The 124,463-nt window shown below is 41.8% G+C and overlaps 5 protein-coding genes across 7 annotated transcripts; 2 read left to right on the top strand and 3 right to left on the bottom strand.

The window, feature by feature from the left end:
* Positions 1–6,975: 6,975 nt before the first annotated feature.
* Positions 6,976–31,031, bottom strand: dub (duboraya). Its single transcript, XM_038281543.1, has 7 exons — positions 30,878–31,031; positions 14,289–14,381; positions 14,121–14,183; positions 8,808–8,873; positions 8,507–8,725; positions 8,004–8,414; positions 6,976–7,377 (listed from the first exon to the last, which is right to left on the bottom strand). Exons 1-7 carry the CDS (start codon positions 30,881–30,883, stop codon positions 7,363–7,365), a joined length of 873 nt encoding a protein of 290 aa, XP_038137471.1. The 5' UTR covers positions 30,884–31,031; the 3' UTR covers positions 6,976–7,362.
* A 10,083-nt stretch (positions 31,032–41,114) lies between these two features.
* LOC119781173 (stromal interaction molecule 1-like) lies at positions 41,115–86,242 on the bottom strand. Of its 2 annotated transcripts, none has more exons than XM_038281563.1 (15): positions 86,224–86,242; positions 71,833–71,936; positions 69,959–70,096; positions 62,104–62,234; positions 61,918–62,032; positions 58,291–58,402; positions 57,547–57,662; positions 55,205–55,379; positions 46,190–46,367; positions 43,322–43,489; positions 43,009–43,109; positions 42,642–42,877; positions 42,460–42,546; positions 42,283–42,340; positions 41,115–41,756 (listed from the first exon to the last, which is right to left on the bottom strand). In XM_038281563.1, exons 3-15 carry the CDS (start codon positions 70,092–70,094, stop codon positions 41,309–41,311), a joined length of 2,061 nt encoding a protein of 686 aa, XP_038137491.1. In that variant the 5' UTR covers positions 70,095–70,096; positions 71,833–71,936; positions 86,224–86,242; the 3' UTR covers positions 41,115–41,308. The 2 variants fall into 2 exon arrangements, with proteins under 2 accessions (XP_038137491.1, XP_038137490.1); XM_038281562.1 differs by lacking the exon at positions 86,224–86,242 and adding an exon at positions 73,294–73,436.
* rhogb (ras homolog family member Gb) lies at positions 73,468–93,464 on the top strand. Its single transcript, XM_038281564.1, has 5 exons — positions 73,468–73,577; positions 87,729–87,842; positions 88,877–89,023; positions 90,311–90,481; positions 92,031–93,464. Exons 3-5 carry the CDS (start codon positions 88,895–88,897, stop codon positions 92,304–92,306), a joined length of 576 nt encoding a protein of 191 aa, XP_038137492.1. The 5' UTR covers positions 73,468–73,577; positions 87,729–87,842; positions 88,877–88,894; the 3' UTR covers positions 92,307–93,464.
* A 3,107-nt stretch (positions 93,465–96,571) lies between these two features.
* Positions 96,572–104,860, bottom strand: pgap2 (post-GPI attachment to proteins 2). Its single transcript, XM_038281531.1, has 6 exons — positions 104,472–104,860; positions 99,898–100,066; positions 98,219–98,468; positions 98,035–98,141; positions 97,242–97,350; positions 96,572–97,150 (listed from the first exon to the last, which is right to left on the bottom strand). Exons 2-6 carry the CDS (start codon positions 100,063–100,065, stop codon positions 97,020–97,022), a joined length of 765 nt encoding a protein of 254 aa, XP_038137459.1. The 5' UTR covers position 100,066; positions 104,472–104,860; the 3' UTR covers positions 96,572–97,019.
* A 482-nt stretch (positions 104,861–105,342) lies between these two features.
* Positions 105,343–118,132, top strand: LOC119781160. 2 transcript variants are annotated; one of them, XR_005280503.1, is made up of 8 exons: positions 105,343–105,431; positions 106,624–107,172; positions 110,726–110,931; positions 111,106–111,214; positions 111,427–111,613; positions 114,963–115,082; positions 116,632–117,171; positions 117,885–118,132. XR_005280503.1 is itself a non-coding variant. In XM_038281542.1 (7 exons), exons 2-7 carry the CDS (start codon positions 106,708–106,710, stop codon positions 117,090–117,092), a joined length of 1,548 nt encoding a protein of 515 aa, XP_038137470.1. In that variant the 5' UTR covers positions 105,343–105,431; positions 106,624–106,707; the 3' UTR covers positions 117,093–117,878. The 2 variants fall into 2 exon arrangements, 1 of the variants encoding a protein (XP_038137470.1); XM_038281542.1 differs by lacking the exon at positions 117,885–118,132 and having other exon boundaries at positions 116,632–117,878.
* The last annotated feature ends 6,331 nt before the right edge of the window (positions 118,133–124,463 follow it).

Here is a 124,463-nt window from a genome sequence, read left to right as displayed (position 1 = left end):
TCAGTTTGAACACTTTCATAGTTAAGCACAGGGGTGAAGGGATGAAAATCTGGGCCTGATGTAGACCCACCTGGAGTCAAACAGGTGGGTCTACATCAGGCCCAGATCAGTTGGCCTCGGCAGATGGCCGCTCATACTGAGTCAGGTTCTGCTGGAGGTTTCTTCCTGTTAATAAGGAGTTTTGCCTCTCCACTGTCACCCCAAGCATGCTTGGTGTAAGGGATTGCCTTTGAGTCAATGAGTTGATGCAATCAACTGGTTTTCCTTATATAGAAAACTTTGAATCAATTTGACTGTATGATCTGGTTGAATGGTAAAGTGCCTTGAGATGACGTGTGTTGTGAATTGGCGCTATGTAAATAAACTGGATTGAAATGAACCATGAAGTCCTCTGAAAACCACAGGGTTCTGCAACAGTTGATCGATGGAGACTCGATGGAGACGTATGGCAGCACATGCTTAAGCGTTGGCCATAAGTTACAGGTAAGGTATTTGTTCGTTGACATATTTTAAGTGTAAGTTACTCATAAGTCGTGGTGTCCAGCTTATCCAAAACCTATGAGTAACTTGTGTGTAACTTATCAAGAACTTATGTCCAACACATAACAACGTATTTGACATGTTCCGGTCGACCACTGAATGTGTTTTTAACATACAGCTACTGTTTAATGGCGTATTGGCAGTGTTTTGGTATAAAAGGGGGTTCACATGAGGAACCTGTCAGTTCTCCTAAAGACTTCATCCCCATCATATGGTGAGCGAGAAGGTGAGTGTGATGGATCCTCTCTGCATTTACGCCCACGGCCATGACCAACAAATGTCTTAGCAGACGTGATGCTGAATCTGCTGCGACTGCAAAACTCCTTTCTTTTTTGGCGGGCTGTAAATACTAACTCGGTTAATACCGTGATCAAAGAATCTTTTTATGTAGGCTCCAGACGCATCACTGTCCCACTCAGGACACTGGCTTATGCATCATTTGATTGGCATTAGGCTGCCATGCGTTATGCATTAGTTAGGCTGTCGTTGGACACATGCTCAGGGCTCTTTATTAATACACTATATACACCTAAAATTGAAAAAAATACATAATAACTTCAGTATGGAAGGGTTTAAGGAAATTCTGGGATGTCAGGCATATGCTGGCTAAATTGACAGGGAGTGACAGGGCCCTAAAGTTAAGGAAGAAATTCAGAAATTTCAGAATGTAAAGTTCCGAATGGAGGTTCATTAACATGTTTCTGCTTGAGGATTTTCTAACAGTCAGACTTTTGATTCATTTCCCTCCATGGCAGCTCTTTGGCTTTGTTATTACACTAAATGTGGATGTTTGAGTCTGAATCAATAGATTTCAATAGATCAATTGATCACCGTTAACATTTTGATGTTTATTTCTGAGAGATGAAGAGTGGATGATGGCATGGTCAAATACAGTCGCAGTGTGTGAGAACCTGTCTAGCCCTCAGAGTGAGGACAATTTTTCCAATTTTACCATCAAATTGAGGACCAGTTGTTGCAAAGTGAGGAAATTTTGCCGGTCCTCACATGCTATTTTGCTAATGGTTAGATTTAGGGCTAAGGTGTAAATTGGTCAGGGTTAGGGTGAGGTATGCATTGGTAATGGTTAGGTTTAGGGTTAGTATTAGGGTTAGGGCATAGAAATGGTTGAAAATGACTGAAAATCAATGGAAGTCAATGGGAGTCAATGAATGGTCCTCACTATGAAGGCAGAACGAGTATATGTGTGTGTGTGTGTGTGTGTGTGAGTGAATTAAAAGGAGATTTTGAAGAATTTTGTCATGTTGGTTATTGGTAAGCTCATATTAATATTTACATAATATGATGTATCTTTTTGTAATTTTTAATAACTGACTTTTTTCAGATCAAGTTATTTTTCTTTTTATATTCTTTTTATTTGTTTTTATTTTACTGTTACTTCTGTAACAGTGCAACCAACTCATTTCCAGCTCCAGTTATTTACCTCCCACTGCCTGGCTTTAATGGTCCTTTCACTTTTTCTGCTCAGCTCTGCAAACTGGCCTCTGATTGGCCGGTTCTTGCAGCGGCGTGTAGTGTGGCGTCCAGGTGTGTCCTGTTAGCTCTGACCTTTTCGCATCTCATCAGCAAAGGTCCATCCAGGGAGGTGTTGCAAGTCTATCTGAGATTTTCTGGCAGAGAAGCTTGACTTTCCACTCCTCCTGCTGATGCGTTTTATTTCGGGCTGCAGTGATGTGCCTCAATCTGAGGATCAAACAGCTTACAGGAATCAGATTTAAGCTCTGGGAGCGGCAGCCAGAACTTCTCCATCCAAATCCTCCTTTTCCAAGAAGGAGTCCCCAGCAGATTACCGCCACCGCAGCCTAGTGGAGAAGTGCCAGCTATGGGAAATCCTCTGGTTGTCGCTGAGCATGCTCAGTGCAGGAGCGAAGGGATGATTTATTTTTAGCTCAGAGGTTAAAAAGACTGATTTCTGGTTCAGGTTGTTTTGTGGTTATTTTTTTCCTTAGACTTTGGTTTGCATTGAGTCTTTCTACAATGCAACACTCCTGATTTAAATAACCACACCATTTAAACCAACAAATAAACAAATAACCCATTGAAAGTGTCATATATTCAGGCTCTCTGTCTCCAGCTGCCCATCTTTAAACCATAACTGGTTCCCGTTAAAAAAGATACCAACGATAAAAAAATTTTAAAAAGGATTTTAGCGCTCTGAGAATCAAAGACTGGAATCAGAGGAAGCATTTTCACTTGAATTTTACACACTTTAAAAGATTACTTTTCAGTGTTGTTTTATTTACAAATTTAATAAAAATTAGAATCAGAGCAGATTGGAAGAAGGCAGCGTAGAAAATGACAGCAGCACCTGTGGAAGGTTGGATTTAACGGGTCGACAGAGGAGGTCCTGTGCTGGTTCTTTCTTCAGAACCATGTCCATTAATACTCAGGACCTGGAACTTCCGTTGACCCCTGAGAAGGAAGTGTTGACAGAAATGTCCCCGAAACTATTCAGTTAGAAAGTGGAGAAAACAAACATTCATGCATTTAGTCTTAATCGTCTCTGCTATTTTTTTTCCTCCTTCTGCTTTTACTGAATTATTATCAGTCTAACTAGTTTTGTCATACTGAAGATATCCGGTTAACATTCTAGTTACATTTAGTAGTTGGTTCTTTTTAAAGCCAGTAACTGGGTTCCTCCTGGTATAACATTAACCTAACATCCACCTCATTTTGGGAAATTCTTGCCTATCTTGCATACCCAAATGGAAAAGCAAATAACTGAAGTGTGACACGTTATTTGAAAGCTAACGCCTTCTAGTTTCTGAATATATAGCCTACATGAAAATTTGTTGAGCAAAGCACAGTCCAAGCTGCATCACTTCAAACATGACTCAAACTTGTTTTCTTTTATTTTTGAAAAAATAGGTATTTTTTTAACAGCAGTAATAAAAACATGCTCACTTGTTGTGGCTGCTTTGTTTGTTTACATTTTGACATGCTGCTATATCTGTGTGTTAATTGCATCCATAAAATGAACTTGGTGGTTGAATTGTGGAGAATCTAAGCTTTCCAACAATGATTAACATGTCTATATTGGTAAGCATTTTACCAGTGTAATTTTCATGCATTCTGAGTTATTTGTTGTTTTGAGAGGTTAATATAGATATTCATGTTGAAGTATTTAACTCATTTAATCAGCTGATGGAATGAACTAAGACATGTGCATTTATCCAGGTGATTTCCTCTCCATCCTCATTTCTCAGTTTGTGGCTTCTTCTGTTCTTCATAGCTTCTCTGTTACTGACTCCTTTGTTTTCTTTGCGATCATCTTTCTTTTATCCAAAACAAGCAAACAAAAGGGCCTTAAGCTGAAAGTCTATGGTACCAAATCGATATTTTATGGTTACCTGCAATTTCTAGCTCTTTTTAGGTCATTAACTCACTGATTTAACCGAACGTCTGATCTGGATGAACCCTTTTTGCCGCTAAAGGAAAGTTTCTTCCTATAAGTTAAACAGAGCATCATTAAGGAGAGTCTGTTCTTGTTTTGCAAATCAAAATTTGGTTGTCCTAATTTACATCAAGTGAGTCCAGTCTGAATTTGATGACTTCATGACATGAATTAAGTCTGGTGTGCCATTGCTGGTTGGAAAGCAAACCTGGAGCCACACGGCCCTTTCTGGAACCAATTTGAGACCCATGAACAAGAAGATCAGCTAAAATTATCTTCTTACATTTTAGTGAGATGTTCTGAAGCAGCCTGACTCTCCGTTCACTGCTCCCCTCCTCACCGTCGCTCTCATCATATCCATCCTCTGTCCATGGTAATCTTTCTGCAGCTTTTCCACATCCGGGGGCTTTTTCACCCCATTTCTTTGTGTCTCTTCCAAATCGCTGAACGAGGAACATGCTCAGTTTTCAGTCTTTCATGGCTCCTGCTGTAAAAGTTTATTTGCCAAATTTTTGTCTCCTCATCAATGATGATTCCCATCTAGGGGTCTTTCTGCTTGGAGTTTTCATGTTCTCCCTGAGCATGTGTGGGTTTTCTCCGGGTACTCCGGCTTCCTCCCACAATCCAGAAACATGACTGTTAGGTTAATTGGCTTCTCTAAATTCTACTTACAGGTGTGAGTGTGAACGGTTGTTTGTCTCTGTGTTGCCCTGCGATGGACAGGCGACCTGTCATGGGTGAACCCCGCCTCTCATCCATAGACAGCTGGATATAGGCACTAACGACCCCGCTTGGGATACTGTAGGTGTGATGGGAAATGGATGGATAGTCTGTTTGAGGTTAGCTTAGCTTAGCCTACTTTGGCTTAATTTATTTTCATTTTGGGCTCAGTGGACAAGCCTATTTTAGTTTGCACTGATCTCACTCCACCAAATGGAAAAATCCACAAGAAAAACATCCTTTCCAAATAAATAAGTGGAGACAGACTAGAGTTTTATGAACCTTTGTTAATAAATCTAGGTACATCTTTATACATCTATGTAAAAAAAAAAGTCTAAATTTGTTATAGTTCTTCGTAATTTACACCTTGAATGGTTTTAGCAGCTTTTCTTTATCTCTGATTGCAGGGGAGACTGCAGACTCATACTTTTCCTTCCTCTCCGCAAAAAACAAAAACTTCTTTAGTCTTATTCAATGTATTGATATGAATAATGTATTCAAGACAGTAATTTTGTTGTTTGTTTGTGTTAGTTTGGACCTTCCACCTGTATCCCTACGTTACCTACCGTAAATTAAGTTGAAAAAAAAAGAGTGAACAAGTCAAGAAAAAAAGGTAAAAAGCTAATTGAAAAGTTAAAAAGTAAAGTAAAAAAGTTAATAAGCCTAGGTAACAATCATATTTAGGTTCATAAACTAAAAAATGTCAGTGCCAGTATCAGTATTAATGTATTTAAGGTTATGTTGTACCAAAAAAAAAGTGCTTCTTGATTTTAGAGCAGGCATCCCCAAAGTCGGTCCTCGAGGGTCGCTGTTCTGCAGCTTTAAGAGGTTTCCCTGCTCCAGCACAGCTGATTTACATTTCATTTTTTCATTTTCATTTTATTTATTTTGAAACAGAATATGATTTAACAATGTTTACATTGAATGCTTCAAAAACATGCATCATGTTTCATAAAGGAGTAGGATGAAGCGTAAGCTTATTAGGCGTTACCCCTTAGTTACATGTGTCATGGTGGTAAAGGACAATTGTTTACAGTAAGACAAACAGTATACCAACTTTTTATATATTACTCTTTTTTGTATTAATCAAAAATACTTTTCTTATATTATTTTTTGAACTGCTGGATGATTTACATTGTTTAATGTTTTCAGGCAAGCCGTTGCAGAGCTTCACTCCGCTAATTGATAAACTAAAGCTTCTTTTTGTTGTTCGAACATACTTTCCTCTTAAAATACATTTTCCATCTCTATCAGAAAACAATTGTTGTATGTGCGCAGGTTATTTCTTGCTTTGTAAAGAATTTGAGCAGTTCTGAAATTGATCAAATCTACAAATTTGAGAATTCTTGAATCAAGGAATAAACAGTGAGTGTGATCTCCATAATGCTTGTTATTCGTTACTCGTATTGCTTTGTTTTGCATGATATTCAATGGTTGAATGTTTTGTTAGTGTGACCCCACACTTCAACACAATAGGTTAAATAAGGCTGAAACAATGAGCAGTATAATGTGTGTAATAGATGATTAACAGGCTTTTGCTGAACTGCGATCATCAGAATCAGCTGTGCTAAAGCAGAAAAACCTCTCAAACCTGCAGGACAGCGGCCCTCTAGGACCGACTTTGGGAATGCCTGCTTTAGAGGGTTTATCATGAATTTCTTTTAGAAGCACTTTTGTTATTTTTATTAATATATTCGGGCAAGTTGGCATTTGTTGTTATTACATCGACATTCATTTTTGCCATCAAAATATCCATGTTTTTTGAATGTCACTAAGTCCATAAATTATTTTTTTGGATTCAATAACACTATTGGCTTGACATTTTGAGTGTGCTATAAAGCAGCCATCCCCAAACTCGGTCCTCAAGGCCCCCTGTCCTGCAGGTTTTAGAGGTTTCTCTGCTTCAGCACAGCTGGTTATAATGATTGCAGTAGACATAAAGCCTGTTAATCAGCTTTCAATTAAAATCAGCTGTGCTGGAGCAAGGAGACCTCTAAAACCTGCAGGACAGGGGGCCTTGAGGACCGAGTTTGGGGATGCCTGCAATAAAGGGTTAATGTTGCTTTTTCACATTGAATCATTTTTCTCTGGATCTGTGCATCCAGCAGCAGAATCAGTAGGAACTAGAAAAGTATGATGAAGTCCTTGTGAATGAGGGGTTAGTTTACCCCACAGCTGGCTCTGAGGAAATGGTCCACTATGTTAGCCTATTTAGCAGAGGTTAGTTCAGCTTGTTAGACATTATTACTATGGTAACCCACCACAGTATTTTGGGCATTTAGATCAACAAAAGCTCCAGGTTGTATTTGTAAAAAGTAATTTTATTCAATATTTCAGAAAAAAAATGCCTAGAATATGCTTTCACAGCTCTGAACACCGATAAAGTCTCTGATTGTTATAAATCATAGGCACCAACCAGCAGGAAGACATTACAAAAAGACAGATTTCACACGCTCTTCTTACAAAAGGATCAAATGCAGCGCCGCGGTGTGGAAAAGCTTAGGTTAGGAAAAACACATCAGCTGCTTCTGAGGCTTCGTTCAAAGCTGAACTTCAGGAAATGTTTCCTGTCTGAGTCTCTGCTCTCCGGCGTCGGCAGCCATCTTCCTTCAGCAGGCTTCTCCCTCTCTGCACCCCAAGGGCTCAAAGTCACGGTGACCTCGCTCTGACTTGGCCAAAAGTCTGATTCCTCATCGGGACGAACTCTGTTGGAGAAACAGTGGATGAACTAATATCATTCAGATTATTGGACTAATACCACCATCTTAGATTCTCTGACTAAAGGAGATTCCAGTAAATCATCTCAGGCGGTGATCAACGTCGCTGCAGACATGAACTAACCATCCACTGTGGACCAGCCAGGGTCTGAGGCCTAGTGGGGGGGTCGTTTATTCTGCTAAATGCTGCATATATGAGGTTTACTTTTCTGAAGTGATGCAGTTCAGTCTGAAATGAAGGTTCTGAACCAGTAAAACTTTTATTTGAACAGAACCATTTTATATCATCACAGTTTCAGTTTATTTTTCTCTTTTCAATTATTGCTGTGATGTAGATATGAGCGTTTTTAGGCCAGGAGAAGGTCAGAAGAAACAGCTTTTGTTTGAAGTCAGGGATAAGAGATTTAAAGTTTCTAAACAGTCAGCCATGTAGTTAGAGCAGTGCGCTTTGCACTGAGAAGGCTGCAAGTACCCGGTTCGATTGAATGGATTTCTAAAGTCATCGGAAGGAGCCAAATGTTTTTAGCCGCTCTCAGGTCTGAACTGTGAGCCGTTCTTCTCCAGTCTTGCTTCATGTTCAGTTTAAGTTAGAATCACAGAAGAAGAAGACAGACCTCGTTCTCCTCCTCTTCCTCTTTTCTCCTTTTTTCATTGCTGGGGCTTTCCTGTTGTTTCTCTTCCTCCTTCTTCTCCTCCTCTTCCTCCCCCTGCTGTGATGAAGATGGACCTCTCTCCTCCTCCTTCTTCTCCTCCTCTCCCTCCTTCACATCTGTGTTGCTCTTCATCTCTTGAGCTTCTTTTGGCTCCGGTGGTGCCGAAGGTTCTGTTGGACCTTCCTTCTTAAACACCTCTCCACCCTCGTCCTCCTCGCCCCCCTCTTCGGCAGCGGTCTTCTCCTCCCCCCCGTCTCTGGAGCTCAGGTGTGTTTCTGCTGCATCCTGTCCAACACCCATATCGTCACCACTGCTGGACTTGCGGTGACGACGGGATGGAGGACGGCGCCGGATGGAGAGTCGGGCTCTGCCCTGGAGACGGACCAATCAGGGGACAGACACACAGGTGAGGTCACAGATTAGGTCACAGGGATGTCAGAGGAAGCTCCTCAGATTTTTCTCACCTTGTTGATGCTTGGCAAGATGTTTCCTTCTCCGGCAGAGGGAGGGGCTTCAAAGGAGGTGGGAATTTCTGTTGACGGAGAGATGGGGGCGGGGCTTGTGGGCGTCACTATAGAAAGAGGAGGGGCAGAGCCAGGCGAGGGCAGGGTGAAGCCGGGAGGTAGCTTTCTACATGGGCTCTTCAGAGGCACCGCAGTGGGGGAGCCCAGAGTCAGGTTGGCCTGAGCACAAAAAGAGAGTGATGTCACAGTGATGTCAGACTGCAATGCCACCGTTACAGCAACAGGGGGCAGCAGGACTGACCTGGAGCTTCTCGATCAGAGCAGAGTTCCTCTTGACTTTGGAAGGAGACGTGACGCCTGAAGGAGGCTGAAACAAAACAAGATCCAGAAATAAAACCATCTGAGGACTGAGGAGCGTCTCTATGCCGACCATCGACACCAGCGCCATGTTCACAGAAAAGCTGTGATCCTCTCATGGCAGCCATGACGCTTTAAACACAGTTGTTTAAAGCTTTGCTTTTGGTAAATTATCTGGCTTTTTATTAAAATATAATTCTTTCAGAAATTCATTTTCAGGTAAAACTCTAAAAACGAACGTTCATTTAAAATGAGCTGTTTAAACATGGTGGGGATGAATCGAAAGGATGACGCCATCTTTGATTATCGTTTCCAGAAGGCATCAGCCTGATGTTTTACCTGTTTATGAAGTATTGTTGATGGAAGATTTTTAAACAAACAATGGTGACCGATCAATCTACTTTTTTTTTTTTTGTAATAAAATAGGGATGGGGAAGTAGTAACCAGGAGAAAACAAGAGTCTACATCAGCGTAGCTTTTACTAGACAGAGGCCATCGATGAGGGGGCGGGGCTTCAAAGGTTTCAGGCTATCTGTTGGGCCGGTGAGTTGATTTATTATAGCAGTGAGTTTTATTTTGGCAGATTTGTCCTTTTTAGCAAAGAAGGCTAGTTAGCTTTTAGGCCTACACTGGACGAGCTAAGCTGTTAACAGTTATTTTGTCAAGTCTCTGTCACACCTTGACGATTTAGACCAGTGTATATCTGGCAAAAACACTGGCATACGTTGAATAAGTTATGAGCCCGCTGAAGTATGCTGGAACACGTCGACATCCAGGCTCCTGAGGGGAGCAGCTTTAACTGATGCTTCTTAATGCCCATCAAATGGTGCTTGTGCATCATTTGATGGGCATCACACTGCTGTGCGTTATGCATAAGTTAGGCTGTTGAACTGGATAAAAGCAGGGATTGCATTCAAGTCAATGAATCGATGTAATCAACTGGTTTTGCTTAGATAGAAAACTTTGAATCAGTTTGACTGGATGATCTGGTGAACTGTAAAGTGCCTTGAGATGACATGTGATGTGAATTGACGCTATATACATAATTTGAATTGAATTGAAAAATTGAATTGTTGTTGGACATAAGTTCTGTACTCATTATGAATACGCTATGCATACACCCAAAATTGAAAAAAAATAAAAGCAAGTTCAGCGTATGCCAGTGTTTCAGGAGATTCTGGGCATACGCTGGCTAAGTCGGCAAGGTGTGACAGGGCCCTCTCAGATGTCAGCCCAGCTGGAGAATGTGCGCTTCTTTCAAATTTTTTTTGGGTTTCGCTATTTTCTGATTTCAGATAATAAAGTAAAAAATCTGGGTGTTGTTTTTGATCAGGACCTGTCATTTAAATCCCATATCAAAGAAGTTTCTAGAATTTCCTTCTTTCATCTCTGAAATATATCAAAAATTAGAAATATCCTGTCCAGGGGTGATGCTGAGAAACTAGTCCATGCATTTGTTACTTCAAGGCTGGACTATTGTAATTCTTTACTATCAGGAAGTCCACAAACTGTAGTTAAAAGCCTTCAGCTGATCCAAAATGCTGCAGCCAGAGTTCTAATGAAAATTAAAAAGAGAGATCATATCTCTCCTATCCTGGCTTCTCTTCATTGGCTTCCTGTTAAATCAAGAATAGAATTTAAAATCCTCCTTCTCACATATAAAGCCTTAAATGGCCAAGCTCCATCTTATATCAGAGATCTGATTGTTCCTTATGTTCCTAACAGAGCACTTCGCTCTCAATCTGCAGGTTTACTAGTGGTTTCTAGAATTTCTATGGAGAGTGCGCGCAGGAACCAATCCGAGCGCGCAGTGAGACAACACGCGCGCGCGCAAAACCGGTCTAGCGCGCGCTCAACTCTGAAAAACCCTCTCAACACACTGTTCTCGCGCTCAGTTTCATCTCTGCGCGTGCTCGAATCCATCTCTGCTCGCGCTCGCTCGACCTGCTCTCTCTCCGCGCTCAACACCAGGTGTGCGCTCGGCTGTTTCTCCGCTCGCTCGACTCTCTGCGCTCGCAACTTCAGCAATGTATGTAAATGAACCATACCATCAGCCAATCACACCCAGCTTCTTTTCATCCAATGAAAGCATTCCTTCCTTCTTCTTCTTCTTCTTTTCTATCATGGCGGATCGCAAGCAACTTTAAGGTGTATTCCGCCACCTACTGTTCATGAGTGTGTAGCAACATTGTTTTACATCTATTAAATTCTATTTTTTAATTTTGTATTCTGCAGATAACTAAATAATGCTTTCCTTAATCTATAAACATCCTTTATATTTCCTTTATTTCCCAAAAATCCTTTAAGTTTCCATTCTTGGCCTTTCATTTCAACTACTCTTCTCAATTTTTCCCTTTCAGGTTCATATGTTTTACAGTTCATTAATATGTAAGCATTCGTTCCAAATACTACATCCGGTTAAATGAAAAAAATAAAATAAAATAAATAAAAACACAATCAGGAAAATCAAACAACTCTTACAGTTTCCTAACCATTTGATGGACAGAAGATATTACTATAAAATATCTTGAATTATCTCAAATAAACTTCAGTAAAACAGTTATTAGATCATTGCCTCATCCATCTCTTTTACCTGCTATTGACATGGATTTAAATTTGATGTTTTAAAAGAAAAATAAGGAGGATATTTCAGGTTCCAGTATGGTTCAACAATATATAGATAAAAAATATTATGGATATGTTAAATTTTTTATGGATGCTTCAAAAATATTCCAATATTAGGAATGGTGTTTTGTTTTAGTTTCAGAATTTATTTTTAAACCGGGTAAAAGAATCAGTGATGGAATTCAGCCTACAAAGAAGAAATGTTTTGGATCATATTGGCCTTACAATGGATTGAAGAAATCGTTCCATTAAGAAGTTTAGTTTGCTCTGATTTTAGATCAGCGACCGTTATATTAATTTAAACGCAATTATTCAGACAGCAGACCTGATCTGAAATTTAACAATTATTATTTAGAAGACCTTTTACAGATGGACTCTAAATAAGAGGGTTATTCTTTATTATATATATTAAAAAGAATAATTTGATAGACAGGATTTTTCAGTTGGTGGCGGTAATTGTTGTTTGCCAACCTCCATAAAAAAACAACAAAAAGAAGAAACACCCGCCACAAAAGCTAAGAGTAAGGCCAATATGATCCAAAACATTATCTATATACTGTTGAACCATACTTGAACCTGAAATATCCTCCTTATTTTTCTTTTAAAACAGCAAATTTAAATCCATGTCAATAGCAGGTAAAAGAGATGGATGAGGCAATGATCTAATAACTGTTTTACTGAAGTTTATTTGAGATAATTCAAGATATTTTATAGTACTATCTTAGGAATGTTGAAAAAATAACTGTAAGAGTTTTTGATTTTCCTGATTGTGTTTTTATTTATTTATTTATTTATTTATTTTTTTCATTTAACCGGATGTAGTATTTGGAACGAATGCTTACATATTAATGAACTGTAAAACATATGAACCTGAAAGGGAAAAATTGAGAAGAGTAGTTGAAATGACAGGCCAAGAATGGAGTCTTAAAGGATTATTGGGAAATAAAGGAAATATAAAGGATATTTATAGATTAAGGAAAGCATTATTTAGTTATCTTCAGAATGCAAAATAAAAAAATAGAATTTAATAGATGTAAAACAATGTTGCTACACACTCATGAACAGTAGGTGGCGGTATGCACCTTAAAGTTGCTTGCGATCCGCCATGATAGAAAAGAAGAAGAAGAAGGAAGGAATGCTTTCATTGGATGAAAAGAAGCTGGGTGTGATTGGCTGATGGTATGGTTCATTTACATATATTGCTGAAGTTGCGAGCGCAGAGAGTCGAGCGTGCGGAGAAACAGCCGAGCGCACAGCTGGTGTTGGGCGCGGAGAGAGAGCAGGTCGAGCGAGCGCGAGCAGAGACGGATTCGAGCACGCGCAGAGATGAAACTGAGCGCGAGAACAGTGTGTTGAGAGGGTTTTTCAGAGTTGAGCGCGCGCTAGACCGGTTTTGCGCGCGCGCGTGTTGTCTCACTGCGCGCTCGGATTGGTTCCTGCGCGCTAAACCGATGGCACAAATATCTCTCCATAAATTTCTAAAAGTAGAATGGGAGGCAGATCTTTTAGTTATCAGGCTCCTCTCCTGTGGAACCAACTACCAGTTTTAGTCCGTGAGGCAGACACCCTGTCTACTTTTAAGGCTAGACTTAAAACTTTCCTTTTTGATAAAGCTTATAGTTAGAGTGGCTCAGGTTTTCCTGAGCTATCTCTATAGTTATGCTGCTATAGGCTTAGACTGCTGGAGGACATAGGGACCCCCATTTCATCATTCTGCTTCATTTTATCTCTATACTCCCACTCTGCAGAATCTACTTGTTTAATCTCTAACATTCTGCTCTCTCTGCTTTTTCTCATAGTAGCTTCACCTCGTCTCTTCCTGTTTGGCTGTGACTCCATCATGGAGAAAAATATCAGCTGTGCTGCTGCCATCAACGCCCTTGTGAATAGATGTTGGAGGTTGGCCTGCATTTCAGTGTAGTCCTGTTTCTCTGATTGTGACTAGCTGTATGTGCTCTCTTCATCCTCTGACATGGGAGCTGGCTTGGTGCTCGTCTGCCTGGCTGTGTGTTTCCTGGACGGGGCCGCCTTTTACAGCTGCTTCTTGTGTCTCTGCTTTGTCTCCTTGAACCCCAGTCGGCCTCAGCAGATGGCCGCTCACACTGAGCCTGGTTCTGCTGGAGGTTTCTTCCTCTTAAAGGGAGTTTTTCCTCTCCACTGTTGCTACAAGCATGCTTAGTGTGAGGGATTGCCTTCGAGTCAATCAGTCGATGCAATCAACTGGTTTTCCTTAGATAGAAAACTTTGTATCAATTTGACTGTATGATCTGGTGAACTGTAAAGTGCCTTGAGATGACTTAATTAAATTGAAAATGATCTTAGCTGCTCTGTTGGGCTCTAAGATCCGCAAACAAATGCAGTGCAGTTCAAAGACAATTAATAGCTTATAAATAAAGATTAATGTATGCATTGGAAATAATTTTCTGAATCTTTTCTTATGAATATATAAATATTATGAGCTTGTTTGAAACATTACGTGCATGTGTGGATCACATAGTGAGTTTGTGAATATTGAGACTAATTTAGCTCCATATAAAACTGCTTAAATATTTCCCATCTCTATTTTTGTTTGAATAATTTAATATATTTTAGCTTCTGATTGGCTGAAATATCTGCTTTGCTGGTGTCTCACCTGCGCCTCGTCTGTGTTTGGGAGCGGCAGGGTTCGAGGCGGTCGTCTCCTCACTGGCTTATCCTGATGAAAACCAATCAAACATAATTAGCTCCACCTCATGCAGCCTCTCTGTGGAACATTTTAAACATTTTCCATTCTCTCTTGTTGTTTGTTTGTGAAACTCACCTCTTGGTTCCCAGCAGGGCTGTTTGGCTGAGGAGCCGGGCCTTTGAATTTTCCTGCGAGTTCGGCCACAGAGCGGCGCGGCGGAGCCTCTTTCTGCAGGATGGAAGGTGAAACACAGGTAAACACCTGGTGAGAGTCGGTCCTGTTTAACTTATTGTTCCTTTGTATGAGTAGTTCTCAAACTGAGAGGGGGCATTATTGCAGGGGGGCGTAGTAGAAGTGAACTAAATACTTTTTTAAATAATAAATACTGATGATAATGCTGAATTCTTGCAGACCTTAAAATAAACAGTAAACCACCTTAAAATATGTAATGGCAGTAAGGTTTAATGTTGTTTGAACCGTCGAAAGGATTCGTTGGAGATTGGTTGGTTTGGGGCATAAAATCTTTATTCACAGAAAGGGGGCCCACCAAGGAAAGTTTGAGAACCCCCTCCCTAGACCAAGAACAAAAAAAACCTACAAAAAACTACCAACAAAAGCTAATAAAAGATTGGTAAATTATAACAAACTCACAGCTTAAATATCACTTAAGAGATGATCAAAAAATTTTTATCTTCAAGATACAAAACAACCAGATAATGAATAGAAAGAGTCAGAAAACATCACAAAATTAGCAAAAAGAGAAAGATTTCAGCCATCTGATCTCTGTTTGGAGCTAAAATCCTGATTTTGGAACTTTTTCAGATTCAAGCAGGGTGGAACATTTTCTGATCTGCAACTGTGACCGTTCTGAAGCTTTTTACATTAGTACAATAATGGCATATTTAAGCATTGACACTCTGGAGTGTCTGAAGATTTGATTGGTTGGATGCTCCCTAATGGCCTTTGATGCAGACCACAGAAATTATATTAGTGGCTGAGATGCTGGAGCTTTCAATACTGCAGGAAAGGAAAAGAAAGAGAAGAGTCGTAGAAATTAAGGTTAACTCTGATGAAGCCTGAAGGATCCATGGGGCAGAGCTTTCACATAAAAACATTCCTCCTAAAAGGTTCTGATGTCTGAAAAAGACTCTCAGAAATCCCAAGAAAGAGATCAAGGAGAGGATCCGCCTGCACCTCTTCCTCTGGTTTCTCCTCTGAGAGAACAAATCCTTGTTCAGGTTCTGTTACCTTCTGGACTTGAAGCTCTAAGCCGGAGGTCTTCCATAGGGGGTCCGTTACCCCAAGGGGGTCCACGGAGGTACTGCATGGGGGTCGCAAATGTTTTGGTTCATAACTTTTTTTTTTATATTCCCCACTGCAATTTTTTCCACTTATTTAAATGTCTTTAAATCCACATTAACATGATAAACAATTGAGGCATTAGATGTCTTTTAGTCATCAATGCACACATTCAGCGACACACAGGAGCTTTTTCAAGCTGGGCACCGTTTCATTCACAACACCTGTCCCATCAACCAGGAATCAGAATCAGAAATACTTTAATAATCCCAGGAAGAAATTACTTTTGTTACATTACTCCATCTGTAATAGAGTGACTATAGGACCAGTTTGATATAACACCATTTCATACAATATATATAATTAGGGGTCCACGCTCCATCAGTTTGGGGGTCTTTGGCCTGGAAAGCGTTGAAGACCCCTGACCTAAGCTTCTGTTTCTGCATCAAACAGTGAGATTGTCTGTGGGGTCCTCACAAAGATACCCAGAACTCCCCACACCCAGCTGTTGACGTGGGGATGATCCACGTCCATCTCAGCTGAAGGCTTTACATAGCTGACATTCATCAGATAACCCCCCCCCCCACACACACACACACACAGGCAGCCTGAAAGCAGAGGGTGGAGAGTGAAGAAAGAAAACTGCCGTTAACCCACTTCCTCCTCCATCTGCTGGAGGTTTGCTGACTGTTTGTTTGAGCAGCAATGGTTGTCAGGGTCTGTGTTTGAGAGGAACAGACCTCCTTTGAGCCTTTATTTGACCCGACAGAGAACCGGGTTCTAAAGCACCAGTAGGAACTAATCCTTTTCTACAGACGGTCATAAACAAATTGGATCATTTTATTGTCTTTGGACAATTTTTGAGATTCAACATTTTGGTATGAGATTCAGAATTCATAAAAATCCCCCATAAAACAGCATTGAAAAAATTATTAAATAAATATCAAACCAGCAATAGCAACCATGGAACTTCGGAAAAATCACTAAACACCCAAAATCAGCAACATCATACAAACCAGTAACCATCAGTGGAATAATAATGAGCATAAAAAAAATTTTGTAAAAACTATAAAACAAACCTTACAGTTTATAAAAAAACAACTTATGACTAATTGATTAATTTAAAGTATAAATAAATAAACTAAAACACATTATGACCATAAAACTAAGAACTGCATCACTATAATCAATATATGATAATAAATCCAATAAATAACCATTAGAAACCAATAAATAAAACAACAAATAATAGCCAGTAAAAAAGTTAAGTAGTTATTATTTTGAAATTGCCAAATAACCGATATATAAAAACCATAAAATAAATAACAAAATCAACATTTTAACAAAGAAATAAATCCATACCACTAATAATAATACTATATAGATAATAAAAACACAAAGCTCGACAATCACCATGATAAAACTAATTCAGACGACCATAAAGTCAATAATTACAGCCACAATTCTAGGAATAAATAGCAGAAGTAATAAACATTATTTAGTCAGTAATTAATGACCAAAAACATACATAATATATATATAAACCTAATACCTAAACAAGAATACATTGGAAAAGTGCAAACAGATAAATTAGACTGAAAAGGACAAACACTGTAAAAGAGAAATGCTGCAAAGATACTAAACACAGAACAGCAAGGTTCAAATAGCCTGCAAACACATAAATGATGCCTACACACAAAAAAAATACAAAAGGAAAATGCTGCCAGTAGCAAAAACAAATGCAAATCATGAAAAGCTGCTAACGAGCTCTGCATATGAGTGAGCTCCAGACCACTATGGGGAGACAATCATTATCTCATATGGGACTTTGTTTCACAACTTTTACATAGATTTTGACAACGACAGAAGAGAAGACTGGGGTTCAGACAGAAATTAAAAAAATACTCAAGTTCACGTTACCACTGAACCCACTGCATTATATACTGGGTTTGACGATATTGGGAAAAAGGAAGTCCAGTTACTACAGATTCTGCTACTAGTAGCGAGAAAAATGATAACTTTGTCTTGGCTCAACCCTTTGCCTCCCACCCTTCAACAGTGGCAAGAAAGATTGAAGAATGTGTATATAATGGAAAAGATAACAGCAAAACTTCATGTAAAAATGGGCATTTTTCTGAGTGTTTGGACCCCAGCTATTTCCCACTTTGGATGGCCACTCTGATAAAGATGCTAAGTGTTATAAAAAGCTGCTAGGCCCCTTGACATAAAAGACACTGGATATAAACATTTCTCTTTCATGTGAGCCGATGAAAACATCTAAATGTCAATTGCCAAAATGGACTTAAATGTTTGCTGTGACCCCCCCCCCCCCCCCCTTGTTTGTTTTTTTTTCCTTTATGTAGGTGCATTCAAAAATATACATATGTATGTGTGTTGGATTCCTAATAATCTTAAATAAAGAATGTTAAAAAAAAGAAGAGAAGACTGTCTGATAACAAAATTAAACAGGTGGACATTTGATAACCCAGTATAAAAACTTAAAGACCAAAAAAAAACCCCACAAAGAACTGATGCTGCTTTTAGCAAGTCTGCGTGATTAATTTAAGGTCCTGCTGTTAAATGTTCAGCGGTGTAGGGGGATTTTACAGCCAAGATGGCGGCATAGATAGAGATAGCAGCTTTTGCCCACCGGGTTAGCAGAGGGGACACACCAAAGAGGATTCAGCCTGAAACGACACTGGACTGGCTGGACCCCGGAAATGTAACGGTATTCCTGGAGGAAATATGCCAGACAGAGGGGAGGCACGGTCAAAGACCCAGAACTTTAGCAAATGAGCCGACATCAGAGCTAAACCAACAGTGAAACCAGCATCAGCATCTCATCGTCTACTCCCTGATCAACAGGATGGACAAGATTATATAAAATGAACAACTGGACAGAGCTGCCTCATGGGAATAATGGAGACCCGGCTGTGTATGGAATCAGCAGGTCAAACGATTATCTGGGCTGAGAGCAAATAAGACTCTGGTAGGACCAGAGGACAGTTGGTACACAGAGTCTGCCATTACTATGAGGCACCGCCCCACAGACCTGGAGACGTCACCATAAAAATACAGACTCCACTCAGGGAAACAAAGTACTGAATGTTGGAAAACTGTAAATCATATACCAGTCTCATGTTTACATTTGATCACAGCTGCATTATAGAAATAGAAATATCTTGAGAGCTGTACTGAAAGAAAATTTGTTTTGTATACTCTGTGTACAAAATGACAATAAAGTCTGTCGAAGTATAAGTCTAAGTCTAACTAGGGATGCATGATATTCATCGAGCCGATTAAATATCGGTCGATCTGCCTGAATTTTTTACCTGAAAACTTTGTGTGTGTATGTAGGCCTATTTCATTATAGGAATGGAAACTAAATTAGTTTATAAATGTCCAAACCTGACATATATCCTGAAATACAGGCATCACCTTGAATTATTTTTATTTATTCTAAACTGACAGAAAGCCCAGGTTTCAACCACAACCCCTGGATCTAAAGAGGTTTGCATAAATTTTAGCACGACCCAGCAGTGCACATTGTACCTATACCAAGTACTGTTTCTTTTTTGGTGGTTCCTGCTCCCCTTCTTTGCTCCTCCTCTTCATGCCCATTTCCTCCTCTATATCCTCTCCCACCTCGTTCGTCTCCTCTTCCTCACTCGTGTTACTGCCATTATCATTTCCCTCTGCATCAACTCCAAGGCCTAAAATAACATTGGCCTTCTTAGCTACTACTAACAATAACAGTAACATTTTGAATGCTTTTGCAAAAGAAAAAAGAGTAAAATCTTTAAACTCAGAAATCCAATAAATGAAACAGCAAAAATACAGCCCTGCACACACAAACATGGCAAGTGAAGAACTTAACCTCTTTCTTGAGACGGTAAAAAGTGTGATTAATGTAGAAAATGAACAGGAAATGCGATCTATAACAGAATTTGATTTAAATTTAATTTCTTTTAGATTTGAACACAGACTCGTTCCTAAACTATTTGTGCTTTTCTGGAATAAATAAATGTTTTCCTCTTTCTGATCAGTCAGTAATCCTATACACTGGAAAAACGAAAATGAAATAAGTAAAACATTTCTTAAATTAAGTGTCTTTAACCTTAATTTGAGTAGGTAAACAAGATACTTTGCCAATAGAATGAGTATTTTTACTCTTAAAATAAAATAATTAGATAACATGCACTTGAAATAAGACAATATAATTGTGTAAACTGTCTTGTTCCATTGGCAAAATGACTCTTTTACGTCCTCAATCCAAGAACAAATGCACTTATTTTAGGAAAAAATTATTGATTTGTCAGTCTAGATTTAGATTTTTTCCAGTGTATAGTTTGACACAGATTTTATTTGACAAAGCAGATTAATTATTTATGCCCATAAGGTGTTTTTTGGCCCTTTGGCCCCAATAAAATAAAATACTGTATAACAAGTCTGGTATAAGATACGGCCTTGTAGGCAGTTCTTGTTGTAGCCATGCTGCTCAGCACTAGGGTTGTTCCCTGCCAGGCTGACTCCAGTCACCCAGACCTTTTTTTCCTGCACCACAGGAAAAGTTGCTGAATATTACTGACATTAATACATCAGGCTGTTGCACTCATCTGTTTCTTCTTTCCTTTTAGCCTCTTTTGCCTCCATTGGGAGAGGACACTCCACTCACCTAATACATAATGCCAGATTAACCCTGCCTGACAGTGGATCTTACATTAGCCTTAGACTATTTTTCTCATTTTGTATACACAGTGTGTGTACAAAACAAAATTTCGTTTTGTATAGCTTTCAGAACATTTCCATTCCTTAAAGTGCAGCACTGATCAAATGTAAACAATGTGGGAGAAAAAAAAGGGTGTAAAAAATGCATTGGTATGGTGCAAATATGCAGAATTTTGGTTTGGTGTTATCAGTGTGATGCGGAGTCAGTGCTGTCTGATGGCGGTGGGGAAAAAGCTGTTTCTGAATCTGCTGGTCCTGCATCAAATGCTGTGAAGCCTCTTCCAAGAGGGCAGCGGGGAGGACATGTAATTATGGGGGTGTGAGGGGTCATTGATGAGCGCTGGGATGAAATGCCTTTTATGGAGGGAAGAGGCTTCAGCCTGAACACCACACAGTGAGAGGGCTGCTCAGAACTCTCTATGGTGCTTCTGTAGAAGGTTATTGAGGATAGGTGGGGACAGGAGGGCGCCTGGTTACATGCGACACCAATGGAAGCTGTGTGGCCATGCAGTAATACAGCTACGTTTTATTAGCTGATAGAAGACCACCGCCTGGTTTGATTGAAAGAACAAATGTCTCATCATCGGGATTTGCTCCGTGATCAGAGGAAATGTTACGTGGCGCAGAACAGTGGTGAAAATTGGAAGTTCAGTTTACTATAATACAAGTCTGTGAATAGTTCCGTCTGAGATGAATGAAAATAGTTGTTTTAATGGTTATAGTGTCATGATCTCGGCGCTGATGGTTTGGTTTTTTCCTTTGCTCCTTGCTTTTCTGTCTAATTGGTTCTGCGGCTGATTATTGCCGATCATTTCCACCTGGTTCCTCTACTATTTAAGTTGTGTGTTTGCCTACCATCAGCGCCGGGTTATTCTTGTGTTTTTGAGATACGTTCCTTAGCAATCTGTAGTCTGCCTGTTTCCCTGATCTTGACCAGTTTCTGCCCTGAGGATTTCGAGTTTTTTGCCTTGCCCCTGTCTGCTCTGTTTGTCCTGTCTGATCCTGGATTCTACCGGCTTCTGAACCTGGAACTGTCGTCTGACTTCGGCCTTGGATTTCCCCTCTGGACTCTGTTGCTGCTCGGCGTCTGCTGCGCGCTCTCTAGGAACTCTGGGGGCGTCTCCCGCCGCAACTGCGGTCAAAGCTCCGCAGACGGACTGAACTTTGAATCAGGTCAGTGACTTTGCTCCAAGTCGTGTTAAGCTCCATGTCCAGTCACTGATCTGTTTTCTCCCGTTTCTGCAGAGATCCGCCCCGCAGCAGACCTGTTTTTGTTAAATAAACGCTTTGAACTTTCCCACTGCCAGTCTCGCCTCGAATTCTGGGTCCTACATTCTGAGATCATTACATATAGAGTCAGATATGTGGCGGTAATGTTTGATTTATCTAAAGGTTTTTATCTGTTACTGTGTAAATGGGTTTGGCTGGAATTTAAGGACAGATTCTAATATATCTGCAGGGTGGGGACTATAAATCTGATAGGAGTTTAATTTTTTTATTGTTGTTTTGCACAATATGCTTAACTAAGTATTTTTTGTTGTTGAATATTAGAGATTTTGCAGATATATTTTTTATAAATACATTGTTTAGATTTACTTATATCTTTCTAACCCTTTTATAGAATAGAAAATCCATTTATTGTCCCACAATGGGCAAATTTACAGCAGCAGAAAGATTATTGAAAATGGTCACACAAATGAGGACCTTAGAAAAATGTATAAGAATAACATAATAGGGAAGAGTTAAAATATAAACAATAAAATCCTGTAAAGTGTTTTAACAATATAAAACTGGAGAATAAATAACCAATATGCAGCTATGGACATTTTTACAGTAATGGATATTTGAAAATAGCAGCAACATCAGAGATGTGCAAAATGACAGCAGCAGGTTATTTAACTGACTAAGGTTTCTATCATTACATTTGATTTGATTTGCTCCTGCTCCCGCTGGTTGGAACCTTTATTCCACTCTGGATTCTTGTGAGTGTAGTCTTTGTTCACTTTAACTTTTTTTTAAATAAATAAATAAACAAACAGTTTTGAAAACCTCGGTATTCATTCTTTTCCTGCTTTGTGTGTCAACTTTCACGGTTGCTAAGCAACAGAGCATAAGTCGGTAAAACCCGCCGAAGGGTGGACCTGTTCGAATTTACAGCCAAAACTCTTCCGGCCTCCTTATTTTCAAGGACTTCGAAGGATCCACTCTAGGTAGACCGCGTCCTTGGAGGATGCAGCCCAGGTTTTTGAACAAAGCCTCTGATTAAGAACAGGGCTGCCCGCACTGACGCGGCTCAGGGATTACGTCACACGGAGCGTCGTGCGCAGTGAAATCAGGACATTTCCTCACTTTCTAAAAAAAACCCGGGACGCCCGGGACAGGACGTAAAATACGGATATGTCCCGGGAAATACGGACGTTTGGTCACCCTATATCTATTACATTAATTCTCATTTTCATACAGTTAATATGTTAATTCACTAATCACACATTTCTATCATCTGTACTCTAGCATTAACCAGGAAAGTTGACGATGCATACTGATAGTCAGTGTTGGGAAAGTTCTCTTTCTACGTGAACTAGTTCAAAGTTCAGTTCACACATTTTAAAATGAACTAGTTCAGTTCATAGTTCACAATTCTAAAAAATGAACTAGTTCATAGTTCTTTTTTTATTTTTTTCATATATTGCTCAATTACACCATAGCCTTCTGTAGAACCACAGACAGCAATTATTTTATCAGTTATAACCCTGAAACTGTGCGTCAGATTTCATCTTCATATCCAGTTTTGAATCCTTATCCAACCAGGGTTTACATTAGCATTGAGGGGACAGCATTTCCCCATTGTTGCTTTAATGCTTTGTTGCTGTCCATTCACTTCACACTAGTAGCAGCTGCAGCTTTCACCCCTACAGTATAGTATTCTCAAAAAACATCAGGAAAAATGTGCTGCTTGAATGGTCTTTTTTATGAGTAATTATTAAAAGAAAAGTAGGAAAGTAGTCTTTAAGGTGCAAATGTTTTTTTTTTATTTTAATAATTTTTTCCATTTGAAATTCCATTTCAATACATACTAAAAAGGAATACTGGAATCCTGGAAAATTATACCAGGCAGGTTTAACAAACAAGTTACATGGATAGTAAAACCCTCAAGAACAGGGGTCTTCTATGTTTTCCAGACCAAGGACCCCCAAACTGATGGCGAGATGGAGCGGGGACCCCCTAACTATATATATTGTATGAAATTGTGTCCTATAGTCACTCTATTACAGATGGAGTAATGTAAAGAAATTAATTTCTCCCTGGGATTATTAAAGTTTTTCTGATTCTGATTCCTGCTTGATGGGACAGGTGTTGTGAAGGAAACGGTGCCCAGCTTGAAAGAGCTCCTGTGTGTCGCTGAATGTGTGCATTGATGACTGAAAGACATCTTCTGCCTCCATTTATCTTTTTACTACAGTGTGTTGATTTCATGTTAATGAGTATTTAGACATTTCAATTAGTGGGGAAAAAAATGCAGGGGGGGAATATAAAAATATCAACTAACCATGCAGACCCTCATGCAGTATCTCCGTGGACCCCCTAGGGGTCGCGGATCCCCTGTTGAAGACCTCGCTCAAGAACATTTTACTAACACAAACTGAGGGACCAGGCTGAGGTAGGAATTTAAGGTTACTGAAGTGCGGATTTTTTTACTGAAAGCCGGCGGGCAAACTTGTTGCCATCATCCTCACCGACCACCTGGTCATAAACCTGTTTTAAGTCGCCTCCATGCTGCTGTTGCTTCCACGCTGCATTTTGTTTTGATGACGCACGCGGCTGTAGGCTACGACACTGGTAGCTGCTGTTGCCAGATTGGGTGTTTTTCCCGCTACATATTAAGGCCTGTTTACGGTGTGATTTAGCCGGGGTTTCGCCTGGAGGGCTCTATAGAAATCTGGCAACCTATTGAACGGAGCTGAACTGAGAGAGCATGCCGTTCACAGACACCAGAATGAACGAGTTCACAATAATGTTCATCAGGCAATAATGCAGTACGTTCAGTTCACGTTCGCCCAAAATATGAACGAGTTCATGAACTTTCGTTCAATGAACGCGTTCAGGCACAACACTGCTGATAGTGTTTGTTGTTGTGAAACAATGTAAAACCAACCTGGCAGCTCTGTTCTGAGCAGTTTGTAATTTCCGTAGTAGACCTTTAGATGCGGAAGACCTTACTGGTGCTAAATAATCCAGGTGACATAAAGTCATCTCCCCTCCATCTGGTTCTCCCCAAAAACGGTTGGCGAGAACCAGATGGAGAACAACAACAAAATAGCAGATAATATCCCCCAACCAAAAACCCTGACTCAACACTAACACCAGAGCATTTCTACAGGCCAGAGATTGAGTAGGGAGGGACGGGGAGACCTTTGGGAGGACTAGCACAGACCTAAAGAGAGGTATTAAGTTGAACCTTCCTGACTACAGACAGTGCCATCCTCCACCCCAACAATACCTCTCCATCAGACCAGCTCAACACCTTTTTTCCCCTGACCAGCAGAAGGGCAAAGGATACAGGGGACACCAACAGAACATGACCAGTCCTCCCACTATCCAATGATATCAGGCGCCGCTAGTCCAGCATGGCAGCAAGCCACCAGAACCAGATGGAGAACCAGGATTGGTAATGTGCTCGTCAGCTTGCAGCAGTACTCAGGATCAAGTCCAACCGTTTGCTTCAGCAAGCTACAGCATCCACCTGTGTAAAAACTAATGACCAAGTCCTCTGCCATTACAGGGTGGAATGAGTAGTGGCCTGTCGTTCTGTCCCTGTTGATCATGAAATGTATGGAACGACTGATGTTACAGCATGTTAACTACACCCCATCTAACATTGACCAACACCAGTATGCTTAAAGACCCAACAGGTTTGCCGATGTCAGGACGGGCTGCTCCATCATCATCATCATCATCATCATCATCATCATCATCATCATCATCATCATCATCATCATCATCATCATCATCATCATCATCATCATCATCATCATCATCATCCTCAATACTGGCATCACACAAGGCTGTGTTCTGAGCCCAGTCTTTTATTAAAGGGCTGGTTATCCTCCCGCAGCAGTGTGTCGCAGTGAACTTGTTGCAGATACTAATCACAAACTAGCTGTGGGTCTAGATGCGGCCGAGGCAGTGAGGAAGTGGGGGCAAGTTTGTGCGTCAATGGAGGGACATGAGGGTGAAAAAGAGTGGGGATTAGAGACTGACACGGGAGTGGATTTTCACTCCTGTCCCGTCCCACTCCCACAGAAAAAAATGGTGTCCCTTCCCGATCCCGGGCCAGAGTAGAAATCTAAATCCTGTCCCGTCCCACTCCTGGTGAAATTACTCCCACTCCCATCCCGCTCCCATTCAGAATGACTCCCGCTCCTGCACCACTCCCATTCTTGTTGTTTTTGAGCGCGGGTGAAAAACTCAGAGCGGAAGTTACTATTGGTTTGCTCCCGCTCCCGTCTGCTCCCGTTAATGTTTAATCCTGTACCGTCCCAATCCCGTGATCGTTACTAATACTGACTCCCATCCCACGGGAATCTCACGGGAATCCCGTGACCCGTGGGATTCCCGAAAAAATGTCAGTCTCTAGTGGGTATCCAGGTAGAAAAAGGGTCCTAGTGTTCTCTTGCACTTCGCTCTTCTAGCTGGTTCATCTTCACGAATCGTTTTCCACAATGGGCGGTCATACAAACAAAACAAGCCGGTAAGGTACCAAACAGGAAATACGCATAGTGTAGAGCGGATGAAGATTTGACCAATCAGAGGTCTACTGTCTGCAGTCACCTACAATTTTGTAGAGGTGCACTAGAGGGTCTGCAGAATGGGCGGGGGGGGGACAATTTGCATTCTCACAATTTCTAAAGTATAAATAAGCCTTAACTGAAAACATACAGGTTTAAATACCTCAGTGTTCACCGGGATAACAAACTCAAGTGGAAAAGCAACTGTGAAGCCGTCTATAAGAAGGGACAAAGTTTAGGTCCCTGCCTACAACTATGAACATATAGACACATATACAACAAGGCACTGAAAAATATGTTTAATTTCACTTTGGGATCGATAAACTATTGTTGAATTGATTTTCATTGAAAACCTATAACTGTGCAGCGCCACCCATGACTCCAAAGCTATTTTCAGACCATGCAACCAGTGTTGGGCTGATAAACAGTGATGACACCTCACGACATTGGGAAACAAGGTTCTTGAGCAGCTCAGGACATGTCAGATGTCCTGACCTGGACTATGAACACCGCCCACATCACCCACAGGGCTAATTACAAGTGAAACTAGGATACTTATTATATTATAATAATATGATGTAGATGCATGCAGTTTTATCTCTTTATGCTGCTGACTAACCAATGTCTGTTGGTAGGAGATCTTTAACCATCTGCAGACAGTATTGGCATCTTTAAAGCTCAGCAAATAACTCCTAACCTACTTTCTGTCATCTCTATTAATTACCTTTAGTGGGCCCCTTAATGTTTGACTTTGAATGTTCTGAGGACAACTTTTTGCATATCTGCATATTTCAGCAATGTACCACAGTCTTGATTAGTCTGAAAAAAAGTTTTTTAATATAAATCTTTACATTAATTAAATATTTAGGAGTAGAACAGAAAATACATATTGCTTTGTTCAAATTACTGTGATTTATGTACCGTAGCTGCTTATATACTTATGGATTTTTTTTGTTCATTAAGTAGGTCTCTCTTGTAAAAGATATTTTTAATCCTAATGCAACTCCATAGTTAAGGTCTAATAAATGATTTGATTAGTGTAACAGTCTGAAAAACATAATCAAAAGCAACAGTTAGTTTTCCTCTAGTTTATCAATTTAATTGAGAATACTGAAAAATAAGGTAAGTGAACTAATAAAAAAAAAAAAGCTAATATAGGTCTATACTAATGGCTAAAAAAGCCTAAGGTATGGTAAGCCTTTGCAAGCCATTGTAAATAGAGATAGTTACTAAAATAGATCAGCTCAAAGTTATAAACCAGGCTAAGGTTTCTATATGCTAAGTTTAAGCAGCCAGTAAACATTGAGTCATTCTAAGATAACCCTAGTGGGATAGGTCATACTCGGCCTAAATAAAGCTAAACCAAACACAGTGGAGTTATGTTTAAGTCGCTAAGTTAAGGTTAGCTCAAGGTTACCTTAGCTTCAATAATAACTTAGTTTACTTTAGATCACTTTAGACTAATGTTTTGTAGCTATCCCTTGTTTTATATAGGTCCTGCTTTGTCAGTGATTAGTTAGTTTAGCTCAGTTTACCTTACCTCACCTCAGTCAAACTTGACTCATGTAGGCCTTGCCTATCTTAACTTACCTTGCCTTACCTTGCTTAGCTTCACAAACTCTATTCTTAGTTACTTTATGTTATCTTGGTTTAGCTCAGCTTACCTTAGGTTAAGTTATCATAGCCTCATAAACTTACCTTAATTTATGTTACCTTATCCTTTTTAGCTTGTTTTTGCTCAGTATGGTGTACTGTATGTTTATTTAGCATAGTTTGCTTTAGTTTTCCTAATGTCTGTAAACCAAAACGGCAGACAATTTGACAGAAGCATGATGTTTCTGTCAGATCCAGTGAGGGCAGTAGTTAGGGGTTCAACTGTGGGGAGAAATCTAATGAAATAACACGATGTTAATGCAGTTTATTGATATTATGCATTAAATGTAATATCAGGGCTGCTGAGTGGCACAGTGGGTAGCACTACGGCCTTGCAGCAAGAAGGCCCAGCCACTCTTTCTGCATGAAGTTTGCATGTTCTCCCTGAGCATGCATGGGTTCTCTCCGGGTACTCCGGCTTCCTCCCACAGTCCATAAACATGACTCTTAGGTCAATTGGTTTCTCTAAATTCTCCTTAGGTCTCAGTGTGTGCATGTTTAGTTGCTTGTTTATTTGTCTCTGTGTTGCCCTGCAATGGACTGGCCACCTGTCCAGAGTGGACCCCGCCTCTCGCCTGTAGACAGCTGGAGATAGGCACCAGCATCAGTTTTTTCTGCTCTGTGCCCTTTGAATGTGTCCTAATTAGAAGTAAACTGTGAAGCAGCACATTGGATGGTTAGTTCTCACTGGTTTCTGTTTTCGTCTAATAATAAACTGACTGTATTAAAAGTATATTCTGAAAGAAATCACTGTTAGCATAATTTTAAAAGTAATGAACTCAGCTTGAAGATCTACCAGTAAAAACCTTCTGTCTCAACCAGTCAGAGGACAATCTTCACTGAGGAATAAAACCAAATCATTGGATATAACTCAGGGAATATACAACTGAGCATAAATAATTTTATCCCTACCAAGCTTTATTCAAACTTATAGTCTAATACTAAAAAAGAGTGATCCACTATAGCTTAGTTGTCCTCCATATTTGATCATCACCAGGTTCTCGCTGGGTGCTTGTATCTTATAATTTCCACCTCAGATGAGAAACAGCTGACATATTTCATCAAGTCATTATTATTAATTATGAAGATGATTGAGGCCAAAAATCCAGCATCTGTAGGTAAAAAGCTAAGTCCTTCCCATGATCCATGAGCTGGTAGAACCTCGTTTTCTGTCTGGCCCCTTAAATCTGGACTTTGACTAGGCCATTCCAACACCTAATTTCATTCCTTTTCCTCAGACCTACTGCTAGACCTCTGTTCTGACGATAATCCAGTTTGGACCAAGCTTTAGTTGTTGGACACATGAGCTTATCGTGACTCAAAAATGCTTTAATAGCCAGAGGACTTCATGGTCCAGTCAATTACTTCATAGGGCCCAGATCCTGTTGCTTTAGAAGACGCAAAATCAATCCTCCAACACCATGTTTGACAGCTGCTATGAGGCATTTGTGCTCCTTTGCTTTGTGTGGTTTTCTCTGAGGATGATGCAGTGAACATGGTTCCAGACATATTCTTAGTGTAGCAAACCTAAAACCAGCTGCCATATTGCTTTTCCTTCAACCCAAACAGCCATACCTGTTCAGTGGTTTACTGGGAATACATTTATTATGTTCCTCTACTTATACCCAGTTACCTTCCCTGGCTAATAAAGGGGCTCTAACCCTTATCAGATTGATTTCTTAAGGTCATTCTTGATTAATTGCTTGTGGAAGAGCAAACTGTCTGGTTTAGAATGTGAGCTTCTCTCCCTGATGGTGATTAAACATAAAGGTTTTTCACTAGCAGCTCCTGAATTCGACATTTTCCTCTTAAAAAACAAAAACACGTGGGTGTTGTTTCTCACATTGTTCTTCTTTGGCTTTGTGTCTAAGAAATATTGACACAGTGTAGAGTATAGGGTAAACAACATTTTATTTGTGAAGCAATGCATGTTTTTTTCAATAAAAAGGGGGAAGAATTCGCACCATAATAGTATCCATGAATAATTTGAGTGAAACAGCAGCTGAATCTTTTATATATTGCGCAGAGTTGCATTGCGTAATTGGCTTCTGACTCTATTTTCTAAAGTTTCCTGCTAAGTTTCCTGATAAAGTCCGCACTGAGCATGTGCGTTAGCTAACAGGTAGTGTTGTTTTCACATTTTGAACAGATCAGAGTGAAGGCAATGAAAAGTTTTTCTCTGTAAGACAGAAAAACTGCCTGGTGTTCCTCCGAGTCAATGAAGTGGAAAAGTTAGATGTTAAACACACAGATAAAACTGACTAAATGTGTTAATTCTAATTATCTAAATGACACAGACATTAATCACTATAGATGTTAATGAGTTTTTGGATCATGTTTTTCCTTCTCTGGATCTCTAGATATGTTTTTTCTATAACACTGCTAATTACGCAGGTATAACTATGTTCTGTAAACATTTCTCTTTTTTTTGTACCTGAATGCAATTTTTTTTTTTTTATCTGAAAAGCATTTGTTCCCTTTCACATGTGTATTTCTTTTCTTTCCTGTTGTACAGCTTAATGTTTAAAGTCTTGTTTCTTCTGTGTTTTTTTTTTTACAACAGTCCCCAATTTTTCCCACTGTGGGCCAATGAAGGTATTTTTGAAAATTTTTCCTAAATCTTCAGCTCTGTGTTATTGACACGTGGCAGGTTGGTGTTAGCCACAAAGACTTACCTCACTCTAATCTGTTCTTTTCCTTAATATGATTGATTAATCCAGAATAATATGAGACTGAGGGCAAAGCGTAGGGACTCCAGCATGGCTGAATGGACTTCTAGTAATATTTTGAATTTTGGACAGTGTAAAGATCTGAGCTGCAGAGGAAAACTAACAGACAAACCGAACCAACGTTTAAAATGGGAAGAAACTTTACAATGTAATGAACCAAGTTTTCCTGCAGTGAAATCTCCAGGCTCCTCGGACTGACTGAAGGTGATGAGAGTCTTGAATATCTGCAGAAGCTTTGGATTCACAGTTGTAATGTCGACGAAACCTGATGCCCAAGTTGGTTTCCTGTTAGCGCTCGTTTGCAGTCAATCGCCCAATCTACCCTACAGGATCCTTACCATCGATTGAAAGAAGAACTGACTCAAAACATCCTTTAAATCAGAGGAATAGTATAAAACAAATGCTTGAATCTCCTGCAGTGACAATTTAGCTCAACTTTGTGTAATTTCTGATAAATTCAAGTGTGACGCAGCAGGACACACCAAAACCGGTAACAGTGTGCAGCAGACAAAAAGTTTGAAAGTTTTACCTCCATCCTGCTAGTCGTCTCTCAGCCGCCTCAATATGTCGAGTATGTGTGAAAGTGGGTGGGAGGGGACCTGTGGGTTAAATATAGACCTGGAGTCACGTCTGAGAGAGAGGGACCTTCAGCTCCACCAGGCAGAGGGAGATAGAGGAGGCAGCTCATGTTCTGTCACATGGGCATCATGTTTGTGTTTAGATACTCATTGATATCTGCTTCTTTGATACAACTGATGTCAGGTCAAATCTTCAGCAGAAAAGGAAAAGTTAAAAACTTTAAAACCTGACCAGGTTTCGGGTTGGAAAAAAATCTAGTCTTTAATAGAGACAATTTATGTCCCAGAAATGCTGTATAACTAAAAATATTAAATAAAATAAAATAAACAAAAATATTCAGATATGAGGAAACAAATGCAAATAAAATAAAGGAGAAAAAATCTGGTCTAAATTTCTCCACCATAGAAAAATAAAGGACCTTTCTTTCTTCGAGGAGGAAAGTTTTGGACTCAAACCTCTGTGATATTAGGCAGTAACATTGTTAAACTAAAAAAGATAGATCAGACCTATAATGATTGCTGGTGGTGTCCTACAAGGATCAGTGTTAGGACCAATACAGTTGGATTTACCCATTACACACATAGCATCTGAACATACTGAAACCTGTCTTTTTTGAAGAAAACACAAATAATTTTGTTCTAGACCAAATTTTTGGTAGCTTTTGGAAATGCTGTCATTAACTTTTGATCAAATCAAAACTTATAAACACTTTGGGAAAAGCTATATTAAAACAGTATTTTCTCATATACAAACTGGATGAAAATATGAAAACACGTTTCTTTTCTGTAATATTCAACCTCAAAATATACCAGAAAGGAAAATTATAGATCAGTTAATATGATGATTAAATTTAGGAATTCATAAAAATAACAGATATTTAGGGAACAACAATCTGAGAATGGATTGTAGAGTTTTTTGAAATTGGAAATCTGGGATGGCATTGTTTATTTTATTGGGATGCAGATGATTATAAGTTATGCAATAAAAATAGTGAAATGTTTCAGTTCTGTTAAGCTTCAATTTGAAAAAGACCAATAATTTACTGTAAAAATTCACCATATGTCTGCTTTTCCAACCAGGGATCAGTCCTGTGAGTCCTTATAAGAAAAAACATGTTTCTGTTCAAAGGTCCAGAAAGTCTGAGCGAATGTCAGAAACTTAAGGGCTGGACAACATTTGACCCACCTAATGGCTACATGTGAGATCTGTCCAATCACACTCAGCATTACCTGAGGCCTGGAAACAGTCTTCTGAACATGAGTTCATGGTGGTCATGAATGGATGGAGATGATCAGGAACAGCACTCAGGGAGGCAGGTTCTGATAAAGTCAGAGCTGTCTGTCTTTTACCAACAGACCAGCTGGTCTGAGGCTCAGGTTCAACTTCAGTAGGTCGTCTTCATCACATCTGGATGAATAAATGGTTTTCATAATAAAGTGACCACTGAAAATATCATCCCTCCAGAGACTTTTGGGACTAACCCAAGGTGTTTTCACAGTGGGTTGTGACTAGATGACCTTTACAGGTAAGCCTCCTGCTCAGATACACCTTCTCAGCTAAAAGAGCCAATGAAAAGAAGGACTTTTAGAGGATGCAGGTCTTCTCTTCATCTCCAGCCCTGCAATATTTATGGTAGAGAAAGCTCCACCTTCACCTCCAGAGACTGGAGCAACATTGTCATTGATGACCAGACGTTGTCATCTGATCCAGATGATGCTCCCTGGAAACAGATGGATTAGAAAGGGAGCGACAAATACTCTCTCAGACTTCTTTATAAAACATCTTTGCTGTGAGTTAAACCATATTTTATGGTTTCACAAAGAACCTCTCTGCTTGTCATCTCGTGGGCTTTTCTGCATCTTTATCTTCTCCTGCAGCCATCTTATCTGTTTTGATGATGTACATAAAGAGGAAGCCAGAGCCACTCTACAGGAGGAAGTTACTTCACTCAAGCAGAAAAAAAGTTAGCTTTCATTTCTCTTTTTTGACTTTCATCATTTCCCTCTAAGCAGACACATTTCTCCTGCAAAATCCCAATATGGCGACTCTTTTGGGTTCCAGAGGGTAACTTAAAATATGGTCATTTTTTAACTTAGTTTAAACTGAAATTTAGGTGTAGATTCTCGACTAATGCTCGGCCAATCAAAGCTAAGGGTTTGCCCGCGGAACAGGAACAGGTGACGTGGTTGGAGGGGAGTGGTGGAGCTGACAGGAAGAGACGACGAAGAAGCTGGAAACCTTATAAGGTGAAAAACAAATGCTCTGAGAAAACTGCATGAAGATGTTACTCAACAGCAGCTTCTGACTGACAAAATATAGGCAGTGCCTGCAGATCATGTCCATTACCTGTACAACATGTTCAGAGTCTCTAAAACACCTCTAATGTCTGTAGTCCTTTTTGGCATCAAGAGAACACTTGCAATGTCTCTAAAAATCTGTCTCTCTTAAGAACAGGGAAGTCAAAATCAGTGTTCTTAAGAGTGGGTATTCTGCAAATTTCACATATCTCCCCAGTCCAATAACCTGAATCAAATAACTTAATTACCTACTCAGAGGAGGTTAAGTTCTGCAAAGGTGTTTTAAAGCAGATACATATCTAAAAGGTGAAGAACAGCAAAGTCATTGAGGACTGTGTTCTCTAAAACCCACCCAGTGTCTGTAGAACACATCCAGTGTCAGTAGAATATGTACAGTGTCATTAGAACACATACAGTGTCAGCTGAACATGTTAAGTGTCAATAGAACATGTCCAAAATCCATAGAACATGTCCAGTGTCAGTAGAACAGGTTCAGTGTCAGTGGAAAATGTTCAATCTCAATAGAAGACATCGTGTGTCAGTAGAAGACGTCTGGTGTCAGTAGAACATGTCCAGTGTCAGTGGAACATTTTCAGTGTTAGTAGAAAAATTTTAGTGTCAGTATAACACCTCCAGTGTCACTAGAAGACCTTCAGGGTAATTAGAACCTGTTCAGTATCAGTAGAATACATCCAGTGTCAGTAGAACATATCTAGTGTCAGTAGAACATGTTCAGTGTCAGCAGAAGACTTCCAGTCACAGTAGAACATCTTCAAGGCAATAGAACATGTCCAGTACCAGTAGAACACGTCCAATGTCAATAGAAGATGTCCAGTGTCAGTAAAACATGTTCAGTGTCAGTAGAACACGTCCAGTGTCAATAAAAGATGTCCAGTTTCAGTAGAACATCTTTAGTGTCAGTTGAACATTTTCAGTGTCAGTAGAACATGCTCTGTGTCAGTAGAATATGTTTGGTGTCATGTTTAACTTTTTCAACTCTTTTGAAGTGTCACTAGAACACGTTGAATGTCAGTGTCCAGTGTTAATTTAACTTTTCCAGTATTACTAGAACATTTTCAATCCATAGAACACGTCCAGGTTCAGTAGAATATGTTTACTGTCAGTAGAACATGTCCAGTGTCAGTAGAACATGTTCAGTGTCAGTAGAATATCTTCAGTGTGAACAGAAGTTGTCCAGTGTCAGAAGAAGTGGTCCAGTGTCAGTATAAGACATCCAGTTTCAGTAGAAGACGTCCAGTGTCAGTAGAATATCTTTAGTGTTAGTACAACATTTTTAGTGAAAGTAGAACTTGTTCAGTGTCAGTAGAACATGTTCAGTGTCAGTACAACACGTTCAGTATCAGTAGAAGGCTCCAGTGTCAGTAGATCATGTCCAATGTCAGTAGAAGATGCCCAGTGTCAGTAGAACATGTTCAGTGTCAGAAGAAGATGTCCGGTGACAGTAGAACATCTTTAGGGCAATAGAACATGTCCAGTACCAGTAGAACACATCCAGTGTCAATAAAAGATGCCCAGTGTCAGTAGAACACGTCCAGTGTCAGTAGAACATGTCCAGTGTCAATAGAAGATGTCCAGTTTCAGTAGAACATCTTTAGTGTCAGTTGAACATTTTCAGTGTCAGTAGAACATGTTCAGTGTCAGTAGAACACGTCCAGTGTCAGTAGAACACGTCCAGTGTCAATAGAAGATGTCCAGTTTCAGTAGAACATCTTTAGTGTCAGTTGAACATTTTCAGTGTCAGTAGAACATGTCCAGTACCATTAGAACACGTCCAGTGTCAATAGAAGATGTCCAGTTTCAGTAGAACATCTTTAGTGTCAGTTGAACATTTTCAGTGTCAGTAGAACATGTCCAGTACCAGTAGAATACATCCAGTGTCAATAGAAGATGTCCAGTGTCAGTAGAACATGTTCAGTGTCAGTAGAACACGTCCAGTGTCAATAGAAGATGTCCAGTTTCAGTAGAACATTTTTAGTGTCAGTTGAACATTTTCAGTCAGTAGAACATGTCCAGTAGCGGTAGAACACATCCAGTGTCAATAGAAGATGTCCAGTGTCAGTAAAACATGTTCAGCGTCAGTAGAACATGTTCAGTGTCAGTAGAAGATTCCAGAGTCAGTAGAATATGTTCGGTGTCAATGTTTAGTTTTTTGAACTCTTTTGAAATGTCTTTAGAAGATGTTGAATGTCAGTGTCCAGTGTTCTATCCAGAACACGTCCAGGTTCAGTAGAATATGTTTACTGTCAGTAGAACATGTTCAGTGTCAGTAGAATATCTGCAGTGTGAACAGAAGTTGTCCATTGTCAGTAGAATATCTTTAGTGTTAGTAGAACATATTTAGTGAAAGTAGAACTTGTTCAGTGTAAGTAGAAATTGTTCAGTGTCAGTATAAGATGTCAAGTGTCAGAAGACGTCCAGTGTCAGTAGAACATGTCCAGTGTCAGTATAAGATACCTAGTGTCAGTAGAACATGTTCAATGTCAGTAGATAACGTCCAGTGTCAGTAGAACACATTCAGTGTCAGTATAAGACTCCAGTGTCAGTAGAACATTTTCAGTGTCTTTAGAAGATTCCAGTGTCAGTAGAATATGTTCAGTGTCAGTAGAAGTTGTCCAGTGTCAGTAGAACATGTTTAGTGTAAGAAGAACATTTTCAGTGTCAGTAGAACATCTCCAGTGTCAATAGAACATGTCCATGTTCAGTAAAACATGTCCACTGTGAGAACACTTCCTGAGTCGGTTGAAGATAGGCAGTTTCAGCAGAACACATCCAATGTCATTAGAAGATGTCCAGTGTCAATAGAACATGTCCAGTGTCAGCAAAACACGTTCAGTGTCAGTAGAACATGTTCAGTGTCTAGTAGTTGTCCAGTGTCAGTAGAAATCTTCACTGTAGGTAGTATATGTCCAGTATCAGTAGAATATGTTCATTGTCAGTAGAAGTTGTCCAGTGTCAGTAGATCATGTCCAGTGTCAGCAGAAGATGTCCATTTTCAGGAGAACATGTCCAGTGTCAGTAGAAGATGTCCAGTATTAGAACAAGTTCAGTGTCAGTAGAAGTTGTCTAGTGTCAGTAGAACGCATAGAACATTTTCAGTGTAAGTAGAAGACGTAGAGTGTCAGTAGAACATATTCAGTGTCAGCAGAAGATTTCAATTTCTTGTAGATCAGATATGGTGTCAGTGGTGTATAATACAGAGGATTCAATTTGGAATGCTGGTACATTCGCCTGGAATCGGTAGGCCTGGTAAACTGATGTAGCGGAACTGGCAGGTGCTGAGACCCACAGTGTATAGATGTTCTGTAGTTCCTGCAGTCAGTTACTGTGGTCTGTCAAATTTCATGTTGCCTCAGATTAGTTATAGAACATTGTTTAATGCGCTCCATGAGCAATGGCATAATGGCACAACAATAGGCCAGAAGCTACATTATCTGGGTAGGCCCCATATGAAGTACAACGCATGATAAAGGTTCAGGATAGGGTGACAGTTCCATAAATCGGCCAAGAAGAAACAATTATGCAATTCTCAGTAGTATATGATCACACATTTAAAAATAGTGACTGCACACCTTAAATGGAAACATTGGTGACAGCGCACCACCACTTGTTACAGACATCCCAAGTGCTTATCGACCAAACCCACCCCCCCGGCATAGACAAATGACCCGAAACGTGCCGCAGTGCCCCATAACTACGCACTTTATTCTTCACCTTCATTAGACATGGATATATTTTAGTATATTCTGCTGTAAAATGAGTCTTATCGGGCTAACTTCAGGTTCACAGCCCCCCTCCTCACCCACGCTCTCTCCATTAGTCTCCTGGTTGCAATCTTTACTCACTGTAGCAGCAACGTCCACCTCTCCCTCTTCCGTTCTTTGAAAGAATGTGTTTATTTTGGGAAGTTTATTCCGTTCTTCCAGCAGCTCTTCTTTGCTTTTTCTTTTCTGGAATCTGCTTAAGTACCTCTTTTTGATATCCATCATCACAAACACATTGTACGTAATGGTTATGGTCTTAATCTATGGTCTGGGTTACCCATAATTCCTAATCGTAGTGTAAAAAATAAAATACTCTAATACATCGTTCTTTTAAGATCTTTATTGCAGTTTAAAACATACAGTATTACATGAGTTTATTTTTTTAACCAACCGTCTAATGAACTATACACAGTTATTAATATTGTAACTAAAAGTACCACTACCTGCTTTGCTATTGGTGTTGTGTTTAAACGGCTCACCATCATGTTGAAATCTGGCATGTGTTGCGGTATAAATACGGTCTGGTGCGCTCAGTCACTTTAGTATTAGGTGGGTTTTTCACATCATTACATCTGCAAAGAGACGTCAGTCAACAATTGCTAGTCAACAATTGCGTTGGGGCCCTACCAGGTGTCAGTGATAGGGCCCCTACGAGGTTGTGGGCCCGTAAGCAACTGCTGTCTCTGCTTAACAATATTTACGCCATATTTCGTGAGGTTACATTGCAGAGCAGCTTGATCTAACCGACACATCTTAAAGTTTGTAAAGCATCAGATGTGATTGGGGCAGATCACGTCACTGAAGTCTGGAGCAGCTGACGGTTCCTTCATCTCCAAACAACACCGAGCTCCAGATGAGAATCACGATTCATAATGACTTGAATAAAAAGGTTTAGAATGAATTAAAGTGGAGATTGAGTGTCAAACGTTTATGGCGTGCTGTTTGTAAAGTTAAGTAATCAAAAACGAAGAGCAATATTTTTAGTTATTTATCACGATACCACAAAAAAAAATTTGGTATGTTTTTCCAAGTCAGATTTTTACCAGGTAATTCACACATTTATAGTTCCAATATCAATATTTGTATTGCCGGCTAAATAGTTTTAAATCCAGCTTAATATTTATTTGTCAAAATTAAATTTCTATTTTATTAGCTAAACATGTAGGATCACTAAATATTTAGTTTGCAAACTAAATATTTAGCAAATATTTTGCAATCACTGTTTTCTGCTGCTTCAATGTGGATTTGAAATTTATATAATAAGGAATCCGAGACTCTTTTTATGGTCTATTGTTGTTTGCATTGTTTTTATTTATTAATTTTTTTCTTTATTAGTATCCTGTCTGGCCTTGTGGCAATAAGAATTGCCATCTTAATGCTAGAAAAAGCCCACAAAATTTTATTCTCACAAGTGGAGCATCATCGCTTTTGCTATAGTGCTCCGCTTGATTTATATATCTAAATTGTTTTATTATGATTTATGTAGGGAATAATTCAGGTTATGTGCACACTATATTAAGAAAAAGTAGGAGAGAGAAATGAGAAGAAGAAAAAAACAGGAGAAAAGGTGAAAGAAAGATGAGACAGAAGAAAGACATTAACGGACCTTCATTAGTCTGCTTCATTACCTGCAAAACAGCACAACCAACTGATATAGAATTACAGATACAATACAGCTTGATACCATCACTGAACTATATACAGTATTAATGAATACCAAATATATACAGTGGTAGCCAGTAGTCTAGTTGTAAGAAAAAAAAGGGGGATGGTGGATTTTTATTTTTGGAAGCATACATATCCTAATTAGTATATTTTATTAACCTAAAGCATTATGCATGGTATAGTTGTTACATGTCAGGTCATTGACCTTGACCAAGGCACCTTACAGTAGAGCTGCAGTCAGTCCCTGGACTGGCATGGCTATCACTGCCCCTACATAGTTAGGGACTCATTTCCCGCTGGGATCAGCTTCATAGTCATGGTAGGACACTTCTCTGATTTTTTATTTTTTTATTTTGCTCATGCTACTCATAAACCCACAGCCCGCCAAATGTTGAAGGGGAAATATTATTGCCACTACTGTTAATATGAAGTGGAAAATTACACATTTAGTGATAAAATGTCACAGGGGATGGTATGGGGGGGATGGTCATTTGAGAAGGGGGATGATTTTTAAGATTTTTTTTAGAAGGGGAATGCCATCCCCCCTCACCCCCCCTCAACTCGAGTACTGATGGAAGCTGAAGATAAAACTTGTGCGCTTGTGGGTGTGAGGTTTATCCATGGGAAAAATCTTCAATAGTGATTGTGAAGAGCCAATTTTTAAAATTTGTATTAGCATTCATTAGCGATTTAAGGATAGAAATACATTTAGTACCATAATTAAGTTATTTATGGTGATGTGGATGAATATCTGCTTGCGTATGCACAAATGAGCTGATGGTACGGCTAGTACAGATCATGAAGCTCTTGTCTCATTCAGTTTTACTTATACTCCCTCTTATTCTTTAATTTAACGAACTTTTAATATATCCAAACTGAGTGGTAGAAAAGTAGACTTAATCCTGAAGTCTATGCTTATAAATCACAACCATAAAATAGCAAGACAACATATAACTCTACATACAATAATGAACTATCTGAAGATATTAACTAATGTAGGGAAGCCCAGACCGGTCGTACTCGACTTTTTTTTCCCTCCATTTGCCTTCTCAAGGAATGACATATCTATCTCATTATCATGGTACCAGTGTGCACAAATGATAATTTTTTTTAGTTTCCTTTCTCTTTTGACTCATTTTCAGGTCATGGTGGAGAACTGGATTGCATGGAATACAGTAGAAATTAAAATCTTTAATCTGGACTCATTTTGGGGGTTAATGCATCAAACCTGTTACAGGCGTAACACCCGACACTAAGGTGCTGGAGGCATAGGTCTAATTGCTTATAAATCAGAAGTGGAAGCAAAAACCGAGAAAGCGTTTTTTTAATGAGAAAATTATCATGTCGTTATCATGAGAAAACAGTTTTTCGTTATCTTTAGTTAATGAGGGAAATTATCGTGTTTTCTTGAGAAAACCACCATGAAAAAATATCGGAGGGACACAACTGCTCTCGGCTTCCCTACATAAGTTCACCGATCAGTTTTACGAATATCTTTAGGCGAACAACCTGGAGAACCAATGAACCAGATTAGAGCCTTACGGAGTTTTCAGATATTCTGTTTAATTTTATTTAAGTCTATTTATTCATTCCAGCTGCAGCTAAGGGTCTGTCTTACTTTTTGTTGATTAGCTTGGTTTATGTCACATTTTAGGTCCTCCTCTTTAGTAAAACAAAACACGTCAAAGCTAAATTAATCTGGGAACGAACCAAACATTTATCTCAATGATCAGCCTAATCCAAATCAAATGAACCAATTAACACCTTCACCATAACACATTGCAGCTCCCCATCAGCTTGTGAAGACGAAGTTTCACTTCTTCCTTTTTTAAAATTGGTGCACTCTGCTCCTCATTAATACGTTAATAGCTGCCAACCAGCTAGCTAACAGCTGTTTCTGCCTGCAGCATGCTCAATCGCCCTTTCTATCATAATAATCTACACAACATTTTCCCTCATTCATAAAACTGTAAAATGTGGGACATTTCCAGGGACAGGTGGTCCAAAACGGAGACTGTCCCCGGAAATTGGGGACGTCTGGTCACCGTAGTCTGAGGGTCCAATCAGATTTATTGTCAAATTAAAGCAACTGGTCTTACAATTATATGAATCCTGTGCTCAAATCTGGAGGTGAGGGTCTGTGGCTCAGTGCAGCTACCTGCTGTCAGAGCTGGAGGAGGATGTTGCCATCAGCAGAAATGATGCATTTATGTTACCTTAAACTCCAAGTGTAATAACTCTGTAATCACCTGCATAGAAACACGTTACCTGCAGCTACAGGGGGACACTTACACTAAAACATCCTGATGTTCAGGTTTTCCATCTGATAAAGAAAAAAAAAAGGTGGAAAATACCAGACAAACTGTATGGAATAAATATTTTTATTCTTTAAAATATTCTTTGCTGCAAACAAAAGAATTGATGAGGAAAAAAAGGGAGAATATTTGTTTTTTTGTGCTTTATTGTCTTAATTATTTGACAGACAGAAAAGCTTTTTCTTTTTTCACCTCTTTAGTTCTTGTTTTGGAGCTTTTCACTGATGTGTTTAAAGTTCAGTTTTAACTCCCTCTCTCCGTACCTCTCAGCATGCCTGCAGGAGGAGCCTACATGATGCTTCATCTTGACCCATCAGGAGGATCATGTCTGGCTCAAAGCTTCAGGACTGTCTTTCTTTCTCCTGAAAATGGTATAAAAAGCTTTCTTCCTCCGGCTGACCGACGGTTCCTGAGAGTCTCCTCTGTCTCTCTTCATGGCGGACAGCTGGATGCTGGCTCCTTGTCCACTGCCAGACGAGCTGGACGAGGCGGATGAAGAGAAGATGATGGAACCGGCCGGAGCTTCTGAGGTGATGAAGAGGGAGTGTGTAGAGCAGGACGAGGCGAGGACTGTGGAGGAGTTTCCTCTCAGCTCTCCCAGGCTGGAGCTCTTCTCTAGACCTCCTCCTCCCAGTCTGTGGGCGGAGCTTCCACCCTTCAAGGGGTGGGGTCTGGAGTCCAGAAGATACGGCCTGGAGTTGTTCAGAGCTTGTGATTCGTTAAGAGACAGTGGGAGGGTGGAGTCAGAGTCGGATCGGCTCATGACGTCCCTGAAAGGAAGAGGAGACGAAGATCAGAACCTGAATCCAGAGTCTTCATTACATCCTAAGTTATCAGAACCCTGAGGGTCAATGAGAGACCGGACCACTACACTGGAAAAACGATCAAGAAATTAGTAAAACTTAATTAATCTTTACCATTAATTTGAGTAGGTAAATGAGATATTTTGCCAATGAACTGAGTGTTATTACTCTTAAAACAAGATAATTAGATAATATGTATTTTAAATAAAACAATACAATTATGTTTTCTTATTTTAAGTGTAACTGTCTTAATCCATTGGCAAAATGTATCTTTTACCTCCTCAATTCGAGAACAAATGCACTTATCTTAAGAAAAAATGACTTATCTTAATATTGATATTTTCCAGTGTAGGAACAGACCAGAACCTTCAGACTGAGACAGTTGCCCAGAATTTTACAACAGCTGCATGAACAAGTTATTGGAACCAACATCCATCCATTATCCGTCCACCGTTCATCAATCATCCATCCATCCCTCCCTCCATCCACTAACCTTTGGGAGCCAAACGTTAACCCGGGGTCTCCTGCCCTCTGTCTCAGGGGCGCGTGAGCTGCAGTAAACAGGATGAAAGCCACACTGAATTGTTGCTTTTATTTTAAAGGAATTTATCAAAAGTTCAAAGTCAAATATCAAAAAGTTGACCAAAATCATAGGATGGGAACAGGATACCTGATGGTTTCCATGGTAACTGGGTATCCGCGATGCCGCTTAGAGGCCAAAGGTCGCTTACACGCCGATCCATTTGCCAGGCTGCGTCTGAAGCGGCCAATCAAGAGAGAAGAGCAAAAATGAAGAATAACAGATGCTCTAGATCAGATTGTTCCTGAGGAAGGGACCGGATCCAAACTTACACTGCAGCGTCCCGGGAGACAAGATGTCTTCGTCCATGTCGTCCAGGTCATCTGAAAGGAGCAGGTTCTGAGGAGTCGGGGGTCTCAGGCCCAGGAAGGAGGGGTCAAGGTTGAGGGCAGCAGCCAGAGCTCCCAGACCCGGATTATTGACCACGCAGAAACCCGTCAGAGACTCGATTTGCTGCCAGCGGTGGAGTTTCTCCCGCAGGGCTGCTGTTACTTCAGCCAGGGCCTGTCTGGGGTGGGGGCAGACAGCATTAGAGAACACAGACTCTGTAGGTTGCAGTCCGGTTCTAAAGGCCTAAAACCAAACAGCAGGACCAGACGAACTCCTAGCTATGGGTTCCTTAGCGAGATGATGACTTACTTGGCTGAGAGGATTTTATGGTCGACGTCATCCAGTGAAGAACTGTGAGCCACGTGGAACGTTCCAAACAGAGAACTTCTCTTCTTCTTGATCTTCTCTGCCTGGAACAGCATCAGTGTGAGCAAAGAGTCATCTGCAAACATTTTCGTCATCACTGATTTCCCTAAAGAGACTCATCCTTTAAGGTGGTCTGGCTCAACCCTTCTTCAGCTCTCCTTTCTTTCATTCAGAACACTTTAAAACTCTGATGGTTCTGTTCATTGTGAGGGAAAGCCTGAGAAATGAGACCTCAAAGTTTATTTAGGATCCTCACCCCATCTCTGGCCTGCAGCAGCTGCTTCTCTGCGCTCTGTTTCTTGCTGTTGTAGTACTGAACTTCTACTTCATGCGTCAGCTGCAGCCACTTCTGCAGAGCGTCTGGTGGCGTCCAGCGAGCCTGTGACTCAAGCTCCCTCTCAGCATTCTTCAGCGCCATACGGACCTGCAGAAGACAGAGCAGTAAGGATCAGCAAAGCACCATTTGAAACCTGCCCACTCATTGGTTAGAACCTGCTCATATGTTAGAACTAGACATGCACTGGTGTCTGTTTTGGGAGTGGATTGTCAATGACTGTTCATAGCATCAAACCTATATATTCTTCAACTGCTCTCTCCTAGGTAGGTATTGGGTATCAAATTATAAGAGATGATAAAGTATCATGAATTAACCACCATTTTAGTGGAGGAGGCAGAGCAGACAAGATTTTAATTTTTAAAAATGGAAGAAAATTATGCTGACAAAGGATGAAGTGGGGAATGCTCTGAAGAGGTTTGTAAGGTTCTTTTAAAAAAAGCCGTTTTAACTGTTTCATCATCCTACCTCCACCGCAAACATCGATAAGTAGTCACCTTTTCTCAATGCCTCACCTCCAAGTCTGACTAGCAACGTTCTCTGATCCCCCACTGTCATTCTTTCGCCTTCAGCAGTTAGCCTCGGCCAGACTCCCTCTGCTGATTCTCCCTGGCAGGCCACTCAACAGTCCTACTGCAAGCCAACAGCAGCAGCCTTTCGCCCACCCTCAGCATTCTGTATGCCCGGCAGGTTTATCCGATCTTCAACTGTGCACCAAGGATTTTCCATAATTAGCCTAGTTGGCCTCGGTCAGTCATAGCCTCTCTCTGCCCTGGTGCTGTTTCCCTTGCTCTACTCCGATCTACCACTGTGCTCCTCTTGAGTTGCCTTATCTCCCCTTTCTCTGCCACAATGTCTGCCCTTCGGGCTCCTACGATCTACTGCTGTTTTTCCTTATGCTGCCTTTATGTGCTCAGGTAAAGATGACCCTTTCCAATTGTAAAGTGAAAATTAAAAGTACATTGTGTTTAATTGCCTTTGTTATGTAGGATTGATATGTAGGAGAACATTAACCCGAGGTTTTAACCATGAAGCAGGATTACTGGCACCGAGATAACTTCAGGTTAACCCGGACTTTCCAGTGCCACAAAGGTGGATTCATTCGGAGCAAGGCTAGTCACCGTGGTAACATACTTTATTTTTCATACACAAACCCTTTACTTTTCTGTATTTGTTTTCAAATGGTTTACTGCATAATTGTTATATGAAGCTAAATAAAAAAATTATGGCACTCTGACTAAAACAAACATGTGCAGGGGAAATATGCCTGTCCGCTCACAAAACAATTACCCCTCCTTGAAATGGGCTGTCTTCATAATAAATGGCCGGTTAACAGTTATGGCCGATGATATGAAAATCGTCTTACCGAGAACTAATGATTGACCAGTGTAAGTCTACCTAAAGCCTGCCAATGATTACTTATAACCTCCCTATGACTGGTCAGAACCTGCCAGCGACTGGTCAAAACGGGCGCGCAACTGATCAGACTGGTTAGAACATGGCCTCGACTGGTTAGAACAGGCCCGCGCATGCTTAGAACCTGCCCGCGATTGTTAAGAACTGGCCCGGGACTGGTTAAAACGGGCCCGGGACTGGTTAGAACCTGCCCGCGACTGGTTAGAACCTGCCCGCGACTGGTTAGAACCTGCCCGCGACTGGTTAGAACCTGCCCGCGACTGGTAAGAACCTGCCCGCGACTGGTTAGAACATGGCCTCGACTGGTTAGAACCGGACGGCGACTGGTTAGAACCGGACGGCGACTGGTTAGAACCGGACGGCGACTGGTTAGAACCGGCCCGCGACTGGTTAGAACCGGACGGCGACTGGTTAGAACCGGACGGCGACTGGTTAGAACCGGCCCGCGACTGGTTAGAACCTGCCCGCAACTTTTTAGAACCTGCCCGCGATTGTGTAGAACATGGCCGCGACTGGTTAAAACGGGCCCGCGACTGGTTAGAACCTGCCCGCGACTGGCTAGAACCTGCCCGCGATTGTTTAAAACATGGCCGCGATTGTTTAGAACATGGCCGCGATTGTTTAGAACATGGCCGCGACTGGTTAAAACGGGCCCGCGACGGGTTAGAACCTGCCCGCGACTGGCTAAAACGGGCCCGGGACTGGTTAGAACCTGCCCGCGACTGGTTAGAACCTGCCCGCGACTGGTTAGAACCTGCCCGCGACTGGTTAGAACCTGCCCGCGACAGGTTAGAACCTGCCCGCTACTGGTTAGAACCTGCCCGCGACTGGTTAGAACGGGCCCGCGACTGGTTAGAACCTGCCCGCGACTGGTTAGAACCTGCCCGCGACTGGTTAGAACCTGCCCGCGACTGGTTAGAACCTGCCCGCAATTGTTTAGAACCTGCCCGCGACTGGTTAAAACGGGCCCGCGACTGGTTAAAACGGGCCCGCGACTGGTTAAAACGGGCCCGCGACTGGTTAAAACGGGCCCGCGACTGGTTAAAACGGGCCCGCGACTGGTTAAAACGGGCCCGCGACTGGTTAAAACGGGCCCGCGACTGGTTAAAACGGGCCCGCGACTGGTTAAAACGGGCCCGCGACTGGTTAAAACGGGCCCGCGACTGGTTAGAACCTGCCCGCGACTGGTTAGAACCTGCCCGCGACTGGTTAGAACCTGCCCGCGACTGGTTAGAACCTGCCCGCGACTGGTTAGAACCTGCCCGCGACTGGCTAGAACCTGCCCGCGACTGGCTAGAACCTGCCCGCGACTGGCTAGAACCTGCCCGCTACTGGTTAGAACATGGCTAACCCTAACCTGCAGAGGGGTGTTACCTGTTCCAGCTCCTGCTCAGGATATTTCTGCCTGCTCCGCTTATTCTCTGCACCCTTTCGCAGCTCACGGAGCCGCTGAGCTTCCTGCTTGGCTGAGTCGATCTCGCTCCGGAGCTGCTCCTCTACCTTTACCTTCTCCACCTTGACGTAGTGCTGCTCCTCCTGCGCCTGCTGCAATCTAAAAAGAATAACAGATGAGAGAATCTGGGCAAAAGTATCTGCACTACCTCTGCAGCAGTAACCAGATATGGCAAAAGTACTCACTTTCCATACTTGAGTAAAAGTACAGATACTTGTGTTAAAAAATACTCTGGTAAAAGTGGAAGTACTGATTAAACTTCTTTACTCAAGTAAAAGTAACAAAGTACAGGCTTGTAAATTTACTTAAAGTATAAAAGTAAAAGTAGAAACCACTTTTTTCATGCCGTTGCCTACATTTTAAATGGATGTCTGCCAATAGGACTAGATCTACATTGTGTTCATTGTCAATCATCTCGTCGTCCATACTACTATGCTAACGCCACCGCCACCAAGCTGCAATGATTTCCTGCGAATGAATACCGCCGAATCTGTCGATTCATCTTGTAGTGGTGCGTCAAATGCAACGTAGATTCCCATCTAATTAGATTGAATTTGGTATTGATGACGTGAAAAATAATAACGGTAACTCCATTGAAATGATTCAAAACTAAAGTAACGAGCCAATTTTTTAAAATGTAAGGAGTAGAAATTACAAATATTTGTGTAAAAGCGTAAGGAGTAGAAGTAAAAAGTCGCCATAAAAATAAGTAGTAAAGTAAAGTAAAAATATCAGAAAAATCTACTTGAGTACAGTAACGAAGTATTTGTACTTCCTTACTTCCCATCTCTGGCAGTAACACTGCGATGTAAAAAAGATTAGGCCCTAAAAACAACCAATGAGTGTATTACAGCTGGGAGATAAACAGATACAGAACAGGAAGTCATTAGTCAGATAACAGACAGGCAGCAGTGAATGGCTTGGACCGACTTAGATTTTTAAACAACTAATGAACAAAACATTAGAAAGAAATAAAAAAAACATGACTTTATTTAATAATTGTATTTCTTTTCAGTTTTCAGCTTTCTATAATATTGTAATTTATAGTTTTAATCAATAACTGTGATAGCATATTAAATGTTCATTAAATGGTATATTTTCCTTCTTATCATTTTCTTTATAGCTGCTTCAAATTACAGGTGTTCTTCACGGTGTACCTCAGGGTTCTACTTTCAGCCTGTATTATTTCTCTATTTAAGCTCCTTCTTCAATGCATTCTGAAAACTCTGAGAGTGGTCTGGTTTACCTACTATGCAGGTGACTTTTAGATATAAATATATTCTAAGTCGCCGGGGATATTTAAACTGGTTGTTGTGTTCAGACAGCAGGAAGCTGGACAGCTAAAAATATTCTTCAACTTGGGAGAAAAAAAACAAGAAAAAAAAAGAGGTCCTCTTTGTGACCAAACCTAGCATTAAAACCAATAAACTCTTAGAAAGTCTTGCTTTTCCAGACTTTTTCACTAAGTTTCCACCTGCAACCTTTGGTTTATTTTAACATATCTATTTTCAGTTTTTAGATCACTTTTTTAGATAACTGATTTCCTCAACAAAAAGAACAAGGCTTTGTTTACCAGACATTAGTCTCTTTGATAACAGATTGCCGTAGCTCATGAACAGCTTTGCTAAGCAAAGCATCAAAAGACCATCTGCAGTCGTCAGACTAAAAAGTTTAACATATTTTTTGCTTTTTTCCATTTGAAGATTTTCTGTCATTTTCAGATTTTTGCATATTATATTTTTTTTTTTGTTGGGTCCATTTCTGCCAAAGCCAGAAGTTTGTCATAAAGATCTACTACAAGAAGAAGGTGGAGTCTCTGCTAAAAGTAGCTCTGCCAGCAGGTGGCGCTGCAGCTCCATTTGAAGAGGAAGTCATTGTTACTATTTTTGGAGGTGAAGGACAGAAATGAGCAGTCGAATTATTTCAGAGAGGAAACAGAGCTGAAGCTGACAATCAGCTGACTGAGGCTAAGTGAAGCATAACAGCTTGGATTCAGGGCTGCAGTTTTTATATGAGGCTTCAGTTCTATTGGTCTATGATAAAACACAATTAAGCAACTGTGGTTAAGTTTTAAATACCTCAAATGCAGCAGAATGAGAAACTGCAGGTCAGACTGAGAGCAGAGGCTCTCCTGATGAGACTGACTGGCTTTTAAGTCTAAAAAGGTTTTCATCCTGAGCCTTCTGATACTCATACATCAGTTTCTAAACCGTTTTCTTTTTCAAGTCTCTGGTGTTTAAGGGACAACAGACTCAGGAGATAAAAGGAATTTCTCTCATTGTGGACTAGAGGTGAATCAACCCTGGATCAGAAGGTCCTCTTGATCCAAGCAGGCCGGGAGCAGGCGGGGAAGCCAGCAATACTGGATTCATATGATCGGTTTAGTCCCAGTGGATCAACGAGGGCTGGGCAACAGCTTCTATTTGCTTTCAAGCTTCCTGTAAACATCTAAAATGATCTTGATCTGTTGCTCTCTGGCTTTCTGAAGAGTTCTTCCGCCTCTGATACTCGACTAAAACCATCTCTAGGCTTTTTGTTGCCAGCAGTTTCTCACAAAGTTGTTTACATTTCTTTGCTCTTCGTAAATATGAAAAAGCCCAAAGATAACATCGTCTAAGAAAGCCAAACAAACCAAACAGGATTTCAGTTCCAAAGAACTCCAAGCTGAAAATCTGGCAAACAGCAGATGTTCCACATGAGGAAGATCCAATTTTTATGACTTTTGTCAGATTGTTTCAGTTCTTAAACGCATGGATTTTATTTTGTCCTTAAATGCATCACAATAATGTCACATATTATAGAGGAAAGAAAAACAAACAACATCATGTTCCTCATTAGATGGAAAATCATTGTTGTGTTTTGCAGATACTGAATCACATTTCTGGTTTGATCCACAATCAGTAGGAAGTGAGAGAACTCACACATGGCCCATGTTCTACCACACACTGGAAAAACTAGAAATCTAGAAATAGTAAAACACTTCTTAAATTAAGCGTCTTTACCCTTAATTTGAGTAGGTAAATGAGATACTTTGCCAATGAACTGAGTATTTTTACTCTTAAAATAAGATAATTAGATAATATGCTCTTGAAATAAGACAATGCAATTGTGTTTTCTAATTTGAAATGTGTTGTCTTGTGCCATTGGCAAAATGTCTCTTATCTCCTCGATCCAAGAACAAATGTAAAAAAACGAATGAAAAATTTACTTATCTAGATTTGGATTTTTTCAGTGTAGTTTAAGACCAGACAGAACACCTTCCTGCAGTTACAGCTGATTCTATCAGGGGCAGTATTATCCTGATCGAGAAGGAAAAAAGCTAATTTATTTTTTCCCCCTTTATTTAACCAGGTAAACCAGTGCTGCTGCTATCAACACCTTTGTTTATAGATGTTGGAGATCGGCCTGTTTTTCAGTGTAGTCCTGTTTCTCTGACTGTGACTGGCTAGATGTGCTCTCTTCATCCTCTGACATGGGAGCTGGCTCGGAGCTCGTCTGCCTGGCTGTGTGTTTCCTGGATGGGGCCGCCTCTTACAGCTGCTTTCTGTATCTCTGCTTCTGTCTCCTTGAACCCCAGTCGGCCTCGGCAGATGGCCGCTCACACTGAGCCTGGTTCTGCTGGAGGTTTCCTACTGCTAAAAGGGAGTTTGTCCTCTCCACTGTCGCTACAAGCATGCTTGGAGTGAGGGAGTGACTTCAAGTACATAGAAAACTTTGAATCAATCTGACTGGATGATCTGGTTGAACTGTAAAGTGCCTTGAGATGACATGTGTCTTGAATTGGCGCTATAGAAATAAACTGAATTGGATTGAAATTGAATAATAAATATAATGCCTAATTCACATCCCAGGAATATGAACAAATTATAAATTATATCCCACAATCATTGATCACTTTAGTGAGGGAATCAAAATAATAGACTAAAAAGGCAAAAAAATATATTTTCAAGAGAAGTGTCTACAAGTATCTATTTCTTAATCCAATTAAAAGGCTTTTCCTATTAAAAGAATACTCCAAAAATTATATCTGTGCATTGAGAGTCAAATATCTATAGCTATTCCACCTAGATATAAAGAGGTTCATTTCAAAACTTTAAATGACATTTACCCTTCCAAACAACTCATAAGCTCCAAATTTAAACTCCCTGTAGACAAATGTCGACTATGTGAACAAGAAGAGGAATAAACTTTTATGTATTTTTTTATTGTAGTAAAAACCAAACAGTTTTATTCTCAGTTCAAACTGGTTAACTGGTTTTAACTGGTTACCCTCTAAATCAGAGGTCTTCAACATCTTCCAGGCCAAGGACCCCCAAACTGATGGTGAGATGGGACCCCCTAATTATATTTATTGTGTAAAATTGTGTTCTATCAAACTGGTTGATGGTACAGGTGTTGTGAATGAAACGGTGCGCAGCTTGAAAGAGCTCCTGTGTGTCGCTGAATGTGTGCATTGATGACTGAAAGACATCTTCTGCCTCCATTTATCTGTTTACTACAATGTGTTGAATTCATGTTAATGTGGATTTAAAGACATTTCAATTAGTGGAAAAAAATGCATGGGGGAATAAAAAAAAAATAAAAAATAAGTCTAATCATCAAAAACCTTCGCCACCCCCATGCAGTACCTCCATGGACCCTCTAGTGGTTGCGGACACCCTGTTAAAGACCTCTGCTCTAAATCCTTAAACAATCCCCTTTAGTATTTTAATCCTGCAGATGTTCTTCAGGTGATATAAGGCCAGCTGCTGCTTTCTAGCTGGATTAACAGGAGCTGGGTGCGAACCTTTAAATGCTTTTCCTTTGATCCAAAAACTGACTTCAGTTTAGTTTGATTCAACTGAAGAACATTTTGCTTATGAAGGCTTTGGTTTTTCTATGCATTTACTAAGAGCTGGATTGGCTTGGTGACATGGTGCCGTACAGCTTGGTGTCATCTGCATCTCTATGGTAACTGATGTTGATTATTAAAGTGGTATGGTAGTCATATTTAAATTTTGGCTTAAACATGTACTCTTTATCAGACCATATTGTCCCAAAAGTTTGAAAATTTCTGTTTAAAAACAAATCCTGTCTTAAAATCTGTGTTTGTGTTTTTTTCCCCCGTTATCTTATGCAGGCCAGTTAGTTATACGTCGGCTTGTACACCTAAATTCGGCCAATCATATATCAACGGTCATCTCTCAATCAAATTTTTTCGGTCATAGCATCTTGATTCATATGTTGCAGCTAATATACGCAACTGTTGAAATAAGAATCATATCCTTTCCCATTGAGTTCCGTCCCAGTGTTCACGGGGATGGACGTCTGTGTCTTCAGCAGGCGTACAGCTAACAGAACTGGCAGTGTTGCGAGGCAAGGGCTCAAACATGTACGGCTGTAAGCCTTCTACACCAAACCAAGCTTCTGCCACCCTGGCGTCCTCTTCCACAACATCTTCGTCCTCGCTTTCCTCCTCTAAATAAAAAATGGATGACGGAGGAGACTCATCCACGACCTCCGACACTAAATTCTCCTCCTCTTGCATGTTTCCGCTGTCCATAGCGTTCCTTGACAGTGTCGTTTCTAAGTCACCAATTTAGTGCTACTTGGTCCCAATGGAATTTCCCATTGGGAACCTACTAGCACTAAGATGCTAACTGGTTAGCAAGATGCTTCCGAGAAACCGTCCACAATCAAAATGCTTGCAAATCTTCCACCACAACAATCCCGCCCCCTTGATAATTGACCAATCACATTCACTTTATTCACTCGTGTAAAGTCGTGCACCACTCGGGAGAATTCGGAAATGCAATCATTGGAACAGCCGTTTCCCTACGACTTTAAGATGTGTAGTTTGATTGAAGGTTGGCTTTGTTATAAATATAAGGGTTCCCAACATAATGCCTTGTGCCTCTGCTGGAGATTTAAATCCTACAGTATGATGTTTCTAAAGAAAACTGCTCCAGTTTTGACAGAAACCAGAAGTGTGCAGATTCGGCGGCATGCAGGCTCCCTGTCACCACCTGGAGATGTTTCGTCCTCCTGGAGTCACACTGAGGGTTTCTCTGGAGGAGGACTCTGAACTTTAAACCCTCTCTGAGCGATAGCAGTCGGGCTGCGCTCATGAAGCCAACCGGGACTCTGAGTTATTTTTAGGTGGCTACACTGAAAGAATTAGGTGAATACTCCCCACTACAGCTAAAAATACCACTGTGTATCACAATGCTGTGACCTTACCGCTGTTACCACAGAAAGGCCTCTGCTGCTTTACTAGGACTCTTATATGTATTTCAGAAACTATGAGATTTGATTTATTTCACTATTAGATGTTATTTCTATGAAAAAGCTGCAGTGTTGGGGAGGAAGTGACGCCTGTAATGTGTGTGAACAGCCACTGCTGGAGCTGTGTTCCTTATATGGGCAAAGACTAGCCAGCAGCTGAGTCTGCATGCTGACACACACACAGCTACCTGGCGAACACGCCGCCGCCCAGCAGAAACCCCAACACCTACAGAAGCATGCTGTGACATGCCATATTAACAAACACACTCTGCTTCCTCTGATTTTTACTGGCCTTACCTCAGCTAATGAGTCTTAGTTCCTCTTTTCTACAGGAAAACCTTGTGAAGAACCAGAGGCTGCAACAATCCACTAACTTCTTCACTGAAAACCCTCAGAAAGATTAATGGGGCCGTCTGTATGTCCATATTAAGGCAATCAAGGTGGTCTCTGAATGGAACTGGTTTTAGAGGAAATTATACACCAGCTAAGCTCTTCATCCTGCTGTCTCCATGTTTTACCCACAGCTCTCATTAGAAGAACCACAGTTCTGGTATTATTGGACCTCTTTCCAGCATTTGACAGTTGATCACTGCATTTTATTAGAGAGCCTTGATATGGCATTATGATTCCGCCAAAACTCCACAAACGCAATAAATACTCCTACGGGCAGCTTTATTTCACCCTAGCACTACTCCTCACACGCATGTATCGCATGTCACATGTTCAAATAGAGTTCCAAGGGCCCCAATATATCACCCATATGAGTGCTTGTTCCTTCTCTGCCTGTGGAAATCAAAACACACCAGCGCAGCCTCCCTTGTGTGCGGACCTGTTTCTGATTGCTCCCGTTAACTTTTGTCACTTTGAAGGCGTTACCCGCAGGACAGATTTAGGAAATCCCGCCTTCTGAGTTCTGACTCTGCCAATTTAACCAGAGTAAACCGTCTTCAGATTTCCAGCGAATGTTTGAGCTAGCAGAAACTACCGGGCTATTCCACCTGAACTTTTTCTGTAGATGTCCTATAACCCTTTTTAGTAGACCTCCTACAGCCAATCAGAATCCAGTATTCATCAAGATCATGATATGTCTAATGATGACTTTGCTTACCTACTTCCAGCTCTTGAAAAGAAGGAAATCAAACCACACGCATGCAGAGAAGGGACAATCACTCATATGGGTGATATGTAGGCCCTGTGGTGCTCTATTTGTGCATGCAACATGTTGAAAATGCATGTGAGCTGTAGTTTATGAGCATCTGAATAAGGTAAAGCTCCTCATAGAAGTATTTAATTGCTGAGTTCGAATTCAGCGGCTGCGTCCGCCGAAGACCAGATCCGGATCGGAAGACTCCTCATTATGCAGCCGAGGAATGCAGCCTTTTTGTCCATTTTAAACGACAGGTCCGGTGCATCCTACGTAGCCTTGGGATACCTGTTGTGCCATACAGTGGTAAATATTGCAAGTGCAATGTAATGGAAATATGTGAATAGTTCCGTTTGAAATTAATGAAAATAGTTGTTTTAAATGGTTATTGAGCCAGATATGTAGCGGGTAATTTTGGTTTATTGAAAGGTTTTATCTGTCCCTGTGCAAATGGGCTTGGCTGACATTTTAGCTCAGATTCCAATATATCTGCAGAGTGGGGACCATAAATCTGATATCTGCGATGATGGTACTGCTTCTAAAGCTCTTTGAAAATATTAGGAGCACCCAGAACAGCAGTGAGAAGTCCAGCATCCATTCTTTGCCTGATTTGTGTGTCAACTGACACGGTTGCTAGGCAACAAATTGTATAGGCCATGAAAGCTGGGGAAGGCTTGATCTGTTTGAATCCATACCAGAACTCTTCTGACCTTATTTTCACGGACCTCCAAGGACCCAGTCCAGGTAGACCGGGACCTTGCAGGATGCAGCCGCTGAAATCGAATGCAACCATTGACTGTGTGGACTTTTGGCAGAAACCTGACGATATACTTAGAAAACTGGGTCAACCTTCTTGTTCACAACCGGACTGGTTTAAATACCACGCCAGGGTGTAGAAGGCTTCCAGCCGTACATGTTTGAGCCCTTGCCTCGCAACGCTGCCAGTTCTGTTAGGTCTACGCCTGCTGAAGACACAGACGTCCATCCCCGTGGACACTGAGAGGAAACTCAATGGGAAAGGAAATTATTCTTATTTCAACGTTGCGTATATTAGCTACGACATATGAATCAAGGTGCTATGACCGAAAAAGTTTGATTGACAGATGACCGTTGATATATGATTGGCCGAATTTAGGTGTTCAAGCTGACGTATAACTGGCCTGCATAAGATAAGGAAAAAAAAAATAATGATTTTAAGACAGGATTTTTTTTTTATAGAAATGTTTTAACTTTTAAGAGTACATTTATATACATGTTTAAGCCAGAATGATGATATTTAAATACGACTTCCCTATGACTTTAAATCCTCCTCCTCCGATGAATGAGTGGCTTTCATGCAGGGATGCCATCAAAGAAACAGAGGACCATCTATCTCCACTGAGGGTGGATGATAGCTCTCCTTATGCGTCTCCCTGGATTAAATGTCTCATCTACAGACCAAAATGCTGGTTTATCCGCAGCATGCTAAAGCTTCTAGATCATGTTAGCATTAGTAGGTTTAGAATTCGCACAGTTGCGACTGACTCACTTTGTTTGCAGGTCCAGCAGACTTTGTTCGGCCCTCTGCAAACCCTCCAGGTCTTTCACCAGCTTCCCCAGGTCATCTCTGGACTTCCTGGTCTGGATGTAGGCGAACCAGCAGCCGCCTAGTGCCATCAGCACAGATAAACCAAGAACCAGATCCTTCCATCGGCTCTGCTGGCCTGTTTATAAAGAAGTAACCCGATGAAGTCGGACAGCACCTCTGAAGTACTCCACAGGTTATACTTCTAGTCATCATCTTCTTCTATTAATAAACCAAATGGGTATTTTATTTACAGTAAACGTTTTCAGGGTTTAAGCTTTTTGGTTCCAAGTGCAACAACAAAGTAAAAAAAATATCTGTAGCCCAAGAACAACAAAAAACTGAACATAGTTTCAATAAAGAAAATGAATTAAATTGTACTAAAACAGACATAATCTAATCAAATATACAGAAAATATCCAGTTTATGTTCATCTATGGAGACATCAACACTGATCGTAGCTATTCTGTTAGTAGATCTGGCTCTTCTTTTTGAGTTTTTACAGGACTAGTGGCTCATTTTTATTGACAATAGGTTGACAGGAAAGGGAGTATGAGAGAGAGGGGGGAGACATGCGGCAAAGGACCACAGGTCGGATTCAAACCCAGGTCGTACATGGGTCGCTCCATACATGGGTCCTGTGCGCTAACCACTGGGCCACCAAACCACGCCCAATAATCAGTTTTTTTATGTATAAATAATGATTCCTTCATGGTAGTGTATATTTCTAACAAAACATGCACAAATCCATTATTAAATTGTTATTATAATAAATAAAAATCACCATTCAAGCAATTAAACTCAAATAATTGTTCTTAGGGGCCCCTTGTCGACCTCGGGCCCTGAGCAGTCTCTTACTTTGTCTGGCCCTGGAGTATCTGACAGGATTAAAACTTTATTTTTATATTGTCAGTTAGCTGTTTAATGTTATGATGTTTTAAAATAATTAAACTTCGGACTTTAAAATAACTCTTAAGGGCTGGAAGTATTTCGCAGTGAGCTTGTCACGGATATTTTTAATGTATGCCCCATATTGAAGCGTGGTCTGTGCCATGTTATTCCACGCCACAACGCAAGACGGACAATCAGGAACCAGCTGTGGGTCTAGATATGGCCGAGGCGGTGAGGAAGTGGGGGCAAGATTGTGCGATAACGGAGGGACATGAGGGTGAAAAAGAGCGGGGATCCAGGTGGAAAAAGGGTTCAAGCTTTCTCTTGCATTTCACTCTTGTATCTGGTCCATCTTCACAAGTCGATTTCCACAATGGCGGTCATACAAACAAAACAAGCAGCTAACGTACCAAACAGGAAGTACGCATAGTGTAGAGTGGATGTAGATTTGACCAATCAGAGGCCTCCTGTCTGCGGAACTGTCTGCGATCACCTACAATTTGGAAAAGGTGCAGCAGAGTGTCTGCGGCAGGGGTGGGGGCACATTAGCATTCACACATGCAGACGATCCTGTTTCTCAGTCTAAATCAGCCTGAAGGCCTCCGTACATTCGTCGTGTTTGCTAACCACTGTGCCACGCCCAATAATCTTTTTTTTAAGCAATAATTTATAAGCAATGATTCCTACATGGTAGAGTATATTTCTAACAAAAAATGCACAACTTAATTATTAAATAGTTACTATATTAAATTAAAATCATCATCCAAGCAAGAGCACTTAAATAAATGTTCTTAGGGGACCCTAGTCGCCCTGGGGCCGCAGTCGCTAACTTTGGCCGGCCTTGGAGTATCTACTGCTGTCCTACCTGGACCTGCCTATTGGACACGTTCAGCATGCAGGTCTTATAGTCACATGTCATTAGGAGGAGACCCGGGAACAGACCAAGGACTCGCTGGACAGACAGTTAGCAGCTCAGTGTTTGTTTAGAGCTGCTGAAAGAAGGCTGAGAGGAGGGATCTCAGCTGAGGCTGGTCACAGGACAGATGGATGGAGTTCTAGGATGAATTCTAACACCTCCATCTCATCCTTTTTAAAGTTTTATCATATTTATTTTCTATTTTTTTCCCCCAAAAGTTACTTTTTATTTTCTAATACTGAACAATTTCAGATCCAGTTCAAAATAAAAGCTGCATCCATCTACATTCAGAGGGGCTTTTGTTTTTGATGTTGGTTGGGTTGCTGAAGACCTTAAAGTTCTTAGTCAGTTTCAAATCTGAGCCAGAATTTACCAAACAGAAAGTCAAATGAACGAACGAACAGGTTCATGTCAGCCTGTCGGATTAAACTGGCTTGTCGTATAACAGATTTCATAATTTTTAAACAGACTGATGCATAGAGAGCATCTGGGATCCCACCTGGTGGAGGTCCAAACAGAACAATGTCCAGGGCCTTCAGCTGCAGCTTCTGAGCGTGACTTCTGTCCAAGATCTTCAGCAGGGAAACCGTCAGAGTGACGTTCTTCACTGCCAACCTGCAGCGAGGAAGAGGAGGACAGGATGGAGGTGTGAAACCTGCAGCTGATTCTGAGGGTAATTGATCAGATCCGGCTAAGGTTCAGAACAGACAGAACCAGTGTGGGAACAGAAAACCGTAACTAAGCAGACACAGTAAAAATAACCGCAGACATCCATCATGTGCAGATAAAGTAAACTTCGGTTTTCTTCAGAGGCTCAGAGGGACGTCTGTGAGACGAACCGCAGACTTTAAATGTGACAAACTGTCCAAACAGACACAAAATAAAGCAGCTCTGGACTGGAGAGAAAAAACCTCAGATAAGGCTGAATTTTATCCCTTCAGTGGTCCACACCTGCAGTTGGACTCAGAGTGGACTCTGCTGATGCAGTATGTGGTCCTGTTTTGGCTATCAGAGTAGAGGGGCTTAAATCAAATACATACAGTTTCAAGAATCTTCATAAGTACAAATCTTGATTAATTCTGTGAGGTTCTGACCCGTAAAATCCTATTAAATGGGGAAAAATGACACATTTCCTGCTTCAGGTCCGAGGTTTACACCCTTCCACTCTCAGCTTCTGTATTTGGGTTAAGTTTCTATCAGTAAACAGAGTGGTTCTGATTGATCCAGTTCAGTCTGTTGTTACCTGGGCAGAACTCTGCCATCCAGCTGGTGCTTCCTAAAGCTTTCTGCGTACTGAGGAAGCTCCACGCTCACCACAAGCCACTCCTCCACCTGCGGCGCCGTCCAGTTGTACACTGAACACACAGAACAAACCGTGCAGATCCATCAGCACACAGGAAATACCTACAGAGTTCCGCTGCAACTCAGGTCCAAGCCCGACCCTGCCGAGTGTAAACAGTCTCCAGCCCGGGCAGTCAGTCTGGAAAACGGAGCTGGAAAAATGCACGGGTCTAAAAATAGCATTTTGGTTTTGCATGGTTCTTGGTTCCTTCTCTAAGCCTGTTTTATGTTTATTTAGAAATATCTGTCTTAATTTCTAAATAACTAAACACATACATGATCAAAGAAAGCACATCCTGATATTCACAGTAAAAGCTGAGCACATAGCTATGAGAGAAACAGGTCTAAATACTGAAAAACAGGCCCAGCTCCATCATCTACAATGTAAGATGTTGATTGCAGCAGCACAGCTGATATTTCTCTCCAGAATGGAGTCACAGCCAAAGATGAACAGACCAAATGAAATTACTATAATAAGAGAAAGCATCAAGTTACAGGTTGAACTAAAAAATACTAGGGCTGAAACGATTCATCGAGTAACTCGAGTAACTCGATTACAAAAAATCCTCGAGGAAATTTATCTGCCTCGAAGCTTCGCTAAATTTATTGTATTGTAATAAGCAATGCTGTTAAATACGCAGCACACTGGTCTAGCCGGAGGGTTTTTGTGTTGCACAACGCTACCACTTCCGTTAGCGCCTGGAGCGCTTGTGCTAAGTTTGTAGCTATGGAGGGAACCGGAGAATGCTCAGAAGGAGAACCCCGAAAGCGACAAAAAATGTCAAAAGTTTGGGAACATTTTAGGCTAAACAGAAAGGACAACACAGCGCAATGCATCCACTGCAAAGCAGAATTGGCGTACCACAACAGCACGACATCAATGTTGCAGCATCTGAAGAGAAAACACCCGCTACATGCATCCAACTCGTACACGGTTGCCAACAGGTAACGTTTATGTTCTCTTTGCTAACTACGTTGTGTGATAATCTGCCATGTTATAGATGTAAATTGAGGCACATTATTTTGCTAACGTTACATCTAAACATAGCGGTTACTTAACCGGGTGTAGTGTAAATTGTATGTGAGGGTGGAACTGAGAGAAATTATGCAGGACTTAATGTAAGTTTGTTAATAAAAATACGCAGCAACAGATTACAGGCAAAAGCTGAAAAGCATTTATTTATTGGTGTCTTTCCATCCTGAAAAGTTACAGTCTTTTCTTCTCGCTACTGTTATGTATGAATTAGAAATTTTTGATTAATATTTTTTGTAGTAATTCTATATTTGTTTATACCTAAGCAATCAAGAATAAATAATAGCATCGTTTTAATAAAAATAGCAACATTTTTGCATTTTATCATGACTAGTTAAGGCTGCAGAACTCTGTACAAACTCAAACCTTTAAATTTAGACATTTTTATAAGCATATTTGTGAGCCTGCCACTTTATTATTTGAATATAATTTAATATCTTATAACTTTTCTTCAGGTTAAAGCAAACTACTGTTACAAGTAAACTTTCTAAACTACAAACATTTAACTGTTAGGGATGCTCAAAAAGGAGATATTGGACTGATCTGGACTACCGGTAACTGGTGTTATTGCAGATTTGCCAATAGTTTATTTTATAAATTTTTTTTATCCGATTACTCGATTAATCGTAAGAATAATCGATAGATTACTCGATTACTAAAATATTCGTTTACAACAGCCCTAAAAAATACTGCAAAACGAGAGATTAGAGCCCCTATGTCCAGAATTGGAACAACTCATTTAAATAAAATTTAAAGGTTACTAAAAAAATGGTCGGAGAGGATGGGGTTGTGAGGAAATAGTGTTATTTCTTAACATTCAATGCCATATGTCAGCACAAGGTCCAACGTATGAAGATGAGAATGTGTGGGACTATTCACATTTTGAACAAAGCCAACCAAGTCTAAGATAGCATTAACGGATGTATTTAAGCTATCAATGTCAGCATGGATGTTAAAATCCCCCACTTTGATGACCTTGTCAGTATTTAACACTAAATCCGATAGGAACTCTGAAAACTCATTACAACCTGGTGGATAATACACATTTTTGTTACTTTGCAACTTGGATGAGGGGAGGCTGGTGGCTTTGATATCTCAAACTGTATCCTGTCAAGGATAAAGTTTTAAATATGCTTTTTTTTCTCCTCTCTTCCCCAATGCAACTCCTATCTTTCCACAGAGATAAAGGAAGCGCTATAGGTAACAGCCTGGGAAGCCAGGTAACAGTTGGGAACCTGGGAAGCCATATGAAAGTGCCAAAGGCAGCGTTCTGCGGCACACATGGCCTCAGTAAAACCATTCCCTCTCTCAGCCCCCCCAACCCCACCCCAATATATGTTATCTACTGTGATGAACGGTTTGTGGTAAAACTGAAATCTCGATTGCAAAGTAAATTGTAGTTGACAATAAAGTTGATTGACTGATTGAAACTAAGGGTTAAATATTCAAAAGAGTTATGATTACTAACTGTCTTTGGAGTAATCAGAAAGTCAGATTGAAAGATTGCTGCTGCTACTCCTCCTCGCCCAGAATGTTTGGACATTTGAAATTTAAAATAGCCGGAGGGTGTTGCCTCATTTCTCCTAACATGATCCTCCTACTGCAGCCAGGTTTCTGTGAGACAACTTAATTCTTTTGAGGAGAATGATATCATTTTCAGTAACCCAAATTTTATTGTTTTAATATTTTGCTCTGTTGGAGTCGTATTAATTTTAGATTCTAATTTACATGATTTTGGTCGTGGGCAAGAAGCTGTTTGGATGTAGTAATGAGTAGTTAACAGCAGAGAAGCTGCAGAGAGGTGTGTTAAACTACTCTGGTCTGCACCCTGGGCTGTCGGGGATTTGGAGGACTAATAATTTTTGGCCAGATTCCTAGAAAAAGGGAGCTGCACCATCCAAAGTGCGGGGGGCCATTGAATGATGACATGTGGCTAAACATGTCATCATTGGCGAGATTGGGGAGAGGACCAGATAAAATTACGGAGTCATTACCACCAGCGTGAATAAATATCTTAGTGTGGTTAGCCTTTTACTTAGTCAGCAGTTTCAGGTTGGTGCCCATTCTGGCCCCCGGCAAACATTTGACTTTGATCCCTGATATTAGGGTCATCTAACCCTGATCCTGGTATTATTAAAATAAAATAAAATAAATTCAGCATGGCCCTAATTCTTGTTCATATGTTGAAGGAGGCAGAGGAATAACTGAACATATAGTAGAGAGAGGAGACTTAAACAAAGACACTAAAGCCCTAGAACTAATTCTAGGCTAATGCTAGACTAATGACACCTTACCATGCTTAAAAAAGCAAACAACGCATGGAAGAGTGCAACAGTAGAAAGTGCTTGAACACCATACAGCGATCTGCAGAAAAAACAGGAAGTGATGTGACAAACTCCAAAGAAGGCACCTGTTTTGGTTCTGTTTCAGCATCAGAACAAAATGGACTCATTACACCCATGAATCCTGCAGAGAGTCCTGGTTCTTCCCGCTCACCTTCTGAACTCTTCCAGGTGCTCCATATGTCCTCCACGCTGATGTGCGCGTCGGCCCGGTGGAAGCTGTTGTGTTTGGCTTTCGGGTCGTTGTACTTCAGGTCCTCCCTGAGAAACTGAGGAGGGAGTCGACATCAGGAGCAGGGCTTTTATTCCACAGATCGGGACACGTCCCTGGCAGTCTCACCTCGTCCGTTTCCATGGTGTCCACGCTGCCGTCCGCATCGTCATCCATCAGCTTGTGGATGCTAAGGATGGCCTCGAAGCTGAGGAGGGAGTTTTCATCGCCACAGAGCTTTGGGTCGATTACGCACAGATCTGAAAGAGAGACATCAGACAGAACAGTTAGATAAACAAAGCCGCCCAAGTTGGATCCGTCTCAGAACTACAGATTGGACTCCATTTAGGAAGTTCTGAACAAAATAAAAGGGTTTAAATATTTAAATGATTGTGATTTAAAGAACAAATCATTTATTTAAAATCTTAAATCAATGATCCATCAGTCAGTCCATGCAGGATCAGATGGTCGTATAAACCCAAGCTGTTAGGAAAGAGGCTGATGGACCAATTAAAGGAACTCATACAGATGAGTTACATTAGGTCAGGACCAGACGGGTCAGAAATCAGGGGCAACCAGCCGAGTCTGCTTGATGTCAGGCCTGATCAAAGGTTGATAGGGGACATGGCTGGGCTTACAGTTTGGAGACAGATAGAAGAAAAGGACACAGAAGGTCTGAGCAGGAAAGTCCTTCTGCTTTCAGCTGACAGACATCCAGGGATCTAAAGCCACAAAGTTCACTGGTCCAGACTTAGATCACAGAACCATAACGTGGTCTGCTTGGCACCCAGAAGCACAAGAATCTCCGTCCAATCTAGAGCAACAGAGGTTACTATGGAAACACATGTTAAATGCCAACATTAGGTCATTTTTAGCCACTCTGACCGACATGCTGCCATCAGAACAACGTGTTTAGAATCGGGTCTGACTGCTTCTGACCATCTAGATATCCTGGAAAAAAATATTTTGGTAAAATATCGCGTTTTTTATATATATCAACCTTTTAGTTCCTAGTATAGATTTTTTAAGGGAAAATGGGATACCTCTGCACCGCCAGTCTGGCAGATGGCGCAGCGCTGTATCTGTAGTTGAGGCGGTCACAGTGGAAAACGTGAACTGACTCAAACCCCAGGGAACATGGATACCAAAACATCTGAACGATCAATTTCATCTGATGAACATATACAGCGCTTCCTTTTTTTTATCTACACATTTAATTTTGATAGCAGGAAAAATATCAAAATATATGGAGATATAGCAATATAGTAATAATATCGTATCGCAACACCCATGGGAATACTCGCCCCTAATGTTCTGATTTATGTCATGTTCCTGCCAATCAGCGACATCCTTTTGGGACCCACAGCTCAGTGAGGGCAATCTGTCCTCAGGACTGATTGTCCATCTGACCTTCATGGAGGATCAACAGAAGGACAGAACAAAACAAAACAAACTAATCCTTTATCGCCTTACAGTGGTGAAATCTGGGTTTAGATCCAACCAGTTAAATGTGTTGGAATGGTCTATTCCAGAGCTGATGGATTAGCAATCCGCGGTCTGGATCTGGACCCACCTGCTGGCTTATCTGGACCCAACCTGATTTGAAACATTAATAAATTACTGCATGTTGTCTGACGGCAGTGTCTAAATGTCACTTGTGCTTCTTCTCCTGTTAATATGGTAAAGCCCTCCTGAGCATTCGGCACCGCGGTGAACTGGTGACAGAAAAGTGAAATGGTGCTCAAAGGTGACCCTGCACATTTAGAGGATGTTTGGCCATGAACAGAATCAAAAATAAACATGGATCCAGGCTCAGAATGAGCTCCTTGATCTGTGCTTTAGAATGGCTTTGTCTCCATTCAAACCCAGGTTTAAAGCCTTGCAGGGCAGCATAAAGCCCACTGCGAACATTAAGACAGAAAAAAGAAAGAAAAAACTAACGGTCAGTTCAGGTGTTTTATAAAATATATGAATTAGGAAATTGTCTATATACCAAACTCAAAGATTGTTGTTCTCTACTTCAAAAAACACTTTAAAATTAAAAAATGTTCTATATATTTTCTTGTTTAAAATTCAGTGTATAACATGGATGCATAAACACCTAATTTTTTTCTGTGTTAAATTCTGTTTAAAGTAACAGATTTTAATTAAAAATGTCTCCGGACCTTTACTGGTTGATGATTTTCTTTATTCGGACCCTGCTTATTTTTAATTGGTTAACGCTGGTCGAGTCAAAGTAAAGGCTGATGTTCTCAGTGCAGTCTGAGCTGGAGCTGTTTCAATAAGAGGAATGGAGAATATTTTTACTCTGCAGATGTTCAAAGCTGGAAGAGAAAACCTGCGAGGGCTGGATCCAGAGGAGGTCGTACTGATCCAGAGGGGCGGGAACCGATCCAGCCCGGTCCGTTCACCCAGCAGCTCTGACCCAATAACTGCTGGACGAAACCTTTGAAGTTTGAACGATCACGTTGAGCTGATAAGAGTCCAGGGGTGTGAATACTTTTATAGAAACCGGAGCAGTGGTGTCTATCAAATCCAAACACCAGGAAGCGACTGAAGCAAAGTGAGGGGAGTCGTCTCAGCAGTGGAGGGTTGCTGGTCTGATTCCAGCTACCAACTCTCAGATGTCTGTGTGTCTCTGGGCAAGGCACCTGATCTGAGGTCACCTAAAGATTGCAGGATAAATGAGGGGCTTCATGGAAACGGTACGTTTAGGAAGCTCTTCCATCAAACACTGAGCTGCATTTCTCTGAAGACCACCATAACCAAAAAAACAAAACAAAAACAAGTCTTTGGTCCATAAAAACATTTTCCATCTCCTGCACAGGAAAAATTGACTTAGAAAGCTCACCAAATGCATCTGGTGAGGTTTACAATCCAGATGTCAGCTGGAGACGGACTTTAAGAAAGCAGATAAAGCTTTATCTGAACTCAAACACTTAAGAAGAATAAGAAATAAGAAAATAAAACAAAAACCAGACAAAGAAGAAGGAGTTCCTGTCTGTCACAGGTCGGTCCAGCCGCATGGCCATCGGTGCTCGGATGGTGGAACTGAGCTCAGGTTCCCTGTGGTCCACAGAGACGGCATCGTAGAAGAAGAAAGGGGCTGCAGAAAGGATTAACTGAGCAGCTGGGAGACAAAAATATCCTCATAACAGACAGGGAGGATTGTGGAGTTAAAGTCAGCTGAACCTCCAGAAACTACGCTTCCCATAATGCACCCTGAGCTCACAATGCTTTGGGTTACACTTCCTAATGAGGCAGACATACAAAGATCAAAGAACTGGAGCGAAACTAGTGGAAAAGCGCCAAAGCTCTTCTGGAGGCCAGAGAATCTGCTGATCTAGACCCTTTAGGAGAGTCAGAACCAGACAAACGGACCGGGCTTTAACAGAACTGCTGGAAAGCGCTGGAAAAAAAGGCCCAAATTTAGCTTCCATCTCCTCAACCTCCGCTTCCTGAGTGGGCGGAGCCAACGTTTGCAGCCTTCACATATGTAGAAGCGATGACTCTGTTTTTGTTGTTTCACTTCCTGTGACATCATCAGGGTGCCATCTTAAGGAAGCTGTGGTTACCTCCCACGCTATCACTGTGGCACAGCTCTGCAGCTCAGCGCCTCAGAGTCCAAACAGCTTCAGCACAAAGATACGGCAGCAGACATCCATCTGAAACCAGACGGCACCATCTGACTCTGAAGGCCTTGGTCAGTAGGTCAGAGGTCAAAGGTCACTGGATGGGTTTGGTAGAAAGATGAAGGTCAGCGAGGCTGCATGTGGATGAAGGACCACAGGAGCTCAGAAGATCTTGGACCCTAACAAACAGAACCACGTCAAACTAAATGCACGGTGGAGGCGGGTTATGATCAGGGCCACAGGACCTACAGACAAACACACTGTTAGACTGGAAGGTTCTTTTTACCCTGATAACTAGTTTTCTCCAAATGTTACTAACCTCAGTTTGACCAAAAACGATCCATCTAACTGGACCTTGTAACGCAACCCAACCGCCTAACTGGACCCGAGCCTCTAACTGGACCCGACCATCTAACAGGACCGTCTAAGTAGACCCGACCCTCTTACTGGACCCGAGCGTCTAACTGGACCCAACTGCCTAACTGGACCAGACCCTGTTACTAGACCTGAGCATCTAACTGGACACAACCATCTAATGGGACCGTCTAACTGGACCCGACCATCTAACTGGACCCGACCATCTAACAGGACCGTCTAAGTGGACCCGACCCTCTTACTGGACCCGAGCGTCTAACTGGACCCAACTGCCTAACTGGACCAGACCCTGTTACTAGACCTGAGCATCTAACTGGACACAACCATCTAATGGGACCGTCTAACTGGACCCGACCATCTAACTGGACCCGACCATCTAACAGGACCGTCTAAGTGGACCCGACCCTCTTACTGGACCCGAGCGTCTAACTGGACCCAACTGCCTAACTGGACCAGACCCTGTTACTAGACCTGAGCATCTAACTGGACACAACCATCTAATGGGACCGTCTAACTGGACCCGACAATCTAACAGGACCGTCTAAGTGGACCCGACCCTCTTACTGGACCTGAGCGTCTAACTGGACCCAACCGCCTAACTGGACCAGACCCTCTTACTAGACCTGAGCGTCTAACTGGACCCTCTAACTGGACACAACCATCTAATGGGACCGTCTAACTGGACCCGACCCTCTTACTGGAACTAAGCGTCTAACTGGACCCGACTGTCTAACGTGACCCTCTAACTGGACCTGACTATCTAAAGGGACCGTCTAAGTGGACCCAACCGTCTTACTGGACCTGACCGTCTAACTGGACCCGACTGTCTAACGGGACCCTCAAACTGGACACAACCATCTAACGGGACCGTCTAACTGGACCAGACCGTCTTACTGGACCTGACCGTCTAACTGGACCCGACCCCCTTACTGGACCTGACCGTCTAACTGGACCCGACTGTCTAACGTGACCCTCTAACTGGACCTGACTATCTAAAGGGACCGTCTAAGTGGACCCAACCGTCTTACTGGACCTGACCGTCTAACTGGACCCGACTGTCTAACGGGACCCTCAAACTGGACACAACCATCTAACGGGACCGTCTAACTGGACCAGACCGTCTTACTGGACCTGACCGTCTAACTGGACCCGACCCCCTTACTGGACCTGACCGTCTAACTGGACCCGACTGTCTAACAGGACCCTCAAACTGGACACAACCATCTAACGGGACCGTCTAACTGGACCAGACCCTCTTACTGGATCTGACCGTCTAACTGGACCCGACCCCCTTACTGGACCTGACCGTCTAACTGGAGACGACCTTCTAACAGGACCGTCTAACTGGTCCCAACCCACAAACCAGGCCTGACCCAGACGCTGCTCTCCTCCAGCTGCTGATTTCACACAGATTTGAGAGAATGAGACCAAATCAGTGGTTCTGTAGGGGTTCTACAGGGTTCTGTAAGGCCCCTCATCACTCAGCTGGACTCAGCTGGGGGGGGGTTTATGAGATGGTTTACAGGATCATAATGATGTGATCTCTGAGGTCGACTGGTGGCCAACAACCATAATAAAATACACGAATGTACCCTAAAATAAGGACATAATGTTTGTTGAATGGTTGTTTTAAGCCTGTGACCCAAAAATACATCGAGGTACTTCACATGCAGCTGTTTTTGAAAGTTTAAATACCCTCCCAGTAAAGAAAAGGATAAACTCACACTAGCAATAAAAAAAAGAAATAATAAAATTTACTAAATGATAATTCAGCCAAATAAACTATTAATTTTTAATGTATTTCCTTTATTTATAAAAAAAAAAAAAAACGAACTGACCCAGAGAACTGAAAGTGGATTCTTCACAGTGAAACAATATACCTGTAAACAGGTGCAGAAATCAGTGGCGCCTCCAAAAAAGGCTTCACTGGGGTCAGATGGGGCCACTAAAAATCTTGGGGTGGCCACTGAAACTAAAAGTCATAATCTCAGGTTTTGAATCTACTATTGTGGTAAACTTGCCTGTAGAAATCATAAAGACTTAAGTAAAAACCTACTCATATCTTGGTTTATTGTGTGATTTTTAATGTTACGTCGCTGGCTATGCAGAATGGGATGAAATGCTAAACTGATGCTTCTACAATTTAACCTGGCCATTTGGGGTGGTCAGTGGGTTGGCCACAGTCGTGGCCACCCTATGCAATTTGTTGCAGGTATTTTTGATTTATGCCCAATATTGAAGCGTGGTCTGCGCTATGATATTCCACGCCACAACGCAAGAGGGAAGATCACGAACTAGCTGTGGGTCTAGATACGGCCGAGGCGACGATGAGGTGGAGGCTAGGTTGTGTGATAACGGAGGGACATGAAGGACAAAAAGAGCGGGGATCCAGATGGAAAAAGGGTCCCAGCGTCCTGTGCACCGCTCTTCTAGCTGGTCCATCTTCACGAATCGTGAAATGCTAAACTGATGCTTCTACAATTTAACCTGGCCATTTGGGGTGGTCAGTGGGTTGGCCACGGCATTGCATAGGGTGGCCGTGGCCAGCCCCTATTGGCACCACTGGCAGAACTGTTCAGAAAACACCTGATTTCAGTGATTATTGCCTCAAAGTGTTGCTCAACACCGTTTTAGTTCAGTGGATTTTTCTTGTACCATATGCCATGATCATGGTTTTTGGATATTGGGAACCAGTGTCCATATTTCCTCTTGACATGATGACCAGAGAAGAAGATAAACGTTTGGTGAACAAGCAGCTTTAAGAACTCTGCAACCCCCCTTCTTCAGCCAAAGCAGTCACAGGCATGTCACATGGCAAGTGACAGCGTTGTGACCAACCACCCCCCTCTTTGTTGAGGAGAGATAAAACCACTAAACACACAGGATTCTTTCTCTTTGCCCTCCGCCATGGGGCTGCCTGGGGTGCAGGTCCACTGGTTCTGCACCACACTGGAGACCCCTGGCCCAAGGGGACCCAGATCTCCAGAATCATCAAGGATAAGTTATCATGGTGACCTTTCAGAACCAAACTGCTGCAAAACCTTTTGCAACACATTTCTCTTGAGTTTCAGGACTTACAGAGCCAGACTGGAGAGAAGGCCCCCTAAGGACCCCTGGTGTTAGCCGCTGAGAAAAAGAGAGCCTGCCTTGCCGTGCTAAGCTGCTGCTGGATGAAACTCAACCTTCAATCTGGAGATAGAAAAAAGGTTTGCAGGTCTGGCACAATTAGGGCAAATATGTTTTTTGATGATGTTGATCATTTAATGTGTTTACTGATGGGTAAAGAAAAGGCTAACAGGATGGACTGCACACTACAGTGTTTTTTTTTTTTTTATATATATTTTTAAATATTTATTTATTTATTTTTTTTATACTTTGTATTCTTCTTCTTCTTTTTTCCTACTGTACTGTGATGCAACGCTGCAATTTCCCCACTGTGGGACAAATAAAGGATTATCTTATCTTATCTTACAGAGCTGTTGTTGTTGAAGCTTGGACAAGCTTTATTTCACTAAGAGTTTAAACGCTGATTTAACATTAGTGTTATATCCTCATATACTCATAACATTTCCATTATCAGGTATGACCAAGAGTCCTTTAGTAGAATCCTGATATTTCAAAGAGGGTAAAGAATCATTTGAATACAGATTATTGGTTCTTGATTAAGACAATAATTTAATAAAACTGATTAGGTGGTTTATGACCTTCAGCTGGTTCTAACGGGTTCTGCTCTGTTCAGTTCTTCATCTCATTTTATTTCTTGTCTAAGAACATCAGCTGGTGGCATTTGGTACCGATCACCAACCATATTTCTGCTAAACTGGATACCAGTACAGGACTGGTGGTACTGGCTGGTGTTGGTTGAAGCCAGCTTCTTGGTTCTGCTGTCTGGGTCACAGGTGAAAATCTTTGATAGTTGGGTCTTACTGCAGGCTGTCTGGTCCAAACATCTGAGACACTAACGAGGATCATTTTACCTGAAGCCATGTTGCCGTTGGTAACAAGATGCTGATGCTGGGGGTCATGGTGGGTGTGGTCACTCTCGTCCAATCCGCTGTGAGCCCTCACACACAAACTGAGCACGCTCACACACACCAACCACACACACTCCATACCTGAGGACAGAGAGGAAGCTCTGTTAGACCTTTCAAAATAAAAGATGTTGAAGCAAGCCAGAGGATGTGGGGCAGGTTTCTGAGGAAGGTCCTATTGGTTCTGAAGCAGTACAGCTTGCGAGGGCCGCTGTCCTGCCTAAAGTCGGCCCCCTGGGGCCTCTGCGCTGCCTAATGTCGGCCCCCGAGGAGCGAGGAGCACTGTCCTGCCTAAAGTCGGCCCCCAAGGGCTGCTGTCCTGCCTAAAGTCAGCCCCTTAGGAGCGAGGAGCACTGTCCTGCCAAAAGTTGGCCCCCAAGGGCCGCTGTCCTTCCTAAAGTCAGCCCCTGAGGAGTGAGGAGCACTGTCCTGCCTAAAGTCGGCCCCCAAGGGCCGCTGTCCTGCCTAATGTCGGCCCCCGAGGAGCGAGGAGCACTGTCCTGCCCAAAGTCGGCCCCCAAGGGCCGCTGTCCTGCCTAATGTCAGCCCCTGAGGAGTGAGGAGCACTGTCCTGCCTAAAGTCGGCCCCCAAGGGCCGCTGTCCTGCTTAAAGTCAGCCCCTGAGGAGTGAGGAGCACTGTCCTGCCTAATGTCGGCCCCCCGGGGCCTCTGTCCTGCCTAATGTCGGCTCCCGAGGAGCGACGAGCGCTGTCCTGCCTAAAGTCAGCCCCCAAGGGCCGCTGTCCTGCCTAAAGTCGGCCCCCAAAAAGTTAGGAGCGCTGTCCTGCCTAAAGTGGGCCCCTAAGGAGTGAGGAGCGCTGTCCTGCCTTAAGTCGGCCCCCGAGGAGCAAGGAGCACTGCCCTGCCTAAAGTCAGCCCCCAAGGGCCGCTGTCTTGCCTAAAGTCGGCCCCCAAAAAGTTAGGAGCGCTGTCCTGCCTAAAGTGGGCCCCTAAGGAGTGAGGAGCGCTGTCCTGCCTTAAGTCGGCCCCCGAGGAGCAAGGAGCACTGCCCTGCCTAAAGTCAGCCCCCAAGGGCCGCTGTCTTGCCTAAAGTCGGCCCCCAAAAAGTTAGGAGCGCTGTCCTGCCTAAAGTGGGCCCCTAAGGAGTGAGGAGCACTGCCCTGCCTAAAGTCGGCCCCCGGGGGCCTCTGTCCTGCCCTTATGTTGGCCCCTGAGGGCCACTCTCCAGCAGGTGTTGGATGTTTTCCCGCTTCAGCTCAGCTGATTTCCATCAATACCAGATCCACAGGCTTCTGCTGAACTTCAACCATCATAACCAGCTGAGTTGAAGCTGTGAAATCTTTAAACTTGAAAGACAGTGGCCCCCCAGGGCCGATCCGTTTTGGGGGAACATCTGCTGCCTTTAACATCAGATCTTCTCCAAGAAAGTCCAGCTCTGGGTCACCAGAAACCAGACTCCTAATGTTTGGTTGAAGAAGAGGAGGGTATGGGTTCTGACCCGCATCCAACAGTTGGACCGATTAAACCCGTAGGGTCCGGACCTCCTCACTGCTCATCTCCTCAGAGTAAGAAGGAAAGGAAATCTTCATCCTGGAGGAGCTAAACCTGAAATGCAGGACTGTCAGCAAAATGAAATCAAGCTTCCTGGATACCAAGGAAGAGTTTATGGTCCAGAAAGACCATCAGAACCTTAAAACCAGAGAGCAACAGGATAAACCAATGAATCGGTACCTATCATCTACCATCTGCTGCTTTCCTAGAAAAGTTTGTTAGAGGTCAGAGGTCAAACAGCTGTTCACTTTCCCACCAAATTCACCATCATCATCGTCACCACATTCAGACTGTTCATCTTCACCCACCTCAGCTGAGCTGCTCCTTTACTCCATCGGTCCGGTCCAACTGGGTCAGCAGCTGATCGATCAGAGTCTGATCCGCAGCAGCTCAGAGGAGCGAAAAACTGAGGCTGAAAGAGAAAAAAAAAGTCAGAAGATCCGCCCGTGATGCGTTCTATTGCCCGGGAAATGCTCCGAATTGGGAGGAACACAGAATAGGTTCCCGTTTCAAAGTGAAACAGAGGGGGCGAATTTAACGACAGCAAGTATGAGATCATCATCATTAACGTTTAATATTTATTTTTTTTTTTATCTTTTAGGAGACGTTGAGATAATTAATTTCACATTTTAGTGAGTTAAATTTGTAAGATGGTTTCTTTTAAATTGGGGAGATTTAACGGTTGCATTCACTGAACTGGAGGGCAGAGAATGAGGGGAGGGAATTAATAATATGAGGTTAAAAATGAATTTACTAAAAATAACTTAAAGTAATTTTGATATGTCCCGTTTGTTTTATTTACAATAAAAATGTAGTCAGCATTATATTGCTTATTAAAAGCTTCTTAAACTTCAGAGGAATTTCAGAGGAAAAACCGCATCTTCTCTAATTTCCCACTGTACGCAAAGGCAGCATTATCCAAACATGTTGTCACGGTGCCACCTTCTGGCCAATCAGAAGAGGTGCAGACAGGAACTCCGAACTAGTGGAAGATCAAACTCAGAAATTTATCTTAAAAACTTTTCTGTTTTGAAAACTTTTTTTCCCGCTGCGTGTGTTATTGCAAGAGGCCTACATGTTTAGACAAAAAAAAAAAAATCTTAGTATCACATCTGGACAGTTGTCATAGGATGTAGCGATGCTAACAGTTTCCCTTTGCTTCCTTTAGATGCTAAGCTAACCATCTGAGCTTTCATTTTCAGATCACCGAGAGAGGAAGAGGAGCAGCGGCAAGACGAGATGAAGGCAGGAAACAAGCACCAGAACTTAAAGGAACAAAAAGCACAAAAAAAGCAGAACATGACTGCAGTGCGATTTAAAAATAAACCATAAGTAGAATCATCCATTAACAAAAAAACAGAAAATGTAACCACTAAGGTGCTACAGATAAACCTCGTCCACTAGAGCAGAACCACAGACACAGGAAACCTGCGTTTAAATTTAACCCCAGACACATAAAAAAAATACATAACAATGCCACCAAAGTTTGAAAAAAATATATGTAAAACACACAAAAACCTCACTCAAAACACAAAATTAATCAAACAGAAGTTTAATACAGACTCAAATCAGCTCTAAGAGAAAAATAGCTAATAAATCAGCTCCTATTCACCAAAAAAAATCACAAAAATAAAAACTAAACAAATAAGAAAGAAACTAAAGCATGAAAAATCAACAAGGAACAGAAAAATTACATTACGGAAAACAAACGAGCAGTATACGGATGCATGAAGGCCTTTGATGCACACAGACACACCTGTTCTCCCCACCTGTCCATCAGAGAGGGGTGGGCGGGGCTTAACTGTCAGTCTGAAGTCATTATCAGTAATCCACCTCACACACTTTATTTCTAATGTTTCTCAACTCACACACACACACATATTGAAACTTCCTCAAACTGTAACTCCACCACTTCCCCTCGGACTTCCTCCTCCTCTTAACCCCCACCCACCCTGTCACAGTGATACAGACACACACACACACCCTGACACACTCCTCCACCCGCAGCAGGACGGAGCAGCGCTGAAAGCCTAGAGAGGAGGACTAATGAGCGGTGAGTCTGTCCGAGTTCAGTCTGCAGCTCCATTAGACCGGACTCTGCCTGTGTATCTTGTTGTTGTGTTTCATGCTGCTTTCTGCGGGTGTGTCCCCCCCCCCCCCTGTCATCCAAACTATGAATTGACCTCTGGTTCTGTCCAGCTGATGGATCCGTCCTCCTCCTCCGCCCGATCAATAATCAGATTGTTTGTTTGCGATTGTTTCTAAGCAGGAAACTGGAGATGGAGAGGGACCACTCCCTGACTGTGTGTGTGTGTGTGTTTCTCACTTCTCCTTTTAACCTTTTCACCATCAGAACCTCAGAAACCCCTCTCTAAACTCTGCAACTTGAACTTTTTTCACCGTTCAACATGAGATCGTTTATTTAATGAAACATTGGAGAGCGGAGAAGCAGGAGTCCAGGAAATTCGAGGCTGAGAGAAAAAATCAGGAACTGCAGGAGAAGAGGAAGAGCTTGTTATACTTCAACTGTTTTCAATGGGGACGTCTATCAGCTGGTTCCTTTAAGCCAAAGCTATGAGCAGAGAAATATGAAGAGAAACAACAGAGCAGAGGCTAAGCATCATCTCAACCAATTCTTTAACTAGGACAGTAACAACAGAGACACAAAGTTGAAAACTAGGGTGGTTCTCCAAACTTTCAATGAATTGAACCCCAAAGGGTTTAAAACCTTTCAATGGTTTAAATTCAATGAGTCCTCACTAAGTCTGGAATGAGGGATCCACCTGTTGACACGAGTCAATGGATCCTGAGGTGGTGTAAGAGTTGTAGACCCTGGACTTGAAGCTCTCAGACCTGTAACGATTATGTTGTTTCAGGAGACAGTTGAGTGATACCAAAACACCTGATGCTCCACAGGTGGATGGGATCATGGATCAGTTGTATGTCTTCGTCTGATCCAGTCTGGTTGGATTCGTGTGTATAAAACACCCCAAGCCACGCTGAACACGTCTTGGTCCTTTCCTGACGGTGTCTCCTGAAAAAGGTTTTGGCCATTTGAATCGTCTGTGGAACCTGAACCTTAAAGTGGCTTTGAGGTTAACCTTTGGCTTCCCCTGAAACAGGACACTGCCAATCTGTGGCATAGGAAGATCAGATGCTATTAGACATTTTCATCCTGAAACAGCAACAATAGACAACACCATCAGATCACCACATAAACAGGCTGTGGTTTTGGACGCGTCGATTACATCAGCCTTGCAGCTCGAACACGTCATGCTTAAACAAACACGGGCACCTCTGCAGCGGAATATAGCCATGCATTGGAGCAGAGCCAATAATACCAAATATAACCTCAAGATATGCCAGTGGTCTTAAACTCCAATCCTCGAGGCCTGGTGTCCAATTTTTAGATGTGTCCCTTTCCCTAAACACCTGAATCAAATGGCTAAGCTAGCTCAAATTGGAGTCAGGTGTGTTGAAGCAAGGATGCATCTACAGGTTGAAGGAAACTGGCCTACAAGGAGTGGCATTAGAGACCACTGCTCTAGATAAACTGGTGCTCAGTCTGCATTGATGAAGATTAAAGAGTTGGTTATCCTCCCGCAGCAGTGTGTCGTAGTTAGCTTGTTGCAGGTATTTTTGATTTATGCCCAATATTGAAGCGTGGTCTGCGCTATGTTATTCCACGCCACAACGCAAGAGGGAAGATCACGAACTAGCTGTGGGTCTAGATACGGCCGAGGCGACGATGAGGTGGAGGCTAGGTTGTGTGATAACGGAGGGACATGAAGGACAAAAAGAGCGGGGATCCAGATGGATATTTAAAAATAAATACAGAAATAAATAAATGCTTAATAAATAAATAAGCATACAATTAATTGCCACCAAAAATACAAACAACAAATAAATGTAAGTAGAAATTAAATTATACAGCTAGTCATAAAGGTATATAACTCTTTTAATTTGCTTCTTTATTTCTTTGCCTTTTTAATATTTACCTTATTTATTTTTTTGTCATTTATTATCTTCAACTTCATTTTTTAATTACTTATATTTTTAAGTATTTATTAATGTGCATGTTATCATATTTTTGTCTGTTTTATTCTTCCTTTGTATTTTTTACCCTAGTTATTTCTTCGCCGCTATTTCTTTCTGCCTGCCCTTTTAACATTTCTGCCTGCCATTATAATATAATTTCTAATTACATTTATTTGTTGATTGTATTTTTGGTGGCAATTAATTGTATGCTTATTTATTTATTGAGCATTTATTTATTTCTGTATTTATTTTTAAATATGGCAGAGTTAGTCCTCGATATACAGCTCTATTTACAGCATATTTACATGCATGAAATGTCCCTTTCATGTTGCCTTAACTGCTGTATGTCAAGTTACTGAGGAACAAATGGGGTGAATCTGTGTTCAGAGTAAACATTACATAGATGTCCAGTACCTTGTTTGGGTGCCTTGACCCATTTATTGCTACTGTGTAGTTCTGCTCACTTTAGTCCAGCTCAGTCCATAGATCTCTGATCAGTAACTTTTTCTTTCTATAGTTTCTTCTTGTGCAAATGCTGCAAAGCTGCCTCTCTGACAGTCAATCTCACACATCTGTGACTCAGCGCCTGTGTCTTACCTTAATACCTTTCCTGTCATAATGCCCCTCTAGAAGTAGTGTTATCATTCTTCTATCTCCTATTAAGTGAGATCACATTGTACGATGTATTATTAATATGAACTGTTTCACATGAAACACTAGTACTGTACATACTATTCTCACCAAACTATGATAACTGTGGTTAAATTCAGTGTAAACAAATGCCATATGTTGCCACCCCTAAAAAATTCCTGCCCCCCTCTTGCCACCCCATAAATATTTTTCTAGATCCGCCCCTGCCTCCCAGTAAAGAAAAGGATAAACTCACACTAGCAATAAAAAAAAAGAAATAATAAAATTTACTAAATGATAATTCAGCCAAATAAACTATTAATTTTTAATGTATTTCATTTATTTATAATAAAAAAAAAAAAACTGACCCAGAGAACTGAAAGTGGATTCTTCACTGTGAAACAATATACCTGTAAACAGGTGCAGAAATCAGTGGCGCCTCCAGAAAGGATTCACGGGGGTCAGATGGGGCCACTAAAAATCTTGGGGTGGCCACTGAAACTAAAAGTCATAATCTCAGGTTTTGAATCTACTATTGTGGTAAACTTGCCTGTAGAAATCATAAAGACTTAAGTAAAAACCTACTCATATCTTGGTTTATTGTGTGATTTTTAATGTTACGTCGCTGGCTATGCAGAATGGGATGAAATGCTAAACTGATGCTTCTACAATTTAACCTGGCCATTTGGGGTGGTCAGTGGGTTGGCCACAGTCGTGGCCACCCTATGCAATTTGTTGCAGGTATTTTTGATTTATGCCCAATATTGAAGCGTGGTCTGCGCTATGTTATTCCACGCCACAACGCAAGAGGGAAGATCACGAACTAGCTGTGGGTCTAGATACGGCCGAGGCGACGATGAGGTGGAGGCTAGGTTGTGTGATAACGGAGGGACATGAAGGACAAAAAGAGCGGGGATCCAGATGGAAAAAGGGTCCCAGCGTCCTGTGCACCGCTCTTCTAGCTGGTCCATCTTCACGAATCGTTTTTTACACAGTGGCGGTCATACAAACAAAACAAGCCAGTAAGGTACCAAACCACACAGGTATGAGTAGAGTGGATGTAGATTTGACCAACGAGAGGCCTCCTGTCCGCGGCACTGTCTGCGGTCACCTACAATTTGGGAGAGGTGCAGCAGAGTGTCTGCAGAGGGGGCAGGGACGTCCCTGCGTTCACTGCGACACACACAGACGACCTAGTGTCAAAGTATAAATCATCCTTAACTCAACTCGGCATGCTGAATGCTTGAAAATGTAAGTGAAACTGACAGTGTGACTTACTTTCTGATAAGTTCCATTACATATCATCCGACTCAACAGACCTGTGGACCTCTGTGACGGGTTCTGGCTCAGGAATGCTGGGCTCTGGAGTTCATGGTTATCGATAGCTGTAGCTCTACGGTGTTGGACTTGTTGCGATTGGGAGGAACAGGAAGGAAGGTCCGTCAGCACTTTGAACATTGACTCCAGTCTGAGTTGGATCACCTCGTGGAAGCAGTAAAGGGGTTTCTGATGTGCTCTGCTGTCTCATGGTGGATCAGTTAGCTAGTTGCATTGGGTCGGGCTAACATGATAGCTAGTTCTGGTTTGGATCGTTGACTTGTTTGATCTTCCAGTTTTACTCCTGGCTATTTATGTGATGGCCTCTTTATATCTGGTTTAAGGTGATATTTGATTGGGACCAGTTATGGGTAAAGAATAATCCACCTTCTAAACAAGTTAAACTTTGATTAAAATGTTTTGGTTGATTGTTTTGTTTAGAGGATGAATGAATAAACAAAACCTTTTTGATCTGATCAGGAGGACTTTAAAACAGTTGCGATGCTGAAGCAGTCCAACACTTAAAAGTTTCTCTTATGTCCGCTGAAGCCGTCTTTCTTGCTGCTTTCCTCTTTTGGTCTTCGTTTGGTTATTTGCACCTTTATTATGAGGTGATGACATCACTCACAGCGTCATCTTCTGCACGTGCTCAGATGTGAGTCACAGCCATCTTTGCTAATCGTGTCCAAGTATGAAAGCGGGAAGTTTACACTGTGAAACCAAAGTTTCTCCAGCCAGTGATTCATTTCATTTTAGGTCAAGTTTTATTTTTACCTCTAACCAGTTTGCCTGGTTTGTTCGGACCCATATCAGATAATAATTATTTTGGTTATTTTAATCTTCATTTTTCCATTTCAATAGATGGAAGGGTTATTTTTGGAAAATAAAGAGTTGAATCCATCATTGGACCAGGTTCTGTCTGTTCTTGCAAAAATCGTATAATGCTGGTGTTTATCCCAGTTTGGGCCAGTTGGTTTGGGTTCTTATGGCATGTTTCAGCTTTCCCTGCAGCTTTATTTTTTTTTCTTCTATCTGATTCTTGTTTTGGATTTATAACTCATGGGCTATATGTCTTTTTTTCTAAGGTTGTGGTTGATACTGAAGACCTAGTTGGGCCCAGATTCCCAGGTGTTTTAAATGTTATCTGGTCCAGGTCCGGTAGCACTTTTGCGGATGTCATCATATCAGATTAGTTAGTTTGGCTGGGACCAGACAGGCTGAGGTCCTGCAGGAAGGGGCCTGGCAGACAGAGGCCTGGGCAGGTCGGGACATGGCATACTGGGGCTCGGCAGGCTGAGGCCTGGCAGGCTGGGGCCTGGGCAGGTCGGGAAATGGCAGGCTAGGGCCCGGCAGGCTGGGGGCCCGGCAGGCTGGGGGCCCTGCAGGAAGGGGCCTGGCAGACAGAGGCCTGGGCAGGTCGGGGCATGGCATACTGGGGCTCGGCAGGCTGAGGCCTGGCAGGCTGGGGCCTGGGCAGGTCGGGAAATGGCAGGCTAGGGCCCGGCAGGCTGGGGGCCCGGCAGGCTGGGGGCCCTGCAGGCTGGGGCCTGGGCAGGTCGGGGAATGGCAGGCTGGGGCCCGGCAGGCTGGGGGCTCGGCAGGCTGAGGCCTGGCAGGCTGTAACCAAACGGACTGCTGCTTTCAGAACTTGTTCACACTTTGCTGCTGCAGAATGAGGACCTGTTGGACAAACCCTTCCTGTTTCAATTTTGTTTTAGATGGTTCCTCTTTGGCCTGTGACCTCCTTCAGGAATCTGACTCAGGAAAGGCTGCTCTCAGAGGCTTTTGGACCCACTGGCTTTTAAAATTATTCTAGATGAACACCTGTTCTGCTTTAGGACTGTTTTGACCTGCTGAGCTCACTGCAGCTGATGTTCTACCTCCACTTTGGTCAAAAACTGCTTGGTGTCTGATCTGCTGAGATCCAGCCGGTGGTTCTGTTTAGCAGCTGCTTCCTTTGTTTCCATTTTCCCTAAGCTGTTTATTCCTGAAATCCTCTGGCTGTTCACCGTCCTGCAGACAGGCCATTGCTCAGCTGTGAGAACCTTCGGATTGTGTCGACCCCTTTTTGAGAGGCCTTCCTGCCTGCTGTTCAGCTGCAGATTGTTGGTTCCTCTGTTTGGTCAGAAGACGCCTCTGAGGCAGCAGAATCAAATATAACAGCAGAGAGAGAAGAAGAAGACAGCTGACGGGGCGAAACCATGTCGGTTCGCTGGTTCCTGAAACCAGCTGCCAAAGGTCTGGACTGTGAGGAGGGTTATCTGAATGATGAAATCCAGATTCGGCTGTTCTGGTCCAGTTCTGGTGGGCCTGTGAGAATCTCTGGTTGGTTGCCTGGTGTGGTCTTCTGCTGCTGTAGCTTATCAGAGATGGTGTTCACAGGTATTGGTGCAACAATGGCTCATTTGAGCTGCTGTTGTCTTCTCATCAACTAGATTCTAGAACCGTTGGTTCTGCTCTGACCTCAGGGAGCAATCTTTATCCACTCAGCTGCTGCTAACTGGAGCTTTCCAGGTTTTTAAACAATTTGCTCTAAACCTTGGATGTGGTTGTGGGTGGAAATCCCAGTAGATCAGCAGGTTCTGATCAAATCAGACCCAATTGTTCTGGTTCTAACGAAGGTATTCAAAGTCAAAACCTGTTTCTTTCTGATGAAAGCAGAACTTCAGCAGGTGGTCTTCATCACATCTAGAGGAATAGATGACTCTCTGCTGTGTAATTTGGTTAATTGGCTTTAGTTTTAACAAGCAGTTAAACAGGTGTTCCTAATAAAGTGCCTGTAAATGTTATTGATCGCTGTTCTTTTAGCAGCAGACAGGAAGCTGCTGGATTGACACGTCCCTGAGAGCTAATGACTTTAATAAGCTACAGAAACTATTGTACAGTAAATCATTGATTTTTTATTAAATACTGTTAGATGCTTTCGAGCACTTGTTCTTCCATCACACAACATTACCCATAAGCCTTTGCAGGGTTTCAGCTGAAATCTGTTGTGTTTATTTCCTGGTGATGTGCTGGAATCAGAGGCAGAGTCGACTCTTCTTCCTCTTTTTATTCCTCCCAAAGGCTGATGGTTCCCCATTAGGTTCTGTTTTTAGACCCGCGGTTTTACGTACTCAGTTTGACAAAAAAAAAAAAAAAGCTGTTTAAGCAGTTGGGACTGAAAATCTGTTTATAATAAGAACAGAAATGATTTCTCACTGACTGGAAACGTCTTCTATTTCTGCCACTTCCTGATAATCAATGATTCCCATTCAAAGAGCCACAACCAGAGATTTTACATCTGCATATTTTCTGACATTGTCTTTAAATTTATGTTCTCTCATTTTTAGGAGGAAAAAAGTTAAGTAGAACTCATTTCATCAGTGTTGGCTGCTGCTCTCTGAAACAAGAGAGGCTCAATGGTGTTAATTAAATCCAAACGTCACATATTGCATTATCAAATGTTGAGGCACATAAAAACACTATAACAGGTGTAATAAACTATTGTGGACATGTTAATTCCAAATGTACTCGCTTGCTTGGGAAAATGTACAAGGCTGACATACTGAAGTCCTGATGCCTGGATTCTGGGAGGACATTGCCATCACCTCACACCTGGCTGGTAGACTGATTAGCTCTCTTGGACTGGATTTGAACATACGCCACTAAAATGTCAAACTTGAAGTATTTTCTCTCTCTGCAGTCAACTCACCAAGTTGAATTGTTTGAGTTGTTGATGAGTTTTCTTTCCATCCTGTTTGGGGTTTTATACATTTGTGAGTTACTTGTCTGTATGTGTTTTTTGAAATATAAAAGACAATAAACTGATTTTTGTGTTGCCGAGCATTCAGAGATAATAAACTCCAGAAACCACGGCAAGAGTTCGGCACAAGGCGACTGCTATGACTGAATGATCACTTTTCCCTATCGACTCATGCGGAAAACCTCCTGGCTGTCTGGCCACTGTCAGTCAAAAACCCTTAAGTACGTTTGCCAATCAGCATCGAGTAGCCAGCTTCCCACCCCGCCCCTGCTCCATAGACGCCTAAGAGGTTCAGCCTCACTGGAAGTGATGTATTTTGGCTTGTCATCTAATCAAGGCTCCACTTTCCTGTTTACCTCTATGGACAGTGGCTCAAACCTTCTCGTGTCCGAGAACAGAATAAACAGCTGATTTATGCAAAACATACTTGTGAAATTAGGCACATTTTAGTGCATATTTATGCAGTTTAATGACTACATTTATGAATTTTGTCAATGCCTATCTTACAATTAATAGTATGAAATTTACATCCGAGGTTTAGCCTCCCTAGTATTCATTGAGAAATTGCCTCTGCCGTTCATCCCTTTTTTTGCGAGGGTCTGCAAGAGGATTTGACTTATGACTATGCACTTTGGTGTGGATGTAGTGTTAGGACCATTAGCAGTTAGCCAGGGCTGATTTACCATTCTTTTTCAGTCTACACACAATAGGTAAAAAACATTCACAAGTGGCAAGACTTACCAGCTGCCAGCAGGTGAGTCCTATAGATTGGTGGAATATAAACGGGGGTGGTGATAGCAAGAGCAGGCTAACGTTAGCATCCTTCCACAAGTAGGGTAAATCCAGAAAGCCCAATACCAACACAAACATTTTAACATAAAAAGTCTGATTTCCAGATCATGACCCCTTTAAAGGATACATGATTAACTAAAAACAGAAACAGTTTGATGCTGGTATCATTCTTAACTTAATACTGGCTCTGTGAAGTTGATGGAGAAAACACTTGGAAGCAGCTGAAAGGTCAGGTTAATTTTGGCAAAGAGAGGAGAAAAAACAACACTTGACATGACCTTAAACACTCTTTCTTCAGAGTGAAAAATGGTGATGGCAGCATCATGCTGTGGGACAGCATAAATAGCAGCATAAATCAGTTTCCTGTTTGATAAAACCATTTCAGGTCGCAAATTATTACATTTACATATCCTCCTCCCAGTATTTTGTGTGTTCTGATAATCAGCATAACCCCTACTTATTAGCAAGGAAAACTTGCAATTTCACTTATTTCACAGATGCAGTTCTGGTTGTGCCTGGTTAGTAGTCGTAGTAGCATCAAGTATGCACTAGAAATAGACTGATACATTGGCCGGTGTCAATACCCGTTTATCCCTTTGGTTTTGTACAAAAAATAGACTTTTATCTACCACAACGGGCATGTATCCCTTTTGTCATGTACAAAAAACATGACTAAAGGGCCATGGTGTTTTTTGTAGCGTATGGCAATCTGACCTTAAATTGTTTTTTTTGTACATGATCAAAGGGAAATACGCCCGTTGTGGTAGTTTAAAGTCTATTTTTCGTACAAAACTAAAGCAATAAACGCAAATCTGACATCTTGCGCATGCGTACTGACTATAGGTATGCTGGTCTGACAGGTTATGCTGATCTGACAGAACACCGGCCTTTATTTTCCTTGTAAAAAGGAAAATGAAGGCCGGTCGATTTATTTGTGGCGTTGGTAGATTTATTCCCGCATTCAGGAGCCTTGCCTTGAGATCACGGGTAAGATGCATCCCTGCTCTTATTACTAATGCGAACTTTACAAGATGTCTTGTCATTGTGTCATTTTTATCCTGTAAACAGAGAAAGAAAAAGCAATATTGGCTCTAAGCTAAAAAACTTCGGCTTCACATTAAGGGGATTGTTTAGACTGATGTCAGCATTATCATTATTGGCGTTCCATCATTTATTCCACTCTGTCACATAGTTCACTAAGTGCAAAAGTGGTCTTTGACAAGTTTCTTGTCTTCCAATTTATTCTAATTTATTTTTATTTTATTCAATTTTAAACATTTAATGTTAAAGTTTAAAGTCTCAGCAACCCATTGGTTAATAATAAACAGGTCTGTTGCTCTCATAACTGTTGTTGCTTATTGTTAATTCTTTTAGTAATATTACCTGATCAAGCGTTTTCTAACGCCTCACTACTAAATAAGTAATACGATTATGTTTCATTCTTACTGATAATATTAATCGTAACAGAAAAGAAGAAGCGGCAGCAGAACACTGCTGGTCCTACTGAGCACTAACCGCACTAAAAGCTAGATCCACATTCATAGATTGGCAGAAACCTTAACGTTAACATGTGACAGAAAGGAAGCAGGAATCAAACCTGTCACTACTTGATCCGTACCAGCAACACTCGTTGATTAGGCTTTATGAAAAACAAAACACGTTTTTCTCTCCCTAATTATAAGTGTATGTATAAGTACAAGTACACTGTAATGATTTATCACTCGTCTGTACCTGAACTGTCCTACAGCTCCTTTATTTTTTTCTGGGCTTTGGATTTGTAAATAACTGAGGTTCTATGTTTGCATTTTGTTGTACTTTTACAGTATATAGTGAAAAATCTAAAGAAAGACACACCTAAAATGCAGAAAAATGGTTTCATTATAATTTGCCCAACTGAGAAGAGAGACTGAGGGAGAGAATTTAAAATACATCCAATTCTCTCAGAAAAGCCTTTCATTTGCATTATGACGTAGCTTAGCATTAGCTGATGATTTAAGGATATAAATAAGAACTTTCAGTGCTGTAATGACATTATTTATAGCGACCTAGATGAATATCTGGTTGCACATGTGCATAGTGATCGTTGATCAGTGCAGATCAGGTAAAGACAAAACCTACAACTCTCAGATTGCAACGCTCTTCCACCGATCCACATCACTGTTTGACATGAGAACCATTACACACTGCCCCTAGTGGCTGTGAGAGGATGTACAGTTCAACAGAGCTCTTCCAAAATGACTTACAGGCTGCGTCCGAACGTCCGCCCTGACCTCTAACCCCTCCATCACTTTAAAGTGGACCTTATAGTAACTCACTTTACTGACCTATTCGACGATGATTACTACTTTTCGCTCCCTGTTGGTCATGTGACTCAGGCTCCTGCCAGCTCCATCTTTGTTCTGTCCCGCCCCTAAAACAAATCCCATGATGCTGTGCAAAGAGAGCTCTTGCAAAGCATCATGGGATATATCTGCTCATCTAGTGACCATGGATGCACACTACTTTTTAAGGTGCATTGAGGGAAATTTTGAGTCTAGTATGGTTTCATCGACTCGACGTTCAGACACTCATTTATATTGGCCTATCCCCTCTAGAATGCTCTATATAGGGGATAGGGCTTAAGTTCGGACACAGACACAGTCTTGGCAAGTATTTGCCAAGGTTGCTATTTCTATTTCCTCAGTAACCATGGCAACACACTTTTTTAACTCAAGGCTTTCCTTATATGCCATTATAAGATTTGAACCTTTCTGCTCTTCCTTTTATAACCTCTGGACATTAGCTGAGCATGCAGGGAGGGGCAGTAGCAATCATTGTTGGTCAGGTTGTCCTCTAGCTGAATGGGGCCCAGAGCAGAGAGCCGGGAAGCTCAAACACTGCTGTGGCTTTTGCTTGGAGCTTTTACTAGAGGGGAACAAAGTCAGGATCGACCCTCCAAGTCACAGGGAAGTCTCAAGTCTTAAAAGTTAAACCCCATGCCCTGACTGGCAGGTAACAAGCAAAGTCCTACTCACATCGTTTGAATTTCAGGTAATTAAAAAGTCATGATGAGCTTTTACCTAAAATACAAGTCCAAGTTAAACGCACAGAGACCAATAGAAATTATTTTCCATCTAAACGCCTATAGGTTGAAATGTGATTGAAAGAGAAGGCAGTAAGTAAAATGTTGTCTCTTAAAAAGTTTGAATAAATAAAATCAGAGAAAATCTATGAAAAGAAAAACTTTTTTTTCCAAATCAATCTAAAATTTTTGAACATTTTGTTCAAAACAAAATTTGAACCATTTTCTATCCTTTAAATAATATTGGATCAAATTTCTCTCTGAGTATAGACAGCCAAGCCCGGGCTGGATCCAGCAGGCCTGGGGGAGCGGTTTTGTCGCGTTTTAGGTTCTTAAAGGTTTTATCCTCGCAGGCTTTGATCCTCCCTTGGCCGCCGCTCTGCCTCCTGTCTTCAGCTGGTTGAGGTCACATTGAAGCTGTGTCCATATCTCAGGTTGCAGAAATCCTCCTAAACCACAGCTCTTTGTTGCCAACAGATACTGAAGAAGTTTGCTTAGTTTTTCTGGATTTTAAACTTTATTAAAAGCCTTTTTTTAGGTTGTCCTGCTGTATTTTAAGCAGAGCAATTTGGATTCTTCTGTTGCCTCAAACTTAAGACTGATTTCCAAACTTGCTTTTCTTTGTAAACGTTTAAAGAAGGTGGTTTTTATTTGGCTACTGAGGTGCTGTAGCTTTAAGATAGTCAGTGGAGTTTTCAGTCAGATCACAGCTTTGATCACAGCTCTTCGCTGGGTGAGCAGGGATCTATTTCTGACTGCTGATTCAGCTGTTTTTATTTCTCTCTGCTGCTTCTCAGTCAGTCAATCATCAATTTGTAACATCTATATTTCAGGCAGAGTGATGCACTTAAAGACCTCATCTAATTGAGATGTTTCTGTCCAGTTGGGGCTGAATCGCTCCTGTTGCTCCACCTAACTACAGGCTAAGTCAAGGCTACAGATTAGGTGCTATCCTATTCTAGATTAACCTTGAGATCCAGGAGAAAATTCCCAATCATTGGGATCAGATGTTTGGTGGATCTGAGAGGTGACGATAAAAAGACAGAGCTGAGAGGACGCAGTGATGACAGGCTGCCTAGAACCTCTTTGTGATGGTTTTTGAGACTGGTTACTCACCTGCTTTTCTCCAACTTCCACCTCAGGCTGAGTTCACTGAGCCTCTGAAACAGGAAGTTAAAACTAGCTCATGGTTCTTCGACACAAGAAACCTCCCATCAGCAGTTTCACAGTTTGTTTACCTTCAATCAGACAGAAACTCCTCCTTTCGTTCCTTTGCTGGCTGCTTAACCTGGTTACAACTCTGCAAAAACAAGTAAAGGACTTTCAACAGTTTGAATGAATTAAAGATGAGTCGATCCGTCTGACTCACCTGTTCTCAGGTTTGACTGAACTCATTCATTTCATTGAGTTTTCCTTTGTTCCATTGAAAAACACTCAGAAACGTGTCTTTGGTCCTCAGAGCTGCTGATTTCAGACAATGACTGGTAATTCATTTAAAGGGCTAGAAACAACCTATGTGTTTGGGACAGGAACCGTCCCCTGAGGGCTGGGTCGCAGAGTCGTGGAGCTCTGAGATGAAGACCAGAGATCAGATTCTTCCTCGCTGCTTCGGTTCTGAGGAGCCTGACGGTAGAATGATCAGAGCAGTGAGATCAGCTGACCTCCACCCAGAGAGCAGAGGGAGGGTGGAGTCTACGTCCCCAGAGTCTGGGCTGAGCCTCCCTCATCATCATTATCATCTCACATCTGGAGCAAACCTATCAGCCTTCATGCTGCAGCCTGACTTTATTAAAACCATGAAGCAGAGTCTGAAACTGGCCAGTCAGAGAAAAAAGATGCAGAAAATCGGTTCCAAAAGCTTGTAGAACCTCTCAGAACCCATCTGACAAGCTTTGGTTTTAATGTTGCTTCTATTCACTGAGCTTCCTTCAGTCTGGGCTTTGACTAGGCCATCATCCGATTGGATCACTGTTCTGTTGATGACTCAGAGCATGAGGGGTTCTAAAAACGGGGGTCGGGAACCCCCTGGGGGTCGCAGGACACCAATTGGGGACTCATTTGGATGTGACTCCTGAGATAAATGGAGGGCAAAAATTAGCCATAAAATAAATTGAATTAGCATTTATGTGTTATGTAATAATGTGATTCAAATATGTAAGAATAAAATTTACTATTCAATAATTGAATGTCCCGTTAAATAATTAAAAATACAGGTAAAATGTGTAATTAAATAATTGAAGGTAACCTGACGTCTGATTGGTCCAAATGCCTCAAATATAAGACACAGCATGAACCTCCTTACCCGAACAAAACCCCAGGTTTATAGACTCTGAAAGACGGGTGGGACGGACAGAACCAGCCAACCAGAATTCATCGGTTCTTCCTCTGTTAGTCGGACTGGTTCCTATCCTCCTTATAAAACACTGCAGCTTTGTCTGTGTGTGTGTGTAGGGGGGTGTGCATGCATGTGTGGCCTATAAAAGTCCAATGTGTAGAAGCTGCGATGCAAATGTGTGTGTGTGGGAGAGCAGGATAACATCTCTGCTTTGTTTAGACACCGTTTCCTTTCGCAGCCATTATTTCCATAAACACAAATACTGATGCAGAACATCATCCTGCAGGCAGAACATGGACGTCACGTGTTTCTGAGCAATTTGTGTTGACCAGAAGAACCTGAAGCATCTGAAATAGCCACAGAGATACGACCATCCCCTCCCTGAGAAGAGCCACTGAAGGTAAACGCCTTAAAACTCGCCTGTATTGCAAACACTAAATAAAAGACCTCCGATACTGATACCGACTACTATCATTTCGGTCATATGATATGTGTCGCTGATATTTAAGCTGATATTGCTTTTCTTCCATTCACATAATAAAATGACACAATAACAAATTATAATCAAGAAAATATAAACATTTATTAACTAATCAAACCTTAGAAACCAGTGCGGCTGCCAAAGTATTGGTCTATTTTTACCTCTAAACACCCCACTGATATGAACACGGTATGAGACATGAAAGAGAAACAATAGGATCCGAAAAGTACATGAACCAAGCATGAAGACGAATGAGGACAATGAGACACTAAACCAGGGCTGTCCATGTCCAAGCTGCTCCACCTGAATCTAGAAAAATCCATTTGTTAATCTGATTCAGGTGTGATGGAGAAGGGATGCATCTAGGAGCTCTTTCAACATTTGGTTGAAAAAGGAAAGGCGAAAAGACGTAATTTTCAGATTGTTAATAGGATATCTTTTCAATGTGTTCAATGGACTAAAGTGGGACAAAACCAGATAGACCAAACACAGCCCAATTTTCAACAACTATTTCTGGACTAAATGATGGAACGACCAGATTTAGCCTAAAAACCAACGTCTAAATGACGCCTGTCGTTTGGGGGGCTGGATCTGGACTCTCCTGCACTAAATAGATCTAAAACACATAGAAACTGAGCTAAAACTGACACTAAATTATATCACATATCCAACAATGAATAAAGGGCCTGATAGAAGTAGACATGAAGAAGGCAGACAGACAACGGGCGGTCATGAAGCCTCTGACAGCAGCTGGAGGCCGTTTGACCCGCTGATCTTATCTGCCGTGAGTTTTTCTGCATCGAGACTTCAGCTCCGCAGAAAACAGGAAGTGAGCTTAGAGAGAGGCGAGTGATGTAAAAATAACTGCGAGCGGAGCAGTGGGGCAGCGTGAAGATTATGTGTGAGCTGAAACCTGCTGGGTCACAGCCCCACCCTCTGCTCTCTGTCTGCAGGTTTCTGACGGCTCCACCATGCAGACTGTGAAGTGTGTGGTCGTGGGCGATGGTGCCGTGGGAAAGACCTGTCTCCTCATCTCCTATACCACCGGAGCCTTCCCCAAGGAGTACATCCCCACCGTGTTCGACAACTACAGCAGCCAGGTGGGTCATTGAACACAATGTCACTGAATCAGGCGGCGGCTGCTGGTGGGACATCCCAGCAGCTCTCAGCAGGAGCTTTCTTTGGCTGAAGAGCTCATTCAGTGTTCAGTGACTCCAGTAGCAGTGAACCGTCATCAAAGCATGTGGACTTCATTAGATATCAACCACAGTATCAGCGAGGCGTCACATGAGCCGTGCTTTTTACCACACAGCTAATCAGACGCAAAGTTTAAAGCTTATCCGTCAATATAATCATAATAATTTAACTTTATCGATCTCACATTTTAGAAATTTATCTCTGCATTTAATCCATCACCTTGGGGAGCAGTGGGCCGCCATTTTGCAGCGTCCAGGAAGCAGTCTGGGGTTAAGGGTTTTGCTCAGGAACCCAGAGTGGAGGCTGTGAGGATCGAACCGGGTACTTGCAACTTTCTCAGAGCACAAGCACACTGCTCTAAACCACTAGCCCAACACACCACAAAAATTTCCCTCTGCATTTAACCCATCCCCTTGGGGGGCAAAGGGATTCCATCGTGGGGCACCCAGGGAGCAGTGTGGGGTTAAGGGTCTTGCTCAGAGACCGTAAGTGGCAGTCTGTGGGAGTGGGGCTCTAACTCAGAACCTCAGGATTCCAGGCTCTATGCCCTAACCACTAGGCCGCCACTCCCCATAAACATCTGGAAGAGTCCAGGTCTGTTGTTTAAAACAAAGACCTCCAGTTCCCACCTCAGTTCAGGTCTACCTCAGGTTAGATGGTCCCTCTAAAATGCCTTGAGTCGTTTTCTGGGTGTAGACTGTCGTTGGTCTAGGTCACATCACTTCTAACTTCCATCCAGCTTCTTTAGGTAGCTCAGGTTTAGTTGGAGGCCCCATCTTTGGCTCCCAGCTCAGAGGGAAGTGTAGGAACTCCTTGATTGGACCCTGAGTAGGCATTCTGGAAGCAGCAGCTCTGCACCTGCCTCCCACCAATTTCACCAGTTCATTTCTGAGCTGACCTTCATGTAAAAAGGTCCTGATAAGCATCTCCTCCCCAAATGCTTTCATGATGATTGTTTGCTACAGCAAATAAATTTTTTAGCAACAATGTTTGAAACCCTGGATGTAGACCTCCAGCATGTCCAGTAAACCCATTCAGGCAGATCAGTTTAGACCTAAAGGATTTTCCTATTCTGACAGAAACCAAACCTCAATGTGTTTAGTATTTATTAGCGACTAAAATCGGATGAGAAACATGTTGTCTCGGCAAATTACAGTCACTTACCTTTGTTCTACGTTCGGTGCCTTCAGGTGACGGTGGACGGAAGAGTCATCAGCCTGAACCTGTGGGATACGGCAGGCCAGGAGGAGTATGACCGGCTGAGGACGCTATCTTATCCTCAGACCAATGTCTTCATCATCTGCTTCTCCATCTCAAGCCCTGCTTCTTACGAGAACGTCAAACACAAGTGGCACCCAGAGGTAAGAGGTCATACCGCTACAGAAAGATGCAGAGAACACTGGAGGTCATTTGGTTGATGTCAAAATGATAAACTTGTATCTCCATGAAGTAACGTACCATTGGATTCAGAACCATTCGATGAGATTTTGGATGTTAAGAGTTTCAGGTCCAGTTCAGCTCTGTACTGATTTGTGGTACAGTACGGTTCTTAAACTTAGATGAAGTTGGTTTAGATCGTTCCTCCAGATTTTTGAAGGTCTTTATAAACAGTTATTGATGAACTGTAGCTGTTTCAAGTCCAATTCTTTGGCTTTGGTTTATGGTCACCTTAACAAAGTCTTCTAGAGAAGAGAAGAGAAAAGCTGAACCAAGAAGTCTTTATCTTTCTGAAAAGTTCAAAGGCCATTTCAAGTGGCTAGGTCATTGTACAGCATTATTGCCTTAAAAAGATGTAAGAGGAAACAGGTCAGACTTAATGCCAGCAACACTGCCCCCTGCTGCTAGTCTTCTTCATTACATGGATAGGACTTTCAGGGCCATGGGATGTCTCGTTTGAGGACCTGGGGAATTTGTCTCAGCTTTGTGCAGATGACGCGGCTCTGCTAGCTCCCTCCAGTACGAAGATCCGTAAATCCAAGTATGAGGTCGAAGTTTTTGACTTAAAACAGTTGCTTGAACCTCTTCAGGTAGAGGAGAGTTCCTGCCTTAAGTGGAGAAGTTGGATTTTGGAGTACTGTTTACAAGTGATGCAAGAACGGGCAGGAGATGGACCAAGGGGTCTTTGCAGCTGCTGCCGTAATGCAGTCCGTCTTTCTTCCTATCCCCACCTATGGTCCTAAGTACAAGCAGCTGAAATTAGCTTCCTTCGTAGGGTGGGGGGAACCAGGGTGAGGAGCTCAGTCATCAGCGAGAGGTTATGAATAGTCGCTTCTCCTCCACATTGACAGGAGTCAGCTGAAGAGACACTGGAGTGCCTCAGACTTACCCCAGTGGAGGTGAGGGGGGTGTTAAAGGTCCAGCCTTTGTTCATTTCTAGACATTAGGTTTTCTGTTTTAACTCATATATCTGTTTGTCCACAAAGAAAGTTATTTCTGCCGGAGGATCATAGTAGTTCAGGAAGGCCTCTGTAGGACCTCTTTACACTGGAAAAGACATCTCTCCTCATGATCTTGGTGAGGTCTTTAGGGATGCACCTAGAGCCTTATTTGGCGTCTCAGGTCCTCTATCAGCACCTTTAAAGTCTTGGACAACACTATGTAGCGAGGCAATGGATTAGCCAACAAGACGTCTGTGACATGTTGAGGCTCCGGCCACCTCAGGATGGGATTTATGTGTGGTTCAAGCCTCTAATCTCGTCCTGCATTCAGATGTTCCAGACCAGGACTTGGGTGCGGTCTGAACATGGTGAGGGTGCAGGAGAGTTTACAGGAATTGAGGCAAATCGAAGCCTAGATACGGACTTCTAGGAACTTTGGACTGAATAGTTGTTTAGGCTACAGCTTGGTCGTCTGTCTTTGCTGTACATCTGGAAGATCTGAGCAAAGGTCTGATAATGCTTTTCTTTCCAGGTGTCCCACCACTGTCCCAACGTTCCCATCCTCCTGGTTGGTACCAAGAGCGACCTCAGGAATGACGCTGAGATCCAGAAGAAACTCAAGGAGCAGAACCAGGCGCCCATCACCAACCAGCAGGGCGCCAGCCTCGCCAAGCAGATCCAGGCTGTGCGTTACATGGAGTGCTCTGCTCTGAACCAGGATGGCATTAAGGAGGTGTTCGCCGAGGCCGTGAGGTCCTACCTGAACCCACAGCCCACAGTCAACAAGAGGCCCTGCGTCCTGCTGTGAGCAGGCGACGGGACCGAGCTCCTCCGTCTGAGAGACTGCTCTGGAAAATATTTGTTAATTTTACTTTCATTTAATTCGATTTTTATCCTTTATTAAGAGAAAAGGCAGATTTTGGAGCGAAGTCGGAGGTTTTCCAATCTTCTAATAAAAGGCAAAGGGCTGTAGTTTAAATGTGTGCAACTCTGCTATGATCCTTGATCAGATCAAACCGAACCAGAGGCATCTGAGTGTGTGCAGATCCTCCTCGGACGTCCTCCACAGGGCGCTCTTATATAAGGCTTTGGTACAAATACAGACTGATCGGTCTAGGAATATCTGATTAAAGAAAAACTGCCAAGAGGTTTATTGTTCCAAAATATCCCCAGAAAAATTTTCAGGTTCACATTAGCATCTCCTTATCTTAGTCAACATAACCAGGGAAGCACAGTAAAACCAGTGACTGCAGATCCCACTGGTCGGTGGAGGACCATTCCTCTGGGGTCTGCCTGAACTTGTGAAGCATGTTGGGCTGAAGGTCTGGGAGGACGGGCGTCCAACAGATGGAGGTTCAGGATGAGTCCAGCACCGGTACCAACAGGCATATTCAGAAACACTTGGTTCGTACATAAATGTACACACAGAAACACACACCGTTTCCCTGAGCGCTCCTGATGCTCATAAAGTCAAGCAATAATTTGTTGTGCTATCAAAACCCTTCTTTCCTGTGTATTTGATTCATTAAAACCAAATAAAAACAAGCTGCAGTCACCTTGCTTTAGACTGAAACAGCAGTTGTTTGAGGCAGTAGAACTGTTGGTATTTTTGGAGGAAATCATGATAAAAAAAACAAGAATTTAGACTGCAGTAAAAACGTCCTGCAACAACTGCAGCATTAAAACCTCCTCAGTTAGTAAGAAAATCATCTAGAATAACTGCCGACACTGTGAAACATCACAACACTGTTCAAATCCGTACAGCAAAAAACACGTCTGAACTCAAACTGAAGGTTTCTGCTGGTTGTTTTAGAGTTTAGCTAAGCTGTTACCGAGGTTAAACACCTTAAATACAGCTCCACCACTTTGTCTTAAAAATCTAAATCCTTTGTCTTTATTGGAGAAATAATTTACGATATTTTATTTAAGTGGACATTGCAATAAAAGCACATCTTATCACAGTGAACGGCTATTTGTTTTTATTTCATTCATTTTCTTTTAGCTAGCTGCTAACATCACTGCCCACAGGTCAAGAGAAAAAACACCAGAATGAAGATTAGAGAAAACCAGAAGCTTCAAATCAGACTCTACAGGTTAAAGGTCATGATCCTGAACCCGTCTGGAAGGTTTGAAGAAGAAACCGTCCTCTCTCCAGAAACAAGATGGCAGCAGGACTCTGGTTAGCGAAGCTGAGAGATCTGCTAGCAAAGATCACTGATCTCTATCTATTCACTGGACTGCTGATCGCCTGTTGGTAGTACAGGGTTGAAGTGAAGCCATCGGCCTCTCCAGAAACAGAAGAACTTCTTCTTCAACTATAAACAACAATCTAAATCTTCTCCACGCAACATTTTAAATAATGGCATTTTAAATAATAACACCAAAGTACAGCAATTATGATCATGCATAACTTTCTGAATGTGGCGGGCGCTACCATTTTGATTTGCTTGATTCCCTCCTTCTTCGTCTTCTTCTTCTTGTGTTTTATGACCTTTGGCTGACAACTTTTGGTGCATTACCGCCAACAACTGCTTGATTTACAATTACCTACTGAGCTATCCAGTTGCTCTCAATACAAGATCAATAGAGGCCAGGGTCTACCACACCAGGCAGGACCCCCGATGCAGACTGTGCAAAGATGGCTCTGAAACAATACAGCACATAACAGCAGGGTGTAAAATGCAGGCAGGAAGTGCATACATGGAACGCCACAACCAGGTAGCTGTCATAGTGTACAGGAAGCCATGAGTATGGGCTGGAAGTCCCAAGGTCAAAATGGAAGACACCTCCTAAGGTAGTTGAGAATGACCGAGCTAAGATCCTATGGGACTTCAAGATCCAGACTGACAAACAGGTGATGGCTAACCAACCAGACATCGTGTTGATCGACAAACAGCAGAAGGCGGCAGTAGTGATAGATGTGGCAATCCCAAGCGACAGCAACATCAAGAAGAAGAAAGAACACGAGAAGCTTGAGAAATACCAAGGGCTGAAGGAGGAGCTAGAAAAGATGTGGAAAGTAAGAGCAGCAGTGGTGCCAGTGGTAATTGGAGCACTGGGGGCTGTGACCCCCAAACTGGGAGAGTGGCTACAGCAGATTCCAGGTAAAACATCAGAGGTCTCTGTCCAGAAGAGCGCAGTCCTAGGAACAGCTAAGATACTGCGCAGAACCCTCAAACTCCCAGGCCTCTGGTAGAGGACCCGAGCTTGAGGATGACACATACCACCCCACGAGGGGTGAGAAAACAGTTTTTATATATAGACAGCGCCATCCACTTAATAAAGAATTGCTACATTGAGATTTCACAGTGAATCACTTTCTATTTACTCTACTTTCTATTTTCTAATGTTAGACATGTCAGTGACTAATTTAGTCAACATCTTCGAGTCAGTCCAAGATAGCCAGACTAATGTTATGTTTTTGCAGCTAAATGCAACACATGTTGGGGTTTTAACTGCACATCTGTGCGAGAGTGGGAAGTACCAGCATGGCTGTCGGCTTTTTTCACTTTATCTTTTTTCGGGCAATCAGCAATCCAGTGAATAAATAGGGATCAGGGGCGAAGACGCCCAGGAAGAGACCAAGGCTGAGATGTTTGGGTGTAAAACATAGAAACGTGTCAGGAGACAAAACCAGACGGTAGTACCAACAGCTCATAGCAGCACAGTGGTGGAAGAGTTATGATCTGGGCTCACTCAGCATCAAATAAGTAGATCTGTTAGATGAATGTACGGGAAATGATGGCAGAACCTGGTTCCTGTAACTGGCTCACATGGTGTGAACCACAGATCCTGCATCTGTTCAGACTGTTAATCTGGTGACATTTACTCAGACGATTAACAAACCAGATCTTCTGATCAGAGCAGGTTCTGGTTCCGTTTTAACAATGTGCACATTTTCAGATCGAAATCAGAAAATATTTTTAGGGATAAAATGAGGATGCTGAGGTCATGATTCAGAACATTGATGATCTAAAATTATCCAAAATTAGACCTTTTTTTTCACTACAAAAAGCTTTTTTACAGTAAAGTTCTGGAGAAGTTCCACTCTGCTGGTTCCCTAAACAGCTGCTGTGGTTTTACTGGTCTGAGTTCTGCCTGCTTCTGTTGTTTAAAGTAATGATGTTGGGGAGGGAAGTCTGTTAAATGAATAACCTGCAGACAGACATCTCCAAACCATAAAATGTCTCCTTCATGGAAGAACCTGGATCCTCTGAGGAACGCTTTCGCAGACATGACAGGAGGAGCCCTCCAGGATGGTTAGCGAGCCTCCAGGAGCTGCGAGGCTGTGGTGGCCTGACGTTTGTCTGTATTCAGGTCCTGTATCCGCCCTGCAGATGGCGCTGTTGAGCCAGGGTCGCTTAGCTGACCAATGTAAGGAGTCCTCTTCTTCCATATTAGATTTTTAGAAGCTGTAAATTGATTGGATCAGGGTCTGATGACATCACATGGGTTAATCTTTATAATCAGACTGTTCAGTTATTCATGAAATATTTTCATTAATAAAGGCTGCCAGCTTTATTGGAAGGGTTCAAGGAGAACCTAACCCATCAGCAGGTCTGGTTCTGTGGAGCAGCGCCCCCTGCTGTACAGAGCCCTGACCTTATTGCACAAAAAAATGCAAAGTTTATTTATTGTAGGAAATATTTATTCTTCCTTTGAATTAATCAAATATTTGAATGTTTCAGCATTTGAATATATATTTTAGGCAACTGAAGGCTGCTTACTGTATCCAATGTTAGTAGAAAATTGAGTGGAAGGAAAACCTGTTGTGGTGAGAGGATTATAAAACAGAAGATTCACCAGGTGAAACCTCGAGAGCAGGACATGAAGCCCGCTCTGGGCTGCTGCAGGTCCGGTCTGACGGGTAACGGTGCCACATTTTCTCCTGGTTCTGGTCTACTGGGCCTCTAAAGTCCAGTCATCTAGAGCAGTCATGTGTCCTCCTGATTTCCTGATCCTGGCCCAGACTGACAGCAGTACCGCTATGGCATCTAATCACCATGGTAACCCTGTGAAATTAGCCCTATCATGGTTTTTATGTTAGGCTTTTATTTTTTATAAAAATCAGAAAAAAATTTATTAAATTCTAAGAATAAATAAAAAGATGTTCTGAACCGAGGTTCTGCTGGAAGCCAGGAGAAACCAGTTCCGTCTCATGTGGCAGAACCTTTTCTTTTCTGGGAACAGAACCAGACTGATCCGAACAGGAAGCTTTATTCTTTCCACTCCTGCTATGGAAAAGATTTCAAACAGAACCTCCTGAAGGTTTCAATCCTGCAGGGGAAAAGATCCATGGTTCTGTGGGATCCATTGGGCAACGGTTTGGTCCCTTGTTCCGGTCCGATGGTTCTGTCCCTGATCTGTTAAAACTGTTTGTCTGTCCGGACCCCGTCAGCGAACCAGAACCGTTTCCCTCCTAATTTCTAGTTCCTGTTAAGTTAACTGTTGGTGGAGCTGTGAATCGGGTTCTGCATCAGAACCTCATTGTGATCCCTCAGAATCCATTCTCATGTCCGGGTCAGAAGCGTTTCTCCTCCGGCAGCGTGGCCACCATCACCTGAGTGCTGCCGAAGTCCCAGAAGGCCGTCATGTGGAAGGCCATGTTGGAGAAGACCACCATGTACTCGAAGAAGGCGAACAGGGTGTAGACTGGTGGGGGGGGACAGACAGACGGACAGAAGAGGGTCAGACGGAGTCATGATGAGCGGCAGGACACCTGCGTTGCGGCGGCTGGACTCACCTCCCTCCTCACAGTATTTGTTGTGGCGTCTGAAGAAGTAGGCGGCGAAGGCGCAGCAGCTGACGTTGAACAGGAAGAGGCGGGTCTTCCACAGGAAGGACGTCTTCTCCTGAACCAGAAATACAGACGGAGAGCAGAAGGCGGTTTAATCCCAGCAGCACAGACCGATCAACTCAGATTTATTATGGGGTTTATACAGAAATGAGTAACTCTAATTTAATGCTTTCTGATGCTCTTTTAAAGATTTTGGAAATAATTTTAACCCCATCAACACATTGCCCATATATACATATACACACACACACACACACACATATACACACACACATATACAATATGTATATATGTGTGTATATATTCTGAGCAAATATATCACAATATAATAAAAACAAACAATATTATAAAAACCAAATTGTTTTTATAAAAAAAAATGTTTTTTAATAAAGCCTTTTAAATGCCATGATAATCACATTTGATGAATTTTAATGCCAATTAAGGCCTTAATTAACAAATAATAATACCGATGGTTCTGGTTGGGCGGCAGCCGGGGACACTCCACAGCTGATCTACATCTCCACTCTTCAAAGGGGTTTACATTCATTTGTTTACATTCATAAATAAATCTGATGTTTATCATTAATGAATAAAGGATGAAATGGACCAGAACCAGCAGCACAGAACCACTGCTTCTCTGTAGGACTTTATCTGCCCAACTGCTCTAGGTGACATCACAGATAAACCTGCAGTGAGGACTTTCTAACAGAACCATCTGGTGTCGCTGGGCTCAGCTCACCTCTGGGCTGACGTACTGCCTCTTGATGACGTACCACAGCCAGCAGGTGATGAGCATGTGGAGCAGCGAGCACGCTATGAAGACGATGAAGCCGTACTTATGGACCTCTGCAGACAACAGACAAAGCGGTTACTCTGAGCAATGCCACCAGGAGCCTTTGGAGGAGCTCCGCCGGCCGACTCACTGTAGGCTTCGGTGGACGCCACGTAGGTCAGCAGAACCAGGCCCGTGTTCTCCGCCACGCTGCAGATCAGAACCAGGCCGCTCAGCAGCAGCTCCGGCAGCCTGGCGGCGAAGCGGCAGCGGTAGAAGTTAAAGTAGGCCACGGCCACCAGGTAGCGCGGCGCCGAGTGGAGGCCGATGCAGCTGCGCCAGATGTAGAGCTCCGGGGCCCGGCTGATGGCGGAGCTGATGGAAGGCAGGTAGTTGGACACCTGGACGGACAGAGAGACGGGAAGAGGGGCGGTTCAAACAAAACATTTCTTTTGACTGAGTCTCCAACATGTGGAGCCGCCTTCATCCAGAACCATCAGAATAAACGGCCTGCTGAAGGTCCAGCCTCCCAATCAGGCTTAGGTCCAAACTTTAACTAGGCCGTTTCCTAGTGATGGGTTAATCAGGCATCTCGAAGTGTTTGCCAAACTATTGATGCTGCCTCACAGAATACTGACACCTGCTGGACCTTTAAAGAAACTACAGGAAGCTAATTTTACAGACCGAATTGATATAATGACCTACTACATTGATAGAATTTAAGTTTTTGTAGATTATATTGTATAATTTCATATCTTTGTTTAATATCTTTGATATTTTTACCTGCAGCCAATAAATAATATAAACATATCATAATTGGGAATATTTAGGGGAAAATGTAAATGAGGGTGCTTGTCGACTAGGATTATAAATCAGAATTTTAAAACAATAAGTACAGTACAAAACAGTAAATAAACTAAGATGATAAGACTATATATATATATATATATATATATATATATATATATATATATATATATATATATATATGGGGATAGATGCTCCTGCAGCGAAAGTCTAGAAGACATAAAATAGATTTTAAAACAAAATATTTGGACATGTAATTTCATTCCTTTTTGTCTTGCTTAAAGAAGTAACTTTTAAAACAAAAAAACAGATAAAAGAAGGTTTGACTTCTTCAAGCAAAACGAGCAAATTAACAGAGTCGGAAAAATTTATTTCTAGACCATTGAGGTTGGGTCCAATTCCAAATTTTAATTAATCATTAAAATAAACTATTTATTTTAAGATCTTAAGTGAAAAATAAATTTTTGTTACAAATTATCAGGCGGTTGTTAATAAAACAGAATAATGTGGAGAAGAATAACGGATGAACATAACTTTAGAAACAATAATGATCGGTTTGTTGAAACAAGAGGGTTTAAAGGGAATTTAATGTTGATCAAATCAAACTGATGAATTCTGGGTAATAAAGCTAGCTCAGCTGATGTGTGGATCAAGCAAGGAAAGGGGCGGGGCTAAAGAGCGCTGTTTAGAGCTGGATGTTTTATTCCCAGATTAAATTAAATTTCTGCTTTTGGTCTCAAATTTGATTCCAAATTCTTTGATGTTTCAGATTAAAGAAGCTTTGATGTTCTTAATATTTCTAAGATGATCTGAAACAGTTTTATAAACAAACCAAAAAGCCAAAGTTGTTGACACTATATCTAATGATTCAGTGACTAGAAGGAGGATTATTATTGATTTTGTTCACAGATTAAAGCAGATTAAGGGATGAGGAGAAACTAATAGTTTCAGTCTGTTTAGATTCCAAGGTTGAATTTGGTCCGACTCCTCCTCGGACCCGACCCGCTTCCCGCTCCTCCTCACCTGGCAGTGGGTGTAGGTGGCGTCCTCGTAGTGGTACAGCATGGAGGTCACCAGGCAGACCAGGAGGCCCATCAGCGGGAGCAGAACCGTTGCCACGGCAAAGATGGTGAAGGGAACCCGGACCAGAGGCCGGTCCCGGTCCGGGTTGCTCAGAAGGCCCTGGAGCATCCTGAAGGAAAGACAGAGGGAGACAGGATCCAGAACCCAATCAGAACTCAGGATCCAGAACCCGATCAGAACTCGGGATCCAGAACCAGATCCAGACGCGGGATCCAGACGCGGGATTCAGATTCCGATCCAGACGTGGGATTCATAACCCGATCCAATCGCAGAATCTAGAACCTGATCCAGAAACATGATCCAGAACTGGCTAAGGAGGACAGAGATGTTCCGGATCAGACTGGGGTCCACAGTTAGGTTCTGATACATCAGTCCATTTTAACTGATAGAAGGATCAGAACCCTCCAACCAGAGAATACGCCACAGAACCCATCCTTTCTGTTGTGGTCAGCAGCGGTTCTGACAGCCCGGCGAGTTAACCAGTGAAGGTTCTGCCCAAAAGTTTACCGAGATCAGCAGAACCTCAGTGAGAATGCAGGGAGTGGATCTTACTCCAGAACAGAACCTCTGGTGATTGGATCGGTACGAGCAGCATGGTTCTGACTGTGTGGTATTGACCTGCGCAGAACCTGGAGCTGGTGGACCACTATGCTGGTTCTGATCCACATTGCTAACTTCCTGCTATGCAGTTCTATGCGGCTCACCAGAACCTGAAGGGGTCTGTCGGGGTTTGGATCCTGAAACTGCTCCACGTGTCTGGTGGCCCGGTTGGTTCTGTCAGAACCCAGCTGTGACCTCCTGAAAGTTTCAGAAATCCAAATCCAGAGAAGATTATCGGGTTCTGGTCGAAATTTTACTGAACCTCAACACATGAAGCTGTGGGCCTTCAGAACCAGAACCAGGGAGGAGGTGGGACTGTAGGAGGTTCTGGGCTCTTTCTGAGTCTGTGGTGACCAGCGCTGTTCCCTCTGGATGGACCCGGACAGCTCAGAACCACCCTGCATGTCTGCCGGTCTTGGAACAGAACCCTTGATCCGTCAAGCTGGCAGCATCTGTCAACAGACAGAATCAACCGTCCCAAATGGTGACTTTAGTCCTGACCCGGAACTTAAAGGCTTTCTGACCCTTTTCTGTAATGTTTCCATCCAGAGTTGTGGGAGCCTTCTGGTTCTGATCCAGAACCTCCTGCCAAGCGTGGATCTCATCAGTTCTAAGTGGTTCCTTTCCTACCGGACTGGGAACCAGAAAGACAGAACACCATGAACTTCCATCTACACTACCAGCTATCTAACACCAATCAGAACTTACTTCATCCTTCTCAGAACTTCGGACTGCGGGGGGTTGAAAACAGCACAGAAGAACATTTAGAACCACGTTAACGGATCAGAACCCAGTTATCCACCGGGCCCGGCTCAGACCCAGAACCTTAACGGTGGATTGGTTGACCAACCAGTGCTGCTTTTGGAAACATTTTTGCCTACTTCAAATATCCGATACCATGGAAATAAAAAAACAAATACTAACAGGCATGAAAAATGTTCTTGTTTCAATATGAACAGGTGAAAACTTTCAGAACGGACAATTAGAATGGGGTGAATAAAATATCTAAGAATTATCCAAATTTAATCTGATCATATTTTGAGGTTTTATTCGTATGGATCTGGATGCAGCAACGGAGTGTGAAAACTTTTCTGAGTGTCGATTATTTATAGACCAGCGACTCATTCGGCTCATGTTTATCACAGAACCAGGCTGGTTTGGATCCATTCATCTGTGTTTGCTAATAAAATACAGAAATATAAATACATATTTGATCACATGGCTGATGTCATCAGCTCGTTCAGGATCTAAAGTTTAATTTTACATAAAGTTAGCTGTGAGGTTTCACTTAGTAAAATGAGATGAAGGCGTTTTAGTTTCTGTGTTTTAAACAAAGCTGAAGTTGGCTTCCGATTTGGGAAATGAATACATTTTTTCTTACCTTTAGCATTTTTTTGTCTACTCTAATTAAAAAAACTGCAACACCTAAACAGATCTAACCTGGACTGGATTATTCTAAACATTTTTTTTAGAATAATTAAAACCAGGTCTGGGATTTATAAAACCATTCTCTGATTTGTGAAACTGCAATAAAGGCCGATTTTAACACTTTTTTGTGTCCATGTCTCAGTAGAAGTGGTCTAGCTCTAAAACTAAAAACACTTAGACACATCAAACTTGGACTAGATTAATCTAAACTATTTGTAGAATGATTAAAACCAGGTCTATGATTTGTTAAAATTCAATAAAGTCCGATTTTAACACTTTTTTGTATCTATATCACACTATATGCGGTCTAGCTCTAAAATTACAACACCTACAGGTGCTGGTCATAAAATTAGAATATCATGAAAAAGTAGATTGATTTCAGTAATTCCATTTAAAAAGTGAAACTTGTATATTATATTCATACATTACATACAAACTCATATATTTCAGATGTTTATTTTGTTTAATTTTGATGATTACAAATGACAACAAATGAAAATCTCAAATTCATCATATCAGAAAATTAGAATATTGTGAAAAGGTTCAAAATTGATGGCCCCTGGTGCCACACTCTAATCAGCTAATTAACTCAAACCACCTGCAAAAGCCTTTAAATGGTCTTTCAGTCTAGTTCTATAGGCTACACAATCATGGGGAAGACTGCTGACTTGACAGTTGTCCAAAAGACGACCATCGACACCTTGCACAAGGAGGGCAAGACACAAAAGGTCATCGCTAAAGAGGCTGGCTGTTCACAGAGCTCAGTGTCCAAGCACATTAATAGAGAGGCGAAGGGAAGGAAAAGCTGTGGTCGAAAAAAGTGTACAAGCAAGAGAGATAACCGCACCCTGGAGAGGATTGTGAAACAAAACCCCTTCAAAAATGTGGGGGAGATTCACAAAGAGTGGACTGCAGCTGGAGTGAGTGCTTCAAGAACCACCACACACAGACGTATGAAAGACATGGGTTTCTGCTGTCGCATTCCTTGTGTCAAGCCACTCTTGAACCACAGACAGCGTCAGAAGCGTCTTGCCTGGGCTAAAGAGAAACAGGACTGGACTGCTGGTGAGTGGTCCAAAGTCATGTTCTCTGATGAAAGTAAATTTTGCATTTCCTTTGGAAATCAAGGTCCCAGAGTCTGGAGGAAAAGAAGAGAGGCACTTCATCCACGTTGCTTGAAGTCCAGTGTAAAGTTTCCACAGTCAGTGATGGTTTGGGGTGCCATGTCATCTGCTGGTGTTGGTCCATTGTGTTTTCTGAGGTCCAGGGTCAACGCAGCCACATACCAGGAAGTTTTAGAGCACTTCATGCTTCCTGCAGCTGACCAACTTTTTGGAGATGCAGATTTCATTTTCCAACAGGACTTGGCACCTGCACACAGTGCCAAAGCTACCAGTACCTGGTTGAAGGACCATGGTATCCCTGTTCTTAATTGGCCAGCAAACTCTCCTGACCTTAACCCCATAGAAAATCTATGGGGTATTGTGAAGAAGAAGATGCAATACACCAGACCCAACAATTCAGAAGAGCTAAAAGCCACTATTAGAGCAACCTGGGCTATCATAACACCTGAGCAGTGCCACAGACTGATCGACTCCATGCCACGCCGCATTGCTGCAGTAATACAGGCCAAAGGAGGCCCAACTAAATACTGAGTGCTGTACATGCTCATACTTTTCATGTTCATACTTTTCAGTTGGCCAACATTTCTATAAATCCTTTGTTTTTATTGGTCTTCAGTAATATTCTAATTTTCTGATATGATGAATTTGAGATTTTCATTTGTTGTCATTTGTAATCATCAAAATTAAACAAAATAAACATCTGAAATATATGAGTTTGTATGTAATGTATGAATATAATATACAAGTTTCACTTTTTAAATGGAATTACTGAAATCAATCTACTTTTTCATGATATTCTAATTTTATGACCAGCACCTGTAGACACATCTTACCTGGATTAGATTATTCTAAACTACTTGTAGAATAATTAAAACCAGGTCTTGGATTTATAAAACCTTGGTCTGATTTGTGAAACTGCAGTAAAACCGATTTTAACACTTTTTTGTCTCCATATCACACTATATGTGGTATAACTCTAAAAGTACAACACTTAGACACATCAAACCTGGACTAGATTAATCTAAACTATTTGTAGATTAATTAAAATCAGGTCTCGGATTTGTGAACCTTCAATTAAACCGACTTTTAACAAAAAAAAAATTGTTGTTAATTGATATTAGCAGGTTCTATAGGATTTAATGTATGTTTAATGTAAAAATGTTCTGAGGTTCGATTGAAGCTTTTGGAGTCAGAACTTTACCGTTTTAACTAAGATAAATCAAAGAACTTAACACTGGAACCTGCTATATCGGTCCAAATATCTTATCCGTCTTATCCACTAGAAATTAATTCTCTTCCAGAAGAAAAACTTTGTTGACTATCTAGCTAGCATCCCTGTTGTCAGTGAGGCAGAGGCTTTACCTGTCCAGGTGAGTTTATCTACTGACGTCAGCAGCGGGCCATCAGCTCTCTGATCCAGTTTAAATCGTCCAAACCTGAACCTGGGTCGGCTCTGGTTCGGTTCCGTTTGGTCAGCAGCTTCGCATTAAAGCCATTAACCGGTTAGCTCCGGCTAGCTGAGCTTAGCTCCGTACTTTGGTCCAGCTGAAGTTATTCTGCGTTTCCTCGCCAGCTAAACTGTTTGTTGTCCTCTTCCCGAAGTTACGTGGGACCCGTTCAAAGTCCCTGATAGGTTAAAGGTTCTTTACGGTCAAAGTTGACCAGTTCTGTCCCAAAACGAACCGCGTAGCTTCACAAGACCTAACTTCCGGTTAGAGGACATCTTTCAAAATAAAGGCATAAAGATGTAGTTTAATACTTTAAAGTTGCTGTCCGTCTGATTTTTAACTCTTTTCCAGTCCGCTCCTTGTTCTGGAACATTATGTTCGGGATATCTGTGATAATCCACATTGCACAGAGATGTTTTCTAGCTTCAGAAGACCTGACTTCCGGTTCGCGGGCATCCTTCAAAATAAAAGCACGTGTAAAAAGTTTTCGGTTTATTAAGCAAATATGTAGTTTAATGCTTTAAAGTTTGTGCCCGTCTGATTTTAAACTCTTATCCAGTCCGCTCCTTGTTCTGGAACATTATATTCTTAACATATGTGATCATCCACATTGCACAGAGATATTTTCTGATAAAGGAAAGTGTGGCAGCTCTACACGCACGCGGAAGTTTGCTTTCTGTGACGTGTTTTATTTGGTGGATCAGCTGATCAGCCCAAGCACAGGCGCTGGATTTTGAGCTGCAGCGGGAAGCAGAAAACAGATCTCCTTCAGTTCCAGCAGAACACTAAAACCCTAACAGGTAAGATCAGCCTCTCTGGGGCAAATGGTTAATCTTCATTTAAAGGCTGTGAAGCGATTTCAGACCTTGTTACCGTGAGTAAACCTTGTTTTTGTCCTACTACAGTAGGCTATGATAATACACGTGTAATAACATGTTTAGTTATAGACCTACTTTAGTGATCCAGAGAGGGATTGTAACAGTTACACATCTATTACTAACTTTATTCTCAAATATATTTAATCCTTAAAAGTATTGATAACCCATATTGCTACATTATATTTTATTATTTTTTTTTTATTTAATAGATTTAGTCGTTTTAAAACCACTAAGTAGGTCATTTGACTATGTATGGTTGAACATGATGATCACATTAGACTGAGCCCGGTTCTTGAAGGTCCAGCCAATCACACTGGAACCGCAAAGTGTTCTAGACGTAATACCAGACTTGTCCACCAGATGGAGTCCTTTGTCCTTCTATCATGATACAGTCTTTTCAGATGGCCTATGGGAAACAGAGTTTCACAAAAGTAAATGACCCGATCCACTAGAAATGGAACAACCTGGGAAAAAAAAATAAAAATAATAAAGTACAGCTAAGCATGTAAAATTAAAAAAAAGCACATGCATAGACAGATTTATTTTGTAATTTTGTATACACAAGTGTAAAAAAAAAAAAGAAATTTCGTTAAGAATTTCATTTTTTTTAAAGTGCAGCTTTAAAAACAGTAAAAAAATACATTAAAACAGTAATATAAACATATGACTGTATATTTACAGTTCTGACATTTCAGTTTTTTTTTCCTTTTTAATAATACAATGAAACAACCAATTTTGCAAAACATTCAGCAGTCTAATGGCAATGGGGAAGAAACTGTTCTGGAATCTGATGGACCTGCATCCAATGCTTCGAAGTGTCTTCCCAGAGGGCAGCATGGAGTCTGCTCACACCCCCACAGTCCATGGTGGGGGTGTGAGGGGTCATTTATGATGTTACTGGCTTAGGACATGCAGCGTTATGACCAGTGAGGTGGTGTTTACATGCCAGATGAGGGTGTCTGTGATGTACACCCCCAGGAATTTGGTGGCGTTGACCACCTCTACAGTTGAGCTGTTTATGACCAGTGGAGCGTGGTTAAGACGGTTCTTCCTGAAGTCCAGGATGATCTCCTTCGTCATCTCCTTGTTCAGTATCATGCTTTCGATAAAGATTATTTTGTTAATGTTTTTAGTTTGTAGTTTTCCTGCATCATTCCAACTCTGAGAGATTTTCCTTGTCTGTTTCAGATGAAAGAGGACTCACCTGTTCTGGTGGAGAAAAGAACCAGCCTCTATAAAAGTTTCTGACCGGTAGAGCTGTTGAGCTAAACTATGAAGATAGAAAGAAACAGAAGAGGATTTCCAGAGCATATTTTTGAAGGTCAGCATTTGAAGCTCCCAGAACTAAAAAGAAAAGCTCGATATGAAGGTCTGGAGAGTAAATACCTGTATAGAGAGATTGCAGAATATCCTAAACCTGAGTTCCATGTGAGTCGTCTGAAGCATGACACTTCAGAAGACGGACTTAAAGGGATCAGGAAGGATGGAGGCTTCAGGGATCCATATGGGGGATCCCTGGTTTGGTGGAGTCTGACTGTGGGACCAGAGGAGCTGAAGGATGCTGAGATGAGGCTCCTAGAGAAGACCTTCCCAGACCGGATGGAGGTGGAAGATGCTGAGCAGCAGAGCTTCCTGTGGAGGTTTGCCACCTCTCCGGCCTTCAAGGAGACGTCCCGGCTGGGCTGCTACCGCTTCACCTTCTCACTGGAGGAGGTGCTGACGGCCTACAGAGAACAGGTGAGAACCTTCAACGGGTCAAACCAGGGAATCAAGTTTTACTGGATATGCTGATTAAAGTTCAAGAGAGTAAAAATTTATACTTAGATTTCCAGGGTACCTTCATGTTTGGGTAGGAAAGGTTCTGTCATATCTAAACAGCAGGACATTGCAAAAACCTTTTACTATGAGAGGAGATCAGGTTGGTTCTGTCCAGCTTTAATGTTTGCTTAGCGGTGCCAGACCTCCTCAAGTCAACCAACATCTCTGAGGTCTTTGAGATTTGATTAGGGTTGGGTAAATCCCGACCATTTGGACCATTTCAGTTCTCCACCAACTTCCAGTTTTACCAGTTCATCTGCAGATGACCACTAAATAGCAGATAACCTTCTCTATTTCTGAGATGTTTCATAAAAACATCTCAGAAATAGCTGGAATCTGACAAATATAAACTTTAAATAAAACTGGAAATTCATTTAGGAATGGCTGATGATGGATGAATGAAGGATGGATCAATGGATGGTGGATGGATGGTGGGTGGATGGATGACAGATGGATGGATAATGGATCAATAGATGATGATGGACGATGGATGAGTAGATGATGTTTGAAACGATGGATGAATGATGGATGGATGATCTTTGGATGGATGGATGTTGTATGACGGTGGATGATGGTTGGAATGATGATGGATGGTTGGATGATGGATGGATGGATGGATGGATGATGGATGGATGGATGGATGATGGATGGTTGGATGATGGATGGATGGATGTTTTGATGATGATGGCTGGATAATGGATGGATGTTTGGATGATAGATGGATTGATGATGATGATGGACGGATGGATGGCTGGATGATGGATGGATGTTGATGGATGGATGGATGAATGAGGATGGATGGATGGATGGATGGATGGATGGATGGATGGATGATGATGGACGGATGGATGGATGGATGGATGGATGCATGGATGGATGTATGGATGATGGCTGGATGGATGGATGGATGATGATGGATGGATGGATGGATGGATGGATGATGATGGATGGATGGATGGATGGATGGATCATGATAGATGGATTGATGAATGGATGGATGGATGGATGGATGGCGGTTGGATGGATGGATGGATGGATGGATGGATGAAGGTTGGATGGATGATGGATAGATGGGTGAATAAATGGATGGATGGACGAATGAATGAATAAATGAATGAATGGATGATGGATGGGAGGATAGATGATGATGGATGAATGGATGGATGGATGGTGATGGATGGATGGATGGATCATGGAAGATGGATTGATGAATGGATGGATGGATGGATGGATGGATGGATGGATGAAGGTTGGATGGATGATGGATAGATGGGTGAATAAATGGATGGATGGACGAATGAATGAATAAATGAATGAATGGATGATGGATGGGAGGATAGATGATGATGGATGAATGGATGGATGGATGGATGGATGGATGGATGGATGGATGGATGGTGGGATGGATGGATGGATGGATGGATGGGTGATAGTTGAATGGATGGATGGATGTTTTGATGATGATGGCTGGATAATGGATGGATGTTTGGATGATATATGGATTGATGATGATGATGGATGGATGGAGGATGGATGATGGATGGATGATGATGGATGGATGGATGGATGGATGGATGGATGGATGATGATGGACGGATGGATGGATGGATGGATGGATGTATGGATGATGGCTGGATGGATGGATGGATGATGATGGATGGATGGATCATGGAAGATGGATGGATGGCTGGATGGAATGATGGATGATGATGGATGGATGGATGGATGGATCATGGAAGATGGATGATGATGGATGGATGGATGGATGGATCATGTAAGATGGATTGATGAATGGATGGATGGATGGATGGATGGATGGATGGATGGATGGATGGATGGCGGTTGGATGGATGGATGGATGGATGGATGGATGGCGGTTGGATGGATGGATGGATGGATGGATGAAGGTTGGATGGATCATGGAAGATGGATTGATGAATGGATGGATGGATGGATGGATGGCGGTTGGATGGATGGATGGATGAAGGTTGGATGGATGATGGATAGATGGGTGAATAAATGGATGGATGGACGAATGAATGAATAAATGAATGAATGGATGATGGATGGGAGGATAGATGATGATGGATGAATGGATGGATGGATGGATGGATGGATGGGTGATAGTTGAATGGATGGATGGATGGATGGATGGATGGATGGATGGATGATGGCTGGATGGATGGATGGATGATGATGGATGGATGGATGGATGGATCATGGAAGATGGATTGATGAATTAATGGATGGATGGATGGATGGCGGTTGGATGGATGGATGGATGGATGGATGAAGGTTGGATGGATGATGGATAGATGGGTGAATAAATGGATGGATGGACGAATGAATGAATAAATGAATGAATGGATGATGGATGGGAGGATAGATGATGATGGATGAATGGATGGATGGATGGATGGATGGATGGATGGATGGATGGATGGATGGATGGATGGATGGATGTTTGGATGGATGGATGGATGATGATGGATGGATGGATGGATCATGGAAGATGGATGGATGGCTGGATGGATGGATGGATGGATGATGGATGGGAGGATAGATGATGATGGATGAATGGATGGATGGATGGATGGATGGATGGATGGATGGATGGATGGATGGATGGATGGATGGATGTTTGGATGATAGATGGATTGATGATGATGATGGATGGATGGAGGATGGATGATGGATGGATGATGATGGATGAATGGATGGATGGATGGATGGATGGATGGATGGATGGATGGATGGATGGATGTTTGGATGATAGATGGATTGATGATGATGATGGATGGATGGAGGATGGATGATGGATGGATGATGATGGATGGATGGATGGATGGATGATGATGGACGGATGGATGGATGGATGTATGGATGATGGCTGGATGGATGGATGGATGGATGGATGGATGGATGGATGGATGGATGGATGTTTGGATGATAGATGGATTGATGATGATGATGGATGGATGGAGGATGGATGATGGATGGATGATGATGGATGAATGGATGGATGGATGGATGGATGGATGGATGGCTGGATGGATGGATGGATGGATGATGATGGATGGATGGATGGATGGATCATGGAAGATGGATGATGATGGATGGATGGATGGATGGATGGATGGATGGATGGATGGATGGATGGATGGATCGATCGATGGCGGTTGGATGGATGGATGGATGGATGGATGAAGGTTGGATGGATGATGGATAGATGGGTGAATAAATGGATGGATGGATGGACGAATGAATGTATAAATGAATGAATGGATGATGGATGGGAGGATAGATGATGATGGATGAATGGATGGATGGATGGATGGATGGATGGATGGATGGATGGATGGATGGATGGATGGATGGGTGATAGTTGAATGGATGGATGGATGGATCTCCAACTCTACCTGAACTTCTTTGTTCCACAAAATTATAAATTGTCTAATTTTCTTTTCTGCAGTTCTGCTCTGGAGCCCAACCCGTCATGCGGATTTACAAAACCGTGCTGTACTCACAGGAAGTGATGCACGTGGTTCTGGTCCACAGTCCAGCCAGTCAGAGGGAGTTCTCCCAGTTCCCTTCTCTGAGCCTCGACCCAAACGCTGTTTGTGTTTTCAGTGATGGATGTTTTATCTGGAGGCCCGAGGCGATGTGTGAAACTCATGGGTGAGATGGAGAAACCTCAAACATTCCCAGGGTTTTCCTCATTAAGCAGCTGAATCAGCATTTCTGACCTGTAAACACAGCAGCATGGATCAGCCTACAGAAAGACACCAGATAGAAGCATAAACACAGGTAACAGTCTATGCTCAAAGGTTCATTATTGTTTCTTCCTCTCAGATACGAGCTGGTCTACAGACATCAAACCAGGCAGATGGAAACATGGACTTGCTCTCCTCAGTATTATGTTTGGGATCATGTTGCAGTCGCCCTCCATGTTGGTCCAAAGGTAGCTTCACTGTGTCTAGTCTTCATCAGTCTGATTCTGGATCTCTGGGAGAATTGCAGAAGGACTTACACACACACACACACACACACACTTACACACACACACACACACACACACACACACGCACAAAACACTTAGCAGTGATGGTTCTGGAATCTAGCAGCTTCTAGAAGGAAGGACATAGAGATAGATCTCTTCTTTTTCCTTTTCAGGTGTTGAAGTTCAACGTCGATCAGCTCAGAACTAAGCTGAAGTTCTGCCAGCAAGATGAAGTTAGTTATGGCCAAAACTTTGGAAACCCAGATGGTTTTGATGGCGCTAAAGCCGAAGTGAAGAAGCTGTGGCCCGGCTGGACTGGACTGCTGGAGATTGAAAGCTCGCTGAAGCACAGTCTAACTGGTAGGACTGGTTTACCTCCGTCTAATTATCCATCAGGGGTCTGATTTAGAAAACATTGCAAAGGCTCCATATTAAAAAGTGTTCATACACCTTTAACGCATTTATGAACAGAGAGGGTCCAGTGTGGCAGGTCGGGACCCCATTCAGCACATATATCCTCTAGAGCAGGGGTAACCAATTAAAAATCAGCGGGGTCCGAAAAAAGAATATCATCAACAAGTAAAGGTCCAGAGACATTTTAAATTATAATCTGTTACTTTAAACAGAATTTAACACTGAAAAAAATGAGGTATTTATTATTTTCATCCATGTTATACATTTTAAATGGGCTGCTAATCCGTGACCTCTGCTCTAGGGAGTCTAATTAGCTGGTAAATCAGTCACAATCATGAGCCAGAAAACCTTAGTAATCCCTCACAATTTAAAATCTTCCAGCAGAGCCACTGCACCATGAGGCAGAGACGTCTTAACCTCATTAAAATGTTCATATCAATTGGGGTGAACGCCAAATACCTGGCTATGGGGAAGGGAAGTAAGGGTAAGCAAACCTTTCAATATAGCCTGGATTTTGATGTAGAAATTCTACTGCTTATGAATCTTATCTCTAATAAAATCGATCTACAGTCCCAGTTTCATAAGAAGTTAAATTAAGTGTCTGAGAGGATTTATAATTAAATCTGGCTTGGGTTCATCACGTCATTGTCATGATGTTTTTAAGAGATCTGACCCACATGCAGGAAACCACTCAGAGAACCAGAGAAAATTTTATTATTGAAATTATCAATAAGGTTGATCCAGGGTAACTCAGAGAGCTGGTGCACCGGAACTGGAAGTGAGAAGGGAAGTTCAGAGGTTAGTTCAGGGACCGTGGGAACTTGCAAATCAGAGATGAACAGGACTAACGTTAGAACAAAAAGGTTATCTTCCCAGAATCCAGTCGGTGTGGGCTTATGCAGAGATTGGGGGGCTCGTTGGAGGGCGGACAGATTTTTGGTTTGTTCCTTGTGGAGCAATGAAGCGGACTGCCACTTAGATTTCCAGGAGAACTTGAACGGGTTGCGTGGAGATTAATCCCCTGCTCAGTGTGAAGCTCAAAACAATCCTTCTAGGGGGAGAAGGCCAAAAATCCAGTTTGCAGGATGACTTCCTGCCGAAAAGGCAAAGACAACAACAAAGTTAGAACTCAGAGAGACAAAGACTCAGCTTGACTCAGCTAAACTCAGCTTGGCTAGAGTACCCAAAACTGGCAAACACTCTGGCAACGAGGTAGTGGCAGTCCACCGCCTAAGAGTCCTCAGTAATGAGCACAACCAGAACAGGGCGCCACCTGGTGGTGGAGGGAGAGAACACAAAAAGACAAACACAGCCCACACACACTGGATTCCTAACAGTCATACCTGCCTCCAAAATATGCGTGAAATCTTCACACCCAGTTTGTCCTTTTGAACCTTCTTAAAGAGGCGTCCAATGGCTCTTTTAGTTTTTTTTTTTTTTTTTGAAGAAAGCCTGAAAACCTGCACGAATAAAGGGACACATTTTTTGTATCCTGATTATTGGGGTCCAGTTGCTGCTCTAATGTCACAATATTCCTTTTGTGCTTAAAGAATCAGAAAACTTCCAATTCAATCCAACCCACTTTATTTATATAGCACGGTTTAAATAAACACAAGGTTTCCAAAGTGCTGCACAAAAAGATAAAATAACTAAAATAAATAAAAGTAAATAAAATAAAAGCACTGCCCACACAGGATAAAAATATGCATGTGTATACATAAAATCAACATGTGTACATAAAATCAATACTCTACATGGTGTTAAAAGCCAAAGAAAAGAGGTGGGTTTTAAGAAGAGTTTTAAAATGAGACAGAGAGGTGGCCTGTCTAATGTGCAGCGGCAATCCATTCCAAAGTTTTGGAGCTGCAACAGAAAACGCTCGATCCCCTCTGAGCTTTAGGCACTGTCAGGAGCAGCTGATCAGCTGACCTGAGAGATCGGCTGGGAGTGTAGGGGTGCAGCCGCTCAGAGAGGTAAATTGGGGCAAGGCCATTCAAGGCTTTAAAAGTAGATAAAAGAATTTTAAAATGAATCCTAAAATGGATGGGCAGCCAGTGGAGTGAAGCTAAAATAGGTGAAATGTGGGTTGGTGAGGTCACAGATGTGCCACCAAAGACCATGTCTTCTGTCTTTTCTTCATTAAAATTCAGAAAATTTAAAGACATCCAAGCTTTAAGGTCATGTAAACACTTTAACAGTGGTTCAACAGAGAAGGAATCAGCCTTTTTGAGGGGGACATACATCTGGCTGTCATCAGCATAACAGTGAAAGGAAATGCCATGTTTCCTGAGAATGGAGCCAAGTGGGAGTAGATAGAGAGAAAATAAAAGAGGGCCAAGCACGGAGCCCTGTGGGACCCCACATGAGAGAGGAGCAGTGGAGGACACAGAGTCATCAAGGCTGATACAGAAAGTCCGATGTGACAGGTAGGACATGAACCATTCCAATGCTGAGCCCCTGATGCCCACCCACTGCTCCAAACGAGCAATCAGGATTTCATGGTCCACTGTATCAAATGCTGCAGTCAAATCTAAAAGTACAAGGACAACACAGTGTCCAGAGTCAGTAGCTAAAAAGATGTCATTAAAAACTCTTAAAAGTGCTGATTCTGTGCTGTGCAATGTTTTAAAACCAGATTGGAAAATCTCAAGAACATTTTGTTAATTTAAAAAGTCCATGAGCTGAGAATAAACAATCTTCTCTAAGATTTTTGAGAAGAAAGGCAACTTAGAGATAGGCCTAAAATTCGACAGAACAGTAGGATCCAGCCCAGGTTTTTTTTAATAAAGGCTGCACAACTGCATGTTTAAGATTTAAAGGGACTACTCCAGAGGACAGACTGCTATTAATAACTGTGAGACACAATGGCCCGATAGTGGGAAAAACCTCCCTAAAAAATCGAGGTGGGACAGTATCATCTGGAGACCCTGAAGGCTTCAAGTGACCCACGATCTCCTGCACAAAAGGCAGGTTCACAGGCTCAAACATGTCAAACACAGCAGAGCAGGGGACAAACACCGAAGGATCAGAAGCAGGAGGTGAAATAAGTGCTCTGGTAGAAAGTTCTCACACACAACAGGGGAGGCCTCAATTACAGTCTGTGGTGCATTCAGGGCAGAGTTAACAACTTTAAACAACACACGAGGCTTACCACAGTTTAAAAGAACAATATCAGAAAAATATTCATGCTTTAATTTTTTATTTCAGTTCTGATTGACCTGTTAAAAGTCTTTAACAAATGGAATCACACAAACAACCTGAGTTCGATCAGAATGATATGTTCTCTGTGGTCTAGTTACAGACATGCAGCTGGTTCTTGTTGGGTGGCCTGGCGTGGGGAAGAGCTCCAGTGGGAACACCATACTGGGAAGAACCGCCTTCAGCACCAGCAGTGCTGCAGACAGTCAGCTCTCAGGTAAACCACAGACTGAGGCTACCCAGCAGTGCAGCCTGCAGCTCTGTGCACCTGGATGTGTTTATGCTATTTAGAGTGTACTCAGATAACTTTCAGACTGTCATATATTGTTCTTTGAACTAAGGCTGAAGATGCTATGTGTTAAAGTTAACAGATGAAGGTGGGATTAAAGCTTTAACACTGAACCGTGTTTAAAGCAGAGTGTGAACATAAATTTGTTTAAGAGAAGGTACAAAAAAGGTACATTACTTTTGGATAAATATGTAGAAGAGGAAAGATAAAAAACAGGTAGATTAATATGGAAGAGTGAATGTAACTAGTTAAATGAGCAACTTAGGTCTCTTGATTCATTAGGGATGGGAAACTTAAAAGTTTATACTTCGTCCCATTCCTTTTCGAACAATTTATTATGGTTTATGTATTCATTGTGTTGTGTTGTATTTACATCTTATATTGTTTTTTGTTGTTCGATTAAATTGAACTGAACTGAACTGAACATTCACAACAACTTCAAGTTAAAATATAATTTATTATTAACAAAAACATTCAATTCCAAGTCAAACATATTTCAAGTTAAAAAAGCTTAAGAAAGCTAATTAGAAAATCTGAAATTTTCCCCATTTAGAGATGGACTACCAGTGTAAGTGTTGTGATCCTGTCCTTTGTGGATTTTTTGGTTCCGTTTGAGTTTCTTTTTGATTTGCTTTTTTTATGTGATTATGTGTTTTCTTGGTTATTGTTTCTTTTCCAATTTGTTCTATTTTAGTTGTTTTCTAGTTATATTTAAGCAGTGTTGTGTTTCTTGTGTTGCTCTCTATTGCCCTCTTGAGCCAGTCTCCTTTCCCTAGCTTTTAGTTGCTTCCATCCACACCTGCACTGTATCAGTTGATTTGCCCAGTCTTTGTTTTGTCTCCCACATATACTCTTCTTGTGCAGTTCCTTGGTGCTGGTTTCTCTTTATTGCTTCTATCCTCATACGTGTTTCCCCCCCGGTGTCTAATTTTGATTTCTTCCTTTTGGTTGCTGGATTTGTATTTCTATTGCCGTCTTCATCCAAATAACTCATCTTTGCATTTGGGTCCTCAACCAATTTCACCCAACCCTGACAGTTAGGCCCTCTATAAATATATATAACGCCTCTTATTTGGACTCTCTGAAGATCAGGCCCAAAGTCTGGTTGGACGCAAGCAGCTTTGGTGCAAAGCTGTTTCACCAAATCTTAGATGATAAAAGGCTCCATGTTTCAGCAGATCCAGTAATTATAAGGAGGTTAAATGGACATCAGACGAAGAGCATCGGCAGGAAGAAAAAGATTAAAAATAAGAATCAGAACATTTTAGCTCATGGTTCAAAGAAGTTCATGATTGGAGTAACGTCCTGTGGTGTTAAAATATGTAGCTGAAGGGCTTGACCTTTGTTAAATTTTCGATAAGCAAACCAGAAGGCTTCTGTGAAATTATGGAGAAACTAACAGAGGCGATTTTTGCAAGAAAGGTTCAAACCAGAAATCCCAATGTTGGTAGATTTACTTTGTTACTGTCATGATCAGGTGGAACCCAGTGCTGTCTGCAGCGAGGGACCATCTTCAGCAGGGAGGTGACCATCATCGACACCCCAGGACTCTCAGGAAGGTTCAGCCCTGACCTGAAGAAGGAGATCCTCAGATGCATCAACCTTTGGAGTCCTGTTCCCCATGCCATCCTGCTGGTTGCCAGACTGGGTTTCTTCCCCACAAATGTTAAAAAAACAGTGAAGCAGATGGAGAGGATGTTGGGGGAAAACGTCTGGAGCCGAACCGTGATCCTCTTAACCCACCAGGATCAGGCGGAACCAGATGTGAAAACCCAGCTGCAGGAATGCAAAGCTAAGCTGAAGGAGCCCTTTTTAAAAAAAGTGTGTCTGGTCCTCAACATCAGCCCAGAGTGCAAAGATCTCCAGCAGATTTGGGATCTTCTGCATGAGGCAACAAAACTGGTTAGTGAACAAATGTCAGTGTCGAGGATGCAGTGAAGCCTGCAGACTGGGTCAGACTTTGGTATCACTGATCCTTTCGTAGGTTCTATCATCTGAAGAAAATTCCCAGCCTTTGATCCAGAACCAAAGCTACAGATCATACTTTTATAGGCGGTAGGGTCCAGGATGAACTGCCTTATGATTTCAATTTAGCTGAATATTGATAACTATTGATTAATTCGATAGACGTCAAACGATACAGGATTTTTCGGGCCGATACAGATTATTTTGACATCAGTCTAACCCCGACATCTCACATCCTCCATAACGGCCCAGCTTCGTTTCAGTCCACCTGTGCAAAGCGAAGCCAATAGCCTCCGCTGTCCCTTCCGTCTTGCTCCGCTCCAACTTCCTAGGAGCTCGAGGAGAGCATGCACAATATTATTAAATTCATAGGAGCAAAACATGCGATAATTGTCATGATTTTCGAAAGGGATAAATAGTATCATTTATCCCTATTACAAAGACCCATAGTTGATCATTGATTGTTCTCTACCTCAAATGGATGGATGGATGTGAAAGAGTTCTCATTGATTAACATTATTGCACAAGTGCTCCACATGACGTACATGAGCGGGTCGGAGACGGAGGATGTGGAATCCTTCATTGGGGTTGATTCTTGAAGCCGATATCACCTTTTCTTCTTCCATTTACATGATAGAAATGATGAGAAATGTTACACCAGCAGGGCTTGATGTTAACCATTGCCCGATCTCCCGGGGCAAGTGGTTTTTATTGTTGGGAGAGTACAAATTTCATTGGATTTGCCCCCCGGGCAATTGCAATGATAACTTTTTAAATCACCAACATTCGATGAAAATGACCCAGAAGCGTTGCCGGCGCCATTTTTGTTGTTTTGTACACATTCTTGCATGATTTGAAAAAGGCGCATGATTTGAAAAAGCGATTTTCTGCCAGATGGCATGATTTTTGTCCATCTAACAGTAATTTTGATGTAGTTACCAAAACGACAAACGGCTGCATTTATTTTGTCAGGGCAAACTAATCCTGAGTCAGTTAATTCAGGGAATTCTGAAATTATGTAAGACTGTGGAAACCCTGTATAAAATAACTATGTATAATGATTCTCTAGAAAAGTCATGTTATATTAATAGTATTATCTTGTATAAACTAAAATAAAAGTTATTCATTTGTGACATTGACTTCTGTCTTGTGATTTATCTTAAGTTTTTAACCTGTCAAGTTTTTTTTTAGATTTTTAACATTACTATTTATCTTTTTCCAAGCACACAACAGTTTAAAGCAAAGTTTAGTTTGAAAAGAATGTGCAGGAAGGTTTGAAAAGCATGTTAGCACGGTAATGTAGGCTTGAGGTCATTATCTAACGCATGCATATACACACCAGGAACCTGGAAACTGAAAAAATACTGAATTACAAAAAACCATTTAAAAAACAAACATGTTTCATTGATATATATATATATATATATATATATATATATATATATATATATATATATATATATATATATATATATATATATATATATACAAAAATGAATATTAGGAAATACATTTTACTGGGCAAGTAAAAATTGTTTCTGGGCAAATGAAATGTGAAAGTCACTTGCCCAAAGGGCAAGTGGTGAAAATCCTTAATGTCAACCCCTGACAAGCCTCACTTTAAAACCTTTATTAATAAACCTAGCATTAACAATGGATAGCAGATGAAGGGAGAAGCAATGCATGAGCATCATGTAACAATCAGGAGAACCTCTGTGTTATATAAGGTTGGATTAGGTCAATATTTGTCTCTGAGGGAGCGCTACTGTAGTTAATGATAAGCCACAGGGTGGAGAGTCACAGAGGCTGTCATACAAAAGAGATCTGTTCTCTCTGAAATATTTTGGACTCAAAAAATCCCACTTGACTCACATTTGGTAGCCCTGGAGGATGAGGGCACAGATGAACCGGAGAGGATACTTGGAACACTTTGGCGAAAAACGACAACTGAACATAAAAGATCTGAAGTTTGAAGCTGAAAGGTTTGGTTTGGAAAACGGATACCTCCAAATCAGTGGCGGCTGGTGAAAAATATTTTTGGTGGGGCTGATCCGGAATAAGAATTCAAATAAACAATTGGAAATGAAATACAATTTAACAGTAATGCTTTAATTTACTATATAATAACAGTAACAGTGATGATTTTGGTCACTGTGACGGGGTTCTTTGGCCTCCAAGAATCCAGGCTCAGTCGGGTTACCGGTGTTGGTGATTTATTGTGCTCAAAAACTCAAAACAGGGTGCAAAAGAAACTAAACATGTACAAGATACTCTGGGCCTCAGCCTCCCTCCAGTTACCAGCAATGTAACAAAGAAACAGAAAACAGAAATGGCCGCTCTTCTTCCCACAGCCCTCATGAAATAGTTTAAGCCCCTACAGGCTCTCTTATTTCTGATTTCTTCTCATTAATCAGTTTTGTCCATATATTACCTCCACAAACAATTGATGTACTAAAACAAATAATTTTTACAACTTAATTCCTTTACACAGATTCATTGACTTATTCAATTACACCAAACTGGGTTTGAACTGAAGATGACAAGTCCCCGTAGCATAAACACGTACATACACCCCCCCCCCCCCCACACACACACACACACACACACACATGGCTAACCCCACTGAAATATTAAGTGTGCACCCTCAATACGCCAGCAGGTAACCAGGAACAGCTTGTGTGTTTTAAGTTCATGGAGCTACTGGGCTCAGCGCGAGCGTATTGGTCCTCACAAACACAGTATAACAGGAATGTGTGTGTGGCACGCAAAGTTAGAGAGGTTGTTTTAAGCGACGAGGTGGATTCGTCACAGTCACAATAACCATGACATGAAATTTTCTTACCCTACAACAGGGATGTTCTTCTGGCAAATGGGTAGATAAATAAGCATCTCACCGAATTTGGTGGAAGCTGCATCTCGCTCGTTACGTTCGCCATTGTCCCTCTAATTGTCTGCACCTGCGCTTGGGTTCAGAAGCCTGTAAAAGGGCAGTATTTTCAGAGCCCCAAGACCATAAAATTCTGAGACGCTGAATTGCCATTAAATTATTAAATTGACCTAGCAATAGTACATGATTGGCAGATTCTCTGCACATGTGGGGCAGTCTGATCAGAGCCCCAAGACAGAGGCGGTAGGAGTCTGTCTGTGGAAATCCACAAATGAACGACAGTAGATAGGGAAATGTAGTTTATATAATTTGTTTTGCTTATAGGTACACAGTCTAGAGAGTAAAACTGACATTTATGAGTTAATTTCTAAAAATATATTTTACGTTTCTCTCTTCTTATCAGGGAGGGCGGTGCCCCAGCGCCCCCTATGGGCCGGCCGCCACTGCTCCAAATGGAAAACATCCCAGAATATCCTAAACCAGAGTTCCATGTGAGTCTTCTGAAGCATGACACTACAGGATCAGGGTTACGTGGGATCAGGAAGGACAGAGGCTTCAGGGATCCATGGGCAAGAGGCAGAGACAAAGATGACAGACAACCATTCACACACACACTCACACCTAAGGGGACTGTAGAGAAGCCAATTAACAGTCATGTTTGTGGACTGTGGGAGGAAGCCGGAGTACCCTGAGAGAACCCCCACATGCTCAGGGAGAACATGCACACTCCATGCAGAAAGACCCCAGAACCTTCTTGCTGCAGTGATACCCACTGCGTCACTGAGCAGCCCACTAAATAGCAGATAACCTTATAATAAATCCACATCTCCTCAGTTTAAGTCAGAAATCAAAAACTTGGGTTTGTTGCAAAATTAGGTGATCCTGCTTCTGATATGCCCTGCAAAGTGGAGCCGGTACCTTGGAGCACTTCAGAACCAAATTGCTGCAAAACTGACCGTTTGCAACATTTTTCTCTGAGTTTCAGAACTTATACAGCCAGACTGGCGGTAAAAGCCTCCTGAGGAAGCACCCAGTGCAATGGCTAAATATCCATCTATATAATGTAAACAACCGGTGCAATAATAAAAAAATAAATAAAGCTGTTATATGTGGACACAATGTATATACTGTATATATCCCATGCACCTTTTTCTTCCTTTGGCACATTCTTCTTCTTTGACTATTGAGCTGTGAGATCAATAAGGACAATCAATCAATCAATCAATCAATCAATCAATCAATCAATCAATCAATCAATCAATCAATCAATCAATCAATCAATCAATCAATCAATCAATTCTGGATTTTAGGCTGGTTGTGTAATTAAAAAGACACTTGCTGTCAATCAAAACAAAAGCACTACTTGTTCATTCGGAAGTTCAGAACATCCACCTCTGTTGTCCAGTCACACTTTTCAACTCATTTTAAATTTTGATTTCATCTTTGAAGGATCTCCTGGAAATTGTTACAACAAATATTCCAATAATTTTCTCATATAGAACCTAAATTCACAATGAATCAGATTATTCATAATTTATTTCTGGAAATGTTTACCAGCTTGTGGTTTTCTTGCAGTTTTGCTCCGGTTCTGAGCCCATAATGCGAGTTTACAGGACAGTTCTATATAAAAAAGAGGTGATGCATGTCGTTCTGGTCCACAGTCCAGCTAACCAGAACTTCTCCCCTTACCCTTTGCTCACCAATGACCCAGATGGCATCTGCGCTTACAGGGATGGCCATTTTATCTGGAGACCAGAGGCCATGTGTGAGACACATTGGTAAGAGCAGCGAATTTTGGGATATTTCAGTTTTAATAACATCACAAATCATTAGATAATGATTAAATATCATTAGATAAAGAAAGAAGATTGCTGGAAGTTTCTTTTATGTTTAAAGACTAGTAACAGTTTTGACAAAAAAGAAAGCACAGCCTGCTTCAATTATAATTTTTCTCTATGTAATGTGACTCAGGATTTAGTAGAACGTCTTGGATTCATTTCCCGGCCAGAGAGCTTTCTTCCTGTAATGTGTTCTTCTAACAGAGATTCTGGGCTTTTTGTAATTTCTCTTAACTTCCCGCTCTGACATTGGGCTGAATTTGGCGAATAAGATGGTCTGTAGGGGATAATCTTTGTCTGTGCATAACGGGGAACTTTATGTGCTCTGGATGGGGACCTTACAACTGTCATGTTTATTGGGTCTGTATAGAGAACCAGTGTTAGATGACAGGGTAGTTGGTTTTCCCAGTGGCTATAGGCAGTCCAGTGTTTACTGAGCCTCTTCCTTCTTTCAGGTGGGAGCTGTTCTGCAGACATGACAGCCAGCGGCTGGAGGTCTGTGCTGCAGCTGAGAATCTGCATTACGTCTGGAACCATGCTGCTATTGCACTGGATGTTGGAAAAACAAAGGTACTATAGTCTCCAAGTACTTTAAGGCAAGGCAAGGCAAGGCAAATTTATTTGTATTGCACAATTCAGTACAAAGACAATGCAAAGTTCTTTACATGATAAAAATACAGGAAGATAAAACAGAATCAAAGAAAGTAGGAAAAAATAAAAAGTAAATAAAACAAAATAAAAAATGCAGAAACAAAAAAAGAATATTAAAAACAGTTGGATTAAAGAAAATATGTTTCAGTTGAACTGTTTAACTAGAACAGTCGAAGGCAATCCTAAACAAATGTGTTTTTAGTCTTGATTTAAAGGAACTCAGGCTTTCCGCACTTTTACTGTTTTCTGGAAGTTTGTTCCAGATAAGTGGAGCATAGGAACTAAATGCTGCTTCTCCATGTTTAGTTATGGTTCTAGGTCTGCAGAGCAGACTGGAGCCAAAAGACCTGAGTGGTCTGACGGATTGGTACACTGATAGCAAGTCTGTGATGTATTTAGGTGCTAAGCCGTTCAGAGATTTATAGACTAACAGAAGTATTTTAAAGTCTATTCTCTGAGATACAGGGAGCCAGTGTAAGGACTTTAGAATCGGGGTGATGTGCTCTACTTTCTTAGTCTTAGTGAGGACACGGACAGCAGCGTTCTGCATCAGCTGCAGCTGTCTGATCCACTTTTTAGGCAGACCTGTGAAAACACCGTTGCAGTAATCAATTCGACTAAAAATAAACGCATGTATTAGTTTTTCCAGATCATGCTGAGACATTAGTCCTATAATCCTGGAAATGTTCTTCAGGTGATAGAAAGCCGACCTTGTAATTGTCTTTAAATGCTTTTGGAGGTTCAAGTCTGAATCCAGCACTACACCTAGATTTTCGGGCCTGATCAGTAGTTACTAGCTGAAGCGACTGAAGCTGTGTGCTAACTTTAGATCTTTCCTCTGTTGGTCCAAAGATTATTACTTCAGTTTTGTTTTTATTCAGTTGAAGAAAATTATGGCACATCCAGGCATTGATTTCTTGTAAGCATTTCCTCAGTGCTTGAATTGGTTCATAGTCACTGTTGTGTATTAATCTGCACTAATCATAAGATGGAATAAAGTTAATGTTTTGTAGGTTTAAAGTTGTTTTCACAAATACTGTTATAAGAGCCATTCGAGGCCAAAAAGGAGAAAAGCAGAAGCAATGAATGGAGCCATTCGGGGCCAGAGGGGAGAGAAGCAGAGGAGCGAGTGTGTGTATCTGTTGTAGCTGGCGCCAATGGTAGTAAGATCTACAGGACAACGGAGGGTAGAGGCCCCTTAGTGATAAGAAAAGCACCCGCAATAAAAATGAAATATTTGACATCCCAAGGTAGTCCAGATCAGCAAAAATCTGACCATACAAAGGAGGTGTTATTTTCAGAGCACATGGAGCAGTAATGATCCCACAAAGGGTGAGAAGACGAAGGGGGAGCAGTATGGTCGTCTGACGTGACCTGAAGCAAGAGCTGTAATGTTTTTGACTAAACCGTCATAAGTTTCTGATTTGAATGCACCAGATGTTTTCATGGCCTGTGAGAGTGCTCTCACAAGAATGAGATGTGTATATGAATGTCACCGTGTTTTGCAGATAAATATCAATGTGACCTTTACCAATGACTGAAATATGTTCTGAAGGGGGTTTTTTCACCGATAAAGAAATGTATAAAAGGGAGCTGGTTTCACCATTTGTCAGCTTCGGCTCACCAGCTCTGTGTAAATATGTAGTGTGTAGCAATAAACACTGGACCCGGACTCAGCTGCCATCTGTCTGAATTTTTTGATCTTTGTCTGAGACTTTTTCTGCTTTTTAAGAACTTTGAATTTTTATAAAACTTAGCTTCAATTTTAAGTCGTCAAGAAGAGAATTATAGGACGACATAATTGGCGAGCCAGCCAGGAGGAAAGCAAAAAGGGGACGTCGGACGATCTGCAGGCACCAGCTGGAGAGCGTGGAACCCCAAGGGCCCATAATTCACCATTTAAAGGTGAGTGAATTCGTTATAATTTTCTAAATTAGTGGGGAACCAGCCTCCGACTGCTGCTTGTGA

Source organism: Cyprinodon tularosa, unplaced genomic scaffold (assembly GCF_016077235.1).
Source record: "Cyprinodon tularosa strain WSP-4 unplaced genomic scaffold, ASM1607723v1 ctg172, whole genome shotgun sequence".
Lineage (NCBI taxonomy): Eukaryota > Metazoa > Chordata > Actinopteri > Cyprinodontiformes > Cyprinodontidae > Cyprinodon > Cyprinodon tularosa.
Note: the sequence above shows the minus strand (reverse complement) of the source record. Positions and strands in the feature narration are given on the sequence as shown.

Bases quoted from the DNA above. Each gene is read 5' to 3' on its own strand.
- dub (XM_038281543.1), bottom strand. The intron at 8,874-14,120 runs GTGAGACACCAG...GTTTTGTTTCAG, and splicing joins CAAACACAGACGAGGCGCAG to CCTCCTTCAGGCGTCACGTC. The intron at 8,726-8,807 runs GTCAGTCCTGCT...TTTTGTGCTCAG, and splicing joins CTCTGATCGAGAAGCTCCAG to GCCAACCTGACTCTGGGCTC.
- LOC119781173 (XM_038281563.1), bottom strand. From the start codon at position 70,094: ATGGAGTGTGTGTGGTTGGTGTGTGTGAGCGTGCTCAGTTTGTGTGTG. The intron at 46,368-55,204 runs GTGAGTCAGTCG...TATTCTTTTTAG, and splicing joins CTGCTGGACCTGCAAACAAA to ATTGCAGCAGGCGCAGGAGG. The intron at 43,490-46,189 runs GTAACACCCCTC...TGTCTTCTGCAG, and splicing joins CTGAGCAGGAGCTGGAACAG to GTCCGTATGGCGCTGAAGAA.
- rhogb (XM_038281564.1), top strand. From the start codon at position 88,895: ATGCAGACTGTGAAGTGTGTGGTCGTGGGCGATGGTGCCGTGGGAAAG. The intron at 89,024-90,310 runs GTGGGTCATTGA...CGGTGCCTTCAG, and splicing joins TCGACAACTACAGCAGCCAG to GTGACGGTGGACGGAAGAGT. The intron at 90,482-92,030 runs GTAAGAGGTCAT...TTTTCTTTCCAG, and splicing joins AACACAAGTGGCACCCAGAG to GTGTCCCACCACTGTCCCAA.
- pgap2 (XM_038281531.1), bottom strand. From the start codon at position 100,065: ATGCTCCAGGGCCTTCTGAGCAACCCGGACCGGGACCGGCCTCTGGTC. The intron at 97,351-98,034 runs GTGAGCTGAGCC...TTTCTGGTTCAG, and splicing joins GGCAGTACGTCAGCCCAGAG to GAGAAGACGTCCTTCCTGTG. The intron at 97,151-97,241 runs GTGAGTCCAGCC...CCCCCCCACCAG, and splicing joins CAAATACTGTGAGGAGGGAG to TCTACACCCTGTTCGCCTTC.
- LOC119781160 (XM_038281542.1), top strand. From the start codon at position 106,708: ATGAAGATAGAAAGAAACAGAAGAGGATTTCCAGAGCATATTTTTGAA. The intron at 107,173-110,725 runs GTGAGAACCTTC...TCTTTTCTGCAG, and splicing joins TGACGGCCTACAGAGAACAG to TTCTGCTCTGGAGCCCAACC. The intron at 111,215-111,426 runs GTAGCTTCACTG...TTTCCTTTTCAG, and splicing joins CCCTCCATGTTGGTCCAAAG to GTGTTGAAGTTCAACGTCGA.